At 40.4% G+C, this 144,179-nt stretch overlaps 1 long non-coding RNA gene across 2 annotated transcripts; it reads right to left on the reverse strand.

Annotated features, from left to right (window-relative positions):
• Positions 1-7,301: 7,301 nt before the first annotated feature.
• LOC117346734 lies at positions 7,302-97,974 on the reverse strand. 2 transcript variants are annotated; one of them, XR_004536653.1, is made up of 4 exons: positions 97,756-97,974; positions 29,090-29,198; positions 13,936-14,194; positions 7,302-9,966 (listed from the first exon to the last, which is right to left on the reverse strand). It is a non-coding gene; the product is annotated as an uncharacterized LOC117346734 (long non-coding RNA). The 2 variants fall into 2 exon arrangements; XR_004536652.1 differs by lacking the exon at positions 97,756-97,974 and adding an exon at positions 42,378-42,556.
• Between the last annotated feature and the right edge of the window lie 46,205 nt (positions 97,975-144,179).

The raw sequence follows: 144,179 nt of genomic DNA on the forward strand, positions 1-144,179 counted from the left end.
AGAGTGGTCTGTCCCCCTATCTATTAATATATAAATAGACAAAATAAATGAATGTTAGGGATATGCTGCTCCAATATGTCAACTGTCACAGTCCCTGTTGCTGAGCAAAGGACAGTCCCCTAGGGATCTTTCCACCTTAAGTCAGGCCCTCCCACACATCCTCCCCAGGACCTGGAGCAGAGAAGTAGCTGTAGGCTAAAAGCCAGGAAGCTAGGTTTCAAATCCTACTACATGTTCCTCTAGTCTGGGACAAGTTACTTAACTCCTTTGCCTTCAGGATCAGGAAAATACCTGCGATACTTAAACGTAAGTTCTCCTTAAACTATTACTGAAAATGGTGTAAGCTAAATCTAAAATCCCTTCTCTCTCAATATTCACAGCAGCCTTGGAGTTAACAATGTAAAGACATTTGCATTTTGCACAGAGTAAGTCTTTTTTGTTTTTTAATCCACAAAACATAAATTGTACAGGTACCTGTGAAAAAGATATCCGTTAAATCCAAAATCACTTCCTTACCTGTGGTTACTATTTTACATACAATTTTTAATGTATGCATCTTAGCATTTTTGCTATGATGAAGGCCATTAAAAACAAGACATTCTCTCTAGATACAGAACATTATTCTAAGACGCAGCGAGACCCGGAAACCTGCAAGAAGCACAATGGCAGTTGTGGAAACCCTGAGAGAACATTATTCCATTTTTTTCACTTCCTTTCTGAATCTCTCCTATAACATTGTAGCACAGAAAAAAATCACCGTAGTATTTCATATGCTTTGTTGATCAATGACAGGAGTCTGCCTCAGTTTCCAGAAAACTGAAAATGCATAAATGAACTGGTGTAAGTTTAATGTGTGAATTAACAAGCCGTTAATTACACTGCTAATGCTTGTCCTTAGGATTAATGTCAGCAGGTCCCTTTTGGGCACTTGCTTGCTAGGGAAAAGGAAAAAAAAAAATCACTCCAATAAATTTGTATGTTAGTAGCATAATAAAAGGTGGACTATCTTATCTATAAATCAGCTTTCTGGCAGAACTTAGGTTAGTGGGGAAGAAAGTAAGAGAATGTGAACTATTAAGGAGTATGCACTTCCCTAATCTGAATCTCATGTAGAATAAAGAGCTGAAGATACATCCACCTTTCAATTGCCTGCATAAACACCCCACCCCCTTATTATAAAAGTGTGGAAGAGGTTTTTTGTGCTGGCCGCCACAATGAATGCTCTGCGCTGCTCCGATGCTCATAGGAACTCTAGGGCAAATTTCTATAAGAAGCGGCCAAAAGTTAGGTGCCTAATTAGGCACTGTTCAGCGCGATTCAAGTAAAAATTGGGTGCTGTTTAATGAATCACGCTGAGCGGAACCTATTTTGGAGGCCCCAAGAAATAGGCCAGCTCTAGGCACAACTAAAAGTTAGGCACCTAGCTGAGCGCTTAAGCATGCTTAAGAGCAGCGATTCTGCAACAAGGCAACCTAACGTAGCCACGCCCATTTTTTTGAAGGCCGCCTAAATTTTCAGAGCGCCTTGTTACAGAATCGTGCTTTCTTAATAGGTGCCTATGTTTCAATCAGTGCTGATTATAAAAGCTTAATTGAGCTGGTTCTTCAATTTAGATAGGCGCTTATCTAGTTGGGCGCCTTCGAAATAGGTGCCTAACTTTAGTGCTGGATACAGAATTTGGGCCCAAGTGCTTTGGCCAACATCAACTTAATCAAGTGAAATTTTGTCCCACCAATCTACTACATTTCTTTGAAGGGATGAATAAACATGTGGATAAAGGTGTGCCAGTATCTTGATTTTCAAATGGCATTTCTCAAAGTATCTTATTAATGACTCCTGAAAAATTATGGGACAGGAGATAATGTTCTACTGTGGATTAAGAACTGGTTAAAAGATAGAAAACAGAGAGTAGGGTTAAATGGTCAGTATTCCCAATGGAGATAGTGATTACATAAGAGTTGCCACATTGGGACAGAGTAGACCGAAGATCCATCAAGCTCAGTATCCTGTTTCCAACAGTGTCCAACACAGCATCTGTGCAGAGACCACTTCTTTAAAAATATTTATAAAAGACCTAGAGATGGAATAACTAGTGAGTTAGTTAAATTTGCTGATGATACAAAGTTATTCAAAGTTGTTAAATTGCAAGGGCATTCTGAAAAATTGCAAGAGATTGATTTGAGACTGGATGGTGATTAATGCCATCAAATGCAAAGTGATGTGTGTGGAAGGAGGCACCCAAATTATAGCTACAATAGGGATGCAAGGTTCCACATTAGGAGTCAACACCCAGGAAAAAGATCTAGGTATCATCACTGGTGATACGTTGAAACCCTCTCCTCAGTGTGCAGTGGGGCTATGAAAGCAAATAGAATCCTAGAAATTATTAGGAAAGGAATGGAAAACAAAAATGAGAATGTTATGTCTTTGTATCATTACGTGGCACGATCACACCTCAAATGCTATGTGAAATTCTGGTCACCGCATTTCAAAAATGATATAGTGGAATTAGAAAAGGTGCAGAGAAGGGTGATGAAAATGATAAAGAGGATAGAACAACTTCACTACAAGGAAAAGTCTCTAGGGCTCTTCAACTTGGAGAAGAGACAACTGAGAGCAGATATGATACAGTTAGAGGTCTATAAAATACTAAGTAGAACAGTAGACATGAAGGGCCTGATTCTATAAATGGTGCCTAAATTGGTAGGCACCTAGGGGAATGGGGAACCTATCTCATGTCATTAAAAGTTAGGCACCATTTATACAATTGTCTTGGCCTAAAATATCAGCACCTAATTGGTGCCTAACTCAATCCATGCCCACGCTCCACCCCTAACCATTCCTACATTTCCGATAAGCATTGGTAGGTGCCTCGGTGTAGATGCCTACATCACGCCTATTGAATCAGGTGCAAACCCAAAAAGTAATATTTTTAATTGTTTAATGATGTTATTCAATTAACAGTGCCGATTCAACCAATTAGAAAATTAAGTTAGGTGCCTAGATTGGCATAAACATGAAAAAAGGAAGAAGAAAAAAAGATCTCTACATATATATTCACATGTATACAATCTCGTAAGTTTTAGCAGACTTCACATACACTCAGAACTGTGTAAATCAGCCGAGAGCCGAGGCTCCTATAGCCAAACCCACCACTCAGATGCATGCATGGGGAAGCCCGAACAACTGAGAGGCAGGGCAGCCCTGAATCAGCCTCCTGCTACTCAGCTGTTCGCGGCATGAAACCTTTTTTTTATTTAATGGATACAAATGTTGTGCATGTTACCCATGCTTCAATATCTGTCCCCATTTTAAAAAAAGTTGTGCCAGCCTTTTACTCCTGACTACAGCCGTTTGCACCCCCCCTTAATGATAACCGTGGGTCCCTGAACCCCCTGATGATGATGGTCGCCCCTGTGATAATGACACTCCTAGAGAGACAGGAGGGATGCCACTCCCTCCTTCCTCAGCAACCCGTTGTGTATCTGGGCCACCTGATCCCCCTGACACTCCCCCGGCACTCCCCCATGCTCTCCCCGACATCCCTCACCCTATATGAAGATTTCCCCCTCCCACCACCATCCCACCAACAAGACCCCAAAAGACAGCCCTTGTGTCTGGTGGGCTGGGGGATGGTCAAGCCCCCTAGCTCTTCTCCCATACCTCATTGTAAAGCAGGCAAGAGGGAGGCTCATTCCCTCTTGCCAGCAGGCCCACGTCTTGAAATGGCAGGCCTTCCCCTTCCCAGTACATCCTGGGATGCACCGGGAGAGGCCTAAGTCCCTAATTGTCCTGGATACCGTAAGCCACTCATATGGGAGGCCTTAAGTATCTGGGCCAATCAGGACCTTATGTCACCTTCCCAGTGCATGCCTGGTGATAAGCAAGGTAAGGGTGACTTTGCTTCACTGCACAACGTTCTCAAAACAGACCGTAAGGAAAATTTGCTAGTTTACACATTTGTCTGAATCTAACCTTCATACCTTAGGACCCCTGAGGAAGAACAGTTTAGTCGAAACACGGCCCGTGTTTGTCCGTACTTCCAAGTCCAATGTGGATTCCATGTGAGTATAGCTGCAACATGGTGTTGAATAAAGAAATTCTTACATCACAAACATCATACTCCGCAGTTTCCTTTTACTATTTAATTGATGGACCTGATTTGAATGAAGTGGTAGCAAGAGTGCAATGGTGTGAGTGTTGAATGTTAAGTCTTTAAAAAGCCTGTAAAGATTGAATGTGAAATTGAAACCAAGATGCCCACAGCTGATACAATTAGTATTTTTTAATCTAGAAAGCTCAGGCATAGAATCACTCAGGGCAAATCAAACCTGTTTCCTGTCTGACCTACAGGGAATTCCTGGTACTGTGTTGAATTGGTGATTCCTTATATTGTGTATCCTGAATAAGGTGCAGAGGAAAAAGAAAAAAAAGAGTTATAACTTTCATTTGTTTTTTGCTTGGAGACAATAATTGAAATAAATAATCAATCATTATGGATTCATTCTGCATCATTTTAATGAAATTAATCATGAGGAGCTAATGTGATACTAATACAACAGGTAATATACTGTAGTGTGTTTATATCATTATAAATCATTATGGAGCATCCCTTAATATTTTACAAATGAGAACCATAAATAATTTCATGCACAAAAATATGACCATGACATAGGGAAAAGTGCCAAAGCCTTTTATAAATACTGATGCTATGAAAGTATGGAGTCAGTAATTCCCTAAAGCACTCTAATGTGGACTGGTAATATGATGTAAAACTTAATATTATTAGGAGTCCAAGTTGTATAGAACTGGTATTTTGATATTGTTAATTGTTTAATTACATTACCAGTTTTTTTTTATTTCAATTAGTTCAACAAAGATAAATTATTATATTGTTCAAAATGGATTGCTAATTTTTTAAAAATTAATTATTAATAATTCATGATAATAATAATAATAATAAGTGCTCAGTCTTGTATTTCCTGCATAGGAGCCAGAGCGATGTTATTCCAGGACCATCATTGTACTTATGGGTCCTTAACTGATATGATCTGAAATTATTCAGTCATCCAAACTGTGCTCATATGTTCTCTCTCTTGTTATTGCATATATTATTTTTTAAAAAACAATAAATACAATAAAAAATGGCACTTTATCTTTACCCCAATGTGTGGGTGGACAACCTGGAATGCGCTTCCAGAGGCGTAATAGGCAGAGTATGGTACTGGGGTTCAAAAAAAAGAATTGTGACAATTTCCTGCTGGAAAATGGATAGAGGGGTATAGATAGAGGATTACTGTTCACAGGTACCTGGACCTGTGGGCCACCGCATGAGCGGACTGCTGGGCATGATGGACCTCTCAGGTCTGACCCAGCGGAGGCATTTGCTTATGTTTTTACATTTTTTTCTTTTCCTTTGCCAATGTGATATAAATAAATAAATAAAAATGTGCAATCCGTGCATTAGTGCAAATGTGCTGATTAATGATTTTTGTGCACGCCCCAACTCAGTCCTGAGTTTCGCATCAATAGCTTCTTCAAGAGGAGTCTTTTACTATAAATAAATAAATAAATTGAGTGATGATCTAAAATATATATAAAACAGACATTCTCTTCATTCATGCACTTATAATCTAAGTCATTGTTTTTCAACATTTTTACACCTATGGACCGGTGGAAATAAAATAGTTATTTTGTGGACCGGAAGTTGAAGAACACTGGGCCAAGTCGTGGGCCATAATAGAACTAATATAACACAAATTTTTCCATTTATTTTTCACATATACACACACACACAATATAATCTTATTAACACATAATGGTTAACCAGAAAATTAAACTATACAAAGCTATATTCCTAAATTTGCCATTGGTGATATATTTGTTTGTGCATCAATAAAAAAATTGTTTGATCTTAAAACTTCACAAAGCACACTGTAATGCTTCTCAACATTCATTCCTACCAGAAAACAGATAGCCTCTTGCAAATACAGGACCAAAAACTAAAACTACTAATATATACAAATAAAACCCTAAGATGCAAGACTTTGCCTGCAGTACAACCCCAGAGAAAAAGAAACAAATGCATTTCTTTCTGAACTGTGCAAAATACAGAGAGCAGATGCACATGCCGGCCATGTGGACTGGCAGCAAATTTCTGCGGACCGCAAATGGGTCCACGATCGGTGGTTGAAGAACACTGATCTAAGTTATTTTTCTTTATTTGTTTATTATACATAATTTCTAAGGTAGTTTGTGTTATCTCAGTACATACTCATTATAATATAATATAATGTTTCGGCATCCTTGTGGTTGATGTGGAGAAGATCCAGAGAAACCAGAGAGTTAAACCTTAGTCCTATTCTATCAATGAAAATTAGAGGGTTTGCTCCATTATTTATTAACTACAGTTTTTAAAGTGAACACTGTAAATCAGGTAACATTACTTAAATTAAAACTAAAACTCAATCTTTCCTATGTTGCATTACCTGAAAAAATCTTTTATCTTTCTCAAATCGGTCAACGAGCGTCTCCTCTTTTCGTATTAATCCTGAAGGCAGATCATTTACAATTGGTATTATGATTGTCATAGCTGACCTATCAGTAATGGTTTGTAATGTATCAAGGCAGTCTACAGTGCCCACCCTGAATATTCTGTGGTACCCCAGGGAAATCTTGATTTATGCCACTGGATTTACTGTTCACTCCTGACAATGTTTGTTATAGAAGAGAAACCTGTTTAAGTGACCTGGAGACAATTTGTGTACAAAGGTCAAACAAGACACATTAATGACCTACATTAATTGGAAAGGGAACATCTGTATTAAGACAAATTAGCTTGACTGTTTGTCCTGAGTGGAATAAAAACATCATTAATAGCATGAAATAATGTGTCCCTCTGACCAACAATGTATAATGCTAATGTGTTAAATTTATCCTAATGGATGTTCCAAAGACTTCAAATTCATATATTTTGTTGCATATAAGGCTTCCTGCCAATATTATTGGTTAATTTAAGGTTTGATATCAAGCAGAGGAAGAAAGCAAAGAAGGTTACATTTCAGAAAGCCAACTGCTTGATTCTCCCTTAAGTGTTCATGAACTCCCAGGATGAAGGAATCCATGTACATTTTAGAGATCAGTCTTCCTTGTTGTCTGTACAAAACATTGAGGAGGTATCATATGATAACTAAGTCATTCTCTAGAGCAGCTCCAGCATCTAGGCACCAGGCAAAGCAGGCATGAAGCAGAGCCAAGTCATTTAACAGAAATAATTTATTACAAGCTAGCTTGTATGGTCTACAGATCCATCTATGGTAAGAACTCTAATGGACTAATGTTCAACATTAAGGTCTAAAACATCTTCTTCAATTCAAAATCTACACAGTGCTTTAAGATACACTTCCCATCTTCTCAACATGTACACTGGAAAAAAAGATATTCAAATCCACCGTTGAGTTTCAAGAAACATACATTTGGAACAATTCCCCAACATACTTGCAACAGTCCTCTTCATACTATCACTATCTTCATACTATCACAGGAAAAATGCTAAAAACATATCTGTTTCCTTGTAACTCTCATACTATGTCAGGGATTCTCATACCTATTTATCCTCATCCCTAACATCCCATAGCATAAGGTCATTAATGTAAGAAACGCTGTTGTGAGCCACATTGATTCCCAAAGCAAAATTGCAGGATACAAGAAACCGAATTGTATTGTTTGTTTATTTCTCACCCACCCTTATCCAGAGCAAGTTACATATTAACATACAAATCACTTCAAGGACACACTATAACAAATAACATACCCCAGGGAATATTGTATTATAAGGAACAGATTCTGGGCTATTTAGTCTACTTGATTGAGTAGTGGAATAGCCTAGTGGTTAGAGCACTGGGTTAATAACCAGAGAAGCCTGGGACACATCCCACTACTGCCCCTTGTAATCATGACCAAGTCATTTGACCATCCAGGAACAGGGAAATACCTAGTCAGCTGAATGTAACTCACCTTGTGTTGCAACTAAAAAAGGTGTGAACTAAATCCAAATAAATAAAACAACATAATTAGACAGATGTTATCTTAGGCTTCTGCAGCTAGCATCATGCTTTTTGGAATTTTCTGGGTCTCACTTCGTCTGGTCAGGTAAAAACAACATTTCAACCATCATGTTGTGGCTTTCTTCAGGATATGCTGTGAGGTATGCTGTTTGTAGGTCCTCAAATCCGATTGGTTGGGGCTTGAAATGAATGAGGCAGGAAACTCTGTTGGTCACCAATTTGAATTTTGGTGGGAAAAAGAGACCAACTGAATTTATGGTTGATATGCTTAAAACTGTAAGTTTGTGTCTCTTGAATTTTACATACTCCAAATATATCTCCCCCAAGATATCTTACTGTATGAAAATATTGATTAAAATATTAGAGATGTTTGAAAATAATTTACCACCTTGTTCCAAAGTTAATTAATTATGACAACACATTTCTGAGGCAAGATCAACAACAAAATATTGTTATACAAGATACCGCACCACAGGAAAGGATTTTGTCATATTTGACTGATTTTTTGAGAGACTCCTGAATCAGAAATTATTTGGATTCCTACAAGAATGGTGACTTTGACTTTAGCTACAGATAGGGATTAATTTTTACTTCAAACAATGTCAAATAGGCCAATTCAGATTTTTCCAGAAGTTTTATAATAGGCCAAATTCATATTTTTCTTGAAGTTTCTATAAAGACTGAAAGGAGATGTAAAATATTTTTGGTACTACGTCTGCAAGCTGGTGCTTCTTTTTATATATATACCAATGTAAATGTGTGGTCAGACTAGATTCTCAAAAAACATGCTTTCTTGATTCCTTCACAATTATCTGCCTGTTTGGCCTCTAAGACATTGGCTGTTGGAGAAGTTGGGTGAACTTCTGTTGTCACTACTTCAGGTTCTTTAGGTAGAAAATGGTTTTATTGGATGGAAGTAATGTGAGTTTTGTTTCTTTATTTTTTCTTTTCTTTAAATTATTCTATACATTAATTATAGAAGCCTCATTATTATTTTATTTATTTTAAAAATGTATTCAATGCCTAAACCTAGGACTTATAGAAACTTGAGATTTGTGTTTCCTATGTGATGTTATGTATTTTATTTTTGACTCAGCTCTATTTTTGTACAATTTTCAAACTTAATATATTATTTTAAAATTTCATAAACAAAAATATTATTTTAAATATTGACCAGTGAGAACATTTATGAAGATGCTCTTAGGCATAAAAGAAGGTATTAAAAAAAAAAAACCAAAACCACCTCCCCTGTGAATATGAGTGCTATCAACTGTGTTTGCCTTTTCTCTGGAGTGAAAAGTTTCTGGTAAAAATTAGGCTTTTTAAAAAATGAATCCATGAATTGCTATGCCTCCATGAGTTTTTTGGGCTTGTCGGGCTGTTAATTTTCGAGTTACAACCAATAGTGGTCCAGCAAAGCTTTTCCAATTTGAAAAATATTTAAATAACATTTTATCAACCATAAATGAGATGCAGCATATTTACATTTTTATTTGATGAAGCCTGTTCCTGCTATTTTTGTTCTTAATTTGGTCTCAGAAGAATTAGCAGAAAAAGGAAACAGTCTGTAAATATGTATGAAATCAAATTTAGAGGGTAAGCTAAAAGGCATTGACTGCCAGCAGTGTTAAGCAGCAGGAGGCAAAATTTCCTCCATAGTTTTCTTCTTGGCTGGAAGCTCATTCCTTTATATCTAGATTATTTAATCCTCAAAATGCACATCAAAGCTTCTCATCGGGTGGTGTATGTCTTTATAGACAGTTGAATGTCAGAGTTCCAGCTTAAAGATTTTTTGAAAAATGTAGAACAGAATAGACCCTAGATAATAACACAGCGGTAAAGCTCTTGTTTTTATTCTCTTTTAGCAAAGTCCTGGAATCACAGGCTCCTGATAATCTGTCTGGTAAAAAAAAAAAAGGCCACATTTATTACAAGAGAATTCATGATATCTCTCAAATGGGTGGAAATTGAATTATTATTCCAAGATGCAAGACTAATATTAGCTTCTAAGCAATGCTATTCTCTATATCTATGGTTTAAGAGGAAAAATTGTTGTAAATTAAGGCCCTCTTTTACTAAGCTGCGATAAAGATTTTTACCATGGCCTGGGATCCTACATGCTCCGACGCTGCTACAAACGCTCATAGAAATTCTATGAGTATCAGAGCATTTAGGGCCTCAGTAAAAAAAAACTTTATCGTGGCTTAGTAAAAAGAGTGGGGGGGGGGGGGGAGGTAAGTTATTACTCACAATTATTAGAGACAGTAGAAAAATATGCAAAATAGTTACAACATTAACCACTTTATTACATATTCTAAAACAACATTTCTAATAATGATGTGCCCTAAAAGAGTATAGGGCTGACAACCAAGGAAACTGGGATTCTGCTATTCATTGTTACTTTGAGCAAGTCACATTCTTGTCTGGTTAATATGCATGGGGCTTTCCACTGATATTCAGAAGCCACTGAATCAACATTAACTGCTAAATTCATGGGGCTGGTGCATGGGACTAGAAATGGATAGTAGGAAAAAGAACGTAATAATACTCCTGTTTTAAGCGCTAGTGAGACCTTATGTAGAATATGCAATTCTATAGATAACACCTTCAAAACAATATATACGTACAAGCAGGAAGAAATCAGTCCATTTTGACTAAAATAGTCAGTGGTCTTTATCAAAAAGTATATGGGGGACAGAAGGCCTAGCTTATGTAAACTGCGTCTCGATTGTAGGCATCCTATAGCTGTCTAACCAGCCAATCGGGATGCACGTTAAAAAAAAAAAAAAAAAGAACCCCCAGGCAGGCCGCCTATATTGAAGGCACCTCTGGGAGGCCCGCAAAACTGCCTAAGTTCGCCTAAGGTTAGGCGTAGCCCTTAGGTGAACCTAGGCGGCCATACCTGTCTCCCTAGGCCAGCGGGAGACACGTACAATGTAGACTAGCAAAATGCTGGCCTACATTGTGTAGACGTGGCCACTACACTTATCGCAGCAAGGGATCTCCCTGCCATGATAAGTATAGTGGCCACGGCTATGGCTGTGGCCGCTAGTACCCCCCTCGCGAATGATTGCAGCAAGACAGAGCCCAACTCCTCCTGCCCGAAGACCACCCCCCCCCCACGTAGATTGTGGCAGGAGGGAGCCTACTCCCTCCTGCCAGAAGTCTGTCCACTCCCCCAAATGATCACGGCAGGAGGGAGCCCAACCCCTCCTGCCAGACCCTGCCAAACCCCCCCCTCCCAGGAAACCCCCCGACAGAAACCCCCAACCCCCCATCCCCAGACCATTCCCCCGGGCTCACCTTGAAAGGTGGGGGTGGGGTGGGAGGACTGGCAGTTGTGGCTGCTATACTTATCAAGGCAGGGAGATCCCACTAGGCCGCGTCTACAGTAACCCGGTTCTCTAACCAGCGTCTGTAACATGGACGTCGGTTACAGAATTGGGTTTATTTTGGGTGAACATAGGCCCGATTCTGTATAGGACGCCCATCCCATGTGTCCTATTCAGAATCCGAGCCAAAAATCTCAATATGTATACTTTGGAGGAAAGGTATGAGAAGGGAGAAAAATAAATAAATACTTATGTGGCATAAATGCACATGAGGTGAATCTTGTTCAATTGAAAGGAAACAATGGAATGAGGGGACATAGGATGAAGATGAAAAGGGAATGAATAAGAAGTATATAAGAACATAAGAATTGTCATACTGGGACAGACCGAAGGTCCATCAAGCCCAGTATCCTGTTTCCAACAATAGCCAACCCAGGTCTCAAATACCTAGCTAAACAGGATACTGGGCTTGATGGACCTTCAGTCTGTCCCAGTATGACAATTCTTATGTTGTTATTATTGAGATGGCTTGGTAAAATCCACTGCTTACCATATTCCTAGGATAAGCTGCATGGAATCTGTTTACTGCTTGGCATCTAGCTGGGTGGGCCACTGTTGGAGATGCCAAGCAGTAAACAGATTCCATGCAGCTTATCCTAGGAATATGGTAAGCAGTGGATTTTACCAAGCCATCTCAATAATGGCCTATAGAATGTCTCTTTTAGGAAATTATCCAAACCTTTTTAAAACCCTGCCAAGCTAACTGATTTTCACCACGTTCTCTAGTAACAAATTCCAGAGTTTATTTACACTTTGTGTGAAGAAATTTTTTCTCCAGTTTTGTTTTAAATCTACTACTTAGTAGCTTCGTTGTATACCCCCTAGTTCTAGTATTTTTGGAAAGAGTGAACAAGCGATTCACATCTACCCACTCCAACCCACTCATTATTTTATAGACCTCTATCATATCACCCATGAGCTGTCTCTTCTTCAAGCTGAAGAGACCTAGCTGCTTTAGCCTTTCCTCATAGGGAAGTTGTCCCATCCTTTTTATCATTTTTGTCGCCCTTATCTGTACCTTTTCTAAACTGCTATATCTTTTTTGAGATACAGCGACCAGAACTGCACACAGTACTTGAAGTGTGGCAGCACCATAGAGCAATCCAAGGTCATTATAACATTTCACCTTTGTTTTCCATTCCTTTCCTTATAATTCATAATATTCTATTTGCTTTCTTAGCCGCCACTGCATATTGAGCTGAGGATTTTAACATATCCTCAACAATAACACCTAGATTCTTTTCTGGACAGTGGCTCCTAACATAGAACCCAGCATCACGTAGCTATAGTTTGGGTTCCTCTTTCCCACATGCATCACTTTGCACTTGCTCACATAAAACGTCATCTGCTACAGTCTCACAGGGTCCTCTTCCAATTTTTCACAATCCTCTTGTGATTTAACAACTTTGAACAACTTTGTGTCATCAAAAAATGTAATTATATTACTAGTTATTCCCATCTCTAGATCATTGATAAATATATTAAAAAGTAGTGGTCCCAATACAGACCCCTGGGGAACCCCACTATTTAAATTTACCAAGTGAAACACTCCACAATCACACAACCCCACAGAAACTAATTATTCAACAATCCAAATACCTAGGGGATATACTCACTTGTTTCCTACTCAAAAGGAATTAAATATCAATTTAATTTTTACTATAATCTTCATTCAGTTCAAAGGGTATCATATAGGAAGGAGGAAAGAGGAAAAGAGCCTCAGACTCTAGCCTACCACTGCTAATTAGCTTTCAAGCAGGCTGTAATAGTGAGCTACCTCATTGGCTCAAAAACCTCCTCCCCCTAATGATTCTCTACTGATTTTTAAACCAATTAATACATTTTAGAATCTTTAATAAATATTTTTTAATTAATAATAATTTATTTAATAATTTTTAGATATTTTTTTGTTAAAAAAACCTCCTCAGAGCTAAATCCTGCAATCCAAACTACCATAAGCTTGGAGGAGCCTAACAGCTGTACTCGGGAGTGACCATAAAATCACTTCCCACTAGTGTGTTAGAACTGCGATCGGGTGGGTGTTAACATAAAATATGCATAAAAGCTTTAAACTACACCACTTATCTCTCTCCCTCGCAATTCAAAAGATCTTCTTCATTTCACACTGCTGTTCAAAGAGTGGCAAGTCTACTGAGCCCAAAAGTCGACGATGGCCTGCCAGCGTTTCGCTATGCTGCGTTAGGGCAATGATGCTGCTATCGGCATATAACTCTGTGCTAGCCTTTTCAGCACGGAGTTATGTGTCGATAGCAGCCTCATTGCCCTGACGCTCCATTAAGAATAGTGACTATTTAAATCTACTTTCTGTTTTCTGTCTTTCAACCAGTTCTTAATCCATCATACGAGTAGGATATTGCCTCTTATCCCATGACTTTCTAATTTCCTCAAAAGTCTTTCATGAGGTACTAAGTCAAATGCCTTTTGAAAATCCAAATACACAATATCAACTGGCTCACCTTTATCCACATGTTCAATCACCCCTTCAAAGAAATGCAGTAGATTGGTGAAGCAAGATTTTCCTTGATTAAATCCATGTTGACTTTCTCTCATTTATCCATGCTTATTTATATGTTCTTTCATTTTGTTCTTTATAATAGTCTTTACCATTTTGCCTGGCACCGACATCAGCTTCACCTATAATTTCCTGGATCACCTCTGGAACCCTTTTTAAAAATCAGTGCCATGTTGACCATCCACCAGTCTTCCAGTACTAAGCTGGATTTTAGAGAAAAAAAATTACAAATTACTAACATTAGCTCTGCAAGTTCATTTTTCAATTCTATCAGCACTCTGTGATGTATGCCGTCAATTCCAGGTGATTTGCTACTGTTCAATTTGTCAAATTGACTCATTACATCATCCAGTGTTACAAAGATTTGTTTGAGTTTCTCATGGAAAGAGTAGTGAATGCACGGAACTATTTCCATGTGAAGGTGGTGGAGATGAAAAGAGTATCTAAATTCAAGACAGCTTGGGATAAGTATATTGGAACTCTAAGGGAGAGGAAGGGATAGTAGATGACATGGATAGGCAGAGTAGATAGGCCATATGGTCTTTATCTGCCTCCTCTGAAGCATAGTTAGCATTTTTTTGTGGTTAAGTGCCAGTATTGAGCACTTAACTACCTAAGTGAACTGGACAAAGCAGATGGCATAAAATTCATTCCTATCTTTGTTCTGATTTACTTAGGCAATTAAGTGCTGAATATTGTACTTAATCACAAAAGAGATAGCTGACTGCACATAACCGGATATCTGATGTGGGTACCCAGAAATGGCCTGCCCTAGAGTATCTGAGCATAATGCTGCTGGCTGAATATTCACCCTGCTGTGTTTAAAACTGTTGACATAACTATTAATTGGTTGTGGTACATCTTCTTTTAATCTTTTTCCTTGGGTTTCTTTCTGTGTCCTTATATAATCTATTGAAAATGTTTTGATGCTTTTTATAAATAAAGGTTAGCTTTTATTAACAGCACAGTCCATTCCTATAAATCTTTAACTGAATCTAGTCATTTTTAGTTGCTCCAGGCAACCATAATTGATGTGCATCGACATGAGACTTACCTGGTGTTCAGAAAAGGAACAGCACCATCGCTCCCTATGTCACTGAGATTTGTACTTATGTTTTATTGGCTGGATATACTGCTCTTCTTCAAGAGAGAACAGAGCGTTCATGAATTAAAATCAAATAATTAAAAGTCATAGCAGAAAGGAACGCCAATGTTTAACAGGAAAGAAATTAAGGTAAAGAGAACTAAAGTTATAAAAAAACTTTATAGGAGAGACAAAAGACTGACAGGAAGTGAAAGTAATTAGCTTGTGAAAGTAATTAACGAGGAGTAGCCCTCAAAGTCTATAATGGAAAATTGTAAAACTAATTGTAAACATAGAAAGTACTTGAATGAATAAGTAACTCTGTGTAGACTTGGCTGGATTTTCATGATTCAAGTAAACAGCACTTTCTTTACAAAGATTACCCCAGAGAAACTACAGTATGTGCTTACCTTTATATTAGCCCTTTGGGATTCACTTTTTTGGAAATGATTTATGTACATGACAGTCAAATGTTCAAAATATGCATATAAATATAACTTGTGTTTTTGGGCTTTTTTTTTTCTTCTAGGAAACAAGGTTCCAACCTTAGGGGTCAGGGTAACTAGGGTTTTTTCAGCCAATAAATCCTCACTCAACTACAATCTCCCTTCATCCACACAAACTCATGAGAAAGGCCATCAGTTAGACTTGGTATCTATGTCCTCAAAAGAAATCCTAAACCCCACTATTTCCATATCCGACGGCATCTGGTACCACGACATCTGGTCCGATCATTTCACCTACTACTTTAACTTAATCTGGAATCAACCAAAAGAAAAAACTCACCCAAAGATAAAAAGAAAAGAACATCTCACAAGGGGCCACATCAACCCAGAGGAATTCTGGGCACACTATGAATCGCGCGAGGAGATAAATGAAGGGGATGAGTTCTTGGAACAGTGGACAAAAACAAGCACATCCATCTTAGATAAAATAGCCCCTAAACGAAACAGAACAAAATGCTCAAATAAATATAATAAATGGTTTGACTCTGAACTATTAAAAATGAAACAATCAGTAAGATGAACTAGAAAAGATCTGGAACAAAACGGGAGAAACACCAGACCGACACAACTGAGATCCATACATAAAGACTACAAACAACTGATAAAAAAAAAACGAATAAACATTCTACGCATCCAAATACACACATCCAACACGAGTCTCAAAGGAATCAACACTAAAGAACTGTTTAACCTGTCACAAATTTATTCGATACCACACGCCACAATCAATCCATGCACGACACAAAACTCCCATCAGCAGACGATCTTAGCACAACACTTTGACTCAAAAATTGTGAACCTAAGGAACACGGCCCAACAATCAACACACAAGCACATCAAATAGCCAACACACATGAAATGAAATACCAGTGGATATGTTTTTGAACTCATTTCAAGATCCAGAATGGAATAACTCATAAAACTCTATAATAAATTATACTAAATCACACTGCAATTCTAGATCCCTGTCCCCCCCAACATTATGAAAGCAGCTCCTTTAGACTTTAAACTAACACTATGGAGCTGTATGACCAATAAGTTCAAAAACGGGAAATTCCTAACGAATAACGGTCACATTATAATCACCCCAATTCCAAAAAATCGCAAACACTCCCTAACATCAGTAACCAATTACAGACCGGTAGCGTCCATTCCATTCTTCGTAAAAATAATGGAAGGTTTAGTACATACCCAATTGATGGACTACCTTGACCAGTTTTCTCTACTACACGAAACCCAGTCCGGCTTCAGACCTCTGTTTAGCACTGAGACGGTGATAGCAGCGATCCTAGAACACTTATGCAACCTATTCACCAAGGGCCATAACGCCTTAATCATGCAATTTGACATGAGCTCGGCCTTCGACTTAGTGGACCACAAAAAATTACTACAATGTTTAGACGCGATCGGCATTGGAGGTGAGGTACTTGACTGGTTCCGAGGATTCCTTACGGCCCGCACCTATCAGGTACGCTTCAACTGCAAGTTCCAGTGTTCCCTCTAAGCTGAGCAGGAGTCCTCCACCCACAGTCTCACCAATAGAGGGTGCTGTTTTACTGTCACATTTTTCAATTGTGAGGGACAGGCAAGTTCTGCAGGACTCCAGGGAACATACCTGTCCTTAGCGACTGAAAATATTCCACCCCCTAGTGGTAGCAATGCAGCTGGAGGACACCTGCTCAGCTTAGAGGGAACAGTGACTGCAACCTCTCTAAAACATGGAGAAACCCATCAGGCGTTCCACAGGGGTCCCCATTATCCCCTCTACTCTTCAACATCTATATATCATCACTAGGCATGCAGCTGGCCCAGCGAGGTATAAAAGTATTCAGTTACGCGGATGACTTTACAATCATTATCCCGTTTACTAAGTCTCCCTCCGAAATCACCCCCACAGCAACAGAAGCACTAAACCTGATGGAACAATGGACCACAGAATTCAAACTCAAGCTCAATTCAGATAAAACTAAATTCTTTATAGCCTCGCCACACCCACATAACACGACAGAATCACTACGCATTAACAAACTCAATTACCCTATTCAACCAACAACGAAGGTTCTAGGGGTAATACTGGACCAAGGTCTAACTATGAAAGACCATGTAGACTCCCTAGTCAGAAAAGGATTTTTTACCCTCTGGAAACTTAGGTCCATTAGAGCATACTTCGACACCTCAGCATTCAGAATTCTGGTACAATCCCTAATACTAAGCCACCTTGATTATTGCAACATTACCCATCTGGCAATCTCTCGGAAGCAAATGCAGAGACTACAACTTATACAAAATGCAGCAGTCAGGTTGATCTTCGGGTTGAAGAAGTCCGATCACATAACCCCTTCCTACCGACTCCTGCACTGGCTGCCAATGGAGGCTCGCACGAAGTTCAAGCTAGGATGTCTCTGCTTTAAGGTATTATCAGGTCTAGCCCCTAAATATATAATAGACCTCTTCTCATTCCCAACTAACAGACATGAGAGAAGCACACACCTGAAATTTGTTTCCCCACCGGCTAGAGGATGCAGATATAAGAGACATCATCAACAACTTTTATCATACCAAGCAGCCTTATGGGGCAAAGACCTAGGAAAAAACTAATCACACACACTAAACAACTATAGCGAATTTAGGAGGACAACCTAAAAACATACCTGTTCTTGAATTACATAGGTAACGAACAAGGACAATAGCCCCCTTCGTAATTCCACCCATATCTGATCTTGCAAACTGTTAACCTCTAATCTCTAACTATGAATGTCCCAATCAATTAATGAAACTTTTCTACTCATTGTAAATAGCACGGAACTTCCCGGTCCGGCAGTATATAAACTGTTGGTTATTATTAATGTTCGTTAATATCAGATGGTCACTGTTATACTCTGTAATTCACTGACTGTACAGTTTTCACCTCACTGTAAAACCGCCTAGAAGTCGCAAGATTGTTGGCGGTATATAAGAATAAAGTTATTATTATTATTATTATTAAAGTATAATATAGTGATGTGACCTAGAAAAGCTCTGCATGACAGTGGCTGTCTTTGAATTTGAGGGCCACAGGTTCAAATTGGCTGGTGTGCCAATGGAAGGAAATAAGCTCAGTAGATTTTGAGTATGAAATATAATGGGGAGGGATAGATACTTTTGGAATGGAAACAGATCCCATATGGACTGCTCCAAAATAAAAATCTCTTTATTATAAACAATCCACTGAGAAATGGAAGGGAGGAGAGAGAGCGAGAGTCCTGTACAGGTGACAGGTAAAGAGCCTCCCGTGAAATCCCCTAACATATTAGGCCAATTAAAACACAACTAAAGGCTAAGATGGCTGAGAATGCTCTGACTAAAAACTGTCAAGCCTTTGCACCAATCTATGCTTGCTGAAATCAGCAGCTAAGCTGAAACTTATGCTAAAAATGAGCGAGTGAATACGAAACGTATTCTTTTACATGGCAACTTGTGTCAACATCTGCAGTAATTGCCAGGGAAGTGGATCTAAGAAGGATGAGAACATGTCTTAACCAAGAATATAAAATACATTATTTTGCAAGAATATCCTGTGATGGGCAGGCTTTTACTGGCCGATGGCTTGAAATTGCTGACATGATAAATTAAAACGGCATATGCGGGAAAAGATAGATTTTCTGGTAAAGAGGACATGCGTACGGTATGACACAGATATTATGACCCAATTAATAAACTGATAAATGTAATGACGTTTGTAAGTGACCAATAAAAACTAACAATATGATATGTGCCAACGTGGCCTCAAGCTGTCAAGAATTGTATAAGAGACAGCCTTTGTGATTATGAAAAGAGGACAGACATCCAGGTATACTCAAGCGCTTGAGGCATACTATCTGTCAGCTCCATATGCTGTAAAGATTTGTTCTTGTATCCTGTTATTGATTGTTAATAAAATAAATATATATTAATTATAACAGTTTCCATGAAGCCAGTGGTATTGAAAGGCCGTAAACAGGCGGCTTTTCATCACCCAGTGTGGTCCATGTTTTGCCCACTCTTGGGCTACTTTAGAGGTACAGTACTAAAAGTTGGAAGGCTAAAGGATTTGTGATCCCAACTAAAATATACAAAAATACACAGTGTAACTTACAATATTCTAAAGTTGAGGAATGGAAGGTACTTAGACAAGACAATACAAAAATCACTCCATTAAAGCCACTAAAGCCTAATAGAATGCACTAATTAGCGAAAGAAAAAGCCTCAGTTTGTTGGAGAGGTGGGCCCACACTCTTCCACCCTGACATCATCAGCAAAAAACTTTTGCAAGTGGTGCTTATGAACAAGCAGCAAGTGTTCAAATCAAAAAGAATAGCCAATGGGGGAAAAAATGTGCTGCTGGAATCACTGTGTACCAAAAAAATACACTGCACACAATCGGGCCAGTGATCACTTCGTGGCTAACGCCACTGCATCAGGGCCTAAACAGATTCCCAACTATCTGAGCGAAGAGCCAAACTTCTGCGTATCACCATTCTCTGATTTAAAAGTATTTCCATTAATTGGCATACCACAGAAGTTCAGACTTACTGGTCTGTAATTCCCTACATCTTCCTTACTTCCACTTTTGTAGAGATGGACCATATCCGCCCTTCCTCCAGTCCTCCAGTGCCACTCCCAACTCTAAGACTCATTGAAAAGGTCAGTCAGCGGAGCTACCAGAACTTCCCTAAGTTCCTTCAGCACCCTAGGATGTACACCATCAGGCCCCATCACTTTGTCTACCTTTATTTTAGCTATCTCCTTCATGAACACATCCTCTGAAAATCGATAAGGGTCTATTACTTCCTCCATCCCTATTCAAGTTTTCTCTTCTGCAGTCCTGCCTCCTGGGGCTTTAGCCATGAACACAGAACAGAAAATATTTGTTAAGCAATTTTGGCCTTTTATCAGCTTCTACATATTCCTCTCCCTCACTTTTGAGTCTCACAATGCCACTTTTACACCTTTTTCCTATCACTAATATAACTAAAAAAAATGTCTTGTCTCCCTGTATTACTGTCAGCTATTTTTTTTCTTCCATTTGCATCTTTGCTTTCCTGACAACATGACCATCCTCTCTTAACTTTTCTAGATATTTTTGCATGTCTTCCTCTTTCTGCAATCTTTTGTAGTTTATGAAAGCTAACCTCTTATTCTTTAATGTCTTAGCTACTATTTCTGAGAACCAAAGCAACCTTCTTTTCCTTACTTGCCTCACAGAAAGGTTTGCTGCCCTTACAATCGCTCCTTTTCAGTTTTGCCCACCGGCATTTCCACTCCTTCCAGAGGTTCCCATCCAGACAATAATTCCTTGATGTAAACCCCCATTTGAACAAAGTTACTTTTTGTTTTTTTTAAAGTCTAGAACCTTTGCTTTTGAATGAGTCCTCTCTATACCCATATTAATATTACACTGTACCATGCAGTGATTACTGCATGTCAGATGATTACCCACTGTAACATCAGAAACACTTTCCCCTTTGTAAGTACTAGGCCAGTATGACCCCCATCTTACGTGGGTTCCATTAAAAATTGCTGGAACAGTTCTTGTAGAGAATCCAGAATGTTCCCTACTTCTAGAAGACTCTGCAATAGGGATACCCCAATCAACATCCAGGCATGTTTAAAATCACCTATAGCAAGACTTCCCCTTTTTTATCTATTTCTTCCGTCTGTAAAGGAGGCCTTAATATAATACCAATGTAAATATATTCACCATTCCCTCTTTCGAAATGATCCACCAGTGCCTCTTCCTTGCCTTGCAGATTCTGAAATTGTGTGGCTTTAATATGATTCTTTAACATATTAACGTTACTCCTCTTCCTTTTCTTTCTACACTGTCTTTCCTGAACAGATCATAGCCCAGTATATTACATCCCAGTCATGGTTCTCTGTGAACCATGTCTCTGTGATCGCCACTATATCCAACTCCTCTTCTTCATCATAGCTTTCAGATCCAGAATCTTGTTTCCCATACTTCGAGCATTAGTATATACTGCTTTCCAGACATTGCCCCCCTCCCCATGACACAGCCTCACCTGAAAAAAATGTCTGTGATTAGTGTGTACTTACAGCCAAATTACTAAAAAAAAAAAACCACTTTAAGCTTTTTTGAGCCCCTAAATTTGCTGTTATAGTAGGAAGTACTATTTTAACCAGATGCTGGCAATTCAGCACAAAAATCTCATCATTCTTTTAGATTTCTTTGGATCAGTGCTGCTATTTAGTCATTACAGTGATTTGTTTAGAAGTGACTCACTTTATTCTATTCATTGTTTTCTATTTCACTAAATATACAATAAAATAAATTTATCCCTGCACCAAATGCATTTTTTTTTTCCAAAGCAATAACTCCAAGGTTCATTATGTAAAACCTTCAGACAAAATAAACAGGTGAATTCATACTAGGCAATGTATTGATGTGAATTCTACAAAAAAATGTGCTCCTAAGTGTATTTTTTTTTATGATTGCATTCAATGAATCATTTTAACAATAGTTCTCAAAATTTCGAGTGCTAAACAGATATGTCAGGGCCCTGCCATCTCTGGCCAGTCGAGTAGTTTGTCAGGAGAGATTTTCATCTAGAAAAGCATCAGTAACTCATCACAATATTTGCTGGTGTCTTTTGACAAAGGAAGTAAGTGTATGTCAAGAAAAATCTAGGTGTTTTCTTGACTTCCCTTAGGCACATAGAGACAAGCTCAAGGTGTCCCTACTCCTTGAGATTTATGTGAATAAATGAATATATTGATTCTTGTAGAACTGTGTTACTTACAACCCATGGTAGGATAAGTCATTTTGAATTATATAGTATGTTACTGCACAGGGTCACCCAGAAGCCAATAACAAAGCTGTTAATAGCATCTTGATATAAAGCCCCATTAAATAAATGGGATATTGTCAAATGACATGGTAACCAGTGCTTTCTAACATTACACATTAATAAAAAGGATACCTTCAATTAAAGACTCACTTTTGAAAGAACTCTAGTCTAGCCTTTTTTTTCACAGGTTTTATAAAATGCTTGTAAGAATATCATATTTATTTTTTTTTTTATTTTTTATTTTTTTTATTTATATTTTCAATTTACAATTCAAGTATCACTTGTACAGAAAAATAATGATAAGCCAATAAGTACTAATATAAACATTTCTGCTCCCAAACTTGTTACAAGAAAAATCATTATAGCTTAACTTCAACTCTAGTCCACTATATGGATCCAAGGCATGCATAGCGGATGATTAAAGTAAAGAATATCATATTACATTTACTTTTACCCACCCCCTTTTTTTTTAACTAAACCGAGATAGAGACTTCTACCGTGACCCAGCGCGCTAAATGTTCTGATGCTGCTCTGATACTCATAGAATTCCTTATGAGCGTCGGAGCAGGGTCAAAGCATTTAGCACCCCAGGCTGTGGTAGGAAACCTCTACCGAGGCTTAGCAAAAGATGGCCTATAGCAGGCTGCAAACATGCATAACAGTGCCATATTTTCAAAAGGACAGTGTACGAATGCTTTCCCATTTAAAATGATTTAAGCGTGCCTTAAAAGGCTTTCTTTATAAAGATGCATTCAATATGTGGATAGAACATTCAAGCAAACACAATATCTTGACCCCAATGAATTAAACGAATAGGTCATCAAATTGAAACTGTAAGCGTTTTTTAAAACCTTTTTTTCCTTTAAAAAAGGCTGTTAATATATAGACTGTTCAATTAATCTAAACAATATCCTCATTTTCTGACTGAATTCATTACAAATGATTAAAGCATCTTCAATCAATTCATTCTATACTTTTTCTTAAATAATCCCATCCTTTGTGTTCAAACCTTAAATGTTTCTTTTTTTTTTTGTATAAATTGTAGTTCTTCACATTACCCATTTGTACCAGTTTGTACTAATTTGTAATAGAACAAATGATTTGTATGTAATGTCTTATCTTATTTTATTTTGTCCACCCTGCTCTCTTTTTATGTATTGGAAACATGTAATACGCATTGAAATATATGATATTGCGTAAAAATCAAAATCTATTAAACTTGAAACTTGATGAAAAATACAAATATATTTTTACACTTAAGAACATAAGAATAGCCTTACTGGGTCAGACCAATGGGCCATGAAGCCCAGTAGCCCATTCTCACGATAGCCAGTCCAGGTCACTAGTTTCTGGGCTATCCATGATGGCATTTTTAAATAACATCCACGCCTGGTTTATATTCCTCATTTTATCATAGTTGCCCTTTCGAAAATTAAACGCTTTTACAGTAGATTTCTTTTGCGATGTTACTCCCAGTATCAGCTATTTAGGGGGAAATTTATTAATGGGCACTAAGGCCCATATTCTATAAACAGCAGTGCCCTAATGGTGCCTAAATTAAGTCCAAAACGCCGTAGGAAAGTGGACTTAAATTTAAGGCGCCTATCAGCACCTAAAATAACAGCGCCAGAGCCGCACCTCTTGGGGTGCTTGATGGCGTCTAATGCCACTATCGGTGTGATTCATGTCAAGGTAGGAGCCGGAACTGTAGGCCTTGAAAACCCTGGCCTCCGTTTCTGGTGCCTATATTTGCTGAAGGTGAAACGGCACTGTCATGTGATTGACATGCGATTGGTGACCGCTTTTAAGGCTGCTGCCATTTAGAGAATCCAGGTCTAAATGATTTAGTGCATGCTAAATGCTGAGACACCCATTATATTCCTATGGGCATCTTAGTGACTAGCTTGTGCTTAGTGTGCACTTATATGGGTAGCTCATGCTAAATCACTTACCACCCATGGATGAATTCCCCCCTTAGTATGCACAATTTTTTTTTTTTTTAATGAAATGTATGTGTGTAAGCCCCATCTCTGCCCCACCTCTGTCTCTAAAGATTGCCTCTGCTCATCACAGGTACAAATATTATGTACATATTATAGATAGCCTCAATATATAAGGAATTACAAACCTTATATACTTAAACCTTTTTCAATTGCAAAATCTCTCACATGATCCTCAGCGAGGCCACCTCATCACTCAATAAATCTTCATAGTAGGTGGCTTTACACCTCCTCTCATCATCGGATCCTTATATTTTCTTAATTTTCTTAAACTTTTTTTTGTGTGCTTATGTTCTTTATAATTTTTTATATTTTAAAGTTTAAATACTTAAATAGTTCATAAATAGTGGCTAAAATAAATTTACTTAGCTTTAGATCAGCTCAATTTCTGGTCTCTGTTCATAGAACGGGGGATAACCGACATGTTTCACCCATGTGTTCTGATACGGTTTTTTCAAGGTTATCTCTCCCAATAAATATCACTCCATTCCGAACAGACCATTCTCCTCTCCAGATAGATAGAACATATGCACTATGAGCAATTATAGAATAACTCATTTCTACATATGAAGCCTAATTTTCCATAGCGCATGAAGACTAGGAGATACATAATAGAAAGGAAAATACATCTAAAAACCTGCCTAAATCGGCACTTGGACAATCAAAAAGACAGGTCGTCCAAGTGTCGATAATCAAAATGGATTTTAGACTTATCTAAAAGCAGCTTAGGCCTTTTCACTGAGCTTAGGCCTTTTCACTGCCGCTGTGCGCCCAGAGTGAAAAGGGGCGTTTTTGAAGGAGTGGTTAGAGCGGGAGGTAGGTGGAATGTGGGCCGACCTAGATTTAGTCGTCCTGCAGTGATAGAATCAAAAGTTTAACGAGACTGCCTAGACGGAACTTATATGTTGTAACTTAGGCAATTTAAAAACAAGTCTATAGCCCAGAAGGTATCCAAAGTGACCAGATAACCACTGCAGGAACAAAGTACAGACCCCCCCTCCATTCCCCCAGTGATCACTGCCCCTGCTTCCACCGCCATAAAAATCCAAATAAAAAAGTACATACCTCCTCCAGAACATCAGCACCTGGCATAGGAAAGCCTAGTAGAGCTGCACAGAGGTGGCTTAAGTAGTCGGGGGTGGGGGGGGGGGGGAGGGGCTAGTGAACCATAGAGAAGAGAACCCAGGTCCATAAGCCACTCTAACCACTGCATTCATGGTGAAAAATGTGCACCAATCAAACCTCCCCAAAAGCCTATTCGAATGCTATATAGGTGCCACCTGCAGCTATTGGGGTGGTAGACAGGTAGGTTTTGGGGTGCTCACCATGACCTATAAGGGATTTGGGGGTGAGATGTTTATGTGGCACAATTTTTGTGAAGTTTACAGCAGTGCCCTATAAGGTGCCCCACTACTCTGTTGTCATGTCTGGGTGGCCAGTCCATCACTTTGCTGACCCCTCACACGTCCAAAAGGTCTTTTTCTAGGTGCTTTGGACTTGGATGATTTTTTGGATGAGAATGAGGTATAAAGATAGGTGACTTAGTGGTCTGGACAATCAAACGGCTGGACGTAGAAGTAGCCGATTCTCGAAAAAAAATATTTGGGACGTATTTTTTGAGAAAGGACTTTGGACGCTGCCGACTTTGGATGACTAGCGTCTTTTTAAAATTATTCCGCTCCATTGGTCTAGGTCAGGGCACACACAGTATTTTAAATGCTCTATTGACACAGGCTGTTTGAAAATACCTGTAGGAGTGCAATTGTATTGTCTGGCACATAAGTGGAAGCAGACATTCTAGAAACTTACATTTGGATTCCCCCAAAAAATGGCAACTTCCATTTCAGAGGTTGCAGCTACTCCAGAACACAGTGGCTAGACTGATTTTCTGTAAGAGCCCATTTGAGAGGGCCAGTCTGCTGAAGATAGAACTACACTGGCTGTCAATTAAGAATAGAATTCAATATAAAATTGCATGTATGGTTCACAGGGTTATATTATGGAGAGAAAGCTCAACTGGGCTAACTTCAGCCATCCAAGTTCACACTCCTTCTATAACTCAAGAATGACTCAGTGCTATAAATTACCTCTTCCCTCTCCACATCAAGTTCTGAGGAAATCACTCTTCGTTTTCACCTTCGAGTTTCAAGGCCCCAAAATTTGCAACTGCCTCCCGACCTGCTTACGTCAGACTTCTTCCTATCTTCAGTCTAGGAAGCTGCTAAAAACGCATGTTTTCATTAAAGTCTTGCTATGATTCATAGGGCTCCTTTTAAAAAAGGTGCGCTAGCGTTTTTAGCGCACGCATCGGATTAGCGCGTGCTATAGCGCGCTAGCTGGAAAACTACTGACTGCTCAAGAGGAGGCGGTAGCGGCTAGCGTGCACAACATTTTAGTGCGCGATATTCTGTGCGTTAAGGCCCTAATGCACCTTTGTAAAAGGAGCCCATAATGTCTGTGTTGCTAACCTTATTAATCTTATGTAAGCCACAATGATTCCCTGTTGACATTTGTGGGGGTATAAGAAACAATATGGTTAGGTAATATGTCAGTTTCAGAAATTTACATCTACTGTCTTTATATTTTGCACAGTACAAAGGGATAACACTTTTTCTCTTTCTCTGGTGTTGCATTGTGGCTTCTTGAGTATTCAATTTAATATTTTTCTGTGTGTTTCTATTTTTAATTTGTGGTTAGTTAATCTGTACTATGTGAGGGTCTGTCTGTGTTCTGCGCATATGAATTTGGGACATAGTTTTCTGTTAGCATTAACTGTGCAGGATAGATCTGTATTAATCTGGCTCCTTTAGTTTTCCAATAGGTTTATTAATATTCTAGTTCGCATTGTTGTGTTTGGTGCTGTGCTTTCCTAAGTAGGTTCTTGTTACGTGACTCATGGATGTTTTTAAAGAGTGGTGCACATACAGGAGGGAACAGTCTTCTTTTTAAGCTGCACTAAACATCCAGTATCTGAATTTTATTCAGAGTAGCTATAAACTACATGTGAATAAGTAGGGAAATCGTGCAGAGTATGGCATTCTTTCCAATTTCCCTGGGAGTGTTTAATTGCAATGCCCTAAGCTTATAAAATTGCAAAAAAAAAAAAATAATAATAATAATTTGTCTGCTTTGAGTGGGGAGAAACGGGGAAGAAAATTAACACTGTGGGGACGGGGATGAAAACTGTGGGAACAGGGATGAAAATGGGACAGGGAGGGGACAGGGATGAATTTTTGTCCTTGCGTCACTCTCTAACACAGCATGGAGATACCAGGCACCTCTGCCCCAAGAGTCAACTTCCCTTGCTAGGCCACTGCTTCTGGGTTATGCTAGCAGGCCAACTCTGTTTTTTATGAACTTTAAGCACTTTACATTATAAAGTAAATGTGCTTAAAAGGGGGAATTAAAACATTATATTAAGTATCCCCTGACCCTCACAAAAACGAAATGAAGTGGATGAGTAGCTTAGCAGTCAGAGCAGCGAGCTAAGAACTGGAGATAACAGACAGCAAATCCCACTGATACTCCTTGTGACCTTGAACAAGTCATTTCTTCATTTGGTGCCTCAGATGCAAACCCGTGATTGTAAGTTATTTAGGAAAAGTGAAATATCTCCTGGACCTGAATGTAACTTTCTTTGAGCTAGCAATGTAAAAGCATGAAGTAAATCCAAATATATAAAATTAAGGAAGAGAGAGAGGAATACAAAGGAAAAAAGGATTAGACATGCAAATCAAGAAATGAATAATGGGGAAATGGATTCCTACTCTTTCAAATAATATAGACTTACACAGGAAATGCATAAATTATCATTATTTCCATTGAATTGGCCAAAGAAAAAGCTCTTATTATGGTGCCATTAATAATTTGGCAAAATTACGGTAACTTTAATTAGAATATGGCTGAAAAGCATATGCGTGGAAGAAATGTAGAACAGGCACTAGATCTGGTTGGTTGAACCCATGTGATAAAGTCCTATGGGTAAAATATATTTTCAGGCTGAATATATTTTCTTTTAACCTACTAACATCTATAGTCCTTAAAAATAGTGGCTCTATAAATAGGTACACACTGTGTTGTATATTAATAGAGAAAGAACAAAGCACTTATCAATGGCATTTGTGTATCTCAGTTTAAAGACACAGTATAGTAAATTAAATGCCAAAGAAAATAATTTACAAAAGTTCTTAGATAATGTCCATATCATGCCCAAAATATATCCATGTACATGTAGCATACAGCAAAATCTGAATGAATAGTTATATATAGGAAATAGTTCAGTGGATACAATGTAACAATAAGAAAATTAAACAATTAAAATTATTCCATTTACACTTAAGTGCTATCTCCCTGATATTCAGTATTATTTAACCGTTTAGAAACAGCTCCTGGCTAGTTAGTGTTTGGCCAGATAACTGCTAATATTCACCAGAAGATAGCTAGTTATCTCCATTGAATATTAACTTTTGGCTTCAACACAAGTGGGCTGTGCAGTCCCTATTACAATCAGTCTTTTCTCAGTCTCCAGCAGGTGGTGTGGTAAACCTGTGCAGTCTGTGTGTGTGTTGCGGGGGGGGGGGGGGGGGGGGGGCAATGGCAAACCACTCCTATACTCTGCAATGAAACGTCACAGGGTGAATTCCTCACTGTGCATGTTGACAGGGATCAGTGGCCAACTCACCAACATAATCCATCCTCACAAAGGCAGTCTTCTGAGAATCTTTCCAGATCTACTAAACACCTATTCCCGTTTGCATTCATTTTCTACGATCCTACCCCTGGTCTTTCATCTGTGAACACAGCAAAAATAATTGTTAAGCAGTTCAGCTTTTTCCTTGTCGGTTTCTGCATATATGTCCCCTTCACCCTAGAGCCTCATTATGCCATTTTGACACTTCTTCCTATCACTTACATATCTAAAAAACATTTTGTCCCCCAATTTTACCATATTGACTATCTTTTCTTCCATTTGCATCTTTGCTTTCCTGATAGTTTTTCCTGCTTCTCATAGCTTTTCCACATATATTTGTCTGTATTCCTCTTTCTGTGGCATCTTATAATTTATGATGGCTAACCTTTTTTCTCTCACCTTTTCAGCTACTGCATTTGAGAACCAAAGCAACCTTCTTTTCCTTTTACCTTTATGTACTTTCTAAATATATAAGTTTTTTGCCTTCAGATTAGCCCCTTTCAATTTTGCCCACTGCTTTTCTACTTTATTCAGCTGTCCCCAACCCACTAACTCTTCCTTGAGGTAATCCCTCATCTTGACAAAGTTAGCTCCTTTGAAGTTTAGAACCTTCAAATCTGAATAAGTTCTCTCATCCCTCATTTTAAAATTAAACCTCCCCATTCTGTGATCACTAGATACCAAATGATCACCCACCGTAATCTCAGAAACACTTTCCCCATTTGTAAGCATCAAGTCCAGAATAGATCTATCCCACATGGGTTCTATTACTAATTGCCAGAACAATTCTTCCTGTAGCGAATCTAAGAACTCTCTGCTTCTAGACAACCCTATCAGTAGCACTTCCCCTTTCCTAGCTATCTTGTGAACATCTTTAATTAAATCTTTGAACATTTCTTCCAATTATGAAGTGAGCAAGATAATTGCACACAGCGTACTTGTAGCTACACTAGGATTGTATAAATGAATAATGACAAAATGATGCAAATAGTTTTAATAAAATCAAAATTATTTTTTATTTATTATCAAATCTCATTGATCATAAAATTATTATTTGCATCATGAGAATTATTACAGAAGCCAAAGCTGGCCATGCTTGTAACAAATTCCAATGTTTTACCAGTTACACATCCATATATATCCTAAATGACGACATTCCTTCGTTGTAATCTAACTGGTCCACAGTATTTGTTTCCATATAAGGCTAGCTTCATATAGGCGTGCCACAAAAGCATTCCTAAAATTACATTCTTATACCTAAAAAGTTACATTCTCACATTAAGCTTACATATTTTATAAAAAGAAGAAATACATAGACAGATATGGTAATATACTCACAAAAACTATTCAGCTTTTAAATCCTTTTCTATAAAAATCAGCGTGTCCTCTCTGTACTGAGAAAATCATCTCTGTCTCACTAAGACTGAACAAAGAAAAAGATGGACGGAGCAGTTAGCTCCCCCTCCCATCAAATTCTACGAGTAGAAAAAAGTTGCTCAAGGTCAGAGGTCAAACACCAGCTGTAGCCTTATTAAACTTTCTTCAGGATTTCAGATATATGAAAGTCAAAATAAAATATATTCCTAATCTATACTTGTTAACTTGCTACCTATAGCTACATAAACTCCTATTATGCAATTTTACTGACTTACTGACTTACTAAAACTTAATTTTGGATTTATCCATACAGTGATACACATATGGTTTCGATCTGTCTTTCCAATTGCAAAACTCAAGTCATGGCAACCTCAGGGCCCCCTGGTATGTGGATACCAGGTCAAAAGCCAACTCCTGTCTGCCTATATCTCCATGAGGATTGGCCTAGTTCAGGCTGGTCACTCTTCAGAACAAAGAAGCCCTATAAAACTTAAGCTTTGCCATCTGGGGTAAATTTGCTATGGTGGGTATCAATCACAGAATGTCTTAGCCTGCCTTCCTGTACCCTCAAGCACATGAGACATGTGTCAAATCAATATGTTAAATAAGAATCTCTGTCTTGAACTTTTGTATTTCTGATTATTATATTCCAGCTTATCCAATTTTCATATATTTAGCTACCAATACTACATTCTCACTTGCTCCTGGATTAGGCCCTATCTATCAACAGATTTTTCTAACTAGTAAATCCTGGTGCAATGTGAGAAAGTGTAATGGCTGAATTTTTTTTATTATTTCATGTTTGCTCATTTCATCATACCTACCTGTCCAGGTAAACCAAGCTGGCCTTCCTCAAGTCTACTTAAGGCATAGGACAAGGTCAGAAGGAGGCCTGTGTATCACACCAACGTAAATACATTTTCCATTCCCTCTTTCCAGATTAATAATAATAATAATAACCCACAGTGCTTCTTCTTTACCCCCTATATCTTGCAATTCTTTCACTTTAATATTATTAACATATAACACCACTCCTCTACCCTATTTACCTACCCTATCCCTCCTGAATATATTATAGCAAGGTATAACCACATCCCAATCATGGTTCTCTGTGAACCAAGTCTCTGTGACCACCCCTAAATCCAGTTCAGCTTCTACTATTAGAACCTCTAGATCTGGAATTTTATTACCCATGTCTACCATGCTAGGTTCTACCTTGTTACAAATCATACTATCATGCCATACTAGGTTACCCACACTTATATACTTGGGAACACAACTATGATAGTGTATAAAAAATGCTACGAGACCTGAACAAGGATCTAGAGAAAATGCTTGAAGAAATGGAGAAAATATCAGGCGACCTGGGTGGCCTACGACATATATCCCATGCTATGTTTGCCATGCCATGTTTTGTATATACAGTACAATACTAGGTTTGCCATGCTATGTTAACCATGCTTGTTATACAATGTTTGTCATGCTCATCATGCTATGTATCACCACACTATATTATGTTATGTTTTACCACGCTTTGTTAACTGTTTGCCATCTCTATCAGACAATGTTCTGCCATACCATGTTTGCCAACAACCTGTATAAAAATATATGAATATGAATGTAAATTTGTAACCCCTGGGAAGGCAGGATATAAAACCAAATGAATAAATAAACTGTCGATGGACCATCCAGTATATCTTTCCGAAAGTAGAAACATAGAACCATGAATGGCCCATCCAGTCTTCCCCTCTTCAGCATTCACTATCTTCTCTCCCTATAGGCTCATGGCTCTTTATACCTGCATTGTGAGGTCATAGAACCTTATGATTATAGGCTGAGGCTCACAGAGCTTTATGACTATAGAAACATAGAAACATGATGGCAGATAAAGGCCAAATGGCCCATTCAGTCTGCCCATCCACAGTAACCATGATCTCTTCCTCTCTGTAAGAGATCCCATGTGCCTATCCCCCCCCCCCCCATATGTAATAGATTGCATTCTACACTAAAATTTTCCATCTTTCAAAGCTGTCAGTTTATGAGGGGCATTCTATCCTCAGGAAACACCCAGTTCATTTTTCAGGATATCCACAATGAATATTTTGGCCGGGCCAGGCCCCAGGTAAGTGGGAAACCCGGCTCGGACCACAGGTAAGATTTTCAGTGTGCCTTTTATATGGCTGGTGTAAAAAAACCCGGACACTGGATTTCTTACAAACAAAACTTCACCGGGTTTATTAAGACAAAAGAAAAAATTCTGAAATAAATAATTGTTTCTCATAGGCACCAATTATATAGTTCCTCCCTTTAGGTCCAGTGCACTCTATCTGTGCTCAAGTTCAGGGACTGGACAGTCCTTGTCAGCAGAAAAACATAAACCAAAATCAAACAAGCTTTTCAGCCTCTCAAATGTCTTCTACTACTCAGTTCTGGCCAGCACTGGCTGAGCACTGTAGGTGCCAGCCTTTCTTTCAAGTACTTTTTCTACAGAAAGGGGAAAACAAAAACGTTTTCTCTGCCACTGCTTTTCCTCTCTAGCACTTTGTCCCCTCTAAGGATTTTCACAGCCCTGCTTTGCAGGCTGTGTGGAGCAAGCCTCCCTTTTTACCAAGGTCTTCAGTCCCTCCCAAAAATGCCACCAAAAGTCCTTCAACTTGGTTCTTTGGAGACTGCTAGGTGAGGTTTTAAACACACTTGGAAATTCAGGCAATGATGCATTGTTATTATCTGTAGCTTCAATTAGGCTTAGGTTTCTTTGGCAAAGACTTTTCTTTTACTCTGTGAGGAAGGAAGCAGCTTCTCATGGGTCATTCAAATGTCCATGCCTTCCTTTAGCACACATTACCCTGGGTCAGTTTCACTGGTTCTTCCCCACCCTGTATCTCTGGGGCTATATTCCATTAGGTCTCCTGTTTTACTTTCCTCCTCCCATCCCCCCTCCTGGGTGTTTGGGGCAGATTCAAAGGAAAATTCTTCCTGGCTGGAACTATTCTCTAGCCCTACCTCCCAAGGCTTATATGGGGTATTACCATACCTCTCTGCAGAGAATATTCCTGCCCTTCCTTCCTGACCTGGAGCAAAACTCCTGTTTGTGGATAAGGGAAGTTCTCTACTCTGCTCCTCGTGTGTCTGCCCTCCTCGTTAGAGTCAGCTGAAGATAATTTATTCACCTGGCTTCCTCCTGCTTGAGGCTTACGTGACTACCTAGCCTCGTAGCCAACTCTACCCCCTTCTGGGTTGACTCTGTTTCTCCTTAGCTCTGGAAAAGGAGTAATATTGGATATACTGTGTTTTCTGTGCTTTCCCTGCCTGAATTTCTAACTGTGATCACCTGCCTTTTTTCTCCCTTCCTTCTTGCTGTACTAAACTAGTGCCTTTAGCAGAGTATACAGCTTTATCTTAGGGATTGCAGGTTTAAAGGCTGTACTTTTGACTGGACTAGCCGTCTTTTTAACCGTGACAGGAGCTTCCCTGTCACAATATGCATGAGACAGATTTACTGTACATGCACTGCCACCCTCCCAGAGTGAAACACACTTCAAAATGCCTCCAAGTCATGCCCTTCAACCGCAAACCACTAAACGATGTTCCTACTCCCACTTCATACCAAGCCACTGACAGCAACTGCCCCCACAGATCAGATCCCTTGAAGGACTCCTGAACTTTAGGAAAGCAATAAAACCTTATCTCTTCACATACTACAACTCCCCTGCCTATGACCACTGAATTATAGTGAAATGTACTATTGGTATGTGTCAAGTTAGGACAAAAATGTGTATTGTAACTATTTATTTAAAAATGTATATATCACCTATACTCTAATGCAATTTCCATTAAAATAACCTTCATAAGTATATTTTAATGCCTAACAAATTTCAACTCACTCTCGACATACAGTCTTCATTACATAAATAATTATCGGCATCTACAAATAACTTGAAGGAAGGAAAGGTGAGTAGTGGAGTCCCTCAGGATTCGGTGCTGGGGCCAATCCAGTTCAATATGTTTGTGAGTGACATTGCTGAAGGGTTAGAAGGAAAAGTGTGCCTTTTTGCAGATGATACCAAGATTTGTAACAGAGTAGACACCAAAGAGGGAGTGGAAAATATGAAAAGTTATTTGCAAAAGTTAAAGGAATGGTCTAATGCCTGACAACTAAAATTCAATGCAAAGAAATGCAGAGTAATGCATTTGGGGAAGGAACCGTATATGCTAGGAGGAGAGAAGCTGATATGCACAGGTGGGGAGAGGGACCTTGGGGTGATAGTGTCCGAAGATCTAAAGGCGAAAAAACATTGTGACAAGGCAGTGGCTGCTGCCAGAAGGATGCTGGGCTGTATAAAGAGAGGCGTAGCAAGTAGAAGGAAGAAGGTGTACAGGTCATTAGTAAGGCCCCACTTGGAGTATTGTGTTCAGTTTTGGAGACCGTATCTGGCGAAGGACATAAGAAGACTTGAAGCGGTCCAGAGGAGGGCAACGAAAATGATAGGAGGCTTGCGCCAGAAGACGTATGAGGAGAGACTGGAAGCCCTGAATATGTATACCCTAGAGGAAAGGAGAGACAGGGGATATATGATTCAGACGTTCAAATACTTGAAGGGTATTAATGTAGAACATAATCTTTTCCAGAGAAAGGAAAATGGTAAAACCAGAGGACATAATTTGAGGTTGAGGGGTGGTAGATTCAAAGGCAATGTTAGGAAATTCTACTTTAAGGAGAGGGTGTTGGATGCCTGGAATGCGCTCCCGAGAGAGGTGGTGGAGAGTAAAACGATGACTGATTTCAAAGAAGCGTGGGATGAACACAGAGGATCTAGAATCAGAAAATAATATTAAATATTGAATTAAGGCCAGTACTGGGCAGACTTGCACAGTCTGTGTCTGTATATGGCCATTTGGTGGAGGATGGGCTGGGGAGGGCTTCAATGGCTGGGAGGGTGTAGATGGGCTGGAGTAAGTTTTAACGGAGATTTTGGCAGTAGGAACCCAAGCACAGTACCAGGTAGAGCTTTGAATTCTTGCCCAGAAATAGCTAAGAAGAAAAAATTAAAAAATTTAAATTGAATCAGGTTGGGCAGACTGGATGGACCATTCGGGTCTTTATCTGCCGTCATCTACTATGTTACTATGTAACAGTTTTTTTGAAACTGAAACGGTCAGAGCATAGTCTCAGGTGTCCAGGCAACTTATTCCAAAAGGACACCCTTGCAATGGAAAGCATTCTTGATTTTGTGGTCACGTGCTTCACTCCCTCTTCCATTCTTGCTATTAGTTTCGTGCCACCTTCTGATCTCAGGACTATGGAAATTGTAGCCCGTTAACTGTATATTATGTATGTTATCCTGTAACCCGTTCTGAGCTCGAGGAGAATGGAATAGATAAATAAATACATCTAGGCTTAGGCCCTCTTGTACAAAGGTGCGCTAAGCATTTTTGCGTGGATTTAGTGCGCGCTAAATCATCACATGCACTAACCGTTAACATGCCCATAGGATAACATGCCTGCATTAGCGTTTAGCACATGTTTAGCGTATGCTAAAAAGCTTTGCTCACCTTTGTAGAAGAGGGGGGGGGGTGTTAGTCTTTTATTTATTTATTTATTTATTTATTTAATTTGTCTTCATTCCCTTCCTCTCCAAACAGCTCAGGACCGGTTACAGGTTGACAAACATAATATACAGTTAATGGGTTACAATTTACCATAGTTGCAGTACAAGTTTTGTGGATTTTTTGGGGTACAAGTTTTTATCCTAACTTGACCCATACTAGGGATCTAATACCAATATCCATAATATGCTATTTATAGGTTAAAGTTACAGCCTTGTGGATATTCTGAAAACCTGACTGACTGGGAGTGTCTTGAAGACAATGTTGAGAATCGCAGTTATAGTATGTATACACCTAATAAACTAAAGGTGAATCATCAATCAAAGAACTTTTTTATTTTCAACTATGCTTTGGCATTGTGAGCAATATTTCCTTTGGCAGCAGGGTTTTTATACAACGAATGCCTCAAAAATCTTTTTACTCTCAAACTGGAAATCCTGCCAGGTGAAAAAAAAAAAAAAACCCCACAAAAATGTTATTGAAAACCTTTCTCCTCTCATAGGCCCATTTTGACAGCAAATCTTTGAGAGGCAGCCACAGTGAAGTGTCCAGAGATTTCATCTGTCTTCTTTTGCTTCAGGAAATGCTGAACACAGGCTCCATATTAGGCAAAATCCACATAGTACCAAATCCCTCTAACAATCACCCGTGCTCGGCTCCAAGGTTGACAGCTTCTTGCGTCCTGGTCTGTCAAACAGGCCTGTATTACTGATGTTCAGATTACTGGGACTGACGTGAAAGGGGTTTTTAATTTTTGATGGCATTTAAGAAGAAAAAAACATTGTCATTGTTTAGAAGTTAATCAGGAACCATCATATTTCTGGGGTTGGCCACAACAAAATCTTCTATGCCAGGAACAGCAAAAATTTACAGTATTTTCCTAGGACTGGCAAAGTTTCTGCTGCTAGTTAAAAATTCCAAAACAAACAAGGGGTATAGCGGAGTATATATTTATAGGGGTAATGTGATATAAATTCACTCCAGAACCCACCGGGAACAAAAAAAAAAAAAAAATCACTTCAAATCACTTTATAAGTCCCAACTTTAGAACTTTTGTGTGCCCATAAATCCATAAATCTCTCCTCCCCCACGCACCTTTTTGAATCACTGGTGGTCCAGCAGTGTACTGGGCAGGAGCGAGCTTTCTATGCTCCTGCCCTGTGCTGAGCCCCTCCCTGAATGGCTGCCTCAAGTTCTCATGGCCCAGTGTACCGGGCACGAGTGAGCTTTCACACTTCTGCCTGGCGCTGAGTCACTCGCTGAATGGCTGCCCAGAGTTTTTGCAGAAACTCTCTTTCCCTTCACCTTTATGCTCCAGCAACTCCATGTCCCCTCTCTCTCCATTCCTCCGTATGGTCCAGGAGTTTCTTGGCCCTTCTTCCCCACTCCAAAAATGCAGCTTTAATGTTCAGTAAGGCTGTAGTTCAGAAGGAAAGCACAACAGGAAACCCAGGCTGGCCTTAGAATACACAGCAACACAAATCCTGATGCTGTGCTTCTTCCTGGGTCGTGCAACCATGCACTGGAAGTGAAAGCCTGCTAAGTGTCACCTACACAACCCAGGAAGGAGCATGACATCAGGATTTGTGTAGCTGAATCTCCTGTGAATCTAGTGTCTCTCTTCCCTTCATTCTCTCTTCCTCTCTCTTTCTTTCTCCCTCTCTCCACAGCCTGCCAACCCCCTCTTTCCCCAGCCCCCTCCCCACCACCCAGTATCTTACCCCTCTCTCCTGTCTCCTTACCCTTTATAGCTCAAACACGGCTGATGAGGGAATATGGTTGAGGTCTACAAAATCTTGAGTGGTGTAAAACATGCAAATGTGAATTAATTACAAAGACTAGGTGACACTCAATGAAGTTACATGACACAACCTTTAAAACAAATATCAGAAAATATTTGTTTCACTCAACAAATAGCTCTGAACCCATTGCCAGAGGATGTAGTAACAGCAGTTAGTGTAGCTGGGCTAAAAAAAAAGAAAAAGGATTGGACAAATTCCTAGAGGAAAAGTTCATAGTCTGCTATTGAGATAGACACGTGGGATGCCACTGTTTGCCCTGGGATCAGCTAGTCAAAATAGAGAGGGAGTCAAAGGACAAAACAACCAAGAAGCACAAGGGGCCTTCACGTTCTGAGCAGTCAAACTTCCTTTTTTTATAGGACCTGACACAGTCAATGTTTTGGTGTATCTGCTTGCGTCAAGGGTCATTCAATATAATCCATACAAAGAAAAATGGAAAGATAGCCCAACAGATAACACCAAAAATTGAATCTCTCAACAATCAGTATCCAATGTAGAGCAAGAGTGAAGTTACACCTGCCAGGGTAGGGGTTCAAGTTAGAGGGGATGGTTATACTGCTGGCTAGAGTGTAGAGGGGAGTAGGAGGTTATAAGTCGAAGGCTACTTTTGAACAAGGAAAGGGGCGTAGTATACTGAATAACACTGGATAGCCTCACACAAGTGATTTAAGCAGCCAGAAGTCTCTCCTGGACATTTAAATTGATTTGCATATTGATCCTTCAAAGGTAACTTACATACAATAAGCTGGGCTTATGATCTAACAATTAGATTTACAAACAGGTACTAAGACCATTAATGCATTTATTTACTGAGGTCCCATTTTAATGTCATAGGACCTAGTTACCAATAATGCGAGTTAACTGTTGTGCATATTAGAGACTTTACCCAATGCAATGGACACCCTGGGATGATCATTTTTTAATCTCCCTCCCCCCACATATAAAAAGGGATTGGAGGAGCACCACTTACGAGCTGCACCCAGAGCAGACCTCCCCCCCACCTCGTTGGTACACCACTGCTTGAGGAAGGGATTTTGGTCTCCAAAAGTTAGTAAAAATGTATTAAAATTAGTACAATAAAAAGATGACCTTATTTCCATTTTCTATTTATAAATGTTCATCAATATAACTACAATACTACTTTATTCTAAAGTTTCTGCTTTCCTCATCTTCTCATCACTCTCTATTCCAGGGGTGTCCAACCTTTTGGCTTCCCTGGTCTGCATTGGCCAAAAAAAATGTTTCTGGGGCTACGCAAATGCTGCAGCAAGACAGAGAAGGGAGCTGGCAAGACAGTAAACACCCGGGGGCAGCAGAGGAAAACACTGCATCGCCTTGGATTGGGGCCACACAAAATACTTCAAGGGGCTGCATGCGGCCCTTAAACCACAGGTTGGACACCCTTGCTCTATTCTATCCTTCTTTCTCTGTCCCTTCCATCTTTCTCTTTCTGTTTCCACTCCCTCCCCATGCTCTGACATCTCTGTATTCTTATTTTCTTCCCTCCTTCCCAGTCCAACTCATCCCATGGTCTGACATCTGCTTCCCTTTCTCTATGACCTGGGATCTCTCTCCTCTCTTCTCTTTCCATCTCACCTCTCCCTCCATTATCTGGTTTCTTCTTTCCTTCATTTTTCTCCCTCCCTTCCTTCCTGATAGTCCGACATCTCAGTCTCCTTCCCTTTTTTCCCCATGCCCTGGTATCTCTCTCCTATCCCCCCCTTTCCATTTCATATCCCTCTCCCTGTATGCCCTGGTATTTCATTGCCTTCCTTTCCCTCCCTCCCTTCCTTCCTTCCCAATGGTCTGGTATCTCAGTCTCCTTTCTTCCCTCCACCCATGCGTGGGCATCTCTCTCCTCTCCTTCCATATCTCTCTCTCCCTCCATGCTTTGGTATATCCTCTCTTTCCTTTCCCATTCTTCCCCCTTTCTTCTGATAGAGGAAGACCTGATACCGGCAGAACAAGAAATTCTGAATGCTACTGCTACCGAAGAAGTTCCCGGAGTCGGACCATGATGACCCTCGCTTGGAGCACCCTCTTATGAGCTTCACCGGGAGTGGAATATCCCCTGCCCCCCGCCCTCTGCCCCTCCCCCTTGGTATGACACTGGCACAGTGTCATGAGGTGCCTTGCTTGATTTAATCCCTGCCTTTCTGGTTTCTCAGCTCATTTGTCCAACCCCCAGGCTAATCCACTGTGAAAGGTAGCTAAATGCCCTCTGAAAGAAAGGGAAAGGGATTGGGACTTATATACTACCTTTTTATAGTTATACAACCACACTCAAAGCGGTTTACATACAGGTACATCAAGGCTTTTACCTATCTGTCCTTGTGGGCTCACAATCTATCTAATGTATCTGGGAGGATTAAGTGACTTGCCCATGGTCACAGAGAGCAGTGTGGGGTTTGAACCCCCAGGTTCTCAGTCCTTTGCACTAACCATTAAGCCACTCCTCCACAGAAACACTTACTGTATCCTATTTAGGAGGCAGTAATTGATCCAACGTTAACACTCTGCCCATACCACATTCCTGGCGCATCCCATTCTTGGTGCATCCTGCCTAACCCCACTCCCACAGATGGGGCCTTAAACAACCTGGGCCAATCAGAGCCTCAGGCCCCGCCCCAGTGCATCCCAGGATACACTGGGGAAGAAAAGGCCTGCCATTTTGAAGAGGCGGGCCTCCTGCCAACCATTTTAAATAAGATAAGGGGTGGGGGTTATTGGAGGCATTGGAGGTGTTGCTTGGCGGTTGGGAGGGAGTGGGCATCTCTCCCACTGCCATGGAGGTGGGGGAAGTTAGCAATGTCAGGTGATTTTTTGATATGGCAGGAGAGAGTGGGCATCTCTCCTGCCAATCTTCGATTTGGGGTTTGTTTGTTTATTATTTTAATTTGCTTGGGAGGGGGAGGGGGGTCTGAGCTGAAGTCTTACACTTTTCCTGTCATTGCCTGAGCCAATCAGTGCTCAGGCACTGATCAGAAAGTAAGCCAATGACAGGTCAGACCTGTCGGCAAATTTTGGCCACAAATGTGGCATAACGAGGTTAGAGAATCACTTGGCGATTAGAGAGAATCGCTCAAAAGTGCTCATTTTAATAGTAATGTCCTCGTTGTACTACATTTGCACGGCAGTATCGGAGACTGACAGAAAACTTGGAAAAGACCACGGTAAGCCGTTTTAATCAGTCGGTTTAGCGAGCATGTTAAAGGCAGATTTTAGTTTTGAGAACCTGGCCCTAAGTAACATGCAGTTTAACTACTGACTACTTAGGGCTCCTTTTACGAAGCTGCATTAGGGCATTAATGCGCGGAATAGGGCTCGCTATATTGCCACACGTGCTAGATGCTAATGCCAGCATTGAGCTGGTGTTAGTTCTAGCCACGTAGCGCGCGGTAATATCCTGTGTGCGCTAAAAACGCTAGCACACCTTAGTAAAAGGAGCCCTTAATGTGGTCATGTGGTAGTCTTTTCCTGCTCATTAACCATTCGTTAAGTACTTAGCACTCTTTCCTAAAAGGGTCCTTACTTGTTTATTTCAAGTACAATATTTGAAGGTAGGAAGGCTGTCAAAAATGTTAAAATCTTATTCACTAAAGTCTTTGATTACAGGCACCGCATGAGTAAATCTATTTTGAATAAGGCTCATTGTAGCCTGTTAGAAAAGATACATGATTTCTTAGGAGTGTTTTCTAATGTATTATCTTATATTGACCTTAAGATATTCAGAATTCTTCTTCTAACATGCCACATGCATCACTTCAGTCTAGAGGTAAGCACAAAGGAAGTGCTTTGGATGATGGAAAACTCAAAGAAATCCTATTAGAGCATATAGTCAAAGAGCAGATAAGAGTTACTGTTAATCTCTTCATTGATCTTTTCTCTGGCTCCTGCCTTTTAATCCTCTACTGACCTTTACGTAACAATTTATGAAATATATTTCATTCACAGGTTACCTAGGGGCTCATTTAAAAAAAAAAAAAAAAAAGAAAAGTCCATAAACGGGCAATAGACATTTTTCTTGCCAAATCCTTCAAATTCTCTATTTTTGAAACCTGTTTCTAGAAGGATTGCTATGCTGTTCATCTGCAGTTTGTCTAAATTCCAAGTGGTGTGTTAGAGGTGTGGTATGGGCGGAACTAGGGCGGGCTTATGACGCGGAGGTTTTTCTAATGAGAAGAAAGCAAGCGGGGAGTGGGAGAGAACACTTGCTTTCTTTTCGTTGGATTTTACGTGGGGTTTCTGTTCCTTTCCTTTTGATTCACAGTGGAGGGGTTTTTTTTTTGCCATAATTGAACATTTAAAAATATGTCCAGGGCACAGTTTGGACATCTGGGACTAGACCTGTTTTAACAACGAATAAGTGCCAAAAAGGTGCACCAACTGGCTAGATGATCACTAGAGGGATATAAGCATGACCTTCCCACAATCCCCCACTGGTCACTGACCCCCGTCCTACCCCTCAAAGATGTGAATGAAACAGTACATACCTGCTTGTATGACAGCTTCAGATGTTAGCCAGTCCTATTAGAGCAGCAAAATTGCTCCTGTAGTAGCCCGATGGGTGGTGTAGTGGACCACAGAGATGGGGACTCAGGCCCATACTCCACTCTAACCAGTAGACTTACAGTGGGATTTGTGAGCCATCCAGTTCTCAATTCTACTTCCACTGCACCCACACTTTAAAAAAAAAAAAAAAATTCTTACCCACCTATTCCTAGGTGGTTTACAAAATGCAATCATAATATTAAAACATTCAAACAATAATTTCTTCCATAAAATAAATACTTCTCTTGAACATCTACATAAGGTGGTGCTAGTATCCTCATAAATTTCAGTCATTCATTTAAATGCTTCCACAAAAAAAGCGGTTTTCAATACTTTCTTAAATTTTTTGTAGATCTAAAAGTGCTCTCAATGGTCCTGTCAATTTATTCTGTAATGTCACTCCAGCTAATGAGATCGCAGAAGCTCTTGTACTTTCATAATGTACTTGGGAAAATTCTGCCAATGACAGTCATATCGGCCCTTCAAAACCTGAAAGTTCTCAACGGCCAACAGAGTGCCATTACTTGTGTTAAATACCAAGGGATGCTTTGATGAATAGCATTAAACACCCACACTAGTATTTTAAAGATGATTCGCAATCTTACAGGCAGCCAATGAAGTTTCTTTAGCCATGGTCGTTATGTGATCGAATTTCCTCACACCACCTATCAGATGTGCCACATCATTTTGGATCATCTGCAAGGCCTTACTTTGTGCTGACGCAATCCCTAAATAAAGGGCATTGCAATAATCTAGGAATCATAGGAACTCTTCTTTCCCGGTCATGGCTCCTAAACTTTGGAACACCTTACCACACAACATCCGCAATGAAAGTTCGCTTTCAAGATTCAAGGCACAACTGAAAGCTTATTACTTCTCGCAGGCCTTTTATTCAGAGTCTGACAGAGCAGATTAAAAAAAAACAACAACAAAAAAACCATGGACCGTTATAAATGCTGGTTTTTCTTAATTATGACGGGGATACCTTGCAGATGATAACACGTAATTGGAAGAGCCATGCAGATGATAACACATAATTGGAAGAACTATGATCCCCTCAACTTTCTTTTTGGGTGGGCTCCAGCTACAAATATGAAAAAATGAATGCTGAGATGTTAGGGAATAATAAGGTATTTAAATTGGTGTTTGGGCCCTGTTGACAGCTTTTATTGCTTCTATATAGTTGTCATTTCTCTTTATTTTCTGTTTGATTTCCATACACATCCAGGGTGGGAGGGAGGGGGTATGGAATGTATTACTACTTTAAATAAGAGTGGATTAGTGGAAGATTAAGTGTATTTATATCATTGATTAAGTAAAAGGGGTGGGGGAAAATGATTACTTTGAATATCTGTAAGTTAAATGTGCTTTTCTTGATTTGTTATACATTCAGATATTTGTGTATTGCACTGTTAACACTTGAAAATCAATAAAGATTAAAAAAAAAATCAAGATAAATAGGGACTCTTTTTAATAATAATAACAGTTTATATACCGCAATACCGTGAAGTTCTATGCGGTTTACAAAATATTAGAGAAAGTACAGAATAATTGGACTTAAGAGCGGAAAGAGTGAGTGAGTATGAGAAAGAAGAACAGGTCAGTTGTTTAGGTATTTCAGGAACAGCCTGATGTTTTATCCTTTTCCACACCTCAGATTTTATTGTAATTAAACTCTCGTTCTTTCCTTGTGTTCTTATTTGATGTCGGGTTTTTTTTGTCCTTGTATTGGCATTTACTTTGTCTCTTAATCCTTCTTTTATATGAGTTTCCAAACTGCTTAGATTTTAACCCTGGTTTTATATTTGGAGCACTCACCGTACAATATAAGGGGGCTATGGTGAGATTTGTACCTGGGACTTTTTATGTGAGGTTCGCCGAAGTGCCCTCTAGGGTGTTCCCTGTTCTGCTGGGATGTCTGTGTGGAGAGTCTACTAAGGGCTCCTTTTCCTAAGGTGCGCTAGCGTTTTTAGCGCACACAGGATATTACCGCGCGCTAAGTGGCTAGAACTAACGCCAGCTCAATGTTGACTGTTAAGGTCTAGCGCTATTCTGCGCGTTAATGCCCTAACACACCTTAGTAAAAGGAGCACTAAGAATTTTGGCCCCTCCTGTATCCCAATGGCTTGCTCTGTGCATCTTTCTTTTACAGGTGTATTTTTCAAAAATGGTTCAAAAAGAGAGATGCACTGAACAAACACATCCATTTAAAAAAAAAAAACAGCAACAAAGAAACCCCAAGATAGACATTTTGAAAATGAGCATGCTTGGTATTGGATTTGTGTGTGTGTTCTACTAAACATCTAAACTTGGATTTAGACATCATATCAAAAATGCTCCTCCCTCATATGTAGATAGCTGGAGGGGCATTTTCAATAGGACGCCTAAGTCTGACTTTGGATATTTTGAGAAAAACATCTGAAAATTGGGTAGAAAAATGGCCATTTTTGAACTGTTTTGTTTCCAAAAACTGTCCAGCTAGCTGTCTAATTTATTTTGCCGTTATCGACAAAAAAAAAACCCATCCAAAACAATCAATTTGCATATTGAAGGGGTCAGCATTTTTAATGGACTGGCCACACAGACATGCCAGCAGAGCAGTGGGGCTCCTTAGGGGACACTGCACTGAATTTCACATTAAGAATGTTAGTTTCACATCTCACCATAACCCTTGTATATTATATGGAGAGCCTTCCAAAACTTCCCCTAAACCTACCACCCCAATAGCACTTATGCCTGCAGGTGTCATTTATATGGCAGTACAATGGGTTTTTAGTGGGCTCACATGTTCCATCACAACTGTACTAGTTAGGATGGCATATGGGCTTGGGTCCCTTTCTCTGTAGTCCACTACACAGCCCACCAGGCTACTCCAGAGACCTGCTTGCAGCTCTAGTAGGACTGGCCATAGTATCTGCAGATATTTAGGGTGGGGGGGGTGGGAGGGGGTCATTGATCAATAAGGTAGGGTGTGGGAGGGGGGCATATTTTCATCCCTCCAGTGGTCATCTGGTCAGTTTGGGTACATTTTGGCTCTTATTTGTTTTAAAACAGGTCTAGCCCAAAATGTCCAAATTGTGCCTTGAACGTTTTGTAAAATATTTATCACTGTAAAACGTCCAAGTGCTAAGCCTGCCATAATCCCACCCAAAATATGCCTCTAACACCCCCCCCCCCTTAAGATTTAGATGCACTAGATACAAAACAACTAGAAGATGTCTAAAAAGTTAATTTTGAAAATGCCTACTTGGACATTTTGACTGCTAAGATGTCCAAGTATCGATTTATGCTGTTTTTTGACATCTAGCTTTTTTTGAAAATGAGCCTGATAGTAAGTAAAATAAAATATTCTTATATTCTGCATTTACCTGCATCAAATTCTATGCAAATTTCATATCATGAGACCAGGCATCCCTGGGAAGATAGATAGATAGATAGATAGATAGATTGATTCTGCTGCATGACTCATATTCCGTGAGAGCTACTATTCTCATATTACCCCTCGCCTCAAGTCACTTCATTGGCTCCCCATCCATTTCTGAATATACAAGTGCATTCGCTCTGAAGCCCCCCGATATCTCTCTTCACCTATCTCCCTCATGCCCTTCCCCATGATTTCCGTTCATCGGGGAAGCTTCTCTTATCTGTACCCTTCTCTTCCACTGCCAACTCCAGACTCCGTCCCTTCTTTCTTGTGGCACCATATGCCTGGAACAGGCTGCCTGAATCAATATGTCACGCTCCATCCCTAGCTCCATCCATTCAAATCCAAGCTAAAAGCCCACTTTTTTGAAATTGCTTTCAACTCTTAAGTCCCACTCACTTCTGTCAGAAACCTATACCCACTGAATCATTTCCTCTACCATTATCTCCCCAACCGTGAAACGTCTTGTCTAAATTAGATTGTAAGCTCTTCTGAGCAGGGACTGTCTATTGTATGTTAAAATGTACAGCACTGCAAATGCCTTTCAGCGCTAAAGAAATAATAAATAGTAGTAGTAGTAGTAGTAGTAATAGATAGGTAGATAATGTGTGTGAACCTGTAGTAAATCAGTATTGACATTGAACCTGTATATAGATATATTTGCTGACATTGAAATTGCTTTACTTTATAATAGAAGTGTTATAATAGGCATATCTTTCAAATACTGTTAGTTCATTATTGTATCTAGATAAGTAATGGAGCTACTAAGTTACCCAGACCCAGGAGTGAGACGTAATGGTTTGCCCGCTAAGCACAATTTGCAGAATTAACATTTATTATTTTTAAACAGCTGTCTGCTTCTTAAAGAGGAGGAAAATTAGACAATAAACTACTACAAGCGGAAGAATGTTTAAACTTTGAATTGCATACTTTAATTCCATATGGTTTAAACAGTGATATTGATTACACTATGTAATATGATTTTTGTTCCTGGGCAGTAAGCATAATTTCCTAATTGCTCAAGCCTAAAAAGTATACAAAATGTCTGTTATTTCCATAACTCTGCTTTTGTGACCAGGATAATCAAAGATTGCAATTTACCAATTTAAAACCTAAAAATGCTGAATTTTCATCATTTCATTCTTATAATGTCATAAAAAGCAACATATGAATCACAATTAACATGTATTTACATTGAAGTTATAGAAAGATGACCAAAGAAGGTTTAGAAATGAGTAGTTTTTCAATATTTGGGATTATATTGTAAGTCACATTCAAGAATCAGTCTCCCATATACAGTATAGTCTCCCATTATGTTCTCATTATATTGTCCTTGGTAGCAGCCTTCAAATTCCAAGATAACCTGGTAGAAGTGCTCACCTTGCTCCTCCGAGTATGCTCCCATATTTTCCTTGAATGTCTCAAGATGAGCATCAAGGACATGGACTCAAGGCAAAAACTCATAGTAGCAATTTTTTTAGGTACATCAAAAGCAGAAAACCTGTGAGGGAATCTGTGGGACCGTTGGATGATCAAGGCATAGAAAGTGCGCTCAGGGAGGATAAGGCCATAGTGGAGAGACTGAATGAATTCTTTGCTTCGGTCTTTATGGAAGAAGATGTAAGAAATCTTTCTGAGCTGGAAATGGTTTTCAAGGGTGGTAAGGCGGAGGAATTGAAAGAAATCTCAGTGAACCTGGAAGACATACTAAGCCAAATTGACAAGTTAAAGAGTGATAAATCACCTAGACCAAATGGTATACATCCCAGGGTACTGAAAAAACTCGAACATGAAATTGCTGATCTGTTGTTAGTGATCTGTAACCTGTCGCTAAAATTGTCTCTAGTACCTGAAGATTGGAGGGTGGCCAATGCTACACCAATTTTTAAAAAGGGTTCCAGGGGAGATCTAGGAAATTATAGATCAGTAAGCCTGTCCTCAGTACTGGGCAAAATAGTGAAAACAATTATAAAAAGTAAAATTGTGGAACGTAGAAAAACATGATTTAATGAGACAGAGTCAGCATGGGTTCAGCCAAAGTAGGTCTTACCTCATCAATTTGCTTGAGTTCTTTGAAGGTGTGAATAAACATGTGGATAAAGGTGAGCTAGTTGATGTAGTGCATCTAATGTAGATTTCCAGAAAGCTTTTGAGAAAATTAAAGAGTCATTGGATAGGAGGCAATGTTCAATTGTGGATTAAGAATTGGTTATCGGACAGAAAACAAAGGGTAGGTTTAAATGGCCGTCTTTCTCAATGGAGGAGGGTAAATAGATGTGTGTTGCAGGGATCTGTACTGGGACCAGTGCTACAGTATTTAACTTATTTATAAATGATCTGGAAATTGGAACTACAAGTGAGGTGACTGCACTTATAACCATACAATACACTTCATTCAAATATGGCTCTATAAAAGTCATATTTGAATGAAGTGCATTGTATGGTTATAAGTGCAATGCAATATTAAGTTCCTTTTGAAAAATATGATCTGAGAAATATTTTTGGTTTGGATTTTTTTCATGTTTCGATAAACTATATACCATAAGAACATAAGAAATGCCTCCGCTGGGTCAGACCTGAGGTCCATCGCGCCCAGCAGTCCGCTCACGCGGCGGCCCAACAGGTCCAGGACCTGTGCAGTAATCCTCTATCTATACCCCTCTATCCCCTTTTCCAGCAGGAAATTGTCCAATCCTTTCTTGAACCCCAGTACCGTGCTCTGCCCTATTACGTCCTCTGGAAGCGCATTCCAGGTGTCCACCACACGCTGGGCAAAGAAGAACTTCCTAGCATTCGTTTTGAATCTGTCCCCTTTCAACTTTTCCGAATGCCCTCTTGTTTTTTTATTTTCTGAAAGTTTGAAGAATCTGTCCTTCTCTACTCTCTCTATGCCCTTCAAGATCTTGTAAGTCTCTATCATATCCCCTCTAAGTCTCCTCTTCTCCAGGGAAAAGAGACCCAGTTTCTCCAATCTCTCAGCGTATGAAAGGTTTTCCATCCCGTTAATCAGACGTGTCGCTCTTCTCTGAACTCTCTCGAGTAACGCCATATCCTTCTTAAGGTACGCTGACCAATATTGGACGCAGTACTCTAGATGCGGACGCACCATTGCCTGGTACAGCGGCAGGATAACTTCTTTTGTTCTGGTTGTGATACCCTTCTTGATTATACCTAGCATTCTATTCGCTCTCTTAGCGGCCGCTGAGCACTGTGCTGTCGGCTTCATTGTCATGTCCACCATTATCCCCAAGTCCCTTTCCTGGGTACTCTCATTCAATAACATCCCTCCCATCATATAATTGTACCTCAGGTTTCTGCTTCCCACATGCAATACTTTACACTTCTAAACTATTTTCAGCCAGTTTAGTTGATTAAAAAAATTGTTAAGGCATGCTTAACATGTGCTAATGGACAAATTGTGATGGCCTGGTTTTTTACGTGCTAAGCATGCATTAGAACTTAATACCCTTTAGTAAAAGGAACCCTTTGTACCACATAAGGTCTTTTGCATGCTTTGCCTTTTGTTATTTTGTATGTATTGTGGTAGACTAATTTGTGTTAAATGGAAATAGCACATAATTTTTGTCATTTCTTGTATGTTAGTAATTGCTCTTCTAAGCTATGAAGAGGTGCTAAAAAGTTCACACCCAACCAAGAAGAGAATGACATGGATATGATCTGAAACAATGTCAAAACAGAGAATTTAGTTTCTGCAAATTGGCCGTTAATGAAATAAGGTAACACTCTTTTCAGCTACAGTGCAAAATAATACTCAGAATTTAGGAAATTTGGTTGGTCTGAGAACCTTTCAGCACCCCCTCGTAGATACAAGGATCACAATGTAACCAGAAAAATATGTCCTGGCTAAAATCAGATTTTAGATGAATAAAACTATTTAATATCAACCCTCTTTTTATAATAATTCTATCCTCAAGTGCTGTATGCTGATTATATTTTTAAGATATCAACACTGCCTATGCATGATAAAGTATCCTAAAAACTTGATCGGTTAAAGCACTCAAGCACCAGAGTTGCCTATCCCTGATTTAACGAGTCTCCTTGAGTCTAACCATTTGCAATGAGCACTTTTAATTATCTTCTCATTTTGTTCTCATCATTGCTATATACAGCTTGCCATGTGCAAATATTATTTCTAAAACAATTTAATGCCTGTCCTTGTCATGGATGAAGGAGAGAGAGAGCACAAATACAGAGGTTTATACTTTGATGAAGGCAATCGGGTAAACCCAGGAGTTGTTCAGCTTTTCCATCTGGAAATTAAGCTATGGGATTCTTATGCTGCTGGTTTGAATTGCCTCTCCAAGTCATGCCCGATACGTCCATTGTTCACATAAAATAATCCACCCACACCACCAATATCATCGTTAACAATTTATTATTAATTCTTTATTCATTTTCAAAAATACATTAAGTGTTAAATATATTCATTCATATTAACAATAAATACATCACTTACAAACAATCATTGATATATTTCATAAATTCTTATCCCTTCCCCTTTCCCATCCCTCCCTCCCATATATTCCATTATCATATAAAACATATAATAATAAACTTCCCCCCCTCCCTATACCTTAAGTTGATAAATATAAGGGAAACAAATTCAAATTAATCTTTACAATACTTTGTCAATGGTTTCCACACATCCTGAAACTTCTTAAAATATCCCCATTGTAATGCAATAAACCTTTCCATTTTATAGATATGGCATCGTTAACAATTTAATGTGCATAAAACTATTTTGGCCACGGTTTTATTAAACAAACATATAACAATTCAACCATTTGGATTACAATGCTACTTTGTTCATTCTTCCAGAACAGTCTTTTCCAACCCCAAATCCTGACAGTTAATTGTTAACAACCCAGCTGTCTGACCCAGTTCCGTAATCTGCTTCATTCCCTAAGGGCTTCTTTTACTAAGGTGCGCTAGCGTTTTTAGCGCACGCTGCATTGCCGTGCGCGGTAACCCCCGCGCTACGCACCAAGAACTAACACCAGCTCAATGCTGGCGTTAGCATCTAGCGTGCGCAGCACTAAAACCGCTAGCGCAGCTTAGTAAAAGGAGCCCTAAATGAATCCAATCTTTGCCTCCCCCCCTCCTCCCGTGAGAACTATGGTATCATCTGGCCTTACCAATACCTGCAGCAGTATCATGCACAAATATTTCCCAGTTATAAATTACTAAATTAAGACCACAAACATAATATTGACTGCATGGAAGAACCCTTGTTTGCTCAATAGCTGTGTTCCCCTCCAGAAACCTTAAAACCAAACACCCTCCACATAGCCAACACAGTTGCAAGCCAGTACTCCACCCCAATCCCTCCCCAAACTGCCAAACAATGGGTGGGACCAGGCAGGCAAACTCCCCTCCCCCCATTTTTTTTTCTTTTACCACCCAAAGCTCACACCATCTCACACCATCTTCTCGTCCTCCATCTCCCAATCAAACACTTTCCACACAGCCCTCATGTCTTGTCCAGCATTAGCCAATTCCAGAACTCCTCCTATCTACCAATCCCCAGCTACCCTTTCCCCGGCAACATCCACTCACGCTATCACCTATCTAGTCCCCTGTCTATCAATTTAACTAAACAAATCACATTCAAAATCCCCATACCCGAGCCCCCCCCCCACTCAATTTAACCCCCCGCTAGCTTTGTCCACAACTTGGCCAATGTTATGGGCCCATTTCTCAGTCCGTGGGCTTCTGAAAAACAAAAGATAAAGATACAGAAGCCAGCTTTTATTATGAATAAGACAGGAGTACAATGTGCTTTATATCAATCTTGTTTTGTGTTGTGATCAAATGAACAGGTGTGTATATTACAGAGAACACTTTTCTAAGGCAGCATTTCTTAAAATGTGCTCTTATTTCTGTAAACATAGAAATATGTGGACTTCTTGTAAAAAAAAAAAGTCAGATATGTGTCATGAAAACATTTATACTTGTTTTATTTATTTATTTTTTCATTTAGGGCCTCTTCCATCAAACTGCGCTAGCAGTTTGTAGCTTGGTGAGCCGTGCTGAATGGCCCGCGCTGCTCCCTACACTCATAGAGTTCCTATGGGCGTCAGGAGCAGCGCGGGCCATTCAGCGCGGCTCTCTGTGCTAAAAACTGCTAGCGCTAGTTTGATAGAAGAGGCCCTGAGTTAGTTCGTTTGCAGGGCTCCAGTTATTTTTCCAAATCATCACAACACTTTCTTTGAAGGCAAAGGTTTAAGCTTTTTTTTTTTTTTCCCAGGATGGTTTTGGGTTCTATTTTGAAAACTATGTTGAACAAAGGTACAAAATCATGAAAAACTGTTTTCAAAGAGAGTTTGTAATGATTACAAATAGCAAACTTTTATCATAAACATCTGGAGTCAAAAGTTCAGATTTTCTCTCATTACCTTTTTTTCAGTTCAGAATACATTATTGTGAAACGCTTTCTTCTGTGTTATGTATCCTGGTTTCTCATTTAATTCTGGATTGACATTGAGATAATGAGTTTTTCTTGAATGGGTGAGAGTTCTAGTCTGAAAACTGCCCCCAAAGGAATGTCATAGCATATTATTTTTCTATTTAATGCCTGCTGGAAAAGTTAACTATTGCAGCAGGCAAACATCTTTCTACATTATATTTCATTGTGCCTTTTTTTTTTTGTAAAAGATTAAGACAAATGTCTTCTTCAAATGGGTCACAGCAGTATAGGAACATAAACTATTTTCCCAGGGCACACAGAGAATTGGTGGAAGAAGGATAAACTTTTCTTGAATCCTGGTACAAAGCTTTACTACTTGTAATGAACCGCATTTAGGTTTTATATAGTAGTATAATGAATTATTGTAAATAAAGACCGTTAGTCTGCACACTAACTTGTCTAGAGTTGTACCTAATGGTCCATATAGGCTAGTCCCCTCTAGAAATTCCCAATGTGGCATGGAGGCCATTTTCATAAGAACATAAGAATAGGCTTACTGGGTCAGACCAATGGGCCATCAAGCCCAGTAGTCCATTTTCATGGTGGCCAGTCCTGGCCAAAACCCAAAGAGTAGCAACACTCCATGCTACCGATCAATATGAGATCCAAATCCAAGTTTGGACGTTTTGCGGAAGATGCATAAAAAGCCAGTACTGAACATGCCCATTTTCAAAACTGCAGAAAGTTTATCTTGATTTGTTTTGTTTTTTAAATGACCATTTTTTCAGATGTATGTCTATCTTTTGGAACTATTTAAAAAAAAAAAAAAAAAAAAATGTCCTGAAGAAAAACACACAAAACAAGTCATTGGGATATAAGGGCTAGCATTTTTAGTAGACTGGTCACACAGACATCCCAGTAGAGCAGTGGGATACCTTAGGAGGTACTACAGAAAACTTCATGTAAAAAGGCCCAGGGACCATAACCCTCCAAAACCCACCCAAAACCTACTGAACCCATTGGTATTTAGATGTCCTTTCCCCTTCTGAGATTGGAGTTGACTGTCCATATTTTGACCCCTTCCTAGTCCTATCCAAAACTCACCCAGAGCACAACCCAATGCTATAACGGTATGCTGCAGTTTTAGATGTCCGTTTCCCAGCCTTATGAAATCAGGATTGAATGTCTAAGTGCCGATTTTCAGGTCTCCAAAACACAAATAGAATGTCTAAAGTTCTAGCCTCTACTCCCTTATATTTCTTCACCTAAGCAACATGTTATAAGCCTCTGTCCCATATCTGTCTTAATTAGATTGTAAGCTCTTTCGAATGATTGGTTGGAAAGGGTAGATGTGAATCGCTTGTTTACTCTTTCCAAAAATACTAGGACTAGGGGGCATGTGATGAAGCTACTAAGTAGTGGATGTAAAACAAACCAGAGAAAATACTTCTTCACACATTGTGCAATTAAACTCTGGAATTTGTTTCCAGAGAATGTGGTGAAATCAATTAGCTTGGCAGGGTTTAAAAAAAGGTGTGGATAATTTTCTAAAAGAGAAGTCCATAGGTCATTATTGAGATAGCTGTGGGGAAATCCACTGCTTCTTCCTAGGATAATCAGCATAAAATCTGTTTTATTACTTGGGATCTAGCTAGGTACTTGGGACCGGATTGGCCACTGTTGGAAACAAGCTACTGGGTTCCATGGACCTTCAGTCTGCTCCAATATGGCAATTCTTATGTCCTTATGTGAGCCAAGTATAGAATAATCAAGCCATTGTGACATCACTGATGAGGTTGGCTCTTTGGCACTAGTGGAATGAGGCTTCATGACATTACAATCTCTGTTCTAGAATGTTGCTACTATTTGGGTTTCTGCCAGGTATTTGGGACCTGGGTTGGGTTGGCCACTGTTAGAAACAGGATACTAGGCTTGATGGACCTTCAGTCTGTCCTAGTATGCCAATTTTTATGTTCTTATGTGAGCCAAGTATAGGATAATCAAGCCATTGTGACATCACTGATGAGATTGTCCTTATTTTATAACTACATGCGTAAAGTGCAGGAATATCACTGATACACCCACGGCACCCATATAGCCGTGACCCTTTTTTGAAACTGTGCATAAAATTTGCATGCATATCCCGTACCTAAAAATATGCAAATCAATTTTAATTGGTTCCAATTAGCACCAATAATGTCTTGCTAAGATCCAAGTTCTCTTTGCTAATTGACTCATTATTCAATTGAATTATGCACACAAATTGGGAGTGCGCCCAAATTTGTGAAAACAATTTTAGTGCTTTCTATAGAATTAGGCTATATATGCAGTCTGAGGCTGTAAAGGTAACTGAAATGGAGAGCTATCTGGAAACTGGACAGGCTGTTGCATGAGATAGTTGCTTTTCAAAGCTTGAACAGTGATTGTGTGAGCAAAGATAAATACAGACAAATTGGGTGAAAATATCATTTTGAGACCAATTTTAAAAGTGGCTTCAGAAGAATGAGTAGAGATGAATGCACAGGGTGCCAAGCAATGTGAGCTAAATGTCGAGTTGCCCATAACAGCTTGATAAAAGTAGGGGATAGATAGGTACACATGCATGATCTTTGACAACATCATTGATTCAGATTGAGGCAAATTACTTTTTATTGTCCATCACTGGTTCGATCAGCCCATGTCTATATCTTACATGTTATCCAGTCACTTTTACTCTAGAAATGTTAGCTATCAGTCATGGTGTCTGACCTAGGTGACACTGTCCAATGGCAAGGCAATAAGAGTACAGGCTTTGAAGTCAAGAGTTTCAGGCAGTCTTCTGACTTCACATTAATGGCTCTGATCATTAGATCATGAACATTAATGCCCACTATTTAGGAACCTTTTTATAGGTAATGGTATTACAGCATTGATTAGAAAGAAAAGCCTTTCATGCATACATGTAAGAATGGAATCCAAAGGTTTGTTTCTATAAACGTGCCACTCAGAAGCCAATATGAGCTGATTATACATTCAAAATCAATAGTAGAGAGTCTGTCTAAACCTCAAGGTATAATAAACATTTGCTATGATTTTAGTGTTCGTTTTCAAAATTAAGCTTCTAGGATAGATGTGCGTGTGTGGTTTTTTTTATTTGCATTGTATCATTCTTAAAACAAGTTATAACATAATTGAAAGATCATAAAATATCCCTTTAGAAAAGTATATTTGACGTCTGAATTATTACTGAACATATCCCTAAGGTCATCCAATGGTGATATTATATGTATATGTATGGCCCGCCAAAACAAGATAAATTAGTCCATTATTGGTTGATTCCCTTGTCATTGACTGGGTTTCTCCCGATTGGTTGGTTTGAGTCATGTGATCAGTGAAAGGGCGGTCAAAAGGGATCTGTCTGCGGCAGCCCCTTTAATTCGCAGTCATGGAAGACAGTAATAGACTATGTTAAGGTAATGGTTAACATTTTTGTTATCAAAATCTGTTTCAAGAAAAAAAATTTTAGTATTCATAAGTTGTGGAATAATGAGTGCTTTTTACAACAGCGTCTTTGTGTGAGAATTAAAACCCTCCCTGATGACGGAAAACTCAAAACTCAGCTTGAGTTGGAGGTGTTGGAGCTGATTCAACAAGGAGAATTAGATGGATTTCAATAATGGAAATCAGATGAACTGATATTATCACCAACGGTTTTGAAGCACACAGCACAAACACTATTTTTACTGGGACAAGGTCAAGTTGATCGAGGACCCGACCCTATTGGTGCCTGTTGTCAGGCATGGTAGCGACATCAATTGAACCAGATAAGTACTGGACTTCCAGTGATTACATGTTCTTCATATGTTTAAAGTATTTTCAAATTACTTTTAAGATTAGATTAACCATATAAGAATACACAATAGGAAGGTTGGTTAAGAGGGGAACATGTGAGTGCCGTGATGGTTCCCTTGGTAGTCATGGCCTAATTATCTGTGGATCTGGCCGTGATGTAGGTGTACTGAGCACCTCACTTTCACATCTATATAATAAAACCGTAGGCGGCGCATGCGCACTCTAATCCGCGTGCTTCCGTGATCCGTATGTCCGTGGCCGGCAAGAGTGCACATGCAAACTTATAACAGCTCGCACTCACGGTCTGGCTGGCTCTTTAAAGTTTTTTTCGGTGCCGGCTCACCTGCTCCGCCTTCCTCTTCCTGCCAGTCTCAGCCGGACTCACTCCTCCCCCCCTGGCAGCCCTGAACCTGTTCCTCCATTCCCCGCCCGACGGGCCGGTGAGTGCTGCGCCAGGGGCAATGCAGGTGGAGACTATCGGCGGCGGAGCCGGAGGGAAGGGGGGGTGGGAGGCACGCGAAGCTGCAAGTCGCCGACTCCACCCCCCCCTTCTCTCGAACCACACAAGGACTGCCGTTGACTAAATTTGCCCCACCGTTCCTTCCCTTCCTCCATCAGGTACAGTTCAGCTACGCCTATGTTAAAAGCAGCTGCTTTGAAATTGGAGTCCTGCCGCCACCGTAACACGTTCCCTCTGCCGCGGTCCCATATGTCAGAGAAGGGGCGGGACCAAGGCAGAGGGGAACGTGCTACGGCAGTGGCAGGCCTCTGATTTCGATGCGGCTGCTTTTAACATTGGTGGAGCTGCACTGCACCTGATGGAGGGAGGGAAGGAAAGGTGTTTGTGCGCTGTTGAGCCCCTCTGCACGCGCCCAAACCAAAAAAGGAGCCAGGACTCTTCCCCACCCGGCGCCGGCAGACCCGAAAAAACGGCCCTACCGAACAGACCCGCGAGCAGGGTTGCCATGGAAACCTAACCGGAATTACATGCAGTCGGCAAGGGTCAGTGAGAGGGGATCAGGAGCTAAAGAGAGATTGAAAAAAACAAACAAACAGTGCACAAGTAGAGAGAGACACACAGACAGTCACAGAAGGACAGGGGGCTAGAGCAGAGATGCTTGCAGGGAGAAAAAGCTAAGCAGTAATGTTACAGCTTGAGAGTGCAGACTGAGGAAGAAAGCAGAGACAGCGCTACACAGGGAAATGGAGGGAGGAAAGAGACAGAAAGAAAAATACAGACAGACATAAATTCTAGCACCCGTTAATGTAACGGGCTTAACGACTAGTTATTAATATTTTAATATAACAATTTAATTAAAAGGTACATACAGAAGCTCAGGACATTTTATTGGATTATAAAACAAGGAACTTCCTAGAGTTGGGAAAGTTCATTTTGAGTGAGGATTCATGCCGAAAATAAAAGGAAACAAATTACTATAACTAGACTTGCCAATCACAAAGTTTTGTCTGGCTGACTAAGTGACTGCACCACTGATGATACTGATTACACAAGTCAGAGGCCTGAGGAAGATCAAAAGGGGAAAAGAGAGGAGAAGCTTTGCTGATCCTTCATAGAACAAGTGAGTGAAAAGGAGGAAAAATTTCCAAAAAGTCAAGGTCAGGATTACCCAAGTCTCAAGGCTAAAAGAAGAGGATGCTGACCCTGATTCATGACCAAAGTAGCAAAGTTAATCTACAGTTCTGGATGGCAGAAACCTAGCCTGGTACTTAGGACATCCCTAATGAGGTAGCATTTCATACTTTGATTCATGCTCTTTTGATTTCTCAAGTGGATTATAGTAATGTTTTGTATCTTGGTATGCTGACTAGAAATCTTAGATGTCTACAAAAATTGTAGAATATAGCAATTCATTTTTTAGGAAGCATGAGTATGACCATGTCACACCCCTGTATATACATTTTGATTGGTTAGTGATGGTTTATAGCAGGGCTGCCTTATTCCGGTCCTCGAGATCTACTGGCAGGCCAGGTTTTCAGGATATCCACAATGAATATGCATGAGAGAGATTTGCCTGCACTGCCTTCTTGGTATGCAAATCTCTCTCATGCATGTTCATTTTGGATATCCTGAAAACCTGGCCTGCCGTTAGATCTCGAGGACAGCCCTGGTTTATAGGATACTACTTAAACTTTTTGGTTCTGGCACACAAGGCCTTTTATTAACTTGCTTCTACAGTGATACCATTTGTACCTAATAGCCTTTTATGTTCAATATTTTAGCATAGGTTGGCAGTTTTGTCACTTTCTGCTATCCATTATGAGTCTACTTGTAGGAGAGCATTTTTCTGGGTGATTTCTCAGCTATGGAATGGCATCCCCATGGAAATTTGGGCCAAGAGCTCCCTTATACAATTAAAAGACTTATTGAAAGCTATTTTTTTTTTAGGTTCGCCTTTCCCCCTTGATGATTACTGGGGGGAATCATTGGGGATCCTTATATATTTTTTATTCAATGCTATCAGCCTTTACAACCAAAATTAACCATGCATCATAGTTAAGTGCAAAGACATAGTCAATTAGGGTGTGCATGCCTTTGATTACATCCTTTTTATAATGGTGTTCCATTTTAGTTAGTTAGTTTTATATGTTTTTATATATTGTAAACCACTGTGATATGGTATAGCCCAGCAGTATAGTAAATTTAATAAGCTATAAACTATAAATGGAATATCCATGAGATATATTTGCAATGGAGCAGTCCCCTGGATTCTATATATGACTTCCAACTTTGGGCACACTTCCAAGATGTATGGAAAAATAAATTGGATAATGAACTTTGAACTATCAATAAGAACATAAGAATAGTGTTACTGGGTCAGACCAATGATCCATCAAGCCCAGTAGCCCGTTCTCACGGTGGCCAATCCAGGTCACTAGTACCAGGCTAAAACCCATGGTGCAGCAATATTCCATGCTACCAAAACAGGGCAAGCAGTGGCTTCCCCCATGTCTTTCTCAATAACAGACTGTGAACTTTTCCTCCAGGAACTTGTCCAAACCTTTCTTAAAACCAGCTACGCTATCCACTCTTACCACATCCTCTGGCAATACGTTCCGAAGCTTAACTATTCTCTGAGTGAAAAAAAATTTCCGCCTATTGGTTTTAAGAGTATTTCCCTATAACTTCATCAAGTGTCCCCTAGTCTTTGTAATTTTTGACGGAGTGAAAAATCAATCCACTTGTACCCATTCTATTCCACTCAGGATTTTGTAGACTTCAGTCATATCTCCCGTCAGCCGTCTCTTTTCCAAACTGAAGAGCCCTAATCGGTTTAGTCTTTTCTCATACGAGAGGAGTTCCATCCCCTTTACCATCTTGGTTGCTCTTCTTTGAACTTTTTCTAGCGCCACTATATCTTTTTTTAGATAAGGAGACCAGAATTGAATGCAATACTCCAGATGAGGTTGCACCATGGAGCAATACAGGGGCATTATGACATTCTTAGTCTTGTTAACCACCATTTTTTAATAATTTCTAGCATCCTGTTTGCTTTTTTGGCTGCTGCTGCACATTGGGCAGAAGGTTTCATCGTACTGTCTACAATGATACCCAGGACCCAATAATTAAGAATATAAGAATAACCTTACTGGGTTGGATCAATGGTCCATCTAGCCCAGTATCCCATCTTCATGGAGGCTGATCCAAGTCACAAGTACCTGGCAAAAACCCAAATAGTAGCAGCAGTCTGTTTTTTAAGGATCTTTTTTTTTTATTATGGACAATGGCTTTTTTGCCACCTTCCAGTCTATAGATAACATTGGGCCAGATTCTGCACATGGCATCGTAATTGGCTTCTGCCTCTGAAAACAGTACCGGTTTGGTGTCAATCACGCTACAGCACCGTTTGCAGAATCGCGGTTAATGTCAAGTAGGAGCCAGAAATGTAGGTCAGGGTTTTGAAGGTCTACATTACTGGCGTCTATCTTTGACACGAATCATGCCTGCAGAGGTGCCTAACGGGCTCCTAAGGTTATTTCTGGTGCAAACCAGACCTACTTTGACCTTATGCGCTGCTAGGCACCTCCGTAGATGTGATGCCAGTGTCATTTGGGGGGGCGCCTCCTGGCACCTACATTGTTTTAAAATGAGTTTTTAATTTGTTTTAACTCAGCACAGTCAATTACTGCACTAATTGAACCGATTATAACAATTAGGTTAGGCAGCAGTAGGGTGCCTACCACCATCTAACTTACAGGGCCATTTAGAGAATTTTGGGCCTTAATGTTATCTCTGAAGCAGGCCCGAAACATGTCAGGCCCACTGCAATTTTAACAACTAATATATTATCTCCCTTTGTGTTGCTGGTGTCCTATTGGGCTGTACATACTTTAGTTTCTTTGTACCATTTGTTATTTATGTATTTTAATTAAAAGCTTTATTGATTATACTAGCCGGTGATTCCTCTGCTTTTTCCCCTTTTGCTGTCAATAAGAGTTTACAATCTAATTGTTACCTAGAACAATGGGAGCTAAGATGCTTATGTCCTAAGCTGCAATTAATGTTGCTACTGAAGAGCCCATCAACTGGAATGTAGTCTATTTATTTTTAGGTAGAAGAGACTTAAAAGGGGCTAGAGCATGCCAGTGATCTGCATGCTACAAGGTATCAGCAAGAGTCATTTTTCAATATGGTGTCAATGGGACAGGAGTGACTGGGAATTTCTTCTTCCTCCTCCAGAACTCATAAATTGGAGCATATGCCTTTAAGAGAGTTTGGGGCATGGAGACACCCTATATCAGGGGTGCCCAACACGTCGATCGCGATCGACCGGTAGCTCAGGAAGGCAACGTGAGTCGATCACAGAGCCCATCCCGGGCTCCGTGATAGACTCTTGTTGCCGTCCCGATCTACCGGGCCTATCAGCCTTCCTCTCCCGACGTCAAAGATGCCGACGCCGGGCATTAGGCTGTTTTTGTCATTTCGGGGGGGGGGGGGGGGGGGAGCGTGGCAGCGGCAGCGGCAGCAGCAGCAGCCTGAAAAAGAAATCATCCTGGCCGGGGTCGGTGTCATGCTCCGGAGCTTCTACAGCCTTCCTATCTCCCTCTCCCTTCTACCTGCTTCCGGCCACACCCCCTGCTCCGCGGCTCTCTTCGGCAACTCAGCAGCAGCGATCGACACAAGCTTCTGATGTCGGGGCCTACCCTCTGCGAGTCCCGCTTGTTTCAACTTCCTTTTTCCACAAAGGCGGGACTCGTAGAGGGAAGGCCTCGATGTCGGCAGCCTGTCTTGATCACCGCTGCTGACTAGTTGCTGAAGAGAGCCGCGGAGCAGGGGGTGTTGCCGGGTGCAGGTAGAAGGGAGAGGGCCAGATGCAGTACTCGTGGGTGAGGGAGGGGAAGAGAGAGAGAAAGAGAGAGGGGAGGGAAACAAAAGGAAATATTTCATACAGGGCTGAGCCTGAGTGGAGGGAGGGTGGAAAGATTTTGGCTACAGGGTGCAGTAACAAAGGAAAAGGGGTGAAAGCAGAAAATGGAGATAGTGACACAAAGAAGAGAAAGGGTAAGCAGGACCTACTGAATAAGGATAGAGATACAGAGGGGACATGAAGAGGAGGTGAAATAGAGACATAGAAGTAATGCTGAAAAAGTGTGTTGAGGGGGGGGAGATAAAGACATTGAAAGGGCAAATGGTGAACATGGGGTAAAGACAAGGACAGAGACAAATGAAGATTCTGAAAAAGTGGTGAGATAGGGATATAGGTGAGATGGACACAAAGGGTGATGCTGGAAAATAGGTAGAATGGTAATTCTGATAGACACAGAAGGGAAATGCTGGATCAAGGAGAGATGGGGCTCAGGCTGGATGGAATGAGGAGAAATGCCTTGTTGGCCCGGAATTTCCTCTTTTACGTCAGAATTGACGTCAGGGAGCGGAATGCTGGTCAGCGCGACGCTTCTGCAGGGAAAGCTTGGGACGGCGGTGGCAGCAAACCGAGTGGCTTGGGAAAGGGCACGTAAAAAGAAAGAAAGGGGGCAGACAGGGAGGCAGAAAGAAGGGGGAACAGGGAGACAAAACAAAGGGGGAACAGGGAGACAGAAAGAAAAAGTTGGGGGAGAGAATGAGGTCTGGAGGAGAGGAAACATACAGGAGGCTGAAAGAAAGGAAGAAAGATTGGATGCACAGTCAGAAGAAGAAAGTGCAACCAGAGACTCATGAAATCACCAAACAGCAAAGGTAGGAAAAATGATTTTATTTTCAATTTAGTGATCAAAATGTGTCTGTTTTGAGAATTTATATCTGCTGTCTATATTTTGCACTATGGCTCCCTTTTACTAAACCGCAATAGCGTTTTTTAGCGCAGGGAGCCTATGAGCATTGAGAGCAGCGCGAGGCATTCAGCGTAACTCCCTGTGCTAAAACCTACTATTGTGGTTTAGTAAAAAAGGAGGGGGTGTATTTGTCTATTTTTGTATTTTGTTACTGAGGTGACATTGCATAGAGTCATCTGCTGTGACCTCTTTGAAAAAACCCGGAATATGAATAATTAACATTTTCTCTGCCTTTCAGTGTGCTTTGTGTTTTAATTTTATTGTTGGTAGATCATTTTGACTTAGTCATTATAAAAGTAGCTCACAAGCCCATAAAGTTTGGGCACCCCTGCCCTATATTATTATTATTAGTATTTAATGAAGGGTGAGTTCTAAATGTATAGAGCTTGTCAGGCTGTATAGTTTTTCTATAGTTGTCCTGGAACAGGGCTCTTGTCAATATGAGGGACCCTTCCATGGATGGGGCTCTTTAGACTCGTAAGCAAATTCCTCTTCCATGCGTAAAGCCAGCTTGGGGGCCTTTGGTGAAAAAAAAAATATATATATATATATAACCACATCTCATTAAGGCAGTGTTATCTTTTATGTGTGTGTGAAAATGGGATCAGAAAGCCTTTTTGTACACTTACTTTTTATAACTTTGAACATTAATGGGTTCCTTTACGTGATTTTACATTGCAGCAGTTTATTACTGTTGAATTTAAATAAGCTATACCAGAAAGTGGGATTTAGTGCATTAAAACATACAAAAGTTCCAGCAGTCTTGCAATTTTTGATGTATGAAACATAGGCTGGTAAAAGTGGTCATACTTAGATGTAGGGGCGGTATGGGTAGTACCTAATTTACTTTGTAAACTAAGCTTAAGATAGGTATCATCTATAGTAGGATTTCTGCTATTGAACTGTTACCATTAGAGGGCAGTCTAGAGCAGTGTTTCTCAACTCGGTCCAGGAGTACCCCCTTGCCAGTCAGGTTTTCAGGATATCCACAATGAATATGCTTGAAGGAAGTTTGCAAATCAAGTTTTACAGCAGCAAAAACAATGTACTGCATTTTTTTTTTTTTGAATTTAGAACTGACTCCATAGCCAACAGTCAAGGAAATTCAGTTTACCTTAAATTTCTCTTTTTACAATCAGTTTATCTGACTTTTAAATAACAAAGACTTCCAGTTTAAGCTTAAACGTTTCACTGGAAATTCTTATCTCACTCTTTAAACAGAATTATTAAATAAATCCTGTCCACTTTGTTCAAACTCCTGCTGAACTAAATTCAGAGAAGATTTTCAGTGCCAAGAATTATTTCCTTAACTCTTTGTTTACCTTTTCAAAGTCTTCTAAAACTACTCTTCACCAAATGTTTCTTCTAAAAGTTCAGAAATTGCTTCACAATCACTTTAAATTTCTTCCTACACTTTTTACCTGTCGAGTTCACTAGATCTAGCTATTTTTTAAACCAAATTTAGCCAAAAGAATCTCCTTTTAACCCTACTCAGTTGATTAAGGTCCTGACTCTCTCTAATCCTATCTCTAACTGCCTCTGAAAAACATTTAGAATTTTCTCATGCACACTCCCTCATGCACACCAACACTCATACAACACCCATGCATCTCCATAGCAGCTTACCTGCTCTGATGGGTAACCCTGCACGAAGATTAAAGCTTCTTAGAATTTAAAATATAATTTTTAGCTGCAGCACCCAAAATATGGATGTACAAACAGTTGTGTTACTTCTTTTCTTTCTCCTCTCATGCCAGCACATCAGGCAGCTCGAGCTCACTCTCTGCTCTTTCCCCCACCTCTGTTAGATCAGTCTACCAATCAGGAGATGCTAAATTTGCACCCCCTGACTTCCAGGGAATTTTCTACTCCATGCTTGCCCCGTGCACATCTCTTTATATTCTATTTAGGCCACTCAGGTCCATAAAACATCTTCTTGGACTCCTAGCCTCCTAAGCCAGGGTCCCGACCAATCCCCGCCACCACTTCAGCCTCAAAAACAACATGTCCCCTTAATGGGGACACCCCAGCCGACTCGGACACTGTTGCACTCCCCAGCATGCTCCCGCGCCATCTGGTGTACTCTTGTGCCTGTTCAAAGCCCCTCTTGGCTGGGTAGGGGCCCTTACCAACTTACTTAAATTTTCTGGACCTGGTCCCTCCGGTGCTGGTCCGAGCCCAATCTGCTCTTCCCAGCCCTTCCCAGAGACCTGTGGCCTAGTCTTCAGAATGCCGGTGTGGCCCCCATTAGCAGCGCACATTACCTGCATGCCACTCGGGCTACCCTCTCTTAAACACATGTGTGGATTGACGCACGTGTGCCAACAGACCTCCTTTTCTCTCCCAGCAGTTGGTGCTTTACAAAAACTAATGCCGCTAGTGCCAGATGTCTTGCACACACTTAGGGGCCCGTGTCCAGAGAATTGCTGTCCACTCCTGACCAGGCCCTACCTGCAAACCATGGCATGTTCTGGGCCATGCCAAGGCACTACCAATAAAAAAAAACAACGGGCCTAGGACAGCCCACTGTTCCCCCTCCTCCCCCCCTCCGATGAGTATAATTTTAACCAGTTTTCACTGGCAATGAACTTTGGTCTAGTTTCCATCATATGAATTCATGTCAAACCTACTTCATTAGTAATTTCCCCTAACATTAGCAGTTCTTAAAATATTTTAATTGATTACACACAATTAGTTTTGCTCTTATCAGCAATTACATCTAAATCAACCATATTTCTCATTTATTTTTTGTATACTTATTTTATTTAATTACAGCCTGTTCTCCTTTCACTTCAATTCCCACATTTCTAGTTCCCTTTCTCTTGTACTCAGGCTTCTTGGTCAACATCAGGCACTTCCTCTATCACTGGGACTTTCCATTAGCCAATCTCCCAAAATGCAGTTGTGACAAACATATAACTTAAGCCCCCTTTTATCAAGCATTTTAGCGCAGACTAGCACGGTAAATGTCCCGACGCTGAAAGGAATTGAATGAGTGTCGGAGCATTTCCCGCTGCAGAAGCCCTACTGTTTAAGCCAGGGCTGGTGGTCCTCCAGGACAGGGTTGAGAACCACTAAACTAGATCACCCCCTCTACATAAATGCTAATAGACTAGAACAGTAGTTCTTAAACCTGTTCTGGGGGACTCCCAGTCAGCCAGGTTGTCAAGATATCTCTAATAAATATGCATAACAACTCCTAATTAGGATTTGCCTGCACTGCCTTCTTGGTATGCAAATCTCTCTCATGCATGTTCATTGTGGATATCCTGAAAACCTGGCCTGCCAGTAGATCTCAAGGACCGGACTTGGGCAGCCCTGGTTTAAGCAATAATCTGTACCAGTAATAATAAAAACATTTCATACTTTAATATATGTTCTCTTATCTCTCAGTTTCACCCTCTGTGGCATCCATTTCTATCTCTTTTCTAAGTCTCTCAGGTGGATTAGGTAGTAGATGTCTCATATACAAGGGGGTATTTCCCTCTAAACCTTGAGTATTGTTATTATTCTCATCTGAACTATCCTTGAGTGCACACCAAAATGACAGCCATTGGTTTTACAGCTGAGAACTAGATCAGTGGTTCCAAACCCTATCCTGGAAGACCACCAGCCAGTCAGGCTTTTAAGATAGCCATAATGAATATGCATTTCTGTCACCTCCATTATATGCAAATATGTCTCATGCATATTTATTAGGGCTATCCCGAAACCTGACTGGCTGGTGGTCCTCCAGGACAGGGTTGAGAACCACTAAATTAGATCACCCCTCTACATAAATGCTAATAGACTAGAACAGTGGTTCTTAAACCTGTCCTGGGGGACTCCCAGTCAGCCAGGTTGTCAAGATATCTCTAATAAATATGCACAACCACTCCTAATTAGGATCACTTACAAACTATAAGTTAGCTTCAAATTATCCACTGCTGCACACTACAGAAGCTATTTTGCAAAATCAATTCAATTATAAAATCTAATTTTAATTATAATATTATTAGTATCTCTTCAATTCTCACCAATCTTATTGCTTACACTTGGGGTAGAAATCTGATGGAGCTTCTATCTAACCCGAATCAAAGTAAACATGGTAATAGTCCCCGTTGTGGTCATTTTTGTTGTAATGGGTGTGTGTATTGCCGATATGCTCTTAAGATAGATAGAGTGATGATTCCTGGTGGAGGCAAAGAATTTTATTTAAGATCTTACTTCGATTGTGAGACCAGCCAGGCGGTTTATGGAATACAGTGCCCCTGTGGCAAATGGTATTTGGGGCAAAGTAAAAGAAACATCAAGCTTCGTATAATTCATTACTTTAGCAACTTGAGATTAGGTAAGGAAAAGACATCTTTAAGAATCTACCTATCTGAGCACCTTGAAATTGGAGGCCCCTCTCGTACACGAAACACCTACCTGTTTTCCTTTCCTTCCCTGAAAGGCTGCCTCTACAAGAAATTCCTCGACAGATCCCTAGCATTCCAAGCGGGCAAATGGACCAAATGATTCACAATCCTCATCTCCAATTCCCCCCCCCTATCAAATGTTCAGGAAGTTAATCAAAACCTACCTTTCTGACAAATTCCTCTAATTTCTCCACCCCTCTTCCCTGCCTCCTCCTCTGACCTCGACTTACCTCCAAACTCATCACCGCCGTATGTAACACCGCTGTATGTAACACTGCCGTATGTAACACCGCCATATGTAACACCGCTGTATGTAACCTACAGCAAATGTAACAACTCTGCAAATGTAACGTAGCTGTAAAAATAACTTCACCGTAAATGTATCGTCAAAAATGTAAATGTAGCGTCGCCAAAAATGTAACTACGCTGTAAATGTACAGTCTCTTCATCTGTTAACCGCATAGAACTTCCATGGTAATGCGGTATACAAGAATAAAGTTACTATTATTATTATTATTATGTGTGGCTCCCTGAATAAACTTTGGTGAAACATTTTGGGTCCTACCGCTTAACTCATTGTGAGACACGGATATATCATCATTACTAAAGATAAGTAATATAAATTATACAAAATATTAATGAATACGAAGGTTTATGCACCTATTCTAATTATGAACAAGTAAGACCAGTGTGGAGTTCACCACTTGATTCTCCCCATTAAGACACCTAGTGTGGGACGGAGGAGTGGTGGTTCTTCTGAGGTCTTAAAGGAAATAAAGGTATATTGGAGTAAGAAGGGGAAGCTGATGTATAGCACATTAGTACCTTAGAAATTTGGATACCAATGGGTTATTAATTTTCTAAGGTCACACATTTTTGCCATTTCTGTGGGTTTGAACAGTTGTTTGAAAGAACAATAATGGCACAAGAACTGTCAGAGTTTGGAGGGTATTCGGAAGAGTACCTTCAAAAAATTTTGCTGAGAGCAGCACTTCTAGATGGAGAAGAACAGATTGCCGCACGGTCCTCTTGGACAGAACTCGAAATGACTTTAAAAAGAGCAGTGCGTGCAGAACTGCACAGCAGCAATTTAGTGGAGTATTTAAAAAAGACCATGATCCCGAGGAGTTTGAGAATTATCAAAGAACCGAGGATGATTACATAGGATAGAACATTCATAGATAAGTGGACAGCAATTCTCAACTGGTGCTCTGGGGATTTAATGATTTTGTTAATTGAAACCGCCGAAACCACGGAAAAAGAACTATGTGGCAAAGTGGGGGAAATGGAGACAGAATTACAATTTTCATGTGCACAAGAAGAATATTCGAAACAAAGGGAAGAGTTACAGAAAACCATTAAGACTTTTAGAGAGGGAATTAAACAAACTAAGGTGAAAAAATTAAAGCGAGATGAAAAGGACTATCAATTAGACAGAGTATATACGTGGAATAAGAGAACAAGTCACATCGGACAAAAGAAAAAGGTAGCTTTTGACAGTTCATCAGCGGATTCAGAGGGACTGAGTGAAGATTCTAATGAAGCCAAGGGTGACAAACCAGGGGAGGACAGAGACAATACGGTCCATGGAGGAAGAACGAGAGGACGAGGGCGATCAACACAACGGGTGAAGGGTCAACCTCACCAAGCAGGAATCAAGACCAGATCGGCACAGAAATGACAGTGGTGAATTTATCCACCGCTGTCTTAGATGCAGGGCAGGAATCAGTTTTACAGCTTGGATTGGGGTTTGCTCTAGCATATTCACCTGATTTTTACCAACTCAAGGTAGCATTTCATAAATTCATACGTAAATTACAGTTGAAAGTGTATTTTTATCAACAAGAAGAGGAGGAGTATCAGAAGAATTGTATCCAGGAGGGGAATGAGGATGAAGATGAGGAGGAGACAGGCTCGGGCACCTATCTATCTGTAAGGTACAATCGAAATGGGTGCCTCCAGGACCCATGGATCCTGTGATCTCCACATTTTGGGATATAGTATTAAGAGACTTTTCACTTGTGTAGCGTTTATGGAGATTCCATAGGGCCCCCAAGAATTTGTCTAAATTACAATATCTGGGCCTTCAGGAATTAAGGTCGAACGAAGAGATCATTATATTAAAAGCAGATAAGGGGGAGCTACGGTGATCTTAAACAAAAGCGACTACGAAAGGGAAGCCAGAAGGCAATTACAGGATGTTATAGCATATAAACATCTGGAGAAGGACCTGACAGAGGAATTGTTGGAATTAATAAATGATTGGGTGACGAAACATCATAAAGATAAAATGATTACAAGAAAAGAATATCAATTCTTGATTCAGAAATTTCCCAGGATACCTCTGATACACTTCGTCCCTAAAATTCATAAAGCTCTGAATCCCCCGCCTGGACGTCCCATAGTCAACACGCGGCAATCGGTATTAGATCCGCTATCTCAATTTGTAGATTATTCCTTGTGCACTGAAGTGACCAAAGTTAAATCTTATTTAAAGGATACAGCCCATTTCTTGAAGAAATTATCAGGATTTCACCAACTGTCAGGGGAATTATGGATGGTCACTCTTGATGTGACATCATTGTATACCCAAATCTCACAAGCCCAGGCTCTGAACATCATCGAGGAGGTGCTTCGCAATTGCAGCACTCCTCAGAGGATCTCCACTGATTTCTTATTACAACTAGCCCGCTGGGTGATTAATGAAAGTTATTTTCAGTACCAGGGAGATTTTTTTAAGCAAACCCAGGGTAGGCCATGGGAGCAAGTTTAGCCCCTTCAGTAGCCACTCTATACATGTCAAAATTTGAAGAACAACATGTATATACAACAACCCAATTTGATAAAGTACCTCTTTGGGTCAGGTTTCTCGATGACATCTTTTTTCTGTGGGAAGGATCCCAAGAAGAATTGAAGACTTTTGTGGATTATCAGAATTCGGTGGATGTCCAGATACAATTTACTCTTACATTTCATCAACACCGGATTGAGTTCTTGGACTTGACTATATTAAAGACCCCTGAAGGTTTTTCTACAACAATATATAGGAAGCCAATGGCTCGCAACACCCTATTGCATTTCACCAGCCATCATCCTTTTAAATTAAAGTTTAGCTTGCCCATCAGTCAATACCTAAGGATTAGGAGAAATTGCTCTGATCTTGATAAATTTAAACAACAGGCCCGGGTATTGGAAGAAAGATTTTTGGTGAGGGGATATCCCAAACGAACGATTAAACAAGCATATTTGAGGGCAAGATATGCCCAAAGAAAGCTTTTGATCAGGGATAAAGCAAAAGATCAAAGCGAGCAAGATAGATTGGTATGTGTGCTCCCATTCTCTGAGGCAATCAAGAATTTGGTTCAGCTAATGAGAAGCCACTGGCACATAGTAGAATTGCACGTGGGGCTCAGTCAATTCCCAATGGTAGCCTTCACAAAAGGGAAGATGATTGGACAGATTTTAAATTTTAAAAAATTCCATCATACTAATAGAGCTGACCAGGGTCAACATTCACAATGTGAGGAATGCCAGTGCTGTGAGGCAACCATAAAGGGTGCACAATGGGAGATACCTGGGAAGCATACAACAATCGTATCTAGATGTAATACTAACTGTAATAGTAAATGGGTGATCTATGCGATCATGTGTCCCTGCAATCTCATTTATATAGGGAGGATGAGCCACCCGATTAAAATTCGGTTGAATGAGCATAAGTCTCAGATTAATAAAGCATATACTCAAGCCCCTATAGTCTATCATATGATCAGCTTGAAGCACACGGTGTCTGAATTAAGATAGAGAGTAATAGATAACTTGCAACAAGATGGGAGGGTGGGAGGCAACATGGAGAGAGATTTAAATATGAAGGAACAGAGGTGGATCCATAGACTCAACAAGGTCGCACCGCTTGGACTGAATGTTGAAGTCGAATGGGCTTCCGTGTTCTGATTCTATCATGGACCTGGGGCAATCTTAGTAGTTCAATTAAGTCAGTAGGCTGATAGGGGAGCATGCGCCCTGGTGGGCTGAGGGCGGGTTGTCCTCGGATCAGGAACACCTAGGAGGGGCGGTCTTTCAGCAGTAAGGCTATATATTCTGAGCCCTAAAACGCGGTCGCCATCTTACAAACAGAAACGGATAAGTAGGTTGGACGACAGCAGTTATGGTAAGGAAGAGACTATGTAGATGGGTTGACAATAAAGTTTTAAGTAATGGGATACATTTGAGGGTTGTTAATCCGGATTAGGGGAACAAATAAAAGGCATTTGGATCACTGTATAAAGAATTACTGCATTGAGCATTTCAGAGAGAAACAGGTTGGAAAGAGAAAGAAAAGAATGGAATAAAGGAGAAAAAAAGAGAAGGAGAGAAAGGAGGGAGTAATGTGCCCAGAATTCAAGCCCACAGTCTCTTTGCTGGGTCTTTCAGATGCTAAAGTAATTTGTAGGTAGCAGTGGAACTCAAAGGTATTTATAGCTTTACTCGTGGATTTAAAAGATAGTTAAATCCTCAGAAAGAAGCCTAGTAAATGTTTTCTGGGCATTGAAAGTTACTTCACTCTATTTCCAACCTATGTTTTGCAGGAGAATTTAAGAATGCTCAGTGACCTCACAATGCACCTGGTCTCTGAGATTCCAACTCAATTGTCCTGTCTTCCTACAGCTAATAAAAAGGAGATGGCATGTAATGTGTTGGGGAGTGATTAGGTTGCATGAACAGTATAAGCAGGGGGTCATTAGGTGCTCTATCATTTATAGCATAAATCTGAATACAATCTCATGAATAATTCATATATCATGTGGGAGAGAGAGAGAGAGAAAACCACAAGCACAATAATCTTACAGATAAAATTTACCTATAAAAATCTAGTCTTCAATTAGTTAAAATGAATATAATCACAAAAGTTATGCCTATTAATATCAGTAGGGACCCTTTGATCATACAATAGAAGAAACAGTTTAATTTAGAATTTAAAATATACATTTGTATCCTAATTAACCAAAGTGAATAACAATAAAATAATAATAGATCATTCCATTAGCAAATCCAATATAATAATGCATCAAATTAAAATAAAAACTACATTAAAATAATGCTAGATCAATGAATTACTAGACAGTTACCCAAGCCGAATTAAACCCAACCCATTGTTGATAAATATATTTAGTCCATTTATAAGTAATAACATTAGATTTATTTACATTACATTTATTGACTTCTATTCCACCTTAACCTTTTAGTTCTAGGTGGATTACAATAAGAGATATCTGGCTATTTCCAAAGAATTACATTTTCAATCTAGTACAGGGTGGTCTTTGAGTTAACATAGCTTGACATATTTCCTAAATATTTGTTGCCTAAAGTCAATAAAATATTCTTTAATGTAAATAATGCGTATGACCTTCAATATAAACTATACTCAGCTTGTTTGAATACTTTAAAATGAATTGAAAATTACTAGGATCTGGGGTCTTTAAAACAAAATTGCAGATCACACATTTTGGATTAGCTAATGCAAACTATTTAGTATGGTATACATTGCAATGTTGCTCTCCATGAGAAAATATTCTTAAAGCAATGACGTCTCAGTAATGATGGCTATAGCATGACTGCTTAAATGATATGAAGGGGAACACTGATACTTTGTAAACCATCTTTGAGATGTTTTTGTCAAGGTTTTCAACTGGGAACATCTTATGATCCTGCCTTATAGGTATTTAGGCAGTATTTGACAATATTAATCATGACATCATGATAAAAATAGGGATTTGGGGGTTGTGTTCTGGATTGGGTTAGATCTATATTTTTATAATGTTTATAATAATGTTTATAATGTTTTATAATGTTTATAATGTTTGGTGAACCCTCCAAAATTTCCCCAAAACCTACTATACAGGTACACACTTGTCCACCACCTCAATAGCCCTTATGGCTACAGGTGGCAATATAGTTGGGTTTTGGTGAGCTCACACTTTCTACCATAAATATAGTGGTTAGAGGGACTTATGGGCCTGGCTCCTCCTCTCTATGGTTCACTGGCCCACCCAACTGACTACTTAAGACACTTTCCCATACCAAGTGATGCTGTTTTACAGACATATATGTACTGTTTCATTCAGATTTCTGGGGGGGGGGGGGGGAGTGGTCAGTGACCACTGGGGGAGCTCATTACTTAATCCCTCCAGTAGTCATCTGATCAGTATGGGTATCCTTTGGCACATAGATGCTCCTCAAACAGGTCTAGTTGAAAACGTCTGTTTCATCTAGGATGACCTGGGAAAGGTTTGATTATAACTGCAGAACATTCAAGTCTAAGCGCACTCTAAGCTCACCCATTTCCTGCCCATGGCACACCTATCAACATTCATTTCTACTCTGGATGCACAGTCCCGCTAGACGTTCAGAAAGTCAGTTCTTAAATTGCCCAATTGGACGTTTTGACTAGTAAGACATCCAAGTGCCAATTTATGCTGTCTTTTGTACATCTTTTTAATTTTTTTATTTATTCAATTTTCTATACCATTCTCCCACGAGAGCTCAGAATGGTTTACATGCATTTATTCAGATACTCAAGCATTTTTCCCTCTCTGTCCCGGCGAGCTCACAATCTAACGTACCTGGGGCAATTGGGGGGGGGGGGGGATTAAGTGACTTGCCCAGGGTCACAAGGAGCAGCATGGGTTTGAACCCACAACCTCAGGGTGATGAGGCTGTAGCTTTAACCACTGTCCACACTCTCCACACTCTGTCTTTTTTGAAAATGAGCCCCATAAACTTATATTCCTTCTGAAGGGATTTATCTGTATCTAAAATCAAAAGAATATTCTTTTAATGCAGCTAATGCTACATGAACTTCAATATAAACTGCAATCAGAGAGCTTGATTGAAAACATTAAAATGAATTGTAAGTTACTAGGATCTGGATTAAATCAGGATTGCAGATCACACATTTTGCATTAGCTAATTTGTAACGTCGCTCCCCATAAGAAACATCTTCAAAGCAATGATGTTTTGGTAATGATGGCTACAGTATGATTGCTTAAATTATATGAAAGGGTACAGAGGCACTTTTGTTAACCATCTTTGACATAATTTGTCAGGGTTTTCAACTAGGGACATCATACGTTCTTGTACTTTTAGATTTTTCACCAGCATTTGACAATATTAGCAATGACATCATGATTCAACACTTGATTGAAATATGAGGAATTTGGGGCTGTGTTTTGGACTGATTTAGATCTTTCTTTTGTCTAACAATATCAGGGGGATCTGAAAAGTTCTCAGCCCAACCAAGAAGAAAATGAAGTGGACATGGCTCAATCAATGATCAAACAATGTCAAAAAAGTAGAATTTCATTTCTGCAAATTGGCACTTAATCTAATCTAGTCTTCAGTTTATACTGTGTACCAGGTCATCTCTCGTCGGAGCTCGACTCGGTTTACAAGAAGTCAAGAGACTAGAATATACATACAATAAGGAGAAATAAAAGGTAATAAAAATTAGTTTAGTCTATCATAGAAGGAAATCTTGCAATGTTAACAATTAGTAGGTTCTGCAGGTAAGCTAATTAGATATTGTGAGAATAGTAGGGTTTTTTAGGGTTTTCTGAAATAATTGCAATTGGTCTATCATTCTAATAAGGTAACACTCTTTTCAGCTACAGTGGCAAAATAATACTCAGAATTTAGGAAGTTTGTTGGCTGGGCTGAGAACTTTTCAACACCCTTTTGTAGACTTCTACAGTCAGCTGTACATAGCACTAGGTACAAATTACAAGCTTTATGCTGATAGTTTACAAAGTTTCATTCTTGTGAGACAAGGGTCAAAACTTTGGAGTATGTAGTGCTAGGCATTATATTAGGGGTCTCCGAAGTCCCTGCTTGAGGGCCAAATCCAGTCAGGTTTTAGGGATTTCCCCAATGAATATGCATGAGATTTGTGTGAATGTACTGCTTTCAATGCATATTCATTGGGGAAATCCCAAAAACCTGACTGGATTCGGCCCTCGAGGAGGGACTTTGGAGACCCCTGCATTAAATCAATAAAACACTGGATGATGCATAACAAATTAGCTCAGAATGCTGCCAAAACTGAGATCCTTGTTCTCAACCAGTCATTCTCATCACCATTCTGTTTCTGATCCTCTTAATATTGAAGATCGATCAACACCCATTGTTTCATATGTGAAAAGCTTGGGTTGATCATTAACCTGGACTTGAATATGAAATGACAAACTGAAGTATTTACAAAAGCGTCAATTCAATTGCATGTGATTCATCTGTTGAAGCCTTTTTTTTTTTTTTTTTTAAATGTAGAACATTTCCTAAATGTTTGATCATTTTTGGTGGTTTCTGTACTTGTCTATTGTAAAGGGTATTTGGGAATTCTTGCAGCCTTCTCAATTTGTTGAAAATGCTGTGCTGACTGGTGCCCAGTAAATCAATCATATATCTCCAGTGCTTCATGAACTTAATTGGTTGGTATAAAGGCATGATTAATAATACTTTTCTGAGTAATAAAAATTTCTCGACCTCCTCCTTTGCTGAGATCAGGAGACTTGAATTTCTTAGACATTCCTTCCTTCCGTTACATGTGCAAATAGCAAGGCTGATACATTAGAACTCTTTGCCAGTCAATTTAAGAACTACGCTGTACAAGGGAGTGCTGAAAGGTTCTCAGCCTAACCAATCAAAATTCCTAAATTCTGAGTATTATTTTGCACTGTAGCTGAAAAGAGTGCTCTCTTATTTTATTAAGTGACAATTTGCAAAAACAAAATTCTATATTTTGACATTGTTTCAGATCATTGATTGAACCATATCCACATAATTCTCTTCGTGTCTCATTTCTTTGTAGTTTTATTAATTTTAAAAAAGTCTGTTTGTTTGTTTTTGTCATTTGCTTATTTTTCTAAATGCTGTATGATTTTGTTAGCTGCATGGAATTGTACTGTGGATTACAAATGTTTCAAATAAAATATTTATTTATTTGAAACATTTATAATCCACACTACAATTCCATACAGCTAACAAAATCATACAGCATTTAGAAAAATAAGCAAATGACAAAAACAAACAAACAGACTTTTTTAAAATTAAATAAAACTACAAAGAAATCAGACACGAAGAGAATGATATGGATATGGCAAATGACAACAACAAACAAAAAGATACTGGACTGATTCTCTATACTGGTATTTGTATTGCTGTTCTGGAGTGTTGCCATGATATTGATATTGGTTGTATTATGATTGTATTACTTGCCCTAATAAAGATATTATATTTTTAAAAAAAAGTATGGTAAAAAAAAGCAAGTTAAACCTAGTCTGTATTGAGGGCTATACTGTATACTTAGAGGCTCATAACTGAAACTTAAACACAACTAAAAATCCACTCAAGTCGGCACTTGGACAACCTAAAAGACAGGTCGTCTAAGTGCCGATAATCAAACCAAATTTCTGGACATATCTAGGGACTTTTTAGGCCTCTGAATGCTGCTGAGCGCCCAGAGCTAAAAGGGGCATATCTGGAGGAGTGGTTAGGGTGGGAGAGGGGCAGGATGTGGGCCAACCTAGACTTAGTCATCCTGCAGGGATAATCAAATGTTTCACGAGATTTCCTGGACAATACTTATACATTGTGACTTAGATGATGTAAAAGCAGGTGTAAGTGCCAAAAAGGTATCCAAAGTGACCAGATAACCACTATAGAGACAAAGTAAAGACCCCCCCACACACTCCCCATTGATCACTGACCCCCTCACAGCTCCACAAAGATCAGGATAAAAATGTACATACCTGTCTCCGGAACATCAGCAACTGCTATAGGAAAACCTAGTAGAGCTGCATACAGGATTCTTAAGTAGCCTGAGGGATGGGATAATGAACTAAAGAGAGGAGGACCCATGCCCATAAGCCACTCTAACCACTACATTCATGATGAAAATGTGAGCCCACCAAGAAACCCCAAAACACTACTGTAGCCATAAGGGCTATTGGGGTGAGTATAGTGGGGTTTGGGGATGTTTGGAAGTGGGATCACCATAACCTATAAGGCGGTTCTGGTGAGATGTTTATGTGGCACACACTGCTTTGTCTGGGTGGCCAATCCATCACAATGCTGGCCCCTCCCACGTTCAAATGGTCTTGTTCTGGGCATTTGGGACTTAGAAAAATTTTTGGTCAAAAATGTGGTCTAGATGATCAAATGCCTGAATGTACAGAGAGACGATTTTCGTGAAAAAATATTTTAGATGCATTTTTCGAAAATGGGGATTTTTCTACTGCCAACTTTGGGTGTCTAGCGCCATACATCCGAATTGGACTTAGACATTTCTTTTGATTATGCCCCTCTATATTAAGAAAATTTTCAGGGTTTTTTTAAAATTATATTTCCTATAATATCATAAAATTGGAAACTCACTGAACCAGGTGTATAGCCCTCAATCAAAGCACCCTTGTAGAAACATCACATTTTTTGTTTAGAGATCCATCTCCTCCCACAGATACATATATATTTTGGCCTGGATTCTTTAACAGGCACCTTTGTCTGTGGCCACCTTAAAAGCAGCTGCTGATCATGTGTCAATCATGTGACAGCACCGGGTACAGAATCACACCACCAGCAAAGGTAAGCAACGGAAATGTAGGCCAGGGTTTCCTGGCCTACATTTTCAGTGCCTACCTATGATGTGAATCGCACCTCCTTAGGAGCTTTAGACTGCCTAATGCCGCTTCTAGCATTAGCCATGTCCTTCGTGGGGTTCAGTAGCCTAAAGTACCTACATAGGTGTGATTCTGGCGCCAACTTATTTAGGTGCTGGTAGGCATCTTGAAACTCAGTAAAAAAAATTGTTTGTTTATTTATTGATTCAATTTTTCTATACCATTCTCCCAGGGGTGCTCAGAATGGTTTACATTAATTTATTCAGGTACTTGAGCATTTTTCCCCTGTCTGCCCCGGTGGGCTCACAATCTATCTAACGTACCTGGGACTATGGGGGGATTAAGTGACTTGCCCAGGGTCACAAGGAGCAGCGTGGGTTTGAACCTGCAACCTCAGGGTGCTGAGGCTGTAGCTTTAACCACTGTGCCACTGTGGGGTTGTTGTTTTTTTTTTTTTTTTTTCACTGCGCTTGGGTGCCTACTAACGCTTAAAAAATTAGCACTGATTTGAGAATCTGGGTCTTTATTTCTCTTACCTTCTAATGGATTCCAAAAAGACACTAACCCCCTGTTTTACTGAGGTGCGTTAACCGATTAGCGTGCGCTAATCGAATTAGCACACGCTAATCGAATTAGTGCATAGACTAACATGCACACGTTAGAGTTTAGCATGTCCTAAATCGATTAGCGCATCTTAGTAAAACAGGGCCTAAAATTTACATTCCTAGAAAGAATAGAAAGAATTATTTGAGAGCCAACCAGGTTAGCTAATCAGTTTTTATTGACTGAAGCGTCTTAGCTTTCCTGTTGGCAAGTTATCTATAAAATCTTAATGGGCCTGAGAAACCTTGCATCTTTACTGCTGTTATATAAATAACCCCATGGGTCTAAGTTGCTAGACTTTTTCACAGTGTCTGTTCAAAAAAAAAAAAAAAAAAAAATTGGTTAATAAATCAGACCTATAAACATCAAAATCATCTTGTTCCTTGAAATGATCAACAGAGGTGATAAAAGTTTAGCGGGAGCCGCAGAAATAATATTGCTATATCACAGTTTATAATGGCATATCAGACCAGTGCCCCCATTTAGAGTGGTGATTTTATGACATTTTGCATTGCGGGACATCGCATAAACTACCTGCTTCTATATGAACTGAAAATGGTCAGGCATCCTGCTTATTGTTTTTGCTCAGGATGTTTGACGTGAACACAGAAGCTGCATCCACTTCTTCAGGAGCAAAAAATTATTACCGTTTTTCATTTAACAAAGCTTTCATAATATCTTATGCTCTTGCAAATACCTTGCATTCGAGGGAGCAGATACCTTCCTGCACAGCAAGATGACCCCAACCCTCTCGCACAGTTTTCTTTTTTCTCTTTTGTGCGTATGAGCACTCTACATCCTTCCGGAACACGGTCCCAGATCGCAACGGTGTCCCAAATCACAGGATTAATATGCCTAAGAACAGACCTCTTATGCTTCCAGAATGAAGTACTCCTTGCTAATTTCTCTTCAAGACACCGGCTTAATTGCATTTTAAACAAATGGGCTGCTTTGCCGGCCAACTTTTAAATGAGATAACAGCAATGTTCACTCTCCAGCAGTGATGAGTGCCTTGCAGTAGATTCAAAACTCTGCTCAATAACAGGTTTAATCTCACACCAGCAGATTTACTGCAGAATAAACTGCCACTGAGCTCATAATTAGTAAAACAAAAAAAAAAAAAAAAATCAACCTCCTAAATATTATTTTCCAGAACAGCAGGCTGTGCTTTATGGTAAGATGTCAGTCCTGTTCTTCTGTGTGTTTTATTGATTTCATGTATGATATTGGGAATTCATGCCATGATTTAAGATAATGTTCTTTATCGATCACATAAGCAGTTTTTAGCTATCCAGTAACAAAATGATGCTCTCATTCACGGAATAAGCGAGACAGGGAGCCGGGGAGATTAGAGCACTTTTCTTAATGTTTATGATTTTTTTTTTTTTTCCCAACCACACATTCACTATTGGAAAATAAAACCAGGAACCATTTGAGCTTCAGAAACCATCTTCTCATAATACTGTTTGTTAAGGCTATTAGTAGCCAATCAAGGATCAGTGGAGTCTTGTTCAACAAATGTATTTTACAAAATATGTTTGCCGGCATGTGCCTCGGCAAAATAAAATGGTTTTATCTGTATCAGAGCCGAGAGCTATCTTTGAAAAATAAAGCATTTTCTGAAGCACATGCCAGGATTCTTCTAGCTTGTCACTGACTGCTCAATGTGTGTTCCAGAGTTTAAAACAGAAATATGTTTTTGTATGAAATGTATTCAGAAGGATTTCAAAACATGAATTCTATACAGAAAGAATGTATGTATACTATGCAGATACAGAAAACTGTCTTTCTCTGTGGCCTCCAGGAAGTCATTTTGGGGGTAATTTTGAAAGCGACTGACAATACTACACCTATGATCCCTGCAAGTTCATTTTTTTAAGTAAACTAAGGAATTTTTATTTAAAAATGCAAATTACTAGGGAGACTTGGCTAAATTTAGACCCAAGCACTTTCCTGAAAGCAGATAGAAATGAATTAACATATGTATGGGGATCTTCAATATCCCAAAGCATACAGTATATTTTTCCCACTATCTAGCTCCACTGATTTTTCTCCATGGGAAAAAGTCTGTGCGCTGTACACAAAATTTTACTTGCGCTAAGATAAGTGGGATGGGGCAATTTTCTATCGCATATTTCATTGCTTTTGAAGAGTGAATTATATCAAGAAATCAAATAGCAGTTTTCAAACCCCCCCTCTTTTATAAAGCCACACTAACGGCTTCCGCATGGCAAAAGCTCTAAAGCCCCTTAAATCCCTATGGATTTTGGGGCAGCTACCGCAGTGGCAGCTGCTGGGCTGTTTTTTATTTTAAAGAAGGGGGAAGTTATTTATGTTACATAATGTAACACAATTTTTGTTCCTGGGCTATATGTGTAATTTCCTAATTGCTCATGCCTAAAAAATATAGAAAATGTCTGTTATTTCCACAAAACATTGATTTTGTTACCAGGATAGTCAAATTTTACAATTTACCTCTTTTAAATGTGAAAACACCAACTTTTCATTCTTATAAGAAGCACATATGGGAGTGGCGTAAGGGATCTGGCCAATCAGAGTCTTAGGCCACTCCCAGTACATCCCAGAATGCACTGGGAGAGAGGCCTAAAATTTCGGTTGGCCATGTGCCTAAGGCCACTCCTATGGGAGGGCCTTAAGCGCCTGAGCCAATCACGGCCTATGGCCCCTCCCCAGTGCATCCCATGATGCACCTGGAAGGGGCAGGCCTGCCATTCAGTATAGGCAGGCCTGCCGGCCATAGGGAGGAAACTTAAAAAAGGTACTGTGGGGTCTGTGTGGGCTTGGGGGTGGGTAGGGAGCATGCCTTTTGGGGGGGTTCTAGCAGGAGAGACTGGGCATCCCTCCTGCCGGGGGATGTCCTGGGGGGTGTAGCAACAGGAGGAATTGGGCACTCCTCCTGTGGACATTCATGGGTCAGGGGCGGACATTCGGGGGTTCCGGCAGGAGAGACTGGGCATCCCTCCTGCCGGTAGTCTTCACATGAAGGATGGGTTCCCTTGCATGGTTGCTAAACTGATTGTGGCAGGGAGATTCCCTTGTCGCGATCAGCTCAGTGGCAACCCAGTTCTCTAACCGGCACCTGTGACATGGATGCTAGTTAGAGAATTGTGGTGTTAGGCATTCTTAGGCATCTGTCCGTGAGGAAAAGTGCAAATCTATATAGGATGCCCGTGTGCAATTCTCAAAAGCCGCTTAGGTGGGTTCTGAGACAAGGCATCCTAACTACCCAGGAACAGAAAAATAAATATATTTTTTTACATAGTGCTTATTATTGTAAAGCTCAACTTATATCAAGTAGAGCCTCAAATTCTGCTTTAAGACTCTGAATTGTCTCTTCAGCAATAAGAAAATTATCAGGCCCTGAGAGAGGGAGGGGCAGTTGTTCCTACGGGAATAACAGTCTTCTCCACCTTCAAATGACCCTGACTCCGGGTCTGTAGAAAGCAGTTGAAATTTTTTATAGGTAGTCAGGTATTTTCCTTTTCATGTATTGACTCAGTCTGATTGATTCTGTTTATGGATTTGTTGGTTTTAGATTTTTTTTTTTTTAATTCTTACCTATGATTATGTCTGTTTTATATTACGAGTAAGTATATTTTATTTTCTGTTTCCCATCTAGAATGTATGTTACTTAAACAAAGCAAAAAAAAAAAAATATATCTCCAAGAGTTGTAATTGGTTCCGTCCCTTTGTAACATTTCAGTGTTACTGTCTGATCCTAGCTGGCTCCGAACCTAGCTTTCTCTCCTGAACCACAGAAGAGCTTTACACGTCTGCACATGCATGCACATGACTGTTTTTAAAAGGCTTTTGAAGAGACATCTTTTTTGCAAAATGAAGCATGGGTGCTGAGCATTTTCACTGAGAAAATTGTATGATATGTTGATGAAATTTAGACATGTGTGTCTTATGGCTGTTTGTAATGCTTCTTGTGAATGTGGTATTGTAACCCACCTTGTTAAAGGAGGGATATAACTAAATAAACCATAAACCATATTATAAGATCCATAGGTGTATAAAGTCATTCCGCGTTCATTCTGCCCAAACTATGCCCCTGGGAATGTCTTTGTGCAGATCATGTAAAGGTAGACACACATTTTCTATGCATCTACTTCTTACAAGTGTATGCAGTCAAGTATTTACTGTTTCTGCAGTAGTGTTGGTTATTTCTCATCCAGGTTTGGAAACATCAACGAGGATATCCTGAGAAGTGACTCATGGAGGCTCCGCGATACTGTAGCTAAGCAAAAAGGATCCTTGTGAATGGACATAGTCTAAGGCTGCAAAATGATTGCCTCTCAAAATCACAATTAAATAGATATCAATAGGAAGGAAGAGTGCTAACTGGAATTCGCACCATCGCACAGATTGTCCAAATAAAAAACATCAACTCATAAGAACATAAGAATTGCCGCTGCTGGGTCAGACCAGTGGTCCATCGTGCCCAGCATTCCGCTCCCGCGGTGGCCCCTAGGTCAAGAACCAGTGCCCTAACTGAGACCATCCCTACCTGTGTACGTCCCAGTTCAGCAGGAACTCGTCTAACTTTGTCTTGAATCCCTGGAGGGTGTTTTCCCCTACGACAGCCTCCGGAAGAGCGTTCCAGTTTTCCACCACTCTCTGGGTGAAAAAGAATTTCCTTATGTTTGTACGGAATCTATCCCCTTTCAACTTTAGAGAGTGCCCTCTCGTTCCCTCTGCCTTGGAGAGGGTGAACAACCTGTCTTTATCTACTAAGTCTATTCCCTTCATTATCTTGAACGTTTCAATCATGTCCCCTCTCAGTCTCCTCGTTTCAAGGGAGAAGTGACCCAGTTTCTGTAATCTTTCACTGTACAGCAACTCCTCCAGCCCCTTAACCATTTTAGTTGCTCTTCTCTGGACCCTTTTGAGTAGTATCACATCCTTCTTCATGTACAGTGACCAGTGCTGGACGCAGTATTCCATAGTGGCAATAAATGGGCCACAGCTTTTATTGCTATTAAAAACAAATCTTAATAAATTCAATTTATCGACATTTGCAATTCAGTGTAGCTTAATCACAAAATCTGGAGCTACTCGGTGTCGAACTAGCTCCTCTCACAAAATTATCACCCATTCCCCAATTCCCTTTCAGCAAGGCTCGCGGTGCCGCAGAGTCCTGCCGCCACCCATGGCGGGGTCACACATGAACAGTTAAACAAAATCTATTCCATAGCCACACTGATCCAAAATTGTTCCCCCAACAGATATTTTTTTCCGCCAACAAAACTGTGACTTGGAGGCTGGGCTCATACATGTTAGCTGTGTGGCTGCGAGGGGGGCGTGAGGGGGGGGGGGGTTAGGCACTCTCAGTTTAGAGTAAACACCTTCACTCTGTCCTGGGAGGACTCAATTGTGCTGAATTTAGTACCCCCTATCATTTTGAAAAATGCTTCTGGCCCAAACTCCACCTCTGCACCTTTTCTTCTTGCTCAAACAATAAAAATGTCCAACGGTATCTAAATGCTGTTAATTGTCCAATTCATGTTTCATGCAAACTGTGTCAGGGGCTAATTGGCCATAAATATAATTTAATTCTTCAGCATCACAGGATCCACGGTGGATGCAGCGTGTATGAAACTCAAATCGGGTGATTAACAGCATGCAGATATTGTCTGACACTCCATTATTTGAACAATTCACAGTACGAAGTTTTGATGGTGTATGCACTGAGATTATAGGGCTATGGCAAGATAAGTATAAGTTAATTTGTTTCAATTTTCTGGATTAAGTGACGACGGACTATATACTTTCACCAACAGATGGTCTGGATAAATGAGTGAATTGAGGGTTTGACAGCTTTTTACAGTTGTTTATAAAATAATGTTTCAGATTATAACAGGGTTGTATAAACTACTGAATTTGTGGCGATTGATATATAAATTGAAGCACATACCTTTGCAAATAATTTCCAAAGGAAAATTAATATGGAATAGTCCTGTTTAAAAATGAGTTACAAGGTCCAGCCATATATAAAAGCATGCCTACCTTGCTATACTGTAAGCTATTGAAAATTATCCCTAGAAAATATTAGAGATAATGTAGTGTAACTTGCAGAATTCATGATCTAGGATTCATGGCTATTTGGGGATTTTGGATTGATATTCATTCCTATGCTCAGCCGATTGCTGCCTATTTAAATATTAAGATAGGGTTCAATCATTTTTATTACATTTAACGCACATGTACAATAACCAAAAATGCAAAACTTCATCATTAAAATAGATATGGAACCGAGTCTCAGTAACAAAACAGGAACATTCTAGACAGCATATAATCATTAAGGCCTGGATTCTATAAACGGTGACATGATCGGCAGCTGCGATACCGATCGTGTGTCAATCACACAATGGTACCGTTTATAGAATCATGGCTACATCACAGATAGGCCTACATTAGCAGCACCTATCTGTGACGAGGATCACGACTATGGAGGTGCCTACCGACGCCTAAGATACTTCTGGCATTAGCCATGCCTATTTTATCCTTAGGTGCCTCTGCAGTCGCAGTTCTGGCACCATTCATGGAGGTGTCATATTTTTTTAAATAATACTATAAACTCCTCAACGTTTGCCAAAAGGTGCTTAAAAAGATACAAAAAGAGAGGCAAAAATGTCAATAAGGACTCTATGAGTGGGTCTATCAGCCAATCACTTCTAGCAAACCAAACCACACTAATAATAAATGTCAATTTAGAGATAGGGACGCTCTCAGTGTGAGGTTATTAGCGACGGGAGAACAAACTCCAGTGCTTCCACTTACAAAGGCGAAGGTGAATCACCCCGCCTGCACACCATCATCGGGCGTCCCTAGTGTGCAAAATCGATAGTGCAGAATTAATATAATAAATAAGTCACAAACTGTGAACAAGTGAGAGAGTGAACAAACTGAGTGGGTTTTCTTTTTAGAAAGTCAATATAAAGTCTCATTTTGCATATGGTGTTTAGGTGCAAAATGGGAAGTCAGGACTTTCATAATTTCCTGAGTATTTAATTAAAAGCTTCCTCGATGGAAATATAAACAGTTGATAGAATCTCCAGCAGGAACAACCATTTCAATAAGAAATATGTCTAAAAATAAGAGTTGTATCGCTCTGGGGTTTGCCCAAATAATTGCTGGTGTTTACTCATGTGGGTATCAATTTAATTGCCAATGCTTACTCATCTAGGTACTAAGGCCCAGATGCATTAAAGCCAGTGATCATCGCTAAACCTGTTTCCTTTACTCTAAATTGAGACGCGGCGATAGAGGAACCGGCAAATTAAGGTACAGTATTTCCTATTAAGTACTATTGAATTATGAGCTTAAGTACAAGAGCTTTAATGCTAGAAACAAACATTTTTTTTAACTTGTATTATGTTTTTTAGGGGAACTTCCTAGAGACAGCTTCAGCGAAACATAGTTCTATGTCGGAACATGATTCCCCTAGCCGTGTTGATACGAAAGATGAGCATTAACTCAAACTCATTTAAATCTAGTAAATTATTAATAAAGTTTAAATATTTGAAGAGTTTATAAAACATATTTGAAATTACAAGACCGATGATGATCTAGGTGCTATCGGCCTGTGTGTGACAGTCAAATACACACAGTGGCACCACTGATGTCTTAAAATGGTTCACTTAAGGTATTAGTCTGTGGAATATGCTGTGAATATAGACCTTATGGAAATATTGGGAGTTTTTTAGTGCTCTGAAAGAGTATATGTTGTCAACATTTGCCTGTTTCTGATCTGAAAAGCAAATCAAACAATGCACTAATACAGTAGTCCAATAAAAAAGGTATTACCTTTATTCTTTCTGTTTTGTTTAATTTATTTTAATTCTATATATGAGGGGGTGATGAAAAGTTCTCAGCCCAACCAACTTCCTAAATTCTGAGTCTAATTTTGCCACTGTAGCTGAAAAGAGTGTTATTTTATTTTGCAAAGTGCTAATTTGTAGAATAGTAATGCTATGTTTTGACATTATTTCAGATCATTGATTGAACCGTGTCAATGAAAAGTGTGGAATTCTCAAGTGTATTCTTGCAGAAGAAAACTCCAAGGAAATACATGAAAGAAGAACACCAGATTCATCTGGTGTGATATAACATTAGTTGAGCTGATGTCACCGGCTGGTAATATTTATTGAATGATGGTGTGATATGGGAGGGGGAACAGAGGGTGAGGGGAATATATGAGGTGTTATCAAGGGTCTATAGAATAAGGATTGACAATTTTATAAGATGAGGTAAGAAAGGGTTAATAGACAGAGCTTGTAAGAAAGAAAAATGATTAGGGAGGTTGCTAAGGTGATGGGGTGGAGCAGTCATGTGATTGGTTGGATGTTGTGGCAGGCTGGAGTGAACTCTGTGAGGAAAAGGGAACAGTAGAATAGTGGCTTCCCCTGTGTCTTTCTCAATAACAGACTATGGACTTTTCCTCCAGGAAAAGAGAGGGCAGCCTTGCCGGGTGCCTCTTTTTTAATAGAAAACTTGCAGAGGGTCTCCAATTTATCATTATTTTGCCTGATGGATTACCATATAATATCTTTAATGCATCACATAAAAAAAACTTCAGCACCAAAACAACGTAGCAGTTGAAATAAATATGACCGCTTCACTCAGTCAAAAGCCTTCTGAATCAAAGCCTATCACCATAGTCAGTGTAGACTGCATATTACACCTATTAACAGCCAAATTAGCTTTCTAATGTTCACTACAGCCTCCTTTCCCAGAACAAAACCCACCTACTCTTTACCAATTAACTGGGGATTATATCCTGCAAGCCTATCCAGCATTATTTTAGCAAAAATCTTTAGGTAAACATTAAGAAGTAAAATGGGTGTGTTGGACTCAGGATATGTGGGGTCCTTTCCCAGTTTAGGAAGAACTGTTATAAGTGTTATAACTGTTATAAGAGCCCGATTAGCCAAACTAGGAAAGTACCTGGACTATACTGCCTGCATAAAATATGCCTCAAGGGGATCTACCAATTGTTTCTTTAATAATTTAAATAATTTTCCACTAAAGCCAACTAGACCTGGGGACTTATGTAACCCAAGCTGGCAGGTAGTCTGTAAAATTTCTGATCCTGTAATGAGCAAATTCAGCTTCCCAGAGAGCCTAGGGAGAGTAAACTTTTGTAAGAAGCCTTGAAGTTTATCTAATGAGCAGGATGTTTCTGAGCTATATAAAAACTGATAGAAATGTACAAAGTGCTCTGCAGTCTCATGGTGCTGCTGAAAAAGCTTTCCAGATATATCTTTTAGCGATATTATAGATTGGGGGAGGGGGGGGGTCGCCCCTGTTCTTGGTAAGATTGGCCAATAGCTTATTGAGATATTAGAGAAACTGGGCCTCCCTTGAAAAGAGGAGACTGAGAGGGGACATGATCGAAACATTCAAGATAATGAAGGGAATAGATTTAGTAGATAAAGACAGGTTGTTCAACCTCTCCAAGGTAGAGAGAATGAGAGGGCACTCTCTAAAGTTAAAAGGGGATAGATTCCGTACAAATGTAAGGAAGTTTTTCTTCATCCAGAGAGTGGTAGAAAACTGGAACGCTCTTCCGGAAGCTGTTATAGGGGAAAACCCACCAGGGAATCAAGACAAATTTAGACAAGTTCCTGCTGAACCAGAACGTTAGTTTCAGTTAGGGCACTGATCTATGACCTAAGGGCCACCGCATGAGCAGACTGCTGGGCACGATGGACCACTGGTTTGACCCAGCAGTGGAAGTTCTTATGTACCAAACCAATACATTCTATATTTGTAATGAAACAAGTGATTCTTAGTTTTCTCCTCTGGAGTGGAAAGAGTAGATGTGAATCACTTGTTCACTCCTTCCAAAAATACTAGGAATAGGGGACATGCGATGAAGCTACTAAGTATTAGATTTAAAATAAACTGGAGAAAATATTTATTCATACAACATGTAATTAAACTCTGGAATTTGTTTCCAGAGAATGTGGTGAAATCAGTTAGCTTAGCAGGGTTTAAAAAAGGTTTGGATAATTTCCTAAAAGAGAAGTCCATAGGCCATTATTGAGATGGATTGGGGAAATCCACTGCATATTCCTAGGATAAAAAAAACATAGAATCTGTTTTGCTCCTTGGGATCTAGCTAGGTGCTTGGGACCTGGATTGGCCACTGTTGGAAACAGGATACTGGACTTTATGAACCTTCAGTTTCTCCCAGTATGGCAATTCTTTTGTTTTTAAATGAGCATTTAGAGCTAACTGTGCTGTGCACAGGTTGTTCAAGTTAGTCTGAGAAGGCAAGATACCAGCTGGAGACATAGGCCTGTAAAACCTTTGCCTACATTTCCGGCATCCAAGGTCCTTGATAGCCATGATTCTGTAAGAGACACCTCCTCGTGATTGACATGTGGCAGGCGTCACTTTTCTAGGCATCTGCCACATCAGGCACCTCTTACAGAATCAGCTCTTTACTGCTAGTACTTTAACAGAGGAATGCCATCATGTACTAAGATGCAAACTGGATCACAACTATAATGGTACCAATTAAAATACCAATGTGTGCTATTTTCAGTAAATATGAAATTGCGTGCACCATCACATTTGTTTAAAATATTGCATGCTGCTTGGCACTTTAGCATGAACTACTATCTTTATGCAAAAACCACCTGAGTCAAAAATCATGCAAATTAATTCATTACTTGCGTAGCAAATAACACTTAGGAAATCATGCAAAGCTGTGATTTTCTGCAAAACTAAACTGTTCCTTCAAGAGATGTAGTTGAGTATTTTGTGCAAATATGTCCAAGATTTCCCACAAATGTAGATAAATGCCACAAAGACCATTTACATATTATTGAAATGATCTGCCACCATTAGTAGAACCTCTCAAGGTGCTAGCTCTGTGACTCTGCAAAGAAGTCGCAGAGTGGTGCGTTAGGACCAGAGAAAAATACATTTAAAATTTGCTTAATGTAAATAAATCAAAGTTTTGTGTTTGTTTCTTGTGTACCTCATCCAAGGATTGCTTCATTATTTGTTGAGTCTGATAGAAATGAAACATTTTATTACGTTCTACTATGACACCGTTCATTATGGAAGGATAAGGTGGATTTTGTTATATAGCATGTCCAGAAGAAGAAACAGAAGCTAGAGAATGACACGGGGACATATTTTTCCCCGTCCCCGCGGGAACTCATTTTCTCGTCCTGTCCCCGCGAGTTCTTTTCCTGTCCCTGCCCCATTCCTGCAAGCTCCATCCTCATCTGCACAAGTCTCAAACATTTTAAAATCATAAGTGTTTGAGGCTTGTGCGGTTAAGGCAGAGCTTACAGGAATGGGGCAGGGACAGGAAAAGAACTCGCGGGGACAGGACGAGAAAATGAGTTCCCGCGGGGACGGGGAAAATATGTCCCCGTATCATTCTCTAACAGAAGCATTGGATGGTTGGCAATCCTGCAGAGGAACTGGATAAGGATCAACATGCCTGCCTTTCTTACTTTTGTTCATGGTTTTTTTAATTTTATTAATTTTATAACATTTTAGTAAATATATTGCCATTTGTGGTTGGTATTGTGGCAAATTGTCTGTGCCAGAAGTTGATCATGAAGGAGTATAACAGCGTCAGATCATGACACGAACAGAACAAAGGTCTAAATGTTTAAATACCTGAAAGGTATTAATATAGAACCAAAACTTCTCCAGAGAAGGGAAATGGTAAAACTTGACGGCATAAATTGAGGTTTCAGAGTGGAAGACTTAGGAGTAATGTTAGGAAATTATTTTTCACGGAGAGGGTGATGGATGCCATGGAATGCCCTCCTGAGGGAAGTGGTGGAGAGGAAAACGGTGATGGAATTAAAAAAAGAGTGAGATGAACACAGAAGATCTCTAATTAGAAAAATCAGTGGTATAAATTGCCAAACTAAGGCAGAGTTGCATGGTCTGTGTCCTGTTTATGATGATTCGATGTAGGATGAGCTGGGGAGGGCATCTTTGGGAACTCCAGTAACTTGAAACATGATGACGTTGCTGGGCAAATCTTTCAGTATATATCTCATGGTTGGATAGGCTGGAGTGGACTTCAGCGGTGACTCCAGTAGTTGAAATCTAAGGACAGCACCAGGTGGACTTTGCGGTCTATGGCCCAGAAATATCAAAGAAAAAAAGACAATTTAATTTAATCATGAATTTATAATACATGTAACTAATGGGCAAAATGCTAGGACTAGAGTTGTATCGACCATTCAGGTCTTTATCTTCTGTCGTTTGTTATGTTTTTCAGAACAGTTCTCAAGAGTCAAGTTTCCCATATTGGGGTTTATGCCACAGGTTTGAAACCTAGTCACACAAAATTTAACCTATTCAAACATCAAATTATGTTTTTATGTTGGCCATTTTCTTTCTCTTTTGGAATGGTAGAACAAGACTGAGCTATCATGTTAGGTATTGTTCATATTAGATCAGAATAATATGGGGTGGCTGCGGGGCCAGGCAGGCTTGCACTTTTTTTGATGCGTGGAAGACAGCCTGGACACCGTCTGCAGCTAAGTGTTTGGTTTTTCCTGCTTGCCATTGACATTGGCTGCTTGCTTTACTCACACTTTTTGAAGTTTTGTAATTAGGTGTGTTTAAGTTCTTTTGGGGTAGTTCCTACGAGGGCTACTATTGTGTTTCTTATTGCTGATTGGACTGATACATTTTGGACCTTACTTGTTTGTGATCTACAAGTGGAGTATTTTGCCATATGAAGACGAACTGAGGCTTTTTCTCCACTTTTTTTTTTCTTTTTTGGTTCTTTGTGTGTTGAGTTAGTGTTTGAGTGAGTGAGTGAGTGGGTCTGTGTATGAGTGCAGTGTGTAGACCTTGTAGTGTCTAGGTATTTCCCGCCGATAGCTTCCAATAGGACATAATTTGTTAGAGTCAAGGAGTTTTGTATGTCCTTCCTGAGATCTTTTGGGTATCTACCTGATCCCAAAATCTTCAAACAAGCTTAAAGAACCCTTCTTGGATGAGAGCAGTCTTTCCTGAAGAGCAGAAAACGCAAGGGAAAAAGGAAATCCCAGGCTGGAGCTGAAGTGGAGGGGAGTGTAGGTCTCAATTACCTAAGAGCCTTTCCTAAAGGGGGGACAATGAAGAGCGGATCTGGGGGAGGCAGAATTTTCCTGAGTACACAAACAGTACATAACGGATCCTAGTATGTCCAGGGTGTGGAGCTCCTGCCTAATTGTAAGAAGCTACAGGAACTCACTGTTATAGGAATGGCTGAAAACTTTATGGAATAGCCAATGCCTGAAAATCAATACATGGACTGCACAGAGTAAGAAACTGAACTTGACCCTAAGGTATGGAAATATAGAAAAGATTAGAGTGGAGACTATTTTGAAAGCTTGAAAGAATTAATCAGATTTGCATGCTTTCTCCAGTAGTGTTTGATAGCCCTGGGGTATGGGATAGGGATAACTGATGAGTTAAACTATCCCATGAGGAGAGCCTATTCTCAAAACTTTAATGTGGTCACTAAACCAGCTCCAGACGGTTTAGCATCCATGCATTTTAGCGGTGGATTATCAAAACAGTTTACCGTGGTCTTTCCCGAGCTTCCTAACAGTCTCTGGCTGCCGTGTCCCTACAGGGTTCTATACTATTGTAACCCTACACTGTGGATAAAGTAAACAAACAGCCAAGAAATGCATCAGACTAATCCCCTCTTTTACTAAAGTGTGCTAACCGATTAGCGCGCGCTAATCGAATAAGCACACATTAAACGCTAACACGTCCATAGACTAGCATGCACACATTAGCGTTTAGCGCGCGCTAATTGGTTAGTGCACCGTAGTAAAAAAGGGCCTAAATTGCAAGACTCAGGCCCAGATGCACTAAAGCCAACAATCGTCGTTAAACTTGTTTGGACAGCTTTAGTGACGATCACATTTGTCGACACAATGCATAAAATGGCTCACTGCATATTTTTCCCCTGGATCACTCATTTTCCGATCCGGGCTTCACTGCTCCTGGCAATGTTCAGGGGGGGGGGAATCCGGCAGTTGACAGCAGTATTTGGGGGGGGGGGGTGTTCCAGCAGGAGGGACTGGGCATCTCTCCGTGCCGTGATAAGCTCAGTGGCCGCGTCTGCTTATAATGTAGGACAACATTTTGCTGGCCTACATTGTAGGCGTCTACCGTGGGCCTAGGGAGGCGAGTAGGGCTGCCTAGGCTCGCCTAAGGCTATTTCCGGGCCAAGGCACGCCCATGCTTAGCCTTAGGCGATCTTAGGTGGGCCTACACACCTCTCTAGGCTCCCAGAGGTGCCTACAATGTAGGTGGCCTGCCTCGGGAGTTGTTGTTTGTTTTTTTAAAACGTGCGTCCTAATTGGCTGGTTAGACAGTGGTTGGCCGCCTACAATCGGGTCATTGTTTATAGAATTTGGCCCTAAGTATATAACCCTCAATGGAGACTGCCCCAACTTTGTTGGTTGGGTTGAGAACTTTTCAGTGGCCCCTCAAATACTGTCACTGTGCTGATTTCTGGTGCTTCACTTATACCCTATTCACTATTATATGGGAAACTTTATGTCATAGCTAGAATATATTTGATAGAAAAGCTGACGTTTTTAAAGACAAACTTCCCTTAGATTGGTTTCCTCAATTTCCATGCCACTGGGAGGAGATCTGAGAACAAAGCCCCACTAAGGGGTCCTTTTACAAAAGCGTGGTAGCGGTTTAACATGCGGAATACCACACGTTAAACCGCCTGCCGCGCTAGTACCTAACGCCTCCATTGACGAGGCGTTAGGATTTTAGGCTGCCGCGGGGGTTAGCACGTGATGAAAGGAGCCCTAAATCAGTGCATGCCCAGTTTCCAACACTCTGCAAGGCTCTATGCTGTCAGATCCTCTTCTGAAACATTAACATAGATTTAGACATTCTGAATTGGATGTTTGATTTCCAATTTTAAAGTTCTTTCTAAAATGCAGCAGTAGATGTATTTTTAAATATACTACCGTATTTTCACATAGATAACGCGCACCCGTGTAAAACGCGCACACGGGTATAGCGCGCAAAAAACACATATTTATGTACATAAATTTTTATATACCGCGCACACCCGTATACCGCGCATGCTGCCCGACTCTCCTTTCGCCCGCCCCAACTCTCCTCTGGAGACCCCGACTCTGTTTTCGCCCGCCCCGACTCTCCTTTCCTCCTTGAAGTCCTGTCCCTACCCTGAAAGCCTGATGCCCCCCCGACGTCCGATTCACCCCCCCGCAGGACCGCTCGCACCCCCACCCCGAAGGACCGCTCGCACGCACCCGCACCCCCACCCTGAAGGACCGCTCGCACCCCCACCCCGAAGGACCGCTTGCACTCCCACCCCGAAGGACCGCTCGCACCCCTACCCGAAGGACCGCTCGCACCCCCACAGCCTCCTCCCTCCCCCATGGAGAAGCAGTCTACCTTGTTTCCAGATGCCAGCGAGCCCAGCTGTTTTCTCTGCCGGCGGTCCCGCCCCTTCTCTGAGCCCTGCTGTACTGCTTTTTCTTCCGGCGGTCCCACCCTTTCTCTGACATCAGAGGGGGAGGGGGGAGGCTGTGGGGGTGCGAGCGGTCCTTCGGGTGGGGGTGCGAGCGGTCCTTCGGGGTGGGAGTGCGAGCGCTTCTTCCGGGTGATGAATCGGGCGTCGGGGGGGGGGAAACTATGTAAAAAAAATTTTGTAATACGCGCTCACGCGTATAACGCGCAAGGGTATGCGCGGTTTGTAAAAACCACGTATAACGCGCGCATTACATGCAAAAAAATATGGTATATGTTTTAAAACTGCTATCTAGACCTGTTTTCATGACAGCTACTATCAGATAGTTTTACAATAGTTGACCTTTAGAATCTCAAATTATTTGGGGAGATTTAAGCTGTGACTTACAAACTTTAGTTCAAATGCTTATTTTCCCTCTGCAGGAGATGATTCAGGAATACACTTCAAACAGGAATCTGGTATTCATTCCTGGTAGTAGGTCAGGACAAAGAACAATGTGTGCTCTTGATAATATGCATTAAGAATAATCTAAACTTCCTTCTCTTTATTGTATTCAGTTTTTAGATTGGAAGGATCCTTGAGTACTTTAAGGATATGACTTTATCATTATTAATATTTTCCCATCCGTGCATCAGAGACTGCTAAGGAAGCCTGCGCATTTCCTCGTAGTGTTAGCAAGGAGTGTTAAGCAGTTTATATATTATAATTTCACTTCATATTCTGAGGTCCACGTTCACCCATTTGGGGGTTTCATTTTAATAATTGTGCATTGCTACTTAGAGTGGGAAGCGAATGTTTTTAAATGTTCATAGGTCACTTAAGGAGGGTTTTTTGTTTTTTTTTATTTTGTGATTTGCTTCTTTCTAAAAATAGGCATGTGCCTTCAGAGCCAAGGCTGAGTCACTCCTTTGCTAAACTATTAAAACTTCTGACATTATCACAAAGAATAAAAACTTGAAATACATAGTAACATAGTAAATGATGGCAGATAAAGACCTGAATGGTCCATCCAGTCTGCCAAACTGTACGCACTTTATAAATTCATGATTTAAATTAAATTATCCTTTTTCTTTGATATTTCTGGACCAGAAACCTAGAGCTCTGCCCGGTACTGTGCTTAGGTTCCATCTACTGGAGTCTCCATCAAAACTAACTCCAGCCCATCTAAACCATCCCAGCTGTCAAAGCCTTCCCCAGCCCATCCTCAACTGAATGGCCATATACGGGACACAGACCATGCAAATCTGCCCAGTACTGGCCTTACTTCTTCAATATATATCCATTATTTTTTTTTTTATTAAAGATCTTCTGTGTACATTCCACACTTTTTTGAACTCTGCCACCATTTTCTTCTCCACTACTTCCCCTCGGGAGGACATTCCAGGCACCAACCACTCTCTCTGTAAAGAAGAATTTTCTAACATTATTCTTAAGTCTACCACCCCTCAACCTCTATATAACTTCTAAACCTGGTGACGTTACATCATTAACCTTTAGCTAATGAAAGCAGATAAAGCAATGTTACTTACCGTAACAGTTGTTATCCAGGGACAGCAGGCAGCTATTCTCACTAGTGGGTGATGTCACCAGACAGAGCCCCGGCACGGACGTCCCACAAGCACGCGCTGCCTGTAGAAACCCAAAAGTCTCTAGATGCCCGCACCGCGCATGCGCCGGTGCCCTCCCGCCCGGAGGTCCGGGCGTGTCTCCCCAGTTCAGGTAGCTAGCCTGAGAAGCCAACCCAGGGGAGGTGGGTGGGACGTGAGAATAGCTGCCTGCTGTCCCTGGATAACAACTGTTACGGTAAGTAACATTGCTTTATCCCAGGACAAGCAGGCAGGTATTCTCACTAGTGGGGTGACCTCCAAGCTAACCTCAGTGGGATGGAGGGGGAGTTGGTGACTTAAGAGAATAAATTTTTCAATACTGTTTGGCCAAACTGTCCATCCCGTCTGGAGAGAGTATCCAGACAATAATGTGAGGTGAATGTGTGAACCGAGGACCAGGTGACAGCCTTACAAATTTCCTCGATTGGTGTGAGACTCGAAAGACCAGAAGTGACTCACCTATTCCAGAAGTGTTTTGCCGCTCCTTTGGATTTTTTTCCCAGGTGCTTACCATAAATAGGGGTGGGGAGAGATTGTTTAATTTGCACTTAAATTATGTATTACAATTTTCTGATGGGAAATATATAGTTTATATATATATATAATGCTATATATAGTTCATAAGTATATATATTAATGGCATGGGAAAAACCTAGGTAAGGGCATAAAAAGTTTTTCATAAATGAACTCTTAAATTTAACTGGCATTCTCCTTGCAAGAAACTCTAGGCATAGAGGATAATTTAATAAGGCACTTTCTAAAAGAACTTAAGAACATAAGATTTGCCATACTGGGACAGACCCAAGGTCCATCAAATCCAGTATCCAGTTTTCAACAGTGGCCAACCCAGGTCCCAAATAGCTAGAACCCAAGTAGTAAAACAGATTTTATGCTGCTTATCCCAGAAATAAGCAGTGGATTACCCCAAACGATCTCAATAATGGCCTATGGACTTCTCTTTAAGGAAATTATTCAAACCTTTTTTAAATCCCGCTAAGCTAACTGATTTCATCACATTCTCCAGCAACAAATTCCAGAATTTAATTACATGCTGTGTGAAGAAATATTGTCTCCATTTGTTTTAAATCTACTACTTAGTAGTTTCATTGTGTGCCCCTAGTCCTAATATTATTTGGAAATAGTAAACAAGTGATTCACATATACCTTTTCTACTCCACACAGTATTTTATAAACCTCTATCATATCACCCCAGAGCCGTCTCTTCTCCAAGCTGAAGATCCCTAGCCACTTTAGCCTCTCCTCATAGGAGAGTTGTCCCATCCCTTTTATCATTTTTGTTGCCCTTCTCTGCACCTTTTCTAATTCCGCTATATCTTTTTTGAGATACGGCGACCAGAATTGCACACAGTATTTAAGGTATGTGTTCTAAGCCTATTGTATAAAGAAAAGTTAGTGCCTACTTTTTTTTATTTTTTAAGATATTAGTACTAGTGACTGATAAAGTAAATTAATTAAGGAGTCCTATTACTAAGGCGTTCTAACTGATTTAGCGCACGCTAAATGCTAAGGCACCCATAGAATATAATGGACGCCTTAGCATAATATTTTGTGCACACTAAATCGATTAGTGCATGCTAAATGGGTTAGCACACCTTAGTAAAAGGACCTCTAAAGGCATAATCACTTACATCAGGTCTAGAGCTGCTTTAAATGTCCATGCCTAATATATGTAGAAGGATATAAGAGCCTCATGCAGAATAACATGATGAGCAACAAGCAAGGCAAAAAGTACAATGAAGAACTTGTGACACCAATTGCTGGATTTTACCACTAAATTGTTTTGTTTTGGGTGGTTTCTTTTAAAGTTTTTTATTGGACTTTTTGCTTTGCTTTCTTGATCATCATAAATGCCCATGCCTACATTTTGTAAGTACTCCTGTTCCACTTCCCCAATGATGTAATTTAGATTTTTCTTTTATTTAGAGGAAATTACTTCACAACCTTTCCAAAAACACCTCTAAAAATCTACCAGCTGTTCAGCCAACTATAGTAGCTAGCCTTTTCTCTTTCTTCTTCTTCTGAGCCTCAGCCCTACCACTCCACCGCATCAATAAACTTTCATAGCGGTGAGCTTTACGTAGTAATATCGTCACAGGCTCAGTATGAATCTTATATTCTTATTACTCTTTTCTATATTGAACTATTATTATTACTCCATTCACCTTAAAGTGCTCAATTAACTCTAAAGTGCTCAGTGCTTAATACTTTATCTTCTCATAATAAATAAATAAATAAATCTTGAAAAATACATGTCCAATTTCATTTTAACCATGGACTTATCTTAATGAAGTTCTTCTTTATACATAACTCCAGCTTTTTAAGCGCAATGTGGGAGGGTTGGACCCATTTTTGTAAGTATGCACGTGAGTTATCACATTTCATAATCAACATGAACTTGCTCGCGTGGGCCGTGCTTCACCCAAATTCCACCCATGTGCATGTCCCCCCCCCAGCCCTATTCTCCCATCTTTTCATCAGGAAGGAGCAAAACCAGTTCAAAACTGTTCCACCTACCCCACCCAGTGTTTAACTTCAAAGAAAAGTGCTGCGCCACACTGTTGCTGGCCTCGGCGTCTTCTATCCACTCTGGCCAGCCCTAGCGGAAAGAGGAAGTTGTCAGAGGGCGGGCCAGAGTGGAGAGAAGCCAGCGGTAGCATGACGCAGCGCTTTTCTTTGAAGTTAAACGTGGCGGGCGGGTGAGCAGGCGAGGGGGAAAAGTAGATGCCGGCAGGGGTGCCTGTGGCCTCCCCCTCCCCGTTCCGACGCCTATGGAGGTTTCTCTGATGGTGAGTGAGGGCGGGAGGGGGGAGTCGCCGGCGTGTTTCCTGCCTCCGTGTTCGAAAATGGAATTCGACACGGAGGGACACAGCATACTATCAGGAAACATGCTGTCATAAGTGCGCATGCACGCTTAGGATTTTATTATAGAGGATGTGCCAAACAGGTCCCTACCGTTCCCAGGATGAAATATGCCTCAAAACTCCCCCTGGTCGTGCCCTTCAACTGCAAACCACCAAACAACATCCTCCTACTCCCACATCATACCAAAAAACTGGAATCAACTGCCCTCCCCACAGATAAAATCCCTTGAAGGACTCCTGAACTTTAGGAAAACAATAACAATATACCTCTTCACCTATCTCTCCTGCCTATGGCCGGTGGATTACAAGAAATGTATATTGGTACTAGATCTTCAGTATATGTTGCACTAGGATAAAAACTTGCATTGAAAAATCTTGCACTGTAGCTATGCAAATTGTAACCTGCAAACTGTATATTATGTACATCACTCTGTACCCATTCTGAGCTCACTGGAGAGAATGGGATAGAAATTCTACTTTACAGAGAGGGTGGTGGATTCCTGGAATGCGCTCCCGAGAGAGGTGGTAGAGAGGAAAACGGTGACTGAGTTCAAAGAAGCGTGGGATGAACACAGAGGATCTAGAATCAGAAAATAATATTAAATATTGAACTAAGGCCAGTACTGGGCAGACTTGCACGGTCTGTGTCTGTATATGGCCATTTGGGGAGGATGGGCTGGAGAGGGCTTCAATGGCTGGGAGGGTGTAGATGGGCTGGAGTAGGTTTTGACAGAGATTTGGCAGTTGAAACTAGAGGTCTGTATGGAAATGGGGATCGCGGGAATCCCACGAATCCCGCGGGAAAAACCCCTAACCCACGGGACTCCCACGGGGACCCCCCCTCTGGCTCACGGGACTCCCACGGGGACCCCCCTCTAGTCAACGGGACTCCCACGGGGATGGAAGGCTTTGGAAGAAGGGTTCGTCCATATAATAAAATGGACACGTCAGCCTTAGTAAAAGAGGGGGTTTATAAGTTAATTACCGGAACAGAAAACAAAAAAAAGAGTTCCACCAAAGAGATTCCACAAGGAAAACAGCAAAAGAAAGTGTGGAATTGATGATCCTGTCAGAAGTAATTGCTGCTTTTTATGGGGACGGGCGGGGATGGAGGTAATTCCTTGCGGGGATGGGTGGGGACGGAGAGGATCCTGACGGGACGGGTGGGGATGGAGAGGATCCTGATGGTGATGGGTGGGGATGGAGAGGATCCTGGCGGGGATGGGTGGGGATGGGTGGGATTTCTGTTCCCGTGCAACTCTCTAGTTGGAACCCAAGCACAGTACCCGGGTGAGAGCTTTGATTCTTGCCCAGAAATAGCTAAGAAGAAACAATTTAAAAAAATTTAAATTGAATCAGGTTGGGCAGACTGGATGGACCATTTGGGTCTTTGTCTGCCGTTATCTACTATGCTACTATATGTAAATAAATAAATAATGAGTGTTTACTTCTTATCTTGAAATATGCACTGGTGTCCTACAATAAATTTGTCAGTTGCTGTGTGCAGAACATATGCTAGAGAATTAACTTTTATTTTCTTGAAAGGGGGAGTGTTTGGCGTTAGAGAATGGGTGTGATAGCGGCATTGCTGCATGCTAATTGGTTAGCGGGGGGAATCTAGCAAAATAGGTGGTGAAAGGGGCTCATAGGGGTAAGATGTTTTTTTTTTTTTAATGGCTACACGCTAATGACAACATTATTATGTGCCCATTAATTTTAAAAAATGGAAAAAATGGCTATTTTCTGGCCATGGTAAAGGTGGCCATAGCACATGAGAAGACACGCATAAGGTTCGAGCCAAGGCCACTTTTGCTGTGACTTTAGTAACAGGGTCCTAACATAAAGTAATTGACATGTTTGATTTCCATACCATTATATAAGCATGTTCTGGGCACCTAAAACAGAATGGCATGCTCTCAACAAGAAGGTAAATGATGACGAATGTATACAAATATTTAGGGAAACAAAGGGATTTTGCTTACTTCTTTCTAGAATTTTCTTTCCAGTCAGATGTTTTATCTGAAATTTACATCCTGATCCAAGGACGATATAAATATTGTAAATCAAAATGCCCTTGGGCTTCATTTGGTACTAGTAACAGTGTTTGCAAATATTCCATAAAGGGCTTTTGCCATAAAGGACTTAACATAAAAAGTGCTTAAATATAAAAAAATTAAAAATGAAATTTATATTCCAATTACTCACCAGAAAAACGTACATCACCGTGATATACAGTGCCGTCATAGCACTGCAAAACCTAAAATCCTTATTGTGACTTTAAAACTACTTTACATTTGAGATGTATAGCAGCAATAAATTATGTATGATGTAGTATATTATGGTTATAAAGATTGTAACATTCCTGGCATTAAAAGTGGCTTCATCAGGAGGAGCAACATTAGTAGTCTGCAGAGATGCCAAATGACCGTTTCTGGTGGGAGACTTTATTCTGCTCTTAATTTTGCAGACACCTTATCTAGTGCATTTCTTTTTGTACATTCAGGCCCAGATTCTGTATAGGACGCCTGGGACGGATGTCCTATACAGAATCGGGCATACACCCACCCAAACTAAACCCGATTCTGTAACCAACGTCCATATTACAGATGCTGGTTACTTTAGACACAGCCACTACACTTATCACGGCAAGGTATACAGCGGTCAGGTTGATCTATGGATTAAAAAAATATGACCATGTGACACCCTTTTATCGGGTGTTGCATTGGTTGCCAATGGAGGCGCGGGTGAAATTTAAATTCAGTTGCTTTTGTTTTAGGTTCTATTTGGTCTGACTCCTAAATATATAAATGAACTTTTTTCTTTTACAACTAATAGACATAAAATAACTTCACATTTGATTTTTTTGATTTTCTGCCTGTTAAAGGATGCAAACTTAAAAAATATCATCAGCATCTTCTTTCATATCAAGCAGCAGCATGGGGCAAAGATCTAGATCAATTGCTCATTTTTACTGAAATTTATGGGGAATTTAGAAAACATCTAAAAACACATCTATTTCTGAAGTACTTAGGTAGTTAATTTGTAAAAATTTTATGCTATGTAATTATCAGATTTTAGAGTTTTTAACCATTGGTTCTTACTCTCTAATTTTCTTTTGTTTTTATTGTACTTCAAATGTATTTTAAATTGTGTAAACCGCAAAGAACTTCACGGTTTTGCGGTATATAAATAAACTGTTATTATTATTATTATTAATAATATAATGATCTAGATCAGTGGTCTCAAACCCACGGCCCAGGGACCACATGTGGCCCGCCAGGTACTATTTTGAGGCCCTCAGTATGTTTATCATAATCACAAAAGTAAAATAAAAGTTTCTTGATCATATGTCTCTTTAGCTATAAATTACAATATTATTATTAAGACTTTGCCAAAAGGAAAGATTTATAAACTATAGTTTTACCTCATGCAAAATTGTCATTTCTTTAATAAGACATTAACTATTTTTTCTGAGGCCCTCCAAGTACCTACAAATCCAAAATGTGGCCTTGCAAAGGGTTTGAGTTTGAGACCACTGATCTAGATGTTTCATTACAAAATCCTTGCCAGACAAGAGCAATAGGAAAGTCCACCAGGCTCAAGGCTTCCCCAGCATCAAGCAGCTGTGTGGAGACAGAATGGAAAGTTAGTTTATGTTCCAGGTTTGGCAGATTGCAAATTATGAAAGCCCCTCCCTGGATGTGAACATTGAGGTGAATGGAAGAATCAAAAATTGTGACTAAGGGACAGGAACTCTGGTAGATTTCATTGGACATGCCCCCCCCCCCCCCAAAAAAAAAAAAGAGACCTACCTAGACTTCATTTGGAGATGGCCCCCAAAAAGCCGGCCCAATTTCCCAGCTGCAAGATCAACTTCTCTGACCCTGAGATTGGACATTTCTAGGCAATATTACAGATAGGATAACAACTAAGAAAGCTGGACATTTCCAGGAGCTTTACATTTTAGGGAACTGTATTCTTGTTTGATATTTAGAGTAGGAAAAAATTACCTAGGGGGTTCTGAGTGTGATGTGTGTGCAGTTGATGATGCCTTTGACCGAAGGGAAACAGGCTATGGCATAGAGCTGTGCCATTTTGTTCTGTAGGGTCTGGGGATACTGGAAAAGGTGATGTAGTCTGGGGTATGGATAAGGAAGGCTTGGAGAAATGGGATGAAACAATTGGAAATGGCAGGCTGTTGAGGCCTGTGATGAATGGAAGCTCCTGGTACCCAGGAAGGCGAGGAAAGCAGTAAACTTGAGGTAGGCAGATATGGGATTGTTCCTGCAGGTACAGGCTTGGAGGATAAGTTTGAGCTATTTACAGAGATCCCGTATGGCAGCCCTGTCAAAGCGGTGAAGGTTTAGACAAGCACACAGATAGATAGGCAATTCCGTACTCAGCAACTCTCCAGTAGTTTAGACAAATTCTCACTGCTTGCTCTCCAATCTCCAACGCAACCAAATCAGTAGTGGGTCAAAAGACAATTTGTTTCTTACCTTATTCGTTTTTAAAGTAGGTCTAACTCTAGTCGTGTTTTGAGACACCCAAACAAATCATTTTTGGTATTCCATTATGGCAGTGGGATGTTAGGAGATGTACATCTCCTGATGCTGCCTATGTCACACCTCCGTCATGTCTATGGAACGCCCACTTTGCAGATGTCTTGATTTCTGCAACTAGAGTTGTGCAACGCTTCTTTTGTTACATTTTGATTATATACTTTGGACGTTTTGCTCACCGGTGTTCATCCATCTCCCCGTTATGTCATTTTTTTTTTTATGTCTTTACTTTTATTGAAAATGAGCCCCATAGTGACCAATATTGCACAAAGCACCCAAGGTGAGGTCATACCATACCATGGATCAATACAGAGGCATTATGACGTTCTTTGTCTTATTTTCTATCCATTTCTTAATCATTTCGAACATTCTGTTTCCTTTCTTTGGCCACCACAGTGCACTAAGCAGTCAATTTCTATGTATTGTCCCCAGTGACATCTAGATCTTTTTCTTGGTTAGTAATTTCTAATGTGGAACATGGCATCAAGTAACTATGATTTATGTTAAAACATTTTTATTGAGGACTTGACAAAGGACATCAGTGTAAACGAACCAAGCAACTATGATTTAGGTCCCTTTTTTACGAAGGTGCACTAAGTGTTTTAGCGCAGATTTAGTGCGCGCTAAATCAACACATGTGCTACCCGCTAATGAGCCTTTAGGATAACATGCACACGTTAGCGTTTAGAAACATAGAAGATGACGGCAGAAAAGGGCTACAGCCCATCAAGTCTGCCCACTCTGCTTACCCACCCCCTGTCTATGCCCTAATGACCCAATTTCCTTATCTTGACCCTCGTAGGGATCCCACATGGGTATCCCATTTATTCTTAAAGTCTGGCACGCTGTCTGCCTTGATCACCTGCACTGGAAGCTTGTTCCAATGATCAACCACTCTCTCTGTGAAGAAATACCTTCTAGTGTCGCCATGGAAATTTTCAACCCTTGAGTTTGAGGGGTGCCCTCTTGTGGCCGAGGGTCTCTTGAGAAAGAAAATATCATCTTCCACTTCGACACATCCCGTGAGGTACTTAAATGTTTCAATCATGTCTCCCCTCTCCCTATGTTCCTCGAGAGTGTAGAGCTGCAATTTGTTCAGTTTCTCTTCGTACGAGAGACCCTTGAGCCCCGAGATCATCCTGGTGGCCGTCCGCTGAACCGATTCAATTCTGCACACATCTTTACTGTAATGTGGCCTCCAGAATTGCACACAGTACTCCAGATGAGGTCTCACCATGGCCCTGTACAACAGCATTATGACTTCAGGCTTTCGGCTGACGAAACTTCTATTGATACAACCCAATATCTACCTTGCCTTAGATGAAGCCTTCTCCACTTAATTGGCAGTTTTCATGTCTGCACTGATGATTACTCCTAAATCTCGTTCTGCTGAAGTCCTAGTTAAAGTTTCTCCATTCAAGAAGTAGGTCCTGCATGGATTTCCGCTTCTGAGGTGCATGACCTTACATGTTTAGTGCGTGCTAAAAAACTTAGCGCACCTTTATAAAAGAGGGGGTTAGATTATTATTCTTAATGTGCATTACTTTGTATTTGTTCACATTAAATTTCACCTGCCTTTTGGAAGCCCAGTCTACCAATTTCCTAAGGTTTTCCTACAATCTCTCAGAGACAATTTGTGATTTGAGAACTTTGAATAGTTGTATGACATCTGCAAATTTAATCACCTCACTTGTTCCCATTTCCAGATCATGTATAAATAGGTTAAATAACAACTGTCCCAGTACAGATCCCTGAGACACTTCACTATTTACCTTCCTCCTCTGAGAGAAATAGCCATTTAATCCTACCTATGTTTTCTATCTTTTAAACAGTTCCCAATCCACACAGAACATTGCTTCCTATCCCATGTACTTTTAATTTTCTCAGGAATCTCTCAAGGGAATTTGTCATATGCTTTCTGAAAATCTAGATACACTACATCAATCAACTCACCTTTATCCAGATGTTTATTCACTACTTCAAAGAAATGAAGCAAATTTGTGATATTATTGTGCCTTAAATATTTCGATGTATACAATGTTATGCACAATTATCTTTTCTTTAAAGCTTTTTCTTAAAAGTTCATTTGCATTGTGGAAATAAATATGGATTTATTTTAAGAGCTCAAACGCATAGTTGTAATCTTTCCTTTCTCTGTGCCTTCAATATCTCTGTTCTTGTTTCCCACTTTTCTGTCTCTCCCTTAACTCTTCCCCTTGGCAGCCATATTTCCTCTATTAGCAGTGGGAGAAGGCGATGTGGATGCATTTGGAGCCCAGGTTTAAGCTGCAAGTGAAGGAAGGTTCATGGTATAGAGTTTTTAAAAGTTCTGCAATTGGAGCGCTAGAGCTCAATTAAGCCTCATTTGCTATGAAGGCAAATCTCTTATACTTCTATGCTGTGAATTGTAAAACAGTCTTGGAACCCCACTGTCATATCTTCCTTGCTATTTTGAGCTCACTAAAGTTGAATTTGCATGTAACCTTCCCATAAATATATGTGGGTATGTAATAATTTTAGTTAATACTAGGGTTATGAAGGGGAAATACATAATTTTCCATGGTGTTTACAGCATTTTTCAGTATCATTTGTTTTATTTTTGTTGATTTTTTTTTTAAATTATTTTGGAGGGCAATGTCATTAATAGACATGGGGGAAGCCACTGCTTGACCTGTATCGATAGCATGAAATATTGATACACCTTGGTTTTTGGCCAGATACTAGTGACCTGGATTGACCACCATGAGAACGGGATACTGGGCTTGATGGACCATGGGTCTGACCCAGTAAGGCTATTCATATGTTCTTATTTGCTGGAATCCTTTTTATATATTTTATAAAAAGTTCCACTTTTATAATAAACATTATCACTAAAAGCAAAAGCAAGTGACTGTAAATTTTGGTTTTCTTCTTGTATTTGAAATGGTTTTTTTACTATTTTGTTTGTATTTGAAATTTAATAAATATGATTTACATTTAAAAAAAAGTTCCATGTTTAAATATTCCTATGCTAAATGTTTTTGTTGCATGTATTAATGTGGAGGATGACACAAGGGTGGTTATATTTTTATAGCTCTATGCCCCAAATTCTATATATGAGGCCAATTAAGTTGTGCACACACTGGTGTGCATAGCCGATGTGTGCGTACAACTTAATTGATTGATTGGCCTAATCAGCACCAATAATTGCCAATTAAGACCTTGTAATTGGCATTAATTGGCACAAATTAAAAATTACATGCACAACTTGGAAAGTGTCATTCCATAAAAAGTATGCACCAGTTCCAGGACATGAATTTGAAAAGAGGGCAGGGCCGTGGGCAGACCATGAGTATTCCTAAAAGTTATGCACATTGTTAAGAAAATGCCCGAAGCATGCACAACTTAAGCACACTCATTTAGACCTGGCTTTAGCCGGCCTAAATGAGTGTGCCTAAGAAACGCGATTCACACAGGTGCTAAGCATAATTCTATAAAAGATACATCCATCTTTTAGAATCGCACTAAGCGCCATTCAAGTTTCAAGTCTAATAAAATTTTGATTAAAATGCATTATCATGTATTCAATGTGATGTACAAAATTTAGTCAGCACTGAATTTTTAGAAGACATATACTGTATAGAATCAGGCCCTATGGCTCATATTCTATAAATGGCACCAGTTTTTAAGGAGCTGGTAAGTGCCCTACCGTGCCTAAGCTAAGTGAAAAGCACAGTTTCAATGACATTTTTAAACTGATTTTCAAGGTGACTATTGGTGTCTAAAAAACTGGTGCCAGAATCACGCCTCTGTAGGTGCTTTGTGGTGCCTAATGCAAAGCAAAAAAAAACAAGGTCAAACAACCCCAACCTGAACAAGAACCAAGTGGGGAATGGGACTGTACACGTCAGCCTTGGAAACAATAAGCTTTATTGATTATAAACACAGATATAAACTAAATATATGTATAAATGCATGAACTCAACATCCTTTACTTGTATGACTCACACAGTCACGCAGCTTATGCATCGATTTGTTTTTCAGAGTCGTTTACTTTACTCAGCGCCGCACTAGTGCTTGTGTATGTTACCACGGATTTGGAGCCTTCCTTTTAAGTGCCACAGCACCACCTACTGGATTGACTCCTTCATCCCTGAGGCAGGCTTCCTGTTGGAGGTCGAAACATGGACCGTGTTGGGCCATACAAGTAAAGGATGTTGAGTTCATGTATTTATACATGTATTTAGTTTATATCTGAGTTTATAATCAATAAAGCTTATTGTTTCCAAGGCTGACGTGTACAGTCCCATTCCCCACTTGATTCATGTGGTGCCTAATGCCACTGTAGGCGTGGCTAATGCCGGAAGTGGCATTAGGCGCCATAAAGCGCCTACAGAGACATGATTCACATCAAAGGTAGTTGCTGGAAATGTAGGCCATGAAAACCCTGGCCTACATTTCCGGTGCCTACCTTTGCCGGAGATGCGATTCTCTAAAACGATGCTGTCATATGATTGACACGCAGTCAGCAGCCACTTTTGAGTGCCCTTTAGAGCATCCATCCCTATGTGCATAAAGTTTTGACATTTTAGAATGTTTTAATTTTCACTGCACTAGTAGGTAATGAACTATTTAGAATAATTTTCTGTTACAATACTTCATGAGCTGAGATTTTGCATTTGGCACCAATACAAGCTAATGGTATTTTACAGGCATGAAAAGCTTTGTTGAGGTGTAATAAACATTTGCAGTAGATGTGCATCAATTTTTGTGTTTCTTAATGTAATTTAGTACATTGGCCTCTGTGCAAAATTATCAAAACAAGGCTCAATAGAAAGTGAGATCAATATATCATATCTATTGCATTTTATATGTATTCCTATTTTAAATTAGCTTCCTTAATTATGGTAATGCACCAAGCATATCATAAACATGTCAGGATTAATAAGGTTGTGCTACAGTGTTCGGGTGTATTTGCAGCTTGTGCTCAACAGTAACGCAAGGTAAAGTAGTATTTAATGGGTCCCTGGTGGATGAATCTCAGTAGGGATCATGTCCAAACATTGCCACAATTTATCTTCATGGAACTGAATTTTGATGAAGGTTGAGGAGATTCTGCATAATTTTCCTACGGCAATGCTATGGAATTAAACCTAAGTAAGGATATATTGACTACCCATCTGGCTCTTTGGCAGGATTACTAGTGCACAAGCATGCTTTAAAAAAAAAAAAAGAAGTCCACAAAATGGCTGCCACAATAAATGAATAACCATCTTGCAGACGGTATGGAAGGGAAAGTTTGAAAGAAAATCTAGGAAGCAGTGGGGGATGCTTACTTATAGCAGCAGAAAATTCATCAAGCTCTTAAATGAATGTCAGGATACAAATACCTCAGGGAAGGGAAAACTAATAAACAGCCTGATTTCTAATATGATGCAAACAGAACATAGATAAGACATGGAATGGTTTAGGTCTCCTCTCAAAATTTTCAGATGATTTCCATTGTGGCTCCTTATGACCATGGGCAAGTCTCTTAGGGGTGTAATTCATCAAAGTGCAGTAAAGGTTCACCTTTTACTGCATCTTGATGCCCCATGGGATTCATCAACCTATGGTATCCTCAGTGGCATAGCACGGGTAGGAGACGCCCAGAGTGGTGGCAACCTCCATCCCCGGCTCCTTCCCCGCCTCCACGCCATACTCGTGTTCTCCCTTCCTTGTATCTCTTTAAATCTTCCCTAGCATGAGCAGCTTCTCCATCCTGCTGCTCACTCTGGCGTTGGCTTTCCCTCTGATGTCACTTCCTGGCCCCCGAGACCCCCGCAGCGATTTCAGAGGGGAGCCAGGCTGGCGCAAACAGCAGGCTGGAAAAGTTGCTCACACTGGCGAAGATTTAAAGAGGTACAGGGGATGGAAGGAGGATGCGAGTGTGGCATGGGGGGATGGAGTGGTGCTGGCGCCTCACGAAAAAGGCATTTGGGGCAGTCTGACCCCTGCCCTCCTTTACTATGCTACTGGATATCCTAGTAGTACATGTTGCTGAATCCCATCCTATAGGAATAATGCTGCCTGAGAGCCACCTTGTAAGCAACATTATTTCTGTGGCCCGTGAGCACTGGACCACACAAAGACACAGACTGATGCTCACAGGCTGCAGGCTGAATTTCTCCCCACCCCAACAGACCCCACATTGCACTGTTCCCTGCCCCCCAACCTCAACACCTTCATGTAGGGCCCCCTAGCCTCCCACAACTCCTTAGTGGCTATCTGTAGGGGTCCAGGGGTTGTCTGATAGGATCCGTGGGATATCCAGTGGGGGAGAGGGAAGTAGCAAGAAGTGATACTCCATCACTCTTGGCCTCTCCAATGCAGATAACAAATTAGTTCCCCTAGCATCTGTCAAGCAAGACAAACTCTAGAGGTCATATTTCCATATAAGAGTCTGTGAGGGGGAGGGGGGTGGGGGTGGGGGGGGTCAGTGCATTGTGAGTCTGTCAGGGGGTGGGGGTGGGGGTTGTAGCCTGGGAGCAATTGCATTGTCCAGTCTGATGCTTCCAGATAGTAAAATAACCCCAGGACAGAGCTGGGGTAATTTTACCATCATTTTTCAGCCCTAATGTGACTTGCGGTTAGACGATTAGCTTAGTAATGAGATGTGAAACATGCATTTGCCCAACTGCAGCATTCACTATTTCCTCCTCTCCCTAAGAAATCCCACGTGCCTGTTCTACACTTCCTTGAGTTCAAACACAGTTTTTGTCTCCACGCATCTACCACCCGTTCTGTAAAAAAGTATTTCCTTAGATCACTACTGTGCCTATCACCTCTTAATTTCATCCTATACTCTCTCACTCTGGAGTGTCCATGCAATTGAAAGAGACTGGCCTCATGCTTATTTATGCTCCGTAAGTTTTTCAACATCTCTATCATATCTCCTATCTCCCACCTTTCCTCCAAAGTATGCATATTGAGATGAATCTGTCTCCGTACACCTTATGATATCATAGACCACTGATCATTTTAGTAGCCTTCCTCTGGACTGACTCCATCCTGTTTATATCTTTTTGAAGGTACGGTCTCCAGAATTGTACACAATATTCTAAATTATTTAAATTTTGCCATGCTATTTTCGGCCCTGTAGCGTTAGGAATGTTTAAGTTGTGGTAAGGGCTATTTAAGGCTGACTGAAGAATTTTCGCCCCTTAATCCTTCACTGCCCCAGATACAAAAATCCTAGGAACCCTTTTACTAAACTGTTTTAAGCATTAACACACGCTTAGGGGTAAATCCTATGTATGGCACCTAAAAAATTGGTGCTGAAAAAAATGTTATTCTAAAAGCCACACTTAAAGTTAGGTGTGGTTTATAAGAGAGTTCTTCAAAAAGATTCCGCACTTTCATATTTGGGTGGTAAATGGTTGGGGCAAGAGAAGTGGGGGAGGGCGTGTCGTAGAATATCATGTGACTAGTCAGTCAGGCAAAACAGGGTGATTATGTGGAAAAGTGATGTAATTTGCTTTTGAGATATTTAATAGTGTTTAAAAAAATAAATGCAAAAACTTTTGAAGATCCCTCTTAGAATTCAGTCCTATAAACAGGTATTTTTTGTACCTGAGGCAAAGGAAAGGGAAAGGGTATGGGTTTGATATACCGCCTTTCTGTGGTTACAGTGTAAGCAGTTTTCTTATGTACAGACTTTTTTTTTTTTTAACTGAGCAACACAGATGTTTAACTGGTAAACACAGATAGGCGACTTTCCCAGCTTTACAAAGAGCTGCAGTGAAAATTCAACCCAGTTCCCCAGGATCTCAGTTCACCACACTAACCATTTGGCTATACCTAATGCAAAACAGTAATGTGGTTGGCAACCAGTGCTGTCTTGAGTAGGTGCTCCTGACTATTGACCTTTACATGCTCTGCTGTCAAGTGATGCATTCTCCTCAAAAATTACCTCATTTTTGATAACTTCTTGAATGAATGAATCGGTTGTTGGAAACCCAGCCCGTAATGAGACAAGGTAATCATCTATTGATCTCTCCATCCTTTCTCCAACAGTGATCATTCTGGGTAAGTTAGCAGGAAACTTAGCAGATCTTAGTACGAAAACCTATTCCCTATTTCTTGAGCCTAAAAGTAAGGACTGATGATGTACTAGGAAGAGTAGCCTGATGGTTATTATAGTGGCCTGAGGATTAGAGGAATTGGACTTGATTCCTTCCACAGCTCCTTGAGACTCTGAGTAAGTCACCTAACCCTCCATTGTTTATTGTTTTGTTTTGTTTTTAAAGCTTCACTAGCACTACTAATGACTAGGGAGTCAATTCAGAGTGGGTTACATGAGCTTCTGTAATGGTGTTATAATACACGAGTTTCTGTAATGGTGTTAGAATACATGGTAATGTAATACAAGGTACTCACTAATGGTGTAGAATATAGTTTATACACACTATCTTTCCCTATATATATACTAGGGTATTCTATATTCACACTTTATTTCCTTATATATGTTAGAGAATGCTATATTCACATTATCTTTCCCTATATATAGTACATATATACTAGTGAATACAATATTTACCCTATATATATACATTCTATATTTATACCATAGTACATTCTGCTTTTGTATATACACACACCTAATACTAGTATTGTGCACTATACTCATTTTAAATCCTACTTATATACTCGTATAGTGTCCATATCATGTACTTTGCTCATCCTCGATTCACACATCTCCTGATTATTCTTGCTCTCTGTACTTTATCCATCAATTCCTTAGCACTCTGGATATATTTACTGTGATTTACCCTTTTGTGCATTGCCCCAGGTACAAAATAAGTACCTGTGTATAATATGTAAACCTCTTTAAATGTAAACACAGAAAGGCAGTATATCAAGTCTCAACTCCTTTCCTATATATGGCTAATAATAGTTAACGTGTTACATTTTTTTCTCTGCATTAATTTCACGGACAAATGCTGGAAACCATTCAACAGTTAGCACCAGAAACCACACAGTCATTTTTGCAATTGTCACAGATTAATTGCAAAACTTTGCTATAGTTTAGCAAGAGAATCCCTAATTCATTGTTTCCCAAATCCATCCTGAAGCATCCCCTTGCCAGGTGAAAAATGAAGGAGGACAAAAGTAGCCTTGCGTAGAAAGCCACAGGAGCAACAAGACACAAGGCAACAAATACAGCAATTGTAAAAACCAAAGGTAAATGTTATTTTCTCCAGCATCTAATGGCATAAGTGACAGGAACAGACACAGTCACGTTTTGGCATAAAGGTGCCTACAGCAGGGGCCAGGTATCACCGGACCAAATAGTCACAAATACAACTAGTGATTGGAAGATCAAAACATGAAATCACAGATAAGTGATATTCATCGTTGATGTGATGTGTATGTCATATGCAATTTTATTTTATATGTAAGTATGTAATTTGTTGTAGTGTGTTTTTGTATTGATTTGTATGACAAATGTTAATGTTTTATTTTGTATGTTCATATGTAACTCGCCCTGGATAAGTACTCTAATTCCTCAAGCTCAATCTTACCATTCTTTTAGAAAAGTATTGAAAACCTATTTGTTTGATAAATTCATATCTTGATTGTTTAGTACTATATTTATGACATGTACATGATATGTATTTACACTCCTCCCTCCATATTTGTGGGGGTTAGGGGCAGAGCCTGTCTGCGAATATGGAAAATTTGTGAATAACTTTTGAGCCAACTCTGACCCACCCCCATCTTTTTTCCGCCTCCCTCCTGGGTCCCAGACCTTACCTGGTGGTCTAGCGGTGACTTGGGGCAGGAACAATCTTCCTATGCTCCTGCCCCATGCAGATCTGTCATCCAAAATGGCTGAGGGGAGTTCCCGTGGACTCTCGAGACAACAGGAACTCCTGGCAACCATTCTGGAGGATGGATAAGGGGCAGGATAGGAAGATCGCTCCTGCCCAGAGTCACCGCTAGGCCACCAGATAAGGTCCGTGGGCAAGAATGTTATTAGAGGGGTGACGAGATTAGTGCGAGAATGTTAATTTCATGGAGGTAGTTGGGTGAATGAGGTGGATATATCGGCATTGTTAAAGTGTTGGGATCTCTGAGTAGCTTTAGAAGTGTAGATGTCTTTTCTAAAAGCATGCTGTAAATGATAGCGGTAGTCCAACAGACTAACGATGACTAGAAATGCTGTTTGAGTTCTGTCCAACCTGTGCAAAGGGAAGAACCTTCCTCCTGTAACTTTGATCACTGCCCAATCTCTCCGGCCGCTTGTCTGTATAGGAAGATCACTCTCGGTAAGGTCTGGGGAGGTCGGGGATGTAGCGATTCACTAGGGAGGGTTCCGAATCCGCAAATACTGAAACTGCGAATACAGAGGGAGGAGTGTATATGATTCAGTGATTGTTCAGATTGGTATGGCGGTATACAAAAATAAAGTTTATTATTATTATAAGGGTGGCAGAGAAATAAACAAACAAACAAAGTCTGAACCAACGCTTCATAAAATTTCCTGTCTAACCAATTTCTCCCAAGGTCCTCATAAAGCATGTCCAAGCAGGCTTCTATTCCTTAGTTATGCCATCAAAGAATCCACAAATAGAAGCAGAAAGAAGCTCAGGAAGAGAAGAAGAATCCACAAGTATTCTCTCTAAACAACAGTGGACAAAATCTCCTTGAAAAATCACAAAAAAAAGAGCAATGAAAAATTCAGCTAGACTCAGTCCCTTACATAATAGAAGTCTTGGCTTATCAAGCATTTACAGTAAGCACAGAAGATATAACGTTTACTTATTCTTATCAAAGATCCAGTGGCTTGAAAATTAGATTCACTCTTTGAATGAGTGGACTACGAATAATGGGACCAGCATGACCTGTCTAGTGGCGATCCAAAGCTAATTGCAGGTGTCAAATGAGGGTAGGTCTTATGATCCAAAAGTTCAATCTTCCAGCTGTTACATTTCGAGCAATATCAGAACATTTCAGTAACTCACCAATTACATTCAAAGCTTCTATTTTTAGCTGTTTATGAAGGGTAGATTTAGGATGTTTATTTTCCAGCAATTTAAGGATTCTTTGAGAGTAGTGTCAATCAGTGCTTACACACTACTGGATACCTTTTCTGGTGGAATCAAATATATTACACTTCTCCCTCCATCTTTGCATGGGTTAATAATAATAATAATTTTATTTCTTATATACCACCCAACCAGAAGATCTGGGCAGTTCACAGCAAGAGAACTGAGGCATATCGGCGAAGATGCAAGATACAGTAGGAATCGGTAGGATTCAATGTTATACAATACAATAAAATACAACATGATACAATGTAGAGTGAAGGAAAGCGAAGTCATCGCCTAAATTTACCAAACAGATAGGTTTTCAGTGATTTTCTAAACTCATAGTAAGATTGGGAGTGGGCAATCGGAGAACACATCCAAGAGTTCATTCTCCCCGTTTGAAAGACTAGAGTTTTGTTTAAAAAACTTTTAGAATGGCAGGCTTTCGGAATAGGGTACGTGAACATGCCCGAGTTTCTTGTGTTCTTGCTTGATGTGAAAGGATTTAATTGGGAAGATAAGAATGATAGTTAGTAATCCAAAGATAGCTTTATAGCAGAAGCAGCTGAATTTAAAAATGACTCTAGCTTCAAAAGGGAGCCAATGGAGCTGCATGTAAAAAGGGGCTATAAGGTCAAAATTTTTCAGTCCATAGCTCAAATGCGGCCCTCGAATACCAAAAAGTTGCAAATAACTTTTCGCTTTCATATTTGCAGGGTTTGTGATACAGCCATCCCGCATACTGTGATACCACAAATAAAACTTGTTGTTAGTATTTGCGACCATGCTGAAGCAAGTGCTGAACATTTCTCTCTGCCCCTCTTTCTCTCTGCACACTTTTCTCCAGCGCTGGCATTTGCTGACAGTAAGCACTGAACTGTTTTCTTGGCACTCCAGGATGATGTCATTGGGGGGGCGGAGTCAGCAAGATGAAAAACATGAATTAGGGTTACCATATGGCTCCAGACAAAGGAGGACGGATTGAGACATCTGCGTTTTGCTTCCATTGCATTCAATGTCTCAATCTTTCCTCCTTTTTCTGGACAGGCAGACAGAAGAACACCTCGCCTTGGGATATGACAGTTTTACACAAAAAGTCAAGGGAGGTAGCCAAGACATCTAAGTAGATGATTTCTCCCCCCCCCCCAAAAAAAAGAACTATATTTGGATGTCCCGCAGTTTGCATTTGAAAATAGCTATTTTTGCATCACCAACTATGGATGTTCAGCTGGAAACGTCCAAGTTGGACTTAGGCTTCTTTTTTTTTTTTGAGAATGCCCCTCAATGCTTGTAAGAGTTCAAAAGTGTCCCTTGACTCTAGGGTCAGGACAGTTTTCCTTTCCAACAGCTGAGCTGCGCTCTCTGAGCTCAGTTTCAGGAATGTTTTCGGGCCTAAGCCTTAGCCCACAGCTAACATGTAGCATCAGTTTACACATTAGCTCTAACAGCCTCCAGTCTGCCTCTGTAATGCCCATAACCCATCCCTACCCAGTTAAGCAACTAGTGTGTCAGTGTTTTGTTTTTCTACTGCACTTCCATCCTTGCCCCAACTCACCACATGGCAATCGTCATCTTTCCTTTCCACTTCTTTTCCCTGGCATCACTATAAATTTCTCATGGATATAAAACCCTGGAAAGAAGGATTATCTTATTTTGCATGATAATCTAAACTAAGTAGATGTTGAATGTACAGGAATAACAGGAACATGTGTATATGTGTGTGTGTTGGGGGGGAGGGGTGTTCCACATGTTTTTCCCACAGATCTATTGTACAAACATAAACTACTCCATTCTGCAGAATTATTGATTGCATCCAACAGTAAAACTATTAAAATTTGAAGCATTATAAAAGGATATATTACATTACATTACATTAGTGATTTCTATTCCGCCTGTGCCTTGCGGTTCTAGGCGGATTACAAATTATAAGAGATCTGGACATTACCGAGAGAAATGCGTAACAACGATTATCTAGAGAAATTACATAACAGTGATTCATGTACTTTACATGGTGTGGTAGAGGATTCAATTGTAAGAATTACATAGCAGATAATCAAGTGATAACAGGATACAGTAGAGAATATCAGTATATACGGGTTACAGACTAGAAGTTACCTAATAATGACATAAGAAGTTTGTTGGATGGTGAGGTAAATGCTTATATAGGAGTCAGAATATGTTTGGAAGGACAGGTTCTAGGAGAAGACTAATGTGTTATTCAATAGAGGGAGAGCTTGTGCGAAAGGGGAGGATATTAGTTGGTAAGGACGTGTTTTTTGAATAGAAATGTTTTGATTTCTCTTCAAAACACTTTGATGTCTGTTGTGTTGATCATTAGTTTGGTGATGGTGGGGTCAATTTTCGCTGCCTGTGTCACTAGAAGGCTGTCGTATAGTTTCTTACGTCGGGTTCCATTATGAGGGGGGAAGGTGAATAGGTTTTGAGTTCTTCTTGATCTGGATGAGTGGTAGCGGTATAGGCGGTTGTTTAGGGGGCAGTTCCATGGGTTACTTTAAATAGTAGACAATAGAACTTGAATTGAGTTCTTGCTTTTATCGGAAGCCAGTGAGAGTCTACATAGGCGGGAGTGATGTGGTCAAATTTGCTGAGACAGTAGATGAGTCTGATGGCTGTGTTCTGAACGGTCTGTAGTTGTTTTATCATGTTGTTTGGGCATGGTAGGTAGAGGCTGTTGCAGTAATCCAAGGTACTGAGTGTGAGGGATTGTACAATGATCTTGTAGTGTTCTTTGGTAAAGAACTTTCTTATTTTTCTTAGGATAATGGTTGCTTTCTGATTGTATTATTTCAATAATAATGAAACAACTCTCCTCACAAACAAACTGCCTTTCCTCCTGCCATATACTCCATGGAAGTAAAAACACCATAATGGTAGCCCAGGTAGCAGCTGGCAGCAATCCATTAGCAGTTATTTGACCAATCAGCAACTACCTGTTGTAAAAACATCTTCCAAGAAAATATTTTTACATTTAATTTGTGTATCGTGAGCTACCAATATGCAAAACCCTCTAGCATTTTTCAACAAGAATATGCTTTATCAACAAAAAGCAACTTATAACTATTTTATGTAAATATCAATAGAGCTTTAGTGTTAAGACTTATGGGAAGTAATTCTATGAGGGATGCCTAGTTAAAGCACCTATGTGGAGACTATTTTCTGAAGACATTTAGGCATCTATGGTCTTTATAAAATACTAGTATAAATGACAGACATTGACATTTGCACTGACTCTAAAGGGTCAGTAAGGATAACAATGGCAAATTGTAATCTGTAAACTGTATATTGTGTATATTAGTATTAGACCCCATGTCAAGTTAGGATAAAAACCTGTATCGTAAACTTGAACTGTAATTATGTCAAATCCAGTGCAAATTGTAACCTAACTATATATTGTAGAGTTCATAATCGAAATGGAAATACGTCTAAAAACCTGCCTAAATCAGTATTTGGATGCCCTAAAAAACATGTTGTCCAAGTGCCAATAATCGGAACAGGTTTTAGACGTATCTAAAAACAGCTTAGGCCTTTTTAGTGCCGCTGTACGCCCAGTGAAAAGGGGCATTTTTGAAGGAGTGGTTAGGGTGGGGGGTAGACGGGATGTGGACCAACCTAGACTTAGTCGTCCTGCAGCAATATTCGAAAGTTCGAGACTTCCTAGATGGAACTTATACGTTGTGATTTAGATGATTTAAAAACAGGTATAAATGCTGAGAAGGTATCCAAAATGACCAGATAACCACTGCATACACAAAGTACAGACCCCCACACACTCCCCCAGTAATCACTGGACCCCCCCCCCCCCCCGGCAATAAAATTTGGAATAAAAAAGTACATACCTGCCTTCAGAACATCAGCACCTAATGCATAGAGGTGGCTTAATTAGTCTGGGGGGTGGGCTAGTGAACCATAGAAAGGAGGACCTAGGCCCATTAGCCACTCTAACCATTGCATTCATGGTGAAAAATGTGCACTCACCAAAACCCCCCAAAACCCTACTGTACTGCCATATAGGTGCTACCTGCAGCCATAAGGGCTATTGGGGTGGTAGACAGGTGGGCATAGTAAGTTTTGGTTTTTTTTGGGGGGGCTCACCATGACCTATAAGGGAGTTGTAATGAGATATTTATGTGGCACCTTTTTTGTGAAGTTCACAGCAGTGTCCTGTAAGGTGCCCCACTACTCAGTTGCCATGTCTGGGTGTCCAGTCCATCACTTTGCTGGTCCTTCCCACATCTAAAAGGTCTTTTTCTAGGCATTTTAGGCTTGGACGAGAATGGGGTATAAAGATAGATGACTTAGTGGTCTGGACAATCAAACGGTTGGACCTACATGTAGATGATTCTTGAAAAATATATATTTTGGACGTATTTTTCAAGAAGAGACTTTAAACACTGCCGACTCAAACAACTTAGGCCCAAAATGGACTTAGACATTTTTTTATTATTATTATGCCACTCCACGTATGTTTAACCTGTAACCTGTTCTAAGCTCTTTGTGGCCAAGGTGGTTATTTTAGAAGCTTTGTTCTTGTTTTGGATGCCTTAAAAACTGATATTTAATAATAATAATAATAATAATTTTATTTTTTATATACCGCCATACCCGGCGAGTTCTAGGCAGTTTACATCAATTAGACTAAGATCTACGTTTTCAAGCAGATTTACAAACAAATAAACAATTATGTAACAAGTAAAAACCGGAATTGACAGAGGATGGAGGGAGGTTGTTGAAGATAGGGAAGAGAGAAGCTATAAAGGGGGGTGAGAGCTGGGGGGGGAGGAAGGGGGGCGAGGTGATAATGTGAGCGGGTAGGGCCGCTAGGGGGTCTTGTTTGCTGAATAGGTAAGTTTTAAGAGATTTTCTGAAGTCGAAGTAGGAGGGGGCCTCGAGTATCATTTGGGTCAGCCATGTGTTGAGCTTGGCTGCTTGGTAGGCGAAGGTTTTGTCTATGAATCTTTTATAGTGACAGAGTTTTAGCGAGGGGAAGGCGAACAGTTGAGTTCTACGGGATTTCTTGTTTATGTGATAGAGGTTAAAGTGGGGGTTGATGTAGCTTGGTGTAGAACCATTAACCGATTTGTAGCAGAAGCATGCAAATTTAAAAAGGACTCTTGAATCGAATGGCAGCCAGTGTAGTTGGTGGTAGAAGGGAGTGACATGTTCCCATTTCTTTAGGCCGAAGATGAGACGCACGGCCTAAAGACGCCAGAATCCCAATTTTACCAATGCAGGATAAGGACGTCTAATACTACAATACATCCATATGGCAAGAGAGCATGGGCTGGGCATGTTTTCATTGGGACCAGGGAGGGCCCAAAATATGGAGGTCCAACTTTGATCATAGAGGGGGAAAGGATATCTATGGATAAACATATGGATGTTGATATTTAGACCTGGTACTTGCTATGTCCAGGTTACAGAAAGGTACTCCGATTGAGCAGTTGTTCACGGGAAAGATTTTCAAAGGCACTTATCCAATTAGCAGGTAATGCCCAGTTTGGCTTAAGAGTAAATTAGGCAAGCACCCATCTTGAAGGGCAGTAAATACCCACCTCAACAGTTTACCATTCTAGTAGTGGGACTTTCTTCTTTTGCTCTCATCATGTCCTCTTTCTGTTGCTGGCTTCATGGAAAATTTTACACTGTGCCAGATTAGGCACAGTGGTGCTGATCATGATGCTGGAGGGCTGTGGTAGGATAAGAGGGCTGAGGTTGATGCTGATGCTATAGAGTTGGGATATGGGAACTGGGAATGGGGCTGCTACTGCCACCTGAGATGTTGGGACTGATGATGGGAGAAGGTGGCTTAGGCTGGTGATGGATCTGGAGACTGTGAGCTGGGGGAAGTAGGCTACTGGATGATCGTGTTGGGAGAAGGACGATGAGAACAGATACTATGGTGTGTGTGTGGGGGGGGGGTGAGAAGCAAGGACATATGTTGTGAAAAATGCTAGAGAAGATATATCAGTATGGGGGAAAGGCAGGGACAATAACACAATTTTTTTTTATTGGCTTAATTGACATGATAATTGACCATGTCAGTTTTCAGTCAATCAAAAATAAAATAAAATAAAACACCAGTTAAGAGTTTGGTGCTGGACTCTTAGAATGCCTAGTAACACCTAAGAAGAGGTGTCCTCTAATACCTACTTGAAAAGCAGGCATAGTTAGGGGCGGAGAATAGGTGGAGTTGACTAAGGCATTGCTAGGCCTCGGAGTTAGGTGCTGGTAAATTAGAACAAATAAAACCGCTTAGGCACCACTAGGCATAATTCTATAAATTGTCTGGACCTTTCCAGATTAGCACAAAATCGATTTCTTTTTAGATCCACAATTCATCAAGTTGCTAGGACTCGATCATGAGTCGATGGCACCTAACAACAAAGTGGTTGATTGACAAAATGCTACAAGTTAGGCGCACTTAGGCGCTGTTTATTAGAAACTAACTCTAAAGGCTCACGTGCTAACAATGCGCTAATGGTTTAATAGCAGGGGTGTCCAACCTGCAGTCCGAGGGCCACATGAGGCCCCTGTGAAGAATTTTGGTGCGGCCCCGGTCAAAGGGCGATGCGTATTTTCCTCTGCTGCCCCCGGGTGTTTATCATCTTGCCGGTCCTTCCTCTGCCTTGCTGCAGCGTTTTGCGCGGCCCCAGTAAAAAATTTTTCGGATCAATGCGGCCCAGGGAAGCCAAAAGGTTGGACACCCCTGGTTTAAAGCCTGGCTCTGTAGAATTGCTGATTATTGCAGAATGTGCCTAATCTCTGCCTCCAGACCTACCCCAGAACTAAAAAACTAAAAAACTATTTTATTAATGCATGGATAGCACATGCAAAAAAACAATCATGGGATGCCTGTGCATTTTAGCCTGCGGTGAGCATGTGTAGTGGCTCACCACAGCTTAGTAAAAGGACCTCTTACAAGTAGTGTCTTACTGATAGTCCAGTTTAAAATAGTGGCAAATTATTTTAGGTGACGTTAGGACCTCTAATATAGAATTCCAGCTCTGCGTTGCTGAAAGATCTTACCTTTTTCTTTTCTTTTTTTTTTTAAATAACTCTTTTTTTCTTGTAGCAACATTTTGAAGGATGAGACAATAGAGATGTTATTAGCCAATAAATTATTTATTAAGGAAGTAAAAACTAATTAAAAAGAATTGGTATTTGCTAATACAGTAATTCCGTAATAAATTATTAAACTGTCAGGTACACTATCCCTTAGCATACTGGTAAGTTTTTATATGGAGATGTTTTATGTTCATACATTTTGCAAAAAAGGAGTATGCAGTATTACTGATTAATATATATAGACTAGAAATAATTCAAATGATTCATTGGGGTAATATTCCAGTGTCATTTCTTAATATTTTTATCATGTAATTTAGGATCAATATTATATTTACTAGGCCTCTATAGGGGCCTTCTGAACTTACTAAGCTGTGTTATCTGTTAATATGCACTGTGAATCAGGGAAAGGAAGTATGACACATGCATTCATCAGAGGCTTCAACAATTATTACACATAGTCAGTGGCGTACCACGGGGGGGGGGGTCCACCCCGGGTGCAGCCTTAGGGGGTGCACAGCCGGCCTGGTCCCCATTGCGCTCTCTCCCTCCTTACTGCCGCCCTCCATCATGACGCTTACACACACCCTTACCTTCGGGGCGCTTTCACTCTCCCCCCAGGCCCAGTCCGGTCCGACAAACCTCCCTGCCCTGTGGCCGGCGATGTCTAAACTGTCTTCTTACTGCAGCTGCAGTGTTGTAGTTGCATATGGCTACCGTAAAGGTCAGAAACAACCTTTACGGCAGCCATATGCATCTACAACACTCCGGCTGCTGTAAGAAGGCAGTTTAGGCATCACTGGCCACAGGGCAGGGAAGTTTGTTGGCCCGGGCCTGTTGGGGGGGGGGGGGGTGAAAGCGCCACGAAGGTAAGGGGCAGGGAGGGAGAAAGAGAGGAAAGGTGGGGTGGAGAGGAAAAGATGCTGAAGGGAAATGGATAAAACAGAGGGGGGAGAAGGATGCTGAAAGCACATGGGGAAGACAGAGGGGGAGAAGGACGCTGAAAGCACATGGGGAAAACAGAGGGGGGAGAAGGATGCTGAAGGGAAATGGGGATGACAGAGAGTGGGGAGAAGATGCTGGAAGGGAAAAAGACAGAGATGCCAGACTATGGGGGGGAGAGGAAGGAAGAAGATGGGTGCCAGACCAATTTGGAAGGGGGTAGAAAGGGAGAGGCACAGTAACAGAGCAAATGGAAGACGCAGAGAGAAGAGAGACAGTGGATGGAAGGAATTGAATGAGAAGATGAGGAAAGCAGAAACCAGACAACAAAGGTAGAAAAAAAATTCTATTTCTTTTTCTTTTTTTTTTTTGCTTCAAGATAAAGTATTATATTAGTTGTGTTGATAAAAATTTATAAACAAAGCCCTGCCAGCTGAACATCTCTTTCTCCAGTTCAGCAGCCAGAACTTTGATTATAAGGGAAGGAATAAGCTAAATATTGTAGTACTGATGCTTGTATGGATGCGTGGGGGACAGTGACGGGGCGGTGAAGGGAATATGGCGGTGACAGAGCGAGCGTTGTAGGGGATCGGTGCATGTGATGGGGACAGATTTTTTTCCCATGCCATTCTCTATTGCTCACGTCAAAAAGCTTCTCTCTGACTCAGCTTTCTGTTTCTGCTTTTGACTGAACACCCCGTTACCGATCTGAAGTTCTATTGATGCCGGGGGTAGAAGGAGGCCCGTTGCCGATCTTATGTGTCATCGTTGGGTGTGTGTGTGGGGGGGGGGGGGCATTGCCAATCTTGTTGCCAAAATCGGAAAGGTGAGGAAGGGAGAAAGGGCCTTTGGTGGATGGAGAGATTGAGAGAAGGGGGCAGATGATGGAAGTGGGGAGAAAGGGGAGAAAGAAGTGGGCAGATGATGGAAGTGGGGAGAAGGGGCAGATGATGGAAGTGGAGAGAAGGGGGAGGGAGAAGGGGCATATGATGGAAGTAAGGAGAGAGAAGAGGGCAGATGATGGAAGTGGGGAGAAGGGAGAGCAAATGCTGAATGGAAGTGGAGAAAGAGAACACATACTGGATGGAAGGAGGGATAAAGAAAAAGGGACATATGCTGGATGGGGAAGAAGATAGAGTTAGTGAGATAGTGTAGGGGTGAAGGAAAGGGGTGGCATGCTGTGGGTAGACATAGTGAAAGAGGACTGCATAGTAAGAAAGAATTTAATTTAGACGGAGGCAGAAAATAAAGAAGGAAGACCAGAGAAGAGGAGAGAGAGATGCTAGAGAACGGGGAAAGAGACAGAGATATCAGATCTGAGTGGAGGAAATGAGAAGAGAGAGATGCTAAAAATCACAGGGGGGAGGGAAAGAGAGATGAAAGGAGAAAGATGCCAGATCATGAGGGAACAGAGGGAAGATGAAGGATGCCAGAACAAAGGGGGGGGGGTCTAGAGGAGAGATGGCAGGGGGAGACAGACAGTTTCTGGAAGGGGATGACAGTGGATGGAATGGGCAGATGCTGGACTGAAGGGACAGGGCAGACGCTGGAAGGAAAAGAGTGAAAATAAGATAAAAGCAGAAACCAGAGACAACAAAAGATAGAAAAAATCATTTTATTTCTATTTTGTCATTAGAATATATCAGATTTGAAATATATATCCTGCTAGAGACATAACTGGGGACTGCAAAGCCCAGGCAGTGCTTCTTTAGCTTCCAGATGGCTTAGGGCTCTCTCGGTCCAGGGGGCAGTTGCCCTAGTTGCACTCCCCTAACACTATTCTTGTCATGTGTGACTGCAGTATTCTGTTAGCATGATATTTCTGTGTAGCATTCTATAATTATTTGGCTTGTTCAGTTTTCTTGATAGTAGAGGGGATATATGTGAAGGGGAAGGGAGACAGGAGTTTTGTTGGTCCTTGCTCTGTATATTTATATTTATAAAATGACAATTGTACAGAATATTGTTTCTTTTTATCCTTTAATAAAATATGTTCAATATAAATCATAACTGAGGCTTGTGCAGATGGGATCAGATGGTTTGCGGGGACTGAGCTCACGGAGACGGGGCGGAAATGTGTTTTTTAAATTTCAGTCTTAGTGGTTTGCCGGTCCACAAAATAATTATTTTATTTCTGCCGGTCCATGGGTGAAAAAGGTTGAAAAACACTGCTCTAGAGCAGAGTCGGCAGCTGCGTTGAGGTGCAGGAAGGTCCTGTTATGACTCGTCTTCTGGCTTTGCTCCAGAAGAAGTAAGTTATGTCGGAGGGGGTAGTCCCGGCAAACGCAGTCATCGCGGGTCCTTGCCGCAACTCCCTGCTTCTGCCAGGTCAACCCCCTCCGACGTAACTTACTTCTTCTGAAGCAAAGCTTGGAGTCATCGTGGGACCTTCCAGCACGTGGCTGCCGACTCTGCTCCAGAGCTAGTACGTCGGAGTGGGGTGGACCGGCAGCCGGCAGCTACAGTCATTGCAAGAAAGGAGCAGGACTGCTGGAATTAGAGTGGTGCAGGGAGAGAAAGGGGGCAGGGTGGTATGGAAGGGTAGTGCTGATGGAATTGATGTACAGGGAAACGGGAGAGAGACATAAGGGGGAAGGATACTGGATGGAATTGGATCGGAGGGAAAGAAAGGGGGTAAATGCTGATTGAAGAGGGGTGGATGGAGAGAGAAAGGGCAGATATTGGATGGTAGTGTGGCGGATAGAGGGGGAGCCTATGCTGGATGGGAGAGATAAGGGAGCATATGCAGGAAGGAAATGGGAGGAGAGAAAGAAGGGAGCAGACGATAGAAGTGGACAGAGAGAGGAGAAGGTACTAGATGGAAGGGGTAGAAAAAGAGGGCACATGATGGAAGGAGAGAATAAATAAAAGGAGGGCACATGATGGGGCAAAAGGATTGAGTTAGGAAAATACTGGAGGGGGTGACGGAAAGAGGTGGCGAGCTGTAGGTAGACAGTAAAAAAGGAAATTGATAAGAGGGTAGTAAGAACGTAATCTAGATGGATGCAGAAAATAAATTGAAAAGGAAAATGAGGGAAGAAAGGGATTGCAAAAGAGAGGTGTGGGAGAGGAAAGGAGAGGAGAGAGATGCCAGATCAATGGGGGTGAAAGGAGAGATGGAAGGGGGAGGCATACAGTTTCTGGAAGGAGCATAGAAGGAGAGAAGATGCCATATAGGGGCAGAGAGATGGCAGACAGTGGATGGAAAGAAGAGAGTAACAAGAAGATGAGGAATGCAGAAACCAGAGAAGACAAAGGTAGAACAAAAATTTTCTGTTTATTTATTGCTTTAGGAGACATGTGTCACTGTTTCTGTGGTGTTGCATTGTATGCCGAGTCCAGCATCTTGCTTGTTCAATTTAACCTTTGTCTATGTATTTCTATTTTATCCCCCCTTTTACAAAACTGTGGAGCGTTTTTTAGTGCCAGCCATGGTGGTAGCAGCTCTGATGCTCAGAATTCTATGAGCGTCAGAGCTGTTACTACCGTGGCTAAAATCCACACTACAGTTTTGTAAAAGGGCGAGGGGCTAGTTTGTGATGACATATTCCATACTAGGTGAAGGTGTTTTCTGTGTTCTGTGTTCTTTGTTCTGTGTTTGAAAGACATGGTTTTCTGTTAGGATTGACGGTATATGATTGATCTGTACTTGTCTGGCTTGTTTAGTTTTACAATGGGTGTATTGCTGTTGTACTGTTCACTGCAGTATGTAAGATACTGCCTTTTTCTAGGTACTCATGTGTGACATGTGGCTTGTTACTAAAAATCATGTTTTCGTACAGATGGGGGGGGGGGGCAAAAAATGATGGGCCTCGGGTGTCACATATGCTATCCTAAAATTGAATTCAGCATGACATGCCATTCACATCAGATTTCTTTTTTGGATGTCATGGTGATTAAAAACAAGGATAAAATTCACACCACTGTATTTAGGAAAGCCACCGATAGGAACACTTTTCTGGATTTCTCGAGTAACCATCCTTTACCACTTAAACACAGCCTTCCTACATCCCAGTTTTTCAGGTATCGTCGCCTATGCTCAGAGTTGTCTGATTACAAATTGCAGAGTAAACACCTGTATACCAAGTTAAAAACCAGGGGATATCCGGGACATGTTCTTAAGAAAGCTTATAAATGAGCTAAATATTTGAACAGGGACCTATTGTTCCTTCCTAGAGATAAAACAACAAACGATGACATAGCTACATGTATTTTACAATATTCCCCTAGTATGAATGGTATCACCAAGATTTTGAGGAGACACTGGGAACTCATGGCAGTACATCCGATGCATACTGAGACTCATCTCAGGATTGCATTTACCAGACAAAAAAACTTGAAGGAACTATTGAGCCCTGCCGACATCAGCCTAACCTCATCTCAAACAAGGGGACCCAGCACTGACCCAACGGGACATTCAAAGTGTGGCAAGTGTCTGACCTGTGCCATTACTGTGGAGTTCACAGATAATTTTGTACATCCAGGCACAGGGAAAATTTACAGACTTAAACATTTGACCTCATGCTCCACCATGTTCGTGGTATATGTTATTTGTTGCCCATGTTTGAAAATCTATGTAGGGCAGACCACATGGACCTTTAGGAGGCGAATTACTGAACACAAGAGTTGCCTACATAATAACAAGTTGCAAGTTCCCCTTGTAGTACATTGTCTTGAGTATAACCACACATTTGAGGATCTGCGTTGCTTTGTCATTGATCACATTGGAGAAGGAACAAATAACCGCCAAATCCAACTATTACGTGCTGAACAATTTTGGATCCACTTACTCAACAGCGAAGAGCCTTTTGGGCTAAATCAGAGATTAGAATGGAGTGCTTTTTATTAGATAGTTCTTTTCCACCACATCCTTGTAAAAATGGATAAAGACAACTGATAAAGAGTAAAAAGAAAGAAAGACATAAAATACATCATAACTGATTAAGAGCATAAGAAAGAAAAAGAAAAGAAGAAAAAAGCAAACAAAAAATCTCAAAAGAAATAAAAATCTTAAAAATCCCAAAAACACTAAAAACAAACAAATATCTTAAAAGGTTTTGTTTAAATAAAAAAACGCATGCATATATATTTTTCTTTACAAATATTTTTCTTTTTTCTTCATGTTTTGTTTTTGTTTTTTCATCAGTAAGAAATCTCCATATCCATTTTCATACATACATTTTTTTGCCGGCTGATCCTGTCAGATTCTCTATCTCAGCCTTTACGTCATTTTTTAACTCACTTCCGGTTGTGACGTTCTCCACCGGGAAGATTTAAAACCCAGAAACCTGGAGCTGCCCCATGGAAGCCATTTTCTGGACTTTTTTGAAGCGTTCGTTTTCGCTCTTTATAAGGTACGTTTTAGTATTGTTATAGCAAGAAGTTTAAACTTTATGTGAAACTGCTAAAGTTCCTTTTGTTTTCTTCTTTGTTTTGTAGACTGATCGGTCGGGTCACACCCTGATGTAGCCTGTCGGTGAAACGCTTTTGAAAGATATGAAAGAGTTTTGCATATGAAAGAGTTTTGCATATGTGAAGCATAGTTTTTTGCTCAAAATGCTCATTTTGAAACGAAGGTTTTGCCTGTGAGGTTACCGCTTAACCACCTTTATTTCCACCTTTGTGGCGGTGGGAGGGCCTTTTCTGAGGCTTTTTCCTTCTTTTAGAGCGCATCTAGAGCTGTTACTTGCTTCACAGTGCCTCTGCAAAATTTTCTCACTATAACATCTTATGACCACATTAGTCTCCAATTGAAAGTGTTGGTTATACATACATTGGTTTTCAATACATCTGAGTTTTTGTAGCTACATATGCTAGGTATGCCACTGAACATAGTTACCAATAACCCAAATCATAGTTACTAGATGCTAGGGTCCACTTTGAGGGTTAGTGTCTGGGTGTCAATGTAGAAAATACAATTAAACCTTCCGCCCAATGAGCGGTGGTGGCCAATAAAAGCAAACAAGATGCTAGGAATTATTTGAAAAAGGATTGTTAACAAGACTAAGAATGTTATAATGCTCCTGTATCACTCCATGGTGTGACCTCACCTTGAGTACTACATTCAATACTGGTCTTATCTCAAGAAAGATATAGCGGCACTTGAAAAGGTTCAAAGAGTGACCATGATGATAAAGGGAATGGAACTCCTCTCATATGAGGAAAGACTAAAAGGGTTAGGGCTCTTTAGCTTGGAAAAGAGACGGCTGAAGGGAGATATGATTGAAGTCTACAAAATCCTGAGTGGAGTAGAATGGGTACAAGTGGATCGATTTTTCACTCCATCAAAAACTACAATGAAGTTACAGGGAAATACTTTTAAAACCAATAGGAGAAAATATTTTTTCACTCAGAATAGTTAACTTTTGGCAATGTGTTCCAGACGTTATGGTAAGAGTGGTTAACAGCTGGTTTTAAGAAATTTTTGGACAATTTCCAGGAGGAAGTCCTTAGTCTGTTATTGAGAATGACATTGGGGAAGCCACTGCTTGCCCTGGATCGGTAGCATGGAATGTTGCTACTATTTGGGATTTTGCCAGGTACTAGTGACCTGGACTGGCCATCGTGAAGATGGACTATTGGGCTAGATGGACCATTGGTCTGACCTAGTAAGGTTATTCTTATGTTCTTATACTTAGGAAATTAGAAGACTGGGTTTCAAAATAAGAACATAAGAACATAAGCAATACCTCCGCTGGGTCAGACCTGAGGTCCATCATGCCCAGCAGTCCGCTCATGCGGCAGCCCAACAGGTTCAGGACCTATGCAGTAATCCTCTATCTATACCCTTCTATCCCCTTTTCCACAGGAAATTGTCCAATCCTTTCTTAAACCCCAGTACCATACTCTGCCCTATTACGTCCTCTGGAAGCAAATTCCAGGTGTCCACCACACGTTGGGTAAAGAAGAACTTCCTAACATTCATTTTGAATCTGTCCCCTTTCAACTTTTCTGAATGCCCTCTTGTTCTTTTATTTTTTGAAAGTTTGAAGAATCTGTCCCTCTCTACTCTCTCTATGCCCTTCATGATCTTGTAAGTCTCTATCATATCCCCTCTAAGTCTCCTCTCCTCCAGTTTCTCCAATCTCTGAGTGTATGAAAGGTTTTCCATCCCTTTTATCAGATGTGTTGCTCTTCTCTGAACCCTCTTGAGTAACGCCATATCCTTCTTAAGGTACAGCGACCAGTACTGGACGCAGTACTCCAGATGCAGGTGCACCATCGCCCGATACAACGGTAGGATAACTTCTTTCGTTCTGGTTGTAATACCCTTCTTGATTATACCTAGCATGCTATTCGCTCTCTTAGCGGCCGCTGCGCACTGTGCCATCGGCTTCATTGTCATGTCTACCATTACCCCAAGTCCCTTTCTTGGGTACTCTCATTCAATAAGATCTCTCCCATTGTATAGTTGTACCTCAGGTTTCTGCTTCCCACATGTAATACTTTACATTTCTCAATGTTGAACTTCATCTGCCATCTCGTCGCCCATTCCCCTAATTTGTTCAAGTCCCTTTGCAATTCTTTGCAGTCCTCTTTAGTCCGAGCTCCACTAAATAGTTTGGTGCTGTCCACAAATTTTATTATCTCACACTTCGTCCCTGTTTCTAGATCATTTATGAATATATTAAATAGAAGAGGCCTGAGCACCGAGCCCTGCGGAACACCACTCGTGACCCTCCTCCAGTCCGAGTAGTGGCCCTTCACTCCTACCCTGTTTCCTACCCGCCAACCAGTTTCTGATCCATCTATGTACATCTCCTTCCAACCCATGGTTCTTCAGTTTCCGGAGTAGACGTTCATGAGGCACCTTATCAAAGGCTTTTTGGAAATCTAGGTATATGATGTCTATGGGGTCTCCTCTGTCCATCCGTTTGTTAATTCCTTCGAAAGAAGTGCAATAAGTTAGTTAGGCACGATCTCCCCTTGCAGAAACCATGTTGGCTGGTTATCAGAAGTTTGTTTCTTTCAAAATGTTCATTGATGTTTTCTTTTATCAATGCTTCCGCCATTTTCCCCGGAACCGAGGTCAGACTCACCGTTCTATAGTTTCCCGGGTCACCTCTTGATCCCTTTTTAAAGATGGGTGTAATATTGGCTATCTTCCAATCCTCCGGGATCACGCCTGTTTTCAGGGATAGGTTGCAAATTTGCTGCAGTAATCCCGCTATCTCCTCCTTTAATTCCTTCAGAACCCTTGGATGGATTCCGTCCGGACCCGGGGATTTGTCAGTTTTTAGTTTTTCTATCTGCCTGCACACATCTTCAAGGCTCACTTCCATGGATGTTAAATTTTCTGCTTGATTTCCATTGAAGAATTGCTCAGGTTTCGGTATGTTGGTTGTGTCTTTCTCCTCCTTCACCCCTCCCTTCCTGTCTCCGTCGTCCAGCGGTCCTACCTCCTCCCTTACCGGCTGCTTCCCTTTAACATATCTAAAGAATGGTTTGAAATTTCATGCTTCCCTGGCTAGCCTCTCATCATACTCTCTTTTGGCTTTTCGAACCACATGGTGACATTCTTTTTGATACTTCCTGTGCTCTTTCCAGTTCCCCTCAGTTTTGTCCTTTTTCCATTTCCTGAATGAATTTTTCTTATTGCCTATTGCTTCCTTCACTATTTTAGTTATCCATGCAGGGTCTATTGTTCGACTGTTTTTGCACCCCTTTCTGAATATGGGGATATACAGATTTTGCGCCTTATTCGCCATGTCCTTGAAAAAAGACCAATCGTGTTCTACTATTTGCCATTTTTTGGAAGTGCTCCTAAGTTTCTTCCTTACCATTTCCCTCATTGCTTCGTAGTTTCCTTTCCTGAAGTTAAAAGTTGTCGCTATGGTTCTCTTTACTTTCGGTATTCCTACCTCAATCTTGAATTTGATCATATTATGATCGCTGTTTCCCAATGGTCCCACTACTTCCACTTCCTTTGCAGGTCCCCTTAACCCATTTAGGATTAGATCCAGAGTGGCATTTCCTCTCGTCGGTTCTCTAACAAGCTGCTCCATGAAGCAATCTTGTGTAGCCTCCAGGAATTCTGTCTCCCTAACGCATCTTGAGCTTCAAGACTCAGTCTATCCCGGGGTAGTTGAAGTCTTTTACCACTTTTGCATTCTCGCTTCATCTCGGCTTCCATTTCTTCATCGATATCTCCGATGAAATTTAATGTGGACAAACGTAAAATGATGCACATTGGAAGGAATAACCGAAATCATAGTTATGATTCTAAAATGTAAGCGCCAAAGTCAACTACTGCATAATGGCGAAAGGGAGTATACATGGGTGAAGCATGGGTGGGCCATGAGAATGTCAGAAAATGACACATACAATTTATAGAATACTATCAGTTGCACAAGTTGCATTTCATGCCAACCTTTGCCAGCTATTGACCTATTGTAAGTTTGTGCAACAATATTGTGGCTTGTTTAAAGGATAAATGCCAATATATTTTCCTGACTCTTGGATGCAGCTCTTGCTTAGTGAACTGGGCTGCACACTGAAGTACAAATATTAATAATAATAATTTTATTTTTTATATACTGCCTAACCAAAAGTGGTTCTAGGCGGTTTATAACAAATAATAACTAGTCATACAGTGAAAAGTACAATTTAAAAGGAAAATACAATTCTAAGCAATATACAATAAATAGGAACTGATCCTACGGTGGAGAATATGATTTAAAAGAAAAGTACAATTTAAAAGAATGGTTCTAAACGGATTACAGCAAATAAGAACTGATTGTACAGTAAAAATGCAATTTAAAAGGTGATACATTACATAAAGAAGCATGGAATTTTTAAAAGAGAAAACCACTTTCCTCCAGGAACACATGTTATTACTTGATACCAAACACCAACTTCTAAGTACAAGAATGAAGTGATCATCTAGGAGCAAGGCACTTAAAAGGTTTAAGCACCTAAAATATGTTTAAAATTGTTTTTCTCTGCTTGCAAGCCCACCAAGCATAATCAGCTCTGATGAAGTGTATTTTAAGTCCTTAATATTCTACCAGTGTTCCAACTATAGTACTTCCAAGTCACAACAGAATTACTGTATATAGTTAAAATCCAATTATGGGCCCCTTTGACAAAGCAGTGGTAGTGATGCTGCTGTGGTAAATGCACCAAAGCTCATTCCGTTTGTATCTTTCTGGTTATCTAAAAATACTGAAAACTAACAACTGCACCAATAATCTGAATGGGGTTACATCACAGTAAGATCTAATAGCTCCCAATTTCTAAAGCATATACCCCTTCCTTTACAAAGCCGCGCTAACGTTTTTAATGCTGGCCCCAGTGGTAACAGCTCGTATGCTCATGGGATTCCTATGAGCGTCTGAGCTCTTACCACCGCGGATGGCGCTAAAAACGCTAGCATGACTTTGTAAAGGAGGGGGAATAGAAACTTTTTGGAACCAAAACATCAGTCTGCACTTTCATTGACAAATTCCGATCCAAATGAACCTCCACAATTCTAATAATGGAGAAACCGGAGATCCCTGAGGGACTCTGCATGCATTACTCCACATTCAATAACATTTGTCATAAGAATGAACTTGGTTGGTACGGGATGTTAAAAAAATCTTTTAAACCCTCATTTTCTTTTTTTTTCCTTAGCTCTTGTGCTAATGGTTGCATTAGTGTGCATAAAGGACCGTATTCTGTTTAGGGCACTCCTTGGTAGGGTCACCAGATTTTAGTTAAATAAAATCTGGACCCATAGCTCTGCCCCGGGCCCGCCCAGTTCTGCCCCATTCCGCCCACATCACACCCCAGCCCCACCCGCTCAACCTGTTCTCGTCAGTCGGGAGGGCATCCGCGCATGCAATACGATGATGTCACGGGTGCATGTGCATGTGTTCTTGACATCACCACACTGCATCTGCCCATGCGCAGATGCCCTCCCGACGCGGTCCCAAAGAAGAAGCTTTTCAAAATCCGGACATAGTGCCGGGCTTTGAAAAGCCGTCTGGATACCCGGACATGCCATCTAAAAAGAGGACATGTCCAGATAAATCCGGACCTCTGGTAGCCCTACTCCTAGGTGCTCTAATCAAAGACGTCAAGTGATGCCTAACTTTGGAATCCACGTATAACTTTTTTAAATTGGCTTAATTGCATGTTTGCTTCCAGCCATGCTACGTCACTTCCACGTTTAGTAGTAGCTACTCAGATACTTCAGAAGTTGGCAGATTATCTGGAAGGAGAAGAGGAAGAATGCTTGGATCATATCCTTGTATGTAACAGCAATAAAATCTTAGCTGATTATCAGCTGATTATGACAAAGGTGGGAGGCTGGGCCAACTGATGCCATATCGTTATTTTTAAATATTTGGAAAGGTGCAGAGGGTATTTGTCCTTCCTCACCATTGGGCTTAGCTTTGGATAGCAGTTGCAACATTCCTTCCAGCTATGTAAGAAGAATGCGTGCATGATGTGGACACTTTGGCCCATATTGTATAAACAGTGCCTTAAAACACTTTTAAAATAAATTTCAAGACGCCTAAAAAACTAGCACTGGAATCGCACCGATGGTGCACTTTATGATGCCGAATGCCATGGTAAGCATGGCTAATGTCGGAAGTGGCGTTAGGTGCCATAAAGCGCCTCCGTAGGCATGATTCACATCAAAGGCAGGTGCCAGAAATGTAGGCCTTGAAAACCCTGGCCTACGTTTACCGGTTTTGGATGCACTGGCCAATACCAGCGCCGGCTGCAAAATCTGGTCCTTGGTTGTCAGAGAAGTGCTGCAATAAACATGGATTGAATGCTTATTTATTCTATAAACTTTTGCAAACACAGATAACGTGTAGCAGTTTACTCTCTGAGAGGGTTCCAGAATAGGAATCACAGGATTATTTAATGGGGATGGTATTGGTTGGCTACCATTTGGATGGCCAGGTTAGTTCCCTTTATTCAAATATTTTTCCTCACTCAAAAAGCATTTATTACACCTGTTCTGAAGGTTAAGATCATCTCAGATCAGGAGAATTTATCTTAGTCATGTCATATGGATATTGACACACTATGTCAAATGTTATATAACTGTCCAAATGTAAAGAAATATTGACAGGAAATCTGGGCAAAATCTTTGGTAGTATTGCATATCACAGCATCATTGATATACCTTAACATAGTTTGGAGATCTCTGAGGACAGTGACTCAGCTGATTGCAGATGATCTGTATCTGCTGGAATTTTTTTTTCCTTACATTGGCTACCTATCCAATAGTAACCAGCTGGAAGAATGATGAACCGTTGGATAAAATCATTGATGGAACGCTCTTTGTGCATTGCACAAGTAAGAAGCAGTGACTGCAGATAAAACAAATTGGGCAGTGAAATTTCATAAGCACTGAAAGCAACTTGATTATTATATATTGGATTGCTCTTATTCTTCCGCCAATCAATATTTTTTTTTTTTTTTAACCGTAATAGCACAGCAGCGTTTGTTTGTTCTGTTAACATTTTGTTATTAATTTGAATGTTTTTGAAAATTAATAAAACTATTTGAACTTTAAAGTCGTCCACCTATCAGCCCTAGAATGATCTGAAGCCAACCTCTTTTGTAAAGTGAATAACTTTGACTGTTTATCAATTTTAACAGCCAAAGGTAATCATAAATGAAGCCAGGATTTATTTTTTTTTTTTTAAATCACTTAAGTGGTTGCCTCTGCCACCAGTTTAATAACTGCTTTTGGCTATTGATCGCAAGAAAAAAAAATTAACTATGGGGAAGTTATTTCATTTCCAAGAGACAAGTGAAGAAACATGTACAGCAGTTCTTCCGGCATATAAAATATCAAATGACAAAAGGTTATTTTACAGATCTCTCTAGAAATCCCACCAGTCTTTTTACAGTCACAAATAAAAGTAATTAACATGTATCTCCTTTGAAGGTATTGTATTTGTATAGGTCACTATTTAATTTAAACTGCTTATGTAACCTATAAAAAGCAGTTAAACTATGATATTGCCATCAATCATGCCACTTAGAAATGTAACCTTTAGTTTTATTACTTGTCCAAATTGCAAAACTTTATTCAAATGTCATGTTCTCCCAACACCCCCTTGCATCAATAGCAAAAATACATAGAAGCATTTTTAAATGAATGGTTTCCCATAGTTATGAAATCAGAAGATGCCTTCCATGTGAGGAGCTGCTAGTCATGTGCCAAATGTATGTGGTTACACCAGTTAGCGATAAAGGAGTGTGTGTATGGGTGTGTGTGTGTGGGGGGGGGGGGGGGGTAACCTAGTGGTTCAAGCACCGGGTTTACAGCAAGGGTACGAGCGGACTAGAGGAAATCATAGCACAAGTAATGGGGAAGCAATACAGTTCTCCCTCCGCATTCACGGTTTCAGCATTCGCGGTTTCGATTATTCACGGTTTTTAGCCTGCATAGAGAAATCACTAATTCCAAGCGTTTACAGAGAAAATCGCTGATTCCCAGCACTTTGTTCACCTTGTTTTGCTTCTCCTTCAGAAATAGGCCAGGTCTCCCACCATGTTATTCGCGGTTTCACCATATTCACGATGGTTTTTAATAGAACACAGCAAATAACATATAAAAAGGTTATTTGCAGTTTTTCAGTATTTGTGGTTCTGTTAATCCCCTATCACAGCGAATACAGAGGGAGAAGTGTAGTCGTGTGGAGGGCTGCAGCTGAAACATCAAGGCAGATCCAAGATTCAGAGGAATCAGTTTTTATTGAAGGATCCCTGCATATGTTTCAGCTAATGTAAACCAAGACGAAGAGGCCTTCCTTATTGGCTTCCAGTTGCACATCGGGTAACATATAAACTATGTTTGCTTACACTTAAATCTCTTCTTTCTAAAACTCCGGCTTTTATTTACAAGTTATTAATCCCTTACACCTCCAATAGAACATTAAGATCCGCTGAACAGCATTTGCTAACGATTCCTTCTCTTAAAATTATAAATACTCGACGACAGTTGATCTTTTCAGTTACAGCTCCCCAAACCTGGAATTCTCTCCCTAGCCATTTAAGGGAAGAAACCAATATAGAAAAATTTAAAGGTAAACTGAAGAGTTTTCTCTTTAAAGATGCCTTTATAAATTAATCATTTAGTCTTTGAACCAATATCATTTTTTCTTTCTAAAATTTTTATTGAAGTAATCATTTCATTTTTATTTTATTTTATTTTTTTTTCTTCTTCCCTTTCCTTATGTGTCCTCCTTATTTGTTTCTTTAACTTTTATATAAATTGTAATTCTTACCCATCTCCTCCCTTATGTTTCTAGTCTTATCAAATTTGTCAATAATCTTGTTAGTCTTATTTATTGTATTATCCCCCTTACATTGTAATTTTATTAACATGTACATCGCTTAGAATTTAGATTAAGCGATTAATCAAATTATTATTAAAACTTGAAACTTGATAACCATCCTACTCAGAATGGCATGTGGCGTAGAGCAAATTGAGTCTAAAATGGATGTTTCCAAAGGACTTGAAGAATATATGAAAAGGCCTACCACAGGCTGACTTAAGTGTGTCTATCTTCAATATTAGCTGTTGCCATATAGAACAAAATAAGCTACTATCTTTTTCTAAACAGTAGATTTACTTGCAGTAAGAGACAGGTGCATCATAATCGTGGGTGATCAGATCATAGGACCTCTTATAATTTCCATATTATTTCAGGTCCACATCCTGACTCCAAATTTTAATCACCTACGCTTGTCCCATTCTACCTGCCTCACCTATTTTGTGTAAAAAAAACTACAGAACTACATCTGCAGGTGTGTGCTTCATGAGCTATATCATCGAAATATATTGTATAATAATGAAAAAAATAAAAAAAACCCACTAATCACAAAAGTAGTAGATGTAAACCCTCAAATCATGTGTGAAGAGAGAAAGCAACACTTATCTCAAACACATGAATCAGCGCTGATATAATATGGAAATTATAAGAGGTCCTATGATCTGATCACCCACGGTTATGATACACCTGTCTCTTACTGCAAGTAAATCTACTGTTTAAAAAAAGATAGTAGCTTATTTTGTTCTATATGGCAACAGCTAATATTGAAGATGGACACACTTAAGTTAGCCTGTGGTAGGCCTTTTCATACATTCTTCACTATGTTTCGGCTAATGCCTGTGTCCGGAGTCATGGGACCGTAACAGCTGCACAGAATTCCTAGTGTTAGTCCCATATCAAAATGATAAAGTATCCAGCATGGAAGACAATGTTTCCTGCTTGAACAGTACATTTGTTTGAAGTGCATGAAGCATTGTCTTCTGTACGTATATTTTATTACAACAAGGGAAGCCATGTTCTAATCCTGCTGCTGCTCAAAAGGAGGCGTAGTGGCTAGCGCGCACAGCAATTTAACGCACGCTATTCCGCGTAATAAGGCCCAAATGCGCCTTCGTAAAAGGAGCCCTAAATGTACAATATTAACATTTAACACACAATTAATGCAAATAAATTGGCTACCACAGTTTTTCTGTCAGGGGAATGGTATGGACAGAGAGTGGGCATGCAAGCATTAGCTGGCTATCATGTTACATTTACTGGACACTAACCTTTTGATTCTGTAAATTACAACTAAAGTTGCACATGCAAATCAGATTTGTGTGAGCAGCTTAATTGGTTAACAAGCCAGTGTGTGCTGATAATTGTCAATCAAGAAACAATTATTGGCATTAATTGGCACTTAAAAGAGATTAGGTTCTTACCTTGCTAATATCTTTTCTAGTGGGTAGGTGTGTCATTCTGGACAGTAGGGTATTCTCCCTATGCTTGGAAGCCATGCAGAAGGAATCCATTCCAGTTTTTCAACTATTCCTCCTTTTCCAGAGGGCTCTGCTGCTCCCTTCAGTTTGTACCAAAGCAGGAGATAGCCCTATATAGGAACACATAAAAAGGATGGGTACAGGGAGACTCCCCAAACTACAAATCTGTTCTGCTCTGAAAGTATAACAAATATGTTAGACATTTTAATTGAACAATTGAAAAATCAAAATAACCATACCAATAAGAAACATTTATGGAGCTCAAACATTCCCCCAAAGTGTTGTAGTAATAGATTCTCCATACCTTAGAGGTCTGACTGACATCAAAATCTTAGTTTTGACTCAAACTTTCTGATTGAGACAGTAAATAACTGACAGGGTAGGATTCCAGAATGACACACCTATCTATTAGAAAATATATTAGCAAGGTAAGAACCAAATCTCTTTTTTTAGTACAATAGGTGTGTCATTCTGGTCAGTAGGGATATACAAAAGCAGAGGTCTATGGCTAGACCTCAGTGCCTGCTTATAACACTATGGACCCAAAGATGGTGCCCTCCTGTGTTGCCACGTTCACTCTCTAGAACTTGGAGAACGTGTGCAGAGAATATCAAGTTGCTACCCTACAAATCTCCCTGGTCAAAGATCAAACCAAGTCACAAGTATCTGGCAGGATCCCAAAGACCATGTTTATGCTAATTATTTTAGGAATAAGCAGTAGATTTCCTCAAGTCCATCCTAATAATGGCTTATGGATTTTTGTTTTAGGAATTTATCCAAACTTTTTAAAACCCTGCTAAGCTAATGGCTTTCACCATTCTTTTGCAATGAATTCCAGAGTTTAATTACATGTTGAGTGAAGAAATATTTTATCTGGTTTGTTTTAAATCTACTACTTAGCAGCTTCATTGTATGCCCTCTAGACCCAGTATTTTTAGAAAGAGCAAACAACTGATTTACATCTACCTGTTCCACTCCACTCAGTATTTTATAGATTTCTATCATATCTCCCCTGAGCTGTCACTTCTCCAAGCTGAAGATCCCTAACCAATTTAGTCTTTCCTTATAGGAAAATCATCCTATCCCTTTTATCATTTTCATCACCCTTCTCTGTACCTTTTCTATTTAATTTTCCTATGGGGTTCATTAAAAAAAAATCCCTGAAATGTGTTATAAAGGGACAGATGGATGTTTTTCTTGCCAAACCCTTCCAATTCACTATCTTTGAAACATATTTTGTAGACAGATTTCTGAGGTGCTTGACAGCAATGCATCTAAATCTCAAGGGGGAGTGTTATAGGCATGGTTTGGGCAAGCTTATGATTCGGATATTTTCCTGCGTACAGGTCCGGTGGTGTTTAAGTTCCTGCAGGGTGTGCACTGGGACACTGCGGAAAGCATGGCGAATACCGCCTGCGGATTCACCGCTTCTGCTCCACACAGTGCCACGCCTGCTTCTGAAGCAGTACCGAGCCCAGCTCTGGAAGCAATGGTGGCTGCTGAGACAGGAGCAGCAGTACCGGGGAGCCACCCAGGCTGCATTTCTTTTCCTCTTCCTGCTCGGCGTCTTTCTCCTTTTTATTTTATTCTGTACATTAGTTTTTGGGTTGTGGGACGAATCATCTAGGCTTCCATTATTTCCTATGGGGAAATAAGCTTTGATATACGAGTGCTTTGGATTTCGAGCATGCTTCAGGAGCAAATTATGCTCGCAAACCAAGGTACCATTGTATTTAAGAAAACATCCAGGGCATAATTTAAGGACTAGATTTGTTTTAACTATGACTAAGCGCCAAGAAAAATACCCAAACCGAGCAGATGACCACTGGAAGGATAAAGGCATGACATACCCACAAACTCCCCCAGTGGCCATGGCCCCCTTCCCACCTCACAAAGATGTGAATGAAACAGTACATATCAGGCTATATGATAGCTTCAGATATTTTGGCCAGTCCTAGAGGAGCAACAAGAAGGTTCCTAGAGTAGCCTGGTGAAGGGACTAAATCGCGCGAGACAATGATGCGCTGACAACTGAGCGCAAGGTTGATGGCGCGCCGAAGAAAAGCACTATTTTAAAGGGCTCCGACGGGGGGGGGTGTAGGGGGGAATGCCCCCACTTTACCTAACTGACATTGCGCTGGTGTTGTGGGGGGTTTGGGGGGTTGTAACCCCCCACATTATACTTAAAACTGAACTTTATCCCTAAAAAACAGGCAAAAAGTTCGGTTTCAAGTATAATGAGGGGGGTTACAACTCCCCAAACCCCCCACAACGCCAGCGCGATGTCTGTTAAGTAAAATAGGGGGGTTCCCCACCAACACCCCCACCCGTCGGAACCCTTTAAAATAGTGCTTTTCTTCAGCACGCCGTCAACCTTGCGCTCAGTTGTCGGCGCGCCGTTGTCTCGCGCAATTTTGTCTATGAACCGAGTAGCCTAGTGGGCAGTACAGTGGACTATAGAAAATGGGACTCAGGCTAATATCCAAAACTAACTAATACACTTATAGTGGAATGTATGAGCTTTCCACAACCTACTGTACCTACATGCTGCATAGGTAATACCTGCAGGTATAAGGGATATTGGTATGGTAACCAATTGGGTATAGTAGGGTTTGGATGGGTTTTGGAGGGAGTACTATATACCATAAGGGCGTTAAAGTAAAATGTGTACCTGGGCCTATTTATGTGAAGTTCACTACAGTGTTCCCTAAGGTGCTCCACTGCTCTGCTGGGATGTCTGTGTGACCAGTCTACCAAAAATGCTGGCCCGTCCCACATCCCAACGGAGGTGAGTGTGGCATAGTGCTTAGAGCTGCAGCCTCAGCATCCTGAAGTCAGGGGTTGAAACCCCAGCCCTGCTCCTTGAGACCCTGGGCAGGTCACTTTAATCCTCCACTGCCCTAGGTGCATTAGATAGATTGTGAGCCCACCAGGACAGGCAGGGAAAATGCTTGAAGTGCCTGTGTGTAAACCACTTTGAGTGCGGTTGTGAAATTACAAAAAGGCAGTACCCTTCCCCCTCGGTATGCGCGGTTTCGTTAACCACGGTTTCGATTATTCACGGTTTTTCATTCTCTGGCTCCGCCCCCCAAATTTACATCACAGGAAATCGCTTCTCCCGGCATTGTATGGAGTAAATCGCTGCTCTTGGAGCAAATCAGGTTAGGTTATTCACAGTTTTTAATCTTTTTTTAGGGGTTTGTTACCAAAAAAACGTGAATGACATATGAAAAGTTATTTGTGGTTTTTCGGTATTCGTTGCTATGCTTTTCCCCTGTGTGTGTTTGTGTTTGTTTAATAGTTCAAAAAGATAGATCTACTGAGGACAAGCACCTCTGAGAAATGGCCAAAATGTCTTGATATTTGAACCTCTATAAGAAATCAAAGAACTTTCCTTTAATGAAACAATTTTTTTTTCACTAGGTCTCAGTTCAAGATCCAGTCTTGGATCTCAGTCTTGGATCTCAGGTTTACCCGTTGCTGTTAATTAGATATCCTCATCCATTTCTATCCCATTTGTTGTCTTCTCAGTCCCTCGGTCACAATATACACCCAGACATTTTCAGGTATGTGTCTTCTGGTCTCTCGTTGTTTGAATGACTTATTGCAGGATATCAGTCTTTTCCCCAGATTTAACTATTATTCAGAGATGTTTGAAGACTCATCAGTTCTCATTAACTGTTCTGGGATTGCTTTAAACTTCACTGCTTTGTATATCTGTGCTTTCGTTATCTGAAGTGTAGATGTGCTGAGCCCTCCAAAACGACTATATCTACCTATCTACCACCCTGACAGAGCAGTATAAGAACATATGAACATAAGAATAGTCTTACTGGGTCAGACCGATGGTCCATCAAGCCCAGTAGCCCGTTCTCACAGTGGCCAGTCCAGGTCACTCAGTATTCACGGTTTCATTAACCATAGAAACATAGAAACATAGAAAATGACGGCAGAAAAGGGCTATAGCCCACCAAGTCTGCCCATTCCAATTATCCACCCCCCAATTATCCGCCATGGTTTCGATTATTCATGGTTTATCATTCTCTGGCTCCGCCCCCAAATTTACATCACTTGGCCAAAATCCAAGGTGTAGCAATACTCCATGCCACCAATATAGGGCAAGAAGTGGCTTCCCCCATGTCTTTCTCAATAACAGACTATGTTTAGTAGGCTTTTGGTGTGTTTTAGAGGGCCCATAAATGTACTGGTTAGAGTGGGTTATAGGTCTGGGCCCTTCTCTCTATGATTCACTAGCCCACTCACCCAGGCTACCTAAGGCACCTGTGAGCTACTCTAGTATGCTTTCGTATATAAGATGCTGCTGTTCTAGAGACAGGTATGTACTTTTTCATTCAGATCTTTGTGGGTTGTGAGTGGGTCAGTGACCACTGGAAGAGTATTGGGGGTCAGTATTTAACCCCTCCAGCGGTGATCTGGTTAGTTTGGGTACATTTTGGGCACTTAGATGCTTCTAAAACAGGTCTAATCTAAAATGTCCAAGTTTAGTCCAGGACATCTTACAAAAGGTTCAATTATCAACGCCCCAAAACTCACCCATAACATGCCTCCTAACATGCCTCTGTGAACTCTGGATGGACAGTGGGAAAACATCCTTCTAGACATCCATGGAAATGGTTTTGATTAACAGCCCTTGTACATCCCAGCGCTTAGGATGTCCGAGTGCCGACTTAGACAGTTTTTTGGTACATTTTTGTGTTTTGATTGTGCCCCTATTAGGTACTATTCTATAAATGGGTGTGTATGTACATTTTATGCACAGATCAGACATTTCTGTCCCATTTTGGCACCTTGAATCTGTTAAAACATTTTTCCATTGCTGAAAACCTGGCACGGAAGTAATGCCTAATGTTCGATACCAGCTAATAATCTGGGGAATAGTGAGTGTATTATGAATGGCATTGTCTCTATAACACAAAAAAATCCCTAATGAAAACTCAACAAAAATGCCTACAAATAGCATGGGAACTTAACCTAAACAAAATATTTTGCCCTACACACCCCTAGTTCTGATAACTGATCACATAAAACTATAAATGAATCACCATCAAAGTAGCTCTCTATCTCTGGATCCCCCTTCTATTAATTACTCCAGCCTGAGTTTAGGCATTTTTTCAGAACAGATATCACAAAGCAAAGCAATATTATGATTGTTTACATCATAGATAAATACGCAGAAAGAATGAAAGAAAAGAGAAAAGAAAGAATAAGTATACAGGAGAAAGAACGCTAGCAACGCTAATGGTATCTAGTACCATAATTTGCAAGGATGGATGTATCCATGTACTAATGATAATGAGATGTATTCCCATTTGTGTCAGTGAAATTAACATTGCTGAAACTCAATCAAGCTTGATAATGTGGGTCTTTTTAATTATAAAGACACAACCCCTCATTAACAAGTTGATTTTTCAGCACCAGACCTTGGCGTCCTGACCTGACCTGCACTCTTATAGCTCATTTCAAAAGTACTGGTTAGCAGAGGCTTGCAAATAGATTCTCATTATAAACAAATATGAGTCTCATTTAATAATCAAAAAGTTAACTACTAGGTTATTTTTCAAAGCACATCCAGTTATTTAGTTGGCCGTTTGCGAAAGCGCGATGAGGTCTTGCTGTTACCCCCACAACAATGAATGTCAAAATGAATGCATTGTAGCTGTGAGACCTCTGCATTGAGTTTGAGGGGTTATTTCAGGCATCTTCTCATGCACAGAAAATGTCTTTATTGCATGCTATCTGTATTGCTTATAGTACAGTGCAATTAGCCACACCTATTCAGTTGGCATTAACAGCATGTGGTAACTTACTGAGCTTTGAAGAAGCAATTCTTTAAGTGGGCATCCCCTCCTCCTTTAGGCATCCTGATTCTACATGGTGAGAACCTATGAATATACATTAGATACATTTGCATGTGCTGCCTCAATTGCATACAAATCTAACTCATGAATATTTATTATTGATTTCCTGAAAACCCAGTAGGACAAGGTGTGCCCCAAGGACTGAACTGGATTATTTGACAATGGCATCTAGGTGCTCAGATTCCATTATAGAATACTGGTGTAACCTGGAATGTAAGATTCATGAACCCGCAGTTACACAAGCCATAGGCCTGATGTACATTAATTATAACTCCTTTTTACTAATCCGCGATAGCGTTTTGTAGCGCAGGGAGTCGTGCTGAATGCTGTGCGCTGCTCCTGACGCTCAAAGGAACTCTGTGAGCATCAGGAGAGGCACACAGCATTCAGCACAGCTCCCTGCGCTAAAAAAACGCTATCGCGGTTTAGTAAAAAGGGAGGAGGGGGGTGGGTTGTGAGACCAAATGTGAATCAGTCCCCAAATGTTAAACACAAGTCCAATGCACAGAGAATTTATTGCACTCTTACTTTCAAACCAGTTCAAGTAATGTTGAATTGTCAAAACTTCTTAAACTGTCTCAAATAAATAATTAACTCCCCTCCTTTACAAAGCCGTAGCGCCAGCCGTGGCGGTAACAGCTCAGATGCCCATAGGAATTCTATAAGCGTTGGAACTGTTTGTGTGGTGGCCGGTGCTAAGAACGCTAGCGCGGCTTTGAAAAGGAGGGGGTACAATAACAATTTCTCTAGTATACTGTGTAGTCCCTGCTGGCCAGCGTTACATTCTAAAATAG

The sequence above is a fragment of the Geotrypetes seraphini genome, chromosome 12 (assembly GCF_902459505.1).
Source record: "Geotrypetes seraphini chromosome 12, aGeoSer1.1, whole genome shotgun sequence".
In the NCBI taxonomy this organism is placed as follows: Eukaryota; Metazoa; Chordata; class Amphibia; order Gymnophiona; family Dermophiidae; genus Geotrypetes; species Geotrypetes seraphini.